This window comes from Arvicanthis niloticus, chromosome 13 (assembly GCF_011762505.2).
Source record: "Arvicanthis niloticus isolate mArvNil1 chromosome 13, mArvNil1.pat.X, whole genome shotgun sequence".
Taxonomy (NCBI): domain Eukaryota; kingdom Metazoa; phylum Chordata; class Mammalia; order Rodentia; family Muridae; genus Arvicanthis; species Arvicanthis niloticus.
The window spans coordinates 75,720,021-75,860,951 of NC_047670.1; the positions used below are offsets into that span (position 1 = coordinate 75,720,021).

Genomic DNA, 140,931 nt, shown 5'->3' on the forward strand with positions numbered 1-140,931 from the left:
GCACTGAGTGGTGAATCTGGGCCAGAGAGCCTGAGGTCACCTGACGGGCAGAGGAAGTCTTGGAAAAAGGGACTATGTTCTGTGGAGGCTTCTGACTGCTGTGTGATATGAGCAAGCTTCACCCTGCTCTGAGTTGTGTAAAACAGTGGCTTTCAGACTGAGCCTTGTGCTGGGTGATTCCATTTTACAAAGTGGAAGTTGGCTCCATCTGAATGCAAAGAAGAAAGCAGGTCCATCAACACTCTGCATCTCCTGTGTGTGTGAAGACACCATTAACTGTCTCACCCTGTCCATGAGGTACACACTTGTACTGGCAGGTTTTGTGTGTCAACCTGATACAAGCAGAAGTTATCACAGAGAAAGAAGCCTCCCTTGAGGAAATGCCTCCATGACATCCAGCTGTAAGGCATTTTCTCAATAAGTGATCAAGAGTGGGAGGGCCCATTGTGGGTGGTGGCATCCCTGGGCTGGTAGTCCTGGGTTCTATAAGAAAGCAAGCTGAGCAAGCCAGGGGAAGCAAGCCAGTAAGGAACATCCCTCCATGGCCTCTGCATCAGCTCCTACTACCTGACCTGCTTGAGTTCCTGTCCTGACTTTCTTTGGTGAGGAACAGCAATGTGAAAGTATAAGCTGAATAAACCCTTTTCTCCCCAACTTGCTTCTTGGTCATGATGTTTGTGCAGGAATAAAAACCCTGCCTAAGACAACACTTAACTCATTCATGTATGCTAAAACATGTCACTCATGAACTTATCAGGGTAGATGGGGAACACATGGACACAGGAGCAGATTAAAACTATATCAGAAAACCAGGACTGTGAAGCCATCCAACACACCAAGAACAGTGAAGGTTGTTCCGTCCGTGCAGACCTGGCCTTGGGTCTCATCTGACTGAACGGCTGGCAGATGAGGCTGGCCCTGCATCACCAATGGCATCCTTTCTGTCTTCCTAACAGCCCACAGCCGCCTGCGCTTGTGTCAGCTCTCTGCCTCTGGTAAGTCCTTCACAAACTCTGTGACCTACTTAACTCCTTTTGCAACCATCCCGCCACACACACATTACTGTGTGAATGTGTTATCTAAGTAGTAACATTAATGTCCATTATCAGAATATACAGAACCTGAAGCTGGGGTTGGTGGTATATACACATAATCCAAGCACTCAGAAGCAGGGGCACGAGAACCAAGAGTTCAAGGCCAACTTTGGCTACATAGTGAGTTGGAGACTCAGTCTGGATGACACTAGACCCTGTCTCAAAAAACCAGCCAGCTAAGCAACTGGCTGTGATTGCCAGCAGCCACACCATTTAGGGAAATCAGAATTATTAGATAAATTGCAGTCAAGAATACTGATATAGTTAATTTATTATTAGTCAATAAATCCTGAACTTGTTGAAAGACACAAATGTTTGTTGTATGGTTTTGTGGCAGGAGGGAGAGAAGAAAGTACATTAGAAGGCTGTTTGGGAGGAAGGAGGATAATCCTGGTGGCTGAGTCAGAGGGCATCCTGGGTCAGGAGGGATGCTGGTTTCTGTCCTGGGCAGGACTGTGGCCTCAAAGGGTGCTGCTTTTGGCAAAGTAGAGAGGAGGAAGATGGGAAGAGGGGCAGAAAGAAGCCAGGGGAGGCAAGGGTCAACGGTCAAGGCTGTGAGAGAGGGATCAGGGGTCAGTATGGGACCTGCTGCTGAGGTCAGTGAGCCTGGCCTCAGGCCTAACCAGGCAGGACCTCAAGTGGAAGTTAAGGTGGAAACTGGTGTCCAGGCTCAGGGTGCGAAGGTAGAGGGGCCTTGAATGCTCAAGGCGAGGCTCCAGGGTGAGGGCTATGAGCCAAGATCGATGCCTGCTGGAGGAATGAGAGCCTATAAGGCAGGAGACGTGAAACTTAAGGGCCAATGAGTGGAGGAGAGAGGGTGACAGGGGGCTTGGTCTGGATCCCAGAGGACCTAAGGCCTAAAGAGTGAGAGGGTGGGCTATTTTTCAAGAGTGTGTGAGTAGGTGGGGAAGAGGCCTTGGGTTGAGGAGAGGAGGAGTGGGGAGAGCAGCAGTGGTTGATGTTTGTGGATGGAGGACATCGAAGGTCTGGTTCCTTCAGCCTAGGCTCAGAGCTTTTCTGGGTCTTCTATCCTGGAGCATCCTGGGACCAGTGAGGTCAGTTCAAGAGGATCAGAGAGACCATCTTAGTGTGGGGGATGGGTGCTGGGAACAAGGCGGTGAAGTGGCAATGACGATGAGGAATGGGGTCCAGAGCAACACCAAGTGGCCCTGGTGACACTTCTGATGGTTGCTGCTGTGAAGTGTGTGTGTGTGTGTGTGTGTGTGTGTGTGTGTGCGTGTGCGTGTGTGCACATGTGTGTGTGTGTGTGGTGTTAGGGTACAAGGAGTAAATATGTGAGAGGAGGAAGTAGGGTGTGTATGGAAGGGGGTTAGAGACAGATAGGCACGCAGGCAGGCAGACACACACAGAGAGACAGACAGACAGATAAGCAGACAGACACGCACACAGAGACAGACAGGCAGGCCAGGCAGACACAGATAGACACACACACATATACACATAGTCAGATAGGCAGTTAGACAGACAGGCAGGCAGGCAGGCAGATACAGATACATACACACACACATACACACACACACACACACACACACACACACACACACACACACACCTCTGCCTTTTAGTGGAGCCTGTGGTCTCTGGTTGGAGGAAGGAAGCCTATCTGCCTCGCTGTATCAACCACAGGGGTTGACTGAGGGAGAAGTCTACTGGGAGTGAACACAGGATGTGTGTTTGGGGAAAACAGGTATCAGGGATCACATCTCTCTTTGATTGGTGGACATCACTGGGACACGCCCCCCAAAGTCACATGGTCTAGTAGGTATGACATAGGCAACCTGTGCTTTAAGCTCTGCCTGGTGGGGATGGGGAGGCAATTTTGTTTGGGAGTAGGGCCTGTAGATGCCTACCATAAGGACAAGGCCCTGTGGTCCCAGTCATTAGGCCATGTGACCAAGCCAGTGCTCCCTAGGTGACAGTGTGAGCCCACCACAAGAAAGCACAACATCTTACACAGCTCTGAAAGTAGGTACAGTTTATTTCACAACAGGGCCTAGAAGCCAGAAGCACAGGAAGCAGCACTGGGTATGTCCAGGGCTGCAGCTAAGGCAGGAGGCTGATCTATCAGCAGCAAGTACCTTGCCAGCAGGTAGCTGGATGGAGGGGCAGCTACTGGGGATGGGGACTGTATTCTCAGAACACAAGGGCAGCAGGCCTTGAGGCTACCGTGCTCAGCCTTCTAGGCCAGGCCACTTCCTGGCACCCTCTTGACTCCTAACACCTCCTCTGGTGACAAGGGACGCTTCCACAGGGTGCACACAGGCCAGTGCTTACTGCCACATTCCCACTGCAGGGGGCACTGCAGACACTGCCTGTCACAGGCCGTGAGCCAGACACACAGAGGTCCCCGCACACAACTCCACCACGGGAGCTGCTGACACCTGTGAGAACAAAGGCAGGGTCAGTCTTGAAGCCTGGCCAGCGGCCACCCCAGCCTGTCACCTTTCCTTGGTCCGTTTGTTTGCTCCAGCCCTCTGAGGAATGCCACAAAAAGCCTGTTTTAGTTTGTAAGTTGCATAGACGAGCCTCCTCTTGGGAGGCAGGAGGCCTGAGTTATGGATATGCATCTGCTCTTTAGCCCCTCTGTGGACTCGACTTCCTCACCTCTGTAAGGCAGACATTGTATTAAGTGACTCTAAAGTTCCTTGGGATGACATCTTTCTGTTTTCTGAATCCAGATATTCTGGGTGCTTGACTCAGTCTCTCTTCATGAGCAACCTAGTCCTCCAGACTGGAGTTTTATGAGTGATGTTTGCACAGTGTCTGTATAGTGCACCGGGAAATCTTTGCTGATACCCCAATCTGGTTCCCTTTCAGGGTTCACTATACTTACAGACATTCACGGCTCCCACGCCTTCACATAGCCTGCATGGAGGAAAGGCAGAAAGAAAAGAGAAGACGTCAGAATAGACAGGTTATCAGCTTTCCCTCAGACACCACATTCCTGTACATGTCAGGAGGGAAGAGGTGTCTTTGTATGGTGGTGGTGCTCACTGGACACACCACTGAGCAGAGTGGACTTCAAACTGGCTTCCCTTCTAATTTGCCTCCATCCAGCTGACTCTGCAATGTGTTGCCTGAACAAGTCCCTGACAGACTTGGGTGGACTCAGCCTTAGGATGGAAGGACCCCCAACAGGCTGATGCTTCAAAGGGTTCATCTGATTGCTGGTGCTGTTTTGGGAAACTATGGAACTTTCAAGGTGAAGTCGAACTGGAGAAAATGAGACTTCCTACGCTGTACCCAAACTCCGGCTCTTTCATGTCTGATGTGCTGCCATGTGACAAACCGCTTAACATACTTTCATGATGTAACCTGACCTGTCTTGCCATACTCTTCTTGCTACAATAGGCTCAGATGCTCTGAAACTATGAGCCAAAGAAAAGCCTTCTCCACTTGTGTTCTTCTGTAAGGCTCTGTGGTCACAGCAATGCAGAGCGATGGCTGCATCCTCCAGGACACCAAGGCCAGGGCAGACACTGGCCAACAGAAATAATGCAAGGCAAGACCTCATGAACCTAGGCAAGGTGCCTGCCCACCATACAAGAGCCAGAATAAGGACCCAAGGAAGTTCTGGCTCAGAGGTAGGGCACTGGTTCTAATCCTCACACGGTCCTATGATGTAGGAGCACAGGCCTGTGGCGACAATGGCTTGGTGGTAAGGTGACCTAAGAAAGTTCAGGAGAACTGGGCTCCAGTCAGAAACATCTCTAACTTCTATTGGTTCTTGGGGCTGACACTGACATGCAAAGGGTGGGAGCAGGCAGGCTAGGCAGAAAGGTTTTTGAGACACTGGAATGGAGGAGGGACCCACCTTTGCTCCTCGCCCTCCAGCAGGCGCTTGTAGGTGGCGATCTCAATGTCCAGCCCCAGCTTGGAGTTCATCACCTCCTGGTACTCCTTGAGCAGGCAGGCCATGTCCTGCTTGGCCTTCTGCAGGGCAGCCTCCAGTTCAGCCAGCTTGCAGCGGGCATCAGTGAGGGCGGCCTCTCCCTGCTGCTCAGACTGGGTCACAGCAGCCTCCAGCTTGGTGTTCTGGGGACACAGAAGAGAGTGGGATAGCCAAGGGTCCCTGGGTCTCACTGTCCATCAGTAGCATACTATCCAGTCTTTCCCACCAGTTGGAAACATTCTAGAAGCAGCCTCTTGGCCTTGTTCACTTGGGTCAACCCGAGTGAGCATGACCAGGAAACCCAGCTGTGCAAATAGGTGGGAGACTAAATGGTAAGCTCCAAGCAGGACACATGCTGGCTGTGTGGCACTGAGTAGGCACCCAGCCTCTCTGGTCTCAGAGCAGCTGAACCTTACTTACCTGGCACTTGGCATTCTCGATCTCAGCAGTCAGCCTCTGGATTATTCTGTTGAGCTCATTGATCTCCTCTCTGGTGCGGCGCAGGGTCTCTCCATGCCTGATCACTGTGGCCTTCATCTCCTCACACTGGGGGTGGGGGAAGCAGAGATGAGCATGAGGCCCAGGATGCAACAGCAACCCAGGGAGCACACTGCCACCGAGTGTGCAAGATGCACAGAGGTCAGGCTGGGCTGCCTCCTCAGCTTAGTGCTGTGTGCAATCTTCTTGTGATTCCTGGTGTGCAAGAAGCCTTTTCTGCCAGATCCTGGAGTCCTTCCCACTGTCTCATCTAAGGACAGATGTCCTGACCTCTCACCTTGGTGCGGTACCAGGACTCGGCCTCAGCGCGGCTGCGGGTGGCAATGTCATCATACTGAGCCTTGATCTCAGCCACGATGCAGTCCATGTTCAGGTCCCTGCTGTTGTCCATCTTGACGATGACGGAGGTGTCTGAGATGTGGGCGTTGAGGATGCGGATCTCCTGCAGGAGGAGAAAGAAGGAAGATAGTCAGGTTGTCTGGGTTTTCCCTTACCTACCATGCCTGCAATCCCCATGGCTCTCTTGTAGCTACCAGCCATATCTGTAGCTCAACTCCTGGCCCTTAGAGATGCAACAGCCTTTCAGTTTGTAAGTCTCCCTTTGAGGAAGTCACAGCGTTTCTCAAATTCTTGCTTCTGGAGTTGCTTAGACCCAGAGAACCCATGCTGGGTTGTGTCTGCATGGCTCCTTAGGGACAGACTGTTCCCTGGGACCTGATGTTCTCTTAGACCAGATACACCTGGCCCAGCAAGGCTGGGCTGTACCTGTTGGCTCAGGAAGGACTGGGTGGACTTTGGGTAGACAGCTTGTTCCCAGTCTACCTCTAGCTCCTGCTATGTCAGTTTGCCTGGTTCCTCAGTTCCCCACCCAAGCATTCCAGTCTCTGACCTGGCCTCATGTGTCAGATTATGTTCTTTATAAGGGGAGATTGCTGGGTTTCTGAACTCCTTCAGGGTCTCACGTGTGTCACTACCCTCACCTCTTCATATAGTCTCCTCAGGAAGTCGATCTCTTGGGTCAGCGCCTCTGAGTTGGTCTCCAGGTCTGACTTACGCAGATAGGCAGAGTCCACGTCCTGTAGGGATTTGCAGACAGCCATGAAGCTAGCTCTCCCTTGGGCTGGAGGCATCTGGCTGCTGAGTGGCAGGACAGAGGGGACAGGGTGGGGTGGAACTGGGCAGGGACTAGCTTCAATTACTTACCCTCTTCAGAGCCACAAACTCATTTTCTGCTGTAGCCCGGAGTGAAACTTCTTCTTCATACCTGAGGAAGGAGGGAAAGAAGGCCTTATCCAAACAGCCATGAAGCCAGTCCATAGAGCAGTCTGAACTAAAGGCCTCCTTAGAGAATGTGAGAGGGGTCATACTCCAGTCACAGGCCTGTGAGCACATTGGGTTTTTGCAGTAGAGACAGGATAGTGGTATTTGAAATCTGTGCATTTGTACATACAGACAGACACATGTACATGTGTGTTTGTGTGCATGTATGTGAACACGCATGTGTGAGTATGTATGCATGCATGTGGACATATATGTGTGTGCATGTGCATATATGTGCACATGCATGTATGAGTGTGTATGCGAATATGCATTTGTGTGTGAACACACGTGTGTGAGTGTGCGTGTGCATGCACATGCATATGAACATGCATGTGTGAGTGTATGTCTAAGGTTCAGGAGACTGAGCTGGCTGTATTTCCCCATCCTTTGCTCTGAGCCCTTGGTCAGCACCTTGTCTATTATCTCTTCTTGGACTGAGCCAAGGGACCCCTCTGAGCGAAGTTCTGCTCATCCATCCATCATGGCTGTGTCACATGGAACTGTATGGTCACATGACCATGTCATGCTTGCATCCCAGTAGACTCTGCCACGCAAGGACCATAAACACTGCTAGATGAATTTGTAGCATCCTGCTGTGTCTATGGGGTGTGTGGGAGTGTTGGCAGAGAGTAGAGGAGGGAACCCTACAGACAGCATCCAGGGACTTAAGGGTTAGTTCTGGAGACCAGGAACGTTAGGTGGAGAAAGGAAGGGAACCTTGCACCACTTAAAAGGGGATGATGAGAACCTGTGACAGACAGGGACTCTGTGCCTGAAGGAAGACATGGAGAGGGCTCCTTGATTCATAAGGCAGGGGTGGGCTTCCTGACCTAGACAGGCAGAGACCCCAAACACAAGCCAGCTCTTCTGTTCCCAGGGTGCTTCTATCAAGACTCCCCAGTGGCCCTCACCTCTTCTTGTAGCCCTCCATGGCCTCCTGAGCATGGTTGAGCTCGGCAGCCAGCCTCCCGCTGTCGGCCTCCACACACTCAGCCTCGCGCCTCAGTGCCTGGATGTAACCCTCGAACAGAGGCTCCAGGTTGCTCTCACAGCACTTGCGGTTCTGGTAGAACTGCCACTTGGTCTCCAGCAGCTTGTTCTGCTGCTCCAGGAAGCGCACCTGCCATCCAGAGTTAAAGTCTCAGAACAGACTCTTGCAGAATCAGAGGGTATGTGCGTGTGTGTATGCATGTGTGTGCATGTGTGTGTGTGTGTGTGTGTGTGTGTGTGTATGATGTCCTCCCTTGCTGGCATGTCTTCTCCACAGCCACACTGGGGCTGAAGGCAGGTGGTAACCTGGAACTCCTTTCAGAGACTTAACTTCAGTCAATTCACCTGGTGTCGCTGAACATGCTTAACCCAGTGCAAACTCTGCCTCTTCTTAGTCCATGATAAGAAGAGCTTAGCTTTGGATAAAGCTCCCAGCCTTCCACAGAATGGGGTAGCTAAAGCACCTTTTAGTAAGGTACAAAGAGACATTCTGCCTCAAGAAGATAGCACAGCCAAGGCTGATGTGACAGCCAGCCTGGGAACGGAAGGGTGAGCCTGTTTAGGAAGGCAGACTGTAAATTCTGGAAAGGGAACCAGTGTGTGCAAATTACAGGATCCCTGCAACAACAGCACAATTAGAATAATAAGCGTCTGGATCCAAGTGCAGGAATGTCTTGTGTTTCTGAGTTCAAGAGTGAGATTGAAGGACCAGGAACATGGTTGACTTCAGGCAGAGACCATTGATTGACAGGGGCAGTATCTTCACCACTATTACAGACTATCAGGCCCCCATCCCCCCAGCACCAGGTTGGTGTACTTCCAGATTCAGATGCCTGTGTTTAATGACCTTGCCATATCCTTGGTAGGTTCTTCCTTGTGCTTCCTTTAGTGTCTCATGTGTGCCAGCTCTGGACAACTCTCCCCAACCCCTCAGCTTCTTTGTCCTTGGAGCTTGTATTCAAGCCTCAGCCTGCATGTGGAGGCCTGGATTCTGGGAAGACAGCTGCAGGCTTGCACTCATCCTGGCTCTGCATAAGGCCCTGAGGACCCAGGCTGTGGCTCTAGCACAGGCCTGCATGCTTAGCTCCAAAAGCAGTAGCTCCCACAGAGCACAGTGGCCCCAGGGCCTACATGAGATTCAAAAGGCTCTGTGAGAGAGAAGCCCTCAGGCAGTCTTCACAGTTGACCTTGACGTGGTCAGGACACCCTGCTTCCTACACGAGCATCTCCATGGTCTCGCACACTGGAAAGGCTGGGCCTGGGCTCCATAGGTCTTGCTCTGAGTTCTAAGGATGCCTTCAGTTTCCCCCCCACACCCCTACACCAGACTGAAAGGTACTGCTTCCAGTTCCTGTCTGTCTGTTTTCCTTTGGCCTTGTGGGTTCTATGGGTATGTTTTCCCTCTGATTTCCCCTCGGTGCCCATCATTGACTGTGCACATGCTCCAGGACACCCACCTTGTCGATGAAGGCCGCGAACCTGCTGTTGAGGCACTTGATCTGCTCCTTCTCCTCATGCTTCACGCACTGAGCATTGGGGTCGATCTCCAGGTTGAGGGGAGTGAGCAGGCTCTCATTGACAGAGACTGTGGTGATGCAGGGGGGGCTGGGCCCACAGACGCCTCCAGAGCGGTATCCGAAGCTGCGTCCACAGGACCCGGAGCGGAAGGCCCCACAGACGCTGCGGCTGCCGAAGCCCCCTGAGAGTCCGCGGTAGCAGGAGATGCCCCTGTAGGGAGCTGCAGAGATGCAGCAGCGGCCGGGCCTGGGCCCACAGGCTGAGGCGCAGCTGAAGTTTCCAGTTGGAAAGCCACAGGTCATGGTGGAAGAGATGGTGTGCCAAGAGGACGAAGTTGCCAGTGTTATGAGCTGAGGCCTTGTGTTCCCTGGGTCACTGAATGCCTTTTATATGCCAGCAACTGCTGGCATTTGAAAGGGACCAAGAAGAGGCAATAGACGTGTTTTATTGGCTTGGCAGCGTTTGGCCTCTTACGCTCCAACTCCTAGTATGGTTGTGTCAACAATCTTTGGCTAGAGGCCCGTTTCATCTTCAAAGTTCTTTACAAGCTTCCCCTGCTCTCTGCCCCTCCCTTGCTCTCTGGTAGAGAAGGGCAAGGGAATTTCTTGGAGCATGCTCCCTGAACCCTTTTCTGAAAGGCTATGAGCCCGGATATCTGGCCTGGCTTTGGGCAGTGTCTGGTCTGTTCCTAAAACCTTCTTGTCTCTCCCTATCTTAAAGGGAGGTAGATGAGGTCCTGTCTTCATTGTTAAGGTCAACCTTTACCACCCCAGAGCCTCGCCAGGATGGGATGAGTGTGAACAGTGGTCAGAGTGACTCTGGAGCGGAAGCAGGACTTGGCCTCTGCATTCTGGGTATTGCCAGTGCGGGGAGAAAGGCTGGCATGTGAGAGGAAGCAAGTTGGATCACTCAGCATAGACTCTAGAGCAGTGGTTCTCCACCTTCCTAATGCTGCGACCCTTTAATACAGCTTGTCTTGCTGTAGTGACCCCAACCATAAAATCATTTCACTGCTACTTCATAACTGTAATTTTGCTATGGTTATAAATTGTATAGTAAATATCTGATATGCAACAGCCTGAAGGGGTCTCAGCCCACACGTTAAGAACTGCTACTCTAGAAGCAGGTTTGTTCTGAGTTTTCAGAAGTCATTGCTGATAGGATCTGGACCAGGGATTGAGAACAAGCTCTCCAGACTCCAGGAGTGGGGCTGAAGGTGGGTTTGAGAAGGACTGGGAAGGAGCAGAATTAGAAGAGCTCAGACACTGTAGTCTAACTCTGGTCCTGAGACTGCCTGCACATTCCTTCATCATCCAGGAAATGCACACTGGGAGTCACCTTGGTTTTCACCACAATGCTGCTCCCTGGGGGATTCAGCCAAGACTTGAGTTTTGGAGGAGGATGGTGTGGAAAGAGCTCGGGGAAAGCAGTGGATGATGGAGAAGCTGCAGTTGGAAGGAATCTTCTTCAATGTCCAGGTTCTGAAACTAGGTTCTGACAAGGTTTGAGTGGTGAGCTCAGTGACTGACTTGGTGTGCCTGCAGCCACAGGGAAACAGGAAAAATACTGTGTGGGGTCACAGGGTCCTGAGTTGGGTTTAGTCCCCTAGGAGGACTTGCTGAAGGGGATAAGGCTGGGACTCAGGGTACTGTCCTTAAAGCCACACTTTCTAAATTTGGCCTTAGCCTTTGGTTTAGGTCATGTGATGAGTTAGGTCACATGATGGCTGATCCGGGAGGACTCCACAACCTGGGTGTCTGAGCTCGTAAACCCTCCCAGGCACACATCTCTGGATGGTCTTTGAGGATGATGGCTTTAATAGAACAATTTCCTGAGTAAGCTTTAGCATGAGCTAAAAATAGCCCTCCACACATCCCACCAGCACCTCACCTTTTGCCCTTCCCTCCTTGGGGTGTATGGGGTGTGGGCCAGGCCCATCCCACAGGGAGCTTTGGAGTAAAGAGGAGTCACTCTTCTGTGGGGACTTGGCAGGAAGCTGGACCACGCCTGCCAGAGGTAGAGAGGAAAGGTCTCTTCTGGGCACCACACTTGAGTCTCCACAGTTTCGTGGTTAAGGCATGGATGGTGGGATAGGGTCTTCTGGTGTGAGAGACCCACCATGGGAGAGACCTTGAGGCTTGGCACTGATGGGATTTCTACAGTTGCTGGAGGGAGGGAGAGGCTAGCTGTTTCTTCATGCTAAGCCTTTACATATTCACAACTGTCAGACACTCAAGAGAGACCCAGCTCTTTTCCCTACTGCTCAGTAGGGGAGTCTTGGGTATGGCTGGTTTAGTGGTCATGTGGGGCGGGACCGGGATCGCTCTCCCTGCTTGCAGTGCTGAGAAGTGTAAGGTGGTGAGTCTTTCCCGAAGCTCTTCCTCAATGCTGTGTAGCAACACCACTGTTCTCTGGCTAGCTCATCTGTCCCAGTCCTGGGGCTAGAATCAGGTGGGTTCTTTCTCTGAGCAACTCTGTGTAGACACATACACCTCCTCAGCTTGAGGAGCCATGGTGATACCCATTCCTGTCTGGCTTTGTGGCATACACTCAGTATTCAAGGGATCACTGGCAACTGAGGGCCTCTCACTAGCTCTGTACAGGGCCCAGGCTGCTCTGGTCCTCTATGTGTAAAGTAGGAATGACAGTCAGCACATACTTTGCTGTCACAGGAGTAAATGGTCCCAGCCTAAGCCATGGGAAGGGCCACTCCATCCCAACTCCATGCCTACAGCATGACTGGGTCTTGGTTGCAGGAGGCTAGCAAGGCCATGCAAACAGAAGGTGTGATGGGCCAGTAAGACGCCAAGTACCACACCTTGGGTCAGCAGAAACAGCCACAGCTTTATGAGGTGACCATCGCTACCTCAAAAAAAGCCCAAATTAGAGTTCACATGTGTAAGTGCCAAAGAACAAAGACACTGGAATCAGGAAGTCCTGAAAACAGACACAGACAAAAAACTAACAAGGGTTGTAGATAGCTCTCCCTCACCAAGGCTGGCTCTGCCCGTCAGGTTCCAGCTGTGATTGGTTCTGGCCTTGACCAAGGCCTTATAAATGCTCTGACTGAGACTACCGTTCAGTCATAAGGCCTGTGCTCCGTGCATGCCCCGGGCTGCTGCTGGATGCCTGGGTTGCCCAGGGTCTGACCTGTCCCAGCTACCTGGGCCACCTGCTGCTCTGCTCAAGGCCTCTTTGTCCTGTCTGTTGTTCTGGGCCAGTGGCTCCCACCTGGCTATCTTCCTGTGTTTTTCTAGCTATAATCTGCTTGAATGCTTGACTTCTTACTAAGTGCGCTCTGACTTTGCCATTTCTTATCTCCGTGTCTCAGTGTCCATGGGCCTTTGTTTTTATTTTCTGTCCTTGCTTAACTGAAATATGAGAAGCACATTCATGGCAAGCATTAGTTAAGTCTCTGTACACACCCTTCAGTTTTCTTAACACAGATTGTTCAGTGTGAGCCTGTGGGATCAGGGGCTTGTCCGGTCCAGGGGGTCTACCTGTCTGTGCTTGGCTGGTTGTAGAAGTGATATTTCTTTGAGGGAAGCTGTTACTAGGAAGTCAGAGAGCCTGGAAGTCAGGAAATGCAGATACAAGTTCTGAATTGGACATGGTGTAAAAGGTCAGCTAATCTCTGTAGGGTTTCCTTCTTCAGCTATAAAATGTTGGGGTGACTCCCTGGGCTGTATGAGAAACTAGCCAGCTGGTGTATGTGAAGTACAGAGATGCACCCCCCCTCACTGCCCCCCAGAGGGCTGGTCCAGACCTTTATGACCTCTCTTCTTTTAACCTTGGCCTCTTCAGTTTTGCCTTCTCCCCGTGAACCCACAGTGCAGGAAGGTCAGTGGGCCCCGCCACTTGCATATCATCAAAATACTATGCCCCTTACAGGTCAAATAGAAATTTACTGCAAGCTGTTTGTCTTCCAGGGGCAGGCTGGTCAGCTTGGTCAATATAAAGATATACCTCAGTTAAATGGTTATTGACAAAGCAGACCTTCAAGGCTGGTGTGGTAGCTGCACCTGCCTCAGCAGCTCAGAAGAGGCGCAGCAGTCTGAGGCTTAGGAGGATGGAAGAGTGTTTCAGAAAAGCACAAGAATGCTGTAGGTGAGTGGCTACATGGTGGAGCTCAGATGACATCACATCAAGAGGATTAACTGGGGTCCATGCCGATGAAGAGACACTCATCAGTAATCCCTTGCTTTTCTCATCAATGTGATAATACATCACAGAGATTTGTTTTGGTCACTGTCCAGAAGACATGGTCTACCATGGGGGAAGGTGCGGTACTGGAGCTGCTTGTATCCATGGCAACAGGAGCTTGGAGCTCTGCTTGCTCCATCTCAGCAGTCCAGGTAGAAGAGTGATCAGGATGGAGGCAGACCAGGTTATATCTGTAAGCTCCACCCCTATACTCCAACACTGGCCAGCTAGAACTCATGCCCACAATGGCATCACTGGCTAGGGGTTGAATCTTCTAAATACCAGCCTGTGGGGGTCATTTCACACCAAACCATAGCACCCATTTTCAAGGGTGTGCTGGAACATGCTGGAATCAGTAGACAAGAAAAGAAATCAGGGCCCGGGGAGATGCTCAGTGGGTTAAGAGTGTTTGCTTTGCAAACATGAGGACCTGAGTTTGGAATTCCCAGCATCCACATAAAAAGCAGAGCATGGCTGTGCCTCTTGTTACCAAAGCATTGGGAGGTGGTAGCCACTCTGGGAGCTCTGAATGGAGCCAGCCTGGATGGATCAGTGATTTCCACTGCAGGCTCCTCCCATGATGCTAATTCCTCATGGTGAGGCAGCCTTAGGGGCCCAGTCAGAGTTTACCATGCTGTTTGGACTTTCTGTCTCCAAAATAACCAGAGCTGAAAACTTTGTTTTCTTTTATTGCTAACTAGCCTCAGACACTTTGTTATAGTAACATAGTAACGTAATATGGATCGACACCTCCAGAAATCCCACTCTTGAGAGGACCTCAACCTCAAATCTGAGAGTAGTGCTCTTACAAGAAGGTCATTTACAGTGGCATTGTTTTTACAGAAGGAAGTTGGAAGTGACCTCAGTTACCATGGATTGGCCATAGGTGATAAATTCAGACATGGTGATAAATTCACGACATGGCAGAAGATGTGAAGGTAGAAGGTAACCAGAATGTAATATGACAAAGTTGATGTAGGTGCGAAGGCAGAGTGTGAGCTGGGGACTGGGGTGCAAGATGGGGACCATGGCAGGAGCTAGAGATTAAGGCAGGAGTTGGGGACCAGAGCACAAACTGGGGACCCGATGGGAGCTGGGGGCCACTGCAGGAGCTGGAGACCAGGGCAGGATCTGAGAACCAGGGTGGGACCAGGGGACCAGGGCATAAACTGTGGACCAGGGCAGGACCTGGGACCAGGGTGAGAGCTCTCAGGGCTCTAGCTGGGGACCAGGGTGCTAGCTATGGACATGGGCGGGAGCTGGAGACCAGGGTGCTAACTGGGATCCTGGTGGGAGCTGGGGACCAGATCATTTCCACAGATGTCATAAACATACTGCAGTGCCACCACCACTTACATCATTGTGATGAAGGGCATCCTATATGCTGCAGAGGATTCCCTCAGGGCTGAGGAGATGAAGGAAGATGAAAGGCAACATAAACAGCCCTAGGCAGAGGATGAACAGAGCAGCCCACTTAGCTTTCTACCATGTCCAAAGAAAACCTGGAAAACAGATGTGGAGGAGACCAGTCATAGAGGCGGGAGGCAAGCCTGGGCTCTCCCATGGGCCTGTAGAAGTGCAGCCTATAAAAGGGTTTGGAGCAGCTAAGACTGTTATAGGCTGGAGGAGGGAAGCCTGAACTGTTTGGATTTAAGTGTGTTCAGCATGACTGGGGATTTCTTGTTGCCCAGGCTGGTTCTCTGGATGTCAGCACATTCAGGGATGCCACTGGGGGAAGAGATATTGTTGGGAGAAGACATTTCCCATGTTACTCAATCTGGGAGGGCTTCTTGTAGGAAAAGGGCTTTCCCTGATGGTGTCCTTGGGAACTAGCTCAGGGGATCTGGCTCCGGGTGAGGGAGCCCTCTAGTGGGGACATTGAGGAAATCCCATTCAGCCTTTTCCAAGGTCACTGGTGACTTACACAGCTTCCCTGTACTCCTCTCTCCAAGGATACAAGGGTAGGGATGAGGGTGGTTAAGGAAGGGTATGCAGTGTGGGTGTGAGTGTGGATGTGGGTGGGTGTTCTGTCTGTTGAGTGGAGGTACCCTGTAGCTTGGGAGCTCCTGGATGCAAGGAAAGGGCCATGAAAAGTTTTTTGCCACTTGAAACAACTCTCTCCTGTCCCTAATGTCCCTCTGTTCTTGTAAAATCTGAGACAGGAAGGTCCTGGTCTTGGGGACAACCTGGAGGCAAGCCTCAGGAAGTGCCTAAAGCTTGGTCCCTATTTACACTCCATTAATTGTTTTCCACATTTTTGGGGACACACTGTGACCTTATCCCCATTCCTTAAGGGCCTCCATTCAGTATCTCCTATAATGACCACCCCTACCTGCTTTTCTTAGGGCTTCTCATGGTGGCTCCTAAAAGTTCAGGTGCACCTAAAACCCCTCTGGGTGCTGCTGGGCCAGCCAGTGCTTTCAGTAAACTGTGGGAACTGAGATCGTTTGCTCTTCCTCTCTTTCAGTCAGAGCTGTTGTGATTTATAGAAAGATAGAGAGAAGGAATATGTTTGGTGGATGTGCAGTCAGGTGTGGGGGGAGGGGTACCTCCTCAGGCCCATGCTGGGTCACCCCATTCCCCCGAGGGACAGCCAACTGTGTAGTATAGAATAGAGTTTATTCAGGGGATAGAGAGGGGAGTTGAGGGGGTAGTAGAGACAGAGAGAGAGAGAGAGAGAGAGAGAGAGAGAGAGAGAGAGAAAGAGAGAGAGAGAGACAGAGAGAGAGAGACAGAGAGAGAGACAGAGAGAGACAGAGAGAGACAGAGAGACAGAGAGAGAGAAGAAGAAGAAGAAGAAGAAGAAGAAGAAGAAGAAGAAGAAGAAGAAGAAGAAGAGAAGAAGAAGAGGAAGAGGAAGAGGAAGAGGAAGAAGAAGAAGAGAAGAAGAAGAAAAAGAAGAAGAAGAAGAAGAAGAAGAAGAAGAAGAAGAAGAAGAAGAAGAAGAAGAAGAAGAAGAAGAAGAAGAAGAAGAAGAGGAGGAGAAGAAGATGCTGGCCATGAGCATGTGGAGAGAGTGGGGGAGGAGAATGGGGTGAGATGGGAGCAGGAAGAAGAGGACAGAGCTAGAGCAAAAAGGCAAGAAAGAGAGGAGGGAGCATACCTGGAGTCAGCCATGCCTGGCTGTTGCCAGGTAACTGTGGGGTGGAGCCTAGACAAAATGCTAACAGGAGCAGTGGGGGTCTAGTTAGTTACTACTCTGGACACTCGTCTCTGGGAATGCCTCCTGTTGTAGGCTGAAGGTGAAAAGTCCCTAACTGGCTTGTTTTTGAACACTTGGCCCAAAGCTAGTGGTTCTGGGATCTTTGAGATAAAATAAATAAACTAGAGGGGGGTCTTGATGGTTATAGCCCCACCATGGATCCAGCCCATTCTTTCTGCTCTCCATCACCTGTGACCTCCTGCTGGCTTCAGCAGCCAATGACCCAGCCATTCAGCCACCAGGCCTCTCCCCACCATGATACACTGTATTCTCTGAGCCCCAAGTGGAACCTCTCTTTCCATAATTCCATGAGGTGTTCTGTTTCAGCCACCAGGAGGTTGGCTAACACCAGGCCTGAGAGTTTGGAAGTTAGTGCAGAATCACAAGCTGGCTGGATTCACTACAGAATCATTTGGAAGACCGACCCTGGGTGTTAAAACCGCTGACTGGAGCTTTTTGGAGTCTAATCTTGTAGTCACTCTCACTTAGAAGCATAACCCTGTTCCAGAAATCAGAGGCAACACTTCAGCTGGAGGTGTCACTCAAACCCCTTCCTCTCTACACAATCTAAGTTCATGCTGCCTTGATGCCTGATCATAGCTCCCAGGGCTTTGTGGGGTGGGACCCGGAAGTAGAACCCCGTTTCTTTGGCAAGTCAGTTACCTCAAATGATGGTTTGCTGGGGCACACAGGTGAAAGGATGTCTTGCTAAAGCAGACACGTGAAACAATGTTTCACTGAAGCAGACACAAGTGAAAAGATGTTTCACTATAGCAAACAAGTAAAAGGATGCATGATGTTTAGAAGGAAAATAAATATGACCCCACAGACAGTGGGGGTTCCAGCACTGGTTCACCTTGCTCCACCTCACTACTCATCCCTACAACACACAGATATTGGTTCACCTTACATTGCGTTGCTGAACTTAGCTTATGGTGACTTCACAGAGAGAAACTTGCCAAAGAATTGCTCCTGATATTCCTGTAGCTTCTGTGGACTCGGGACTGCTTGGCAAGCCTCGAAGTTTCTTCTGGATTGACGGCCCTTGCTGATTTGTGTGTGGTGTTTGCTAGTGGACTGAACTGAGGACAAAGAAGGTTGGAATTACCCCAGAGAACTATTTATAAACAGGTCCACATCCTCCATATCCTAATATCTTTCTTTTCCACTACCTCTGGTGGTGGTGGGCTAGAGGGGAATTGAACTCTCGTTAAAGTCGGTTGAGAAAAATTTATGCTACTGCTGGCTTCCTCTGCAAGACTTTCCGCCTGTACTGAATCGGGGTGGGCATGTGTCAGCATCCATACTGCTGAGTGCTGGGGAGATCAACTTTCAGTGTCAGTTGTCTGAGATCTTCTGGCCTGAGCGTATGGTGGTGGGGGCCCATTACACAGCCTCCTCTCCATCTCTCTTTTTTAAAGATTTATTTATTTACTTTATGTATATGAGTACACTGTAGCCGTCTTCAGACACACCAGAAGAGGGCATCAAATCTCATTACAGATGGTTGTGAGCCACCATGTGGTTGTTGGGAATTGAACTCAGGACCTCTAGGAAGAACGGTCAGTGTTCTTAAACACTGAGCCATCTCTTCAGCCTCAGTACACAGCTCTTAAAACAGCTGTGTGTTCTGTGTGTGGTCTTGACTGCAAACCCAGGGTTACATGAAGCACCCACTCCCTCTTCCAGCCTCAGCCAATCCCATAGTCAAGATTCTGGCTTACTCTGTAGATGTTCCCGTGTCTTGATAAAGGCTACATCAGTCTATAAATCTGTGGTCTAGCCCATCAGATGCAGGGATTTTTAGGTGCCCTCAAGTCCCCTTCTTCAATTCAGAGGTGGGTGCTCATGATTCCAACTCCAGAGACTAGCTAACTGGGAGATGGCTCAGAGACACAGCTCAACCAGCTTCCAGCTGAAATGAAGCCAGCTCTCCTCTCAAGACCTCACACAGGGCAGGTTCTCGGGCTCCAGGTGCATATGAACCCCCTCCTGGGTGCTGTCTAGTTAGCACAGAGCAACCTGAGCTACAAAGTGGCAATCCTGTTTTAGGATCTCAAGGGTTAGGACACTTTGTGTCTGATCTGCCCATGTGTGCATAAACCCATAGGGATAATGAGGCAGGTGGAATCAGACACTAGAGGACCTAAGCTCACTGTACTTTTCAGTGTACTGTCTTAGCTACTGTTCTACTGCTGTGATCAAACACAATGGCAAGACAACCTACAAGAAAGTTTAAGTGGGGGCTTGCTTACATTTCAGTGAGTCCATGACCATCATGGTGAGGAGCATGGCAGCAGGCAGGCAGGCAGGCAGGCAGGCAGGCAGGCAGGCAGGCAGACAGGCAGACAGGCAGACAGGCAGACAGGCAGACAGGCAGACAGGCAGGCAGGCAGGTAGGCAGGCAGACAGACAGACAGACAGGCAGACAGGCAGGCAGGCAGACAGACAGGTAGACAGGTAGGCAGGCAGACAGGCAGACAGGCAGACAGGCAGACAGGCAGACAGGCAGGCAGACAGACAGACAGACAGACAGACAGACAGACAGGCAGACAGACAGGTAGACAGACAGGCAGGCAGGCAGGCAGGCAGGCAGGCAGGCAGACAGGTAGACAGGCAGGCAGACAGGCAGGTGTTGCGGTAAATCTCTTGCCCATAGGAAGTCCATAGAAGAAAAGACACAAGTCAATAAATATCAAATGAATGCTGCATGCCTAGATTGGGCAGATTTACCATTAAACTACACTATTCCCCGGCTAAGAGAGCTCTTAACAACTTGCGGTTTCCTAGGTCAGGGTCTTCTTCGTCTTCTCCCCTTCCACCAACTGCCGACTCCTCTGCTTCCACCAACTGCCAACTCCCCTGCTTCCACCAACTGCCAACTCCCCCAACTCCAACGGCTCTCCTGGTCTTATCCTCTTTCCCTGCCTCTGGCTCCTCCCACTCCTCTTCCACTGCCCAATCACTGGCTGTAGCCTTTATTTAACAAATTTGGTTGGACAGAAGGTTTACAAGATTCACTCCTCCTTCGCAGCCCCTCCCAGGAGTGGAATTACCATGACAACAAGAGGCTAGGGCTATCTAACACAGGCAGGCAGACAGACAGGCAGGCAGGCAGGCAGGCAGGCAGGCAGGCAGACAGGCAGGCAGGTAGGCAGGCAGGCAGGCAGGCAGGCAGGCAGGCAGGCAGGTAGGCAGACAGGCAGGCAGACAGACAGGCAGGCAGGCAGGCAGGCAGGCAGGTAGGCAGGCAGGCAGGCAGGCAGGCATGGTGCTGGAGTAGCTGTTGAAAGCTTACATCCTGACCCACAGTCAGTAGACAGAAAGAGAGCAAGACTGCACTTGGCATGGTCTTTTGAAATCTCAAAGCCCAACCCCAATAACACACTTCCTCCAAAGCTACACCTCCTATCCCTTTCCAAACAGCTCCACCAACTGGGGACCAAGCATTCAAATATATGAGCCTATGGGGAACATCCCCACTCTGCACCTTGTGAAAAGAGGTTTCCCAGACCTTTCTCTGGCACCTCTGGTATCTCAGCAGCTCTGTTTCCCATTGTCTGGAGGCTTTCTGCTTATGGGGGTGTTCCAGTAGAGTGTTGTCTCTGGATTCTTGTGTTTCTTTGTTGCACTTTGCTAATCTTCTGGAATGTGTATGTCGTTTGTAGTTGACCCCTTACTCCACTGGGTATAAGTTCCTGGAGAGAAGCTGTCTGCACAGGCTGATGATAGGCTGATAAAAACTTCAATGACTATTTAGGAGTTTGAAATGTTGCTTGACTGACAGCCTAATTATAAATTCTTTTGGGCTATCTTTAGCCTTTAAAGACTCAATTTCTGTCTACCACTGTATCAGACCTAACATCCTGATGAACAGATTAAAAAAACCAAACCTTTGGATACAGTAAAAAGAAAATACTGTTCCCACCAATAGATGGGCTAAGGGTGCTACCAGATATCATCTGAGGTCTATAGCTGAGATTCCTCCTCTTCCTGTAACTGCCAATCAATAATCAATATCTGGAAATAATCAAATTTCCAAAAATGTATTTTTAAAATGCCTTGATGTATAACTTCCTGTTTTCTGTTACTATAAAAACTCCATAAAACCAAATCCATACTGGAAACCAGAACCCTGGGGAGACAAGCTTTGTGTTTTTAGGGTCATGGTCACTCAAATTTGGTTCTGGGATAAACTGTCTCTCACTCTCTTTGATGCGAGAGCTGTGTGCTTTGCACGGACATTTGTTTTCTATTGTGTGGCACTTCGGCTGTGTTGTCTCCAAAGGAACACAGGTTCAGAAGGAACATCAACTGTAGGAACAGAAGACCCAGTGTTAGCTGCAGAAGACACCGTGCTTGTGACTTGTGTTCCCTGGTAGGAGTTCTAGGGCTACAGGTGAGGGAAACATTTATGTAAGAAGTGACATGAAAGGAAGGGGATTGAGAGTAGGAAGAATAGAAATAAAAAGGGCAGTGTCTGGGTTGGAGGCATGAAAATCAGTGGGGAAAATACAAATAGTGTGTTTGGGGAATATGTGGACAGCTGTAAGAGCTTCATCCAACAGGATACAAGTCACAGCTTACCAGCCGAATACTTCAAGCACCAAAGAGTTCATATTCTAGGAACAAAGTTAAAAAAAGAAAAGAGTTAAACACACACACACACACACACATATATACATATATATATATATAGAGAGAGAGAGAGCAAACAAAAGATTAAGAATTAAAAGTCTGTGTGTGAGCATTCATGAGCAATGACATGACATAGGAAGTGTCAAGTTCTCCTTGCTACTTCTTCCTGGTTCAGGGAGAGCCCACCTCTTTTGTTTACCTGCCATTTGTCATTAAAAAGCAAGTGCTCCTAACCTCTGAGCTACCTCTCCAGCCCCATTTACCTGCCATTTGTAGGCTTGAACTTCCTGAGAGCTGAAGCTCTCCCTGGTGGAAGCTAAGACCCCTCCAGCCCTGCAATCTCTTGCTACACTCCTGCTGTCTCTAGGGGCTGTGTGGTGGGGTCTGCTGCTCCAGTCTACATGCCTCACCCAGTTCCATGCTATGCATACATTCTTCCGGGGTTTTGGTGTCTCTCTTGCTCTCATGTTGACAGGTGGTGGGGACAACATTAGAGACAGCTCCCCAGACAGGAATGGACGCCCGGTGTGGAACAGCTAGCTCCTTGGATTCTGCAGGGTTCCTGTTTCTTTGTGTCTGCTAAGCCTATTTAGCTTCTAGACTCTGCACTGCCTGGTGTCTCCTCCTTCTCCCTCACTTGTCCACCCACACGGTATATGCTGGGCTCTGTCTCTGGCGTGACATCTCCTCCTCCATATCTGCTAGGTTCTTTGTCTGAGCTCTGCCATGGGTAGGGTATCTGCCCAGTTCTGTTTCCTGCATGAACATCTCTCCTTCTGTGTCTTCTGGACTCTGCTCTCTGCTTGTAGCTGCCTGATGGGCCATGTTTGTTTGTCTTTACATTTGTTTATCTTTTGTTTTGCTGTTTCAGGGTATAGATTGAAGGTATTTTCCTACCTCCGTGGGGGTGTGGCTTCTGAGTCCTCATACCCAACTGGGTGTAGTAGATGTGGGATGAGGGTGGGCAGGCAATTGAGGCTGTGCTCTCCCTTCCAGGAAGTCCATGGTTTTCTTTTAAACTTCCAAAGCATTCCCTGTTTTTCTCCTGATAATAAAGCCTGTCTATCTTTCTTACTTTGGTCCTCTCCGTTGCTGAATCTCACTGAAACAACACCGAATGATTTTGTTTGTTTGTTTCATATTTAGGCGATCATGTTTAAAATGCGAATATAACATTTAAGACTCTTGTCACCTTAAAATATGGTTTACTTTTTTGAAAGAGGAGAGAGAAGCGACTTCCTATTCAAGGAGGGGGGCTCTTCATCTGGAGATGGTCAATGGATCTCTTAGCAGAAGCTCTGTATAAAAAAGACAGTGGGGGTGATATCTCCTTAGGGTGGAAATGAGGAGAGAGGGGAGCAGGAGCAAGCGGACAGAGCAAGAACAAGAAAGCAAGTGGGAGAGGAGGGGGGCAAGCAGCCCCTTTTATAGTGAGTCAGGTGCACCTGGTTGTTGCCAGGTAACTGTGGGGCAGAGCCTAGACTAAATTTCAACACCTGTCAATCATGATTACTAATGCCTAAATTGCCCTTTAAAGATGGAGGACATAGGCTGGAGAGATGGCTCAGAGGTTAAGGGCACTTGCCCTTAAAAGACAGAGGAAGTAGGTTGGAGAGACAGCTCTGAGTTTAAGATCACTTGCCCTTTAAAGATGGAGGAAATGGGGCTGGAGAGGTAGCTCAGAGGTTAGAAGCACTTGCTCTTTAAAGACGCAAGAGGTCGAACTGGAAGGGTGGCTCAGAGGTGAAGAACAATTTAAAGATGGAGGACGTGAGGCTGGAGGGCTGCATCTGAATTGAAGAGCACTTGCAGTTTAAATATGGAGGAAACAGGGCTGCAGAGATGGCTCAGATGTCAGGAGCACTTGCTCTTTACAATGTAGGAAATAGGGTTGGAGGGATGGATGGCTCAGAGGTTAGGAGCACTTCCTATTCTTTCAGAAGACCTGGATTTGTCTGGGAATCACTGTGACTCTATCCCCAGTGCATCTGATGAGCTGATACCATGTTTTGGCCTCAGCAGATACCTGCACACATGTGAGGTATACACACACACACACACACACACACACACACACACATGCATATGCACATGCATACACAGGTGCGCACACATATGCACACAGACACATTTGTACACAAATGCACACACACAGGTGGGGCGGGGGGAGAGAGAGAGGAGGAGAAGGAAATCTAAAGACTCTCAGATAACAGCTTAGGGAACCTGTCACCACCATCTGCCTTCTAAGAAATACTAACTAGTTACAGCAGTACATACCTGCAATTTTAGCACTGGGGAGCATGAGACAGCAACCTGTGGTTTGTTGGCTCTGATGCATCTAGTTCTGTGGCAAAGCAGAAACAGCATATGGCAGGGCTGGACAGGGGAAGGCCACTTGCCTCATGGTGCCGGAAGCAGAGGGGAAGGTCCAAGAACAAGGTCTGTTCCTCAAACACCCCAGCCTGGAGATTATTTCCATTCCTGTATGTCAGAGCACCACACTCAGCCGGCACTGCACTCTGACTGCACGTTCCACACCCACACATTCTCATGCTTCTCTGGGTCTTAGAGCACCTCCTGTGGAGAGAGTACCCCCAGCTGAGGTTTCTCTCCTGATGCATCTCACACTCTGGGATGACCTTCTCCAGGAACCTCTGCCTGGTGCATTAGAATCCCTGCCTCCCTTCTCCTGCCAAAGCTGACCCTATATTGAGATTCAGCTGGTTTTGCCCACCTTGTGCTTTGGAGCCAGCTGCAAAGGACCTTCTGTTGAAAGCTAATATGCAGCACTGTGCCCTTACTGGGTTTGTTGACCCCTCATCTGGCTCGTGTTCCCACTGGAGCTGGGTTTCTTAGAGACATGTTCCTTGCTCCTCTTCCCCTTGAGGCATCTGTAAGTTTGGCACATCATGGGTCCAGCCTGTTCAGTCATTCAAAACAACAAGGGCTTCCTGAGGACATGGTTATGCCAGTAGCCAAGGAACAAGACAGTGGATAGAGGTACTTCAAGAACAACCCACATTGTAATGGTCACACTCCAGGGCTGGGTGTGGAGTGTGTCAGTCATAGGGAAAGATTCTGAGAGTTCTCCCCCACATGGTTGCCATGAATGGTACCTGTGTAGAGCCATAGGGAAACATAGGGAATTTTAGTTTCAGGAATATCGCAGCCAAGCCTGGGCATGCCCCTGTGGGGTAATGATCCCCGATAGGAGAGAAACTAGAAGGTTTAGTAGAGTCTTGGCCTGAGAGGTGGAAATGTCAGGGTTGAGTGTGCTGCAGGGTCTCCCTGCTTGCCTTAGAAGAGGTGAGTTTCAGCTCCACCCACTCACTTCAGGCTACCTAGGGGCATTCTCACACCTCAGCAACTCTCTCCTGCCTTTTATGGGGTCAGGAGGTCTCTCCACAGACTGATAAAAGGCAAGGACACTATCAGGTCTCAATGTGAAATCTTGTTGTCCTCTAGTCCTTTGTCCCCAGGATAATCCCACATAACAGAGACTTGACAGTCCATTCTGAGGCTGACTGAGACAGACACAGATACTTACACCCAATGGACTGAAGTCAGGGACCCATGTGGTTGAATTAGGGGAAAGCTGGAAGAAGATGAGAAAGAGGGCGACCCCATAGGAAGTCTCAGCAGTCTCAACTAACTCAGACCCCTGAGATTACTCAGTCACTGAGCCACCAACCAGGCAGCATACACTAGCTGGTACAAGCATACACACACACACACACACACACACACACACACACACACACACACAGAGAGAGAGAGAGAGAGAGAGAGAGAGAGAGAGAGAGAGACAGAGACAGAGACAGAGACAGAGACAGAGAGAGACAGAGAGTGCTTTTTTTTTTTCCCAACCAGGAAAGTTCTGGGAACCCAGGCTGCTGGCACTGTTGTGTTTTATAAAAAAGAAAAAGGGTGCAGCCAGGACATGTTTGATAGAGCCAGGTGTCCTGAGGTGGGAGGGGGCGCCTCTGTGAGCCAATGCTGAGGCATCCCTTCCTCCTGAGGTACCAGCTACACAACAAGTATAGTATAGAATAGAGTTTATTTAGAGCATGGGAAAGGGAGTTGAGGGGATAGGAGAGACAGGAGGGAGAAAGGGAGGGAGGGAGGGAGACAGAGAGAGAGAGAGAGAGAGAGAGAGAGAGAGAGAGAGAGAGGTAGAGTCTGGCCATGAACACGTGGAGAGAGAGAGGAGGGGAGGGGAATGGGGAGAGAAGAGACAGGGGGAAGAGAAGAGAGCAAGAGAGTGAGGAGGGGGCAAGCAGCCCCTTTAATAGTGAGTCAGGTATAGCTGGCTTTTGCCAGGTAACTGTGGGGTGGAGCCTAGAAGGAATGCTAGCAGGCACCTCAGGTGCTTTAGCAGCAGGAGCCTGTGTACTGTAGAGCCCCCCAGGATTGCAGGAAGTTACAGGTGACCTCTGTACAATGGGAAAAGCTTTGGCTACCAAATCAAAGAATTTGGGGCTTTTGGGGGCCCCACACCCCATGCATCAATGAAAGCCTGCTCACTCCCCTCAACCTGGAGATCGACCCCAATGCTCAGTGCGTGAAGCATGAGGAGAAGGAGCAGATCAAGTGCCTCAACAGCAGGTTCGCGGCCTTCATCGACAAGGTGGGTGTCCTGGATCACTCTGTGCCCACTCAGGGTGGTTCTGTATGATCCTCCCTAGGATGGGCTGTAGTTTACAAACAGGCAAGAGCCTGCTCTTAACCTGGAACCTGGTAGATGGTTATGGTTCTAGGTGTCTTGCTACCAACTACCTTGAAGCTTGCAGAACATAGCTGAACCCCAGTCTTGGCTTTCAAGTGTTGCCATGGGACTCAAGGATAACAACAGATGTGAGGCTACCACACGGCACAGGAGGGCTTTTAGCTGCTTCTTATCCACCCAATGAATTCATATGTGTCTGTAACCCCAACTTCCAGATCCCAGCTACCACACATGGGAGGGATAAGGGCTGCACAGTTGTCACAGAGAATATGTGTCACCCTGGCATGTAGCACAGAGCCAGGACCAAGAGGGATGGAGACTCCTTCCCTCCTGCCCAACCCGGATCGATCTCCAGGTTGAGGGGTATGAGCAGGCTCTATTTGGTGCAGACGGAGCTGGGACCCCCAAAGCCCCCAGTTGATAACCAAAGCATCCTAAGAGAGCCGGTGAATCTTCAGGAATTCGGCCCAAGGCATTCTCTGCCCCTACACTTTTCCAGGAGCTGGGAGACAGAGTCCCTTGGAATCTTCTTGCCCACAAGCTTAATTCTTTCTTTTTTGCTTCTTCCCTCTCACCCTCTGTAAGACTCTAGTGAGCAGGGCCTTAGTTTACTGGAGACCCCTTGAGTGAACCACGCAGAGACGAGAGATGGCTGTAGAATGCAAGAGGAATTTTTAATGTTCCAGCATGCTGGGGCCATCTTGCATCCCAAAAAGAGAGGTGACCCCGTGCAGCTTGTTCAGCAGACATTTATACAGTCTCTAGGGGTAGCGACCATTAGGCACAATGTCATTGGCAGAAGAGTGTCCTTTTTATAAACTGATTGTTCTTTAGGGAATGAGGTGGCAAGGACCTTCCTTGTCTGTGTGTGGCCAACGGTCCATTGTCCATGTGCTCTGGGCCCCCTCCCCAGCTGCAGGTCAGTCTCCACCCCCTGTAGTCTGAGGAATGTTAATTAGCCTCTGCCTTCTGGAAGGGAGGGGTGCATAAGCATTCTATGACCTTTCTTTTCCAGGAGGGGAGGGGTCTGATGTAATTTTCCCCTCCCTCCCTCCCTCCCTCCCTCCCTCCCTCCCTCCCTCCCTCCATTCCTTCCTAATGACTGGTCTTTGTTGTGTACCCCAGGCTGGCTTGCAGCTCATATGACTATGGGGCTCAGGCTAGCCTCTCAAGTGCTAGGATTACAGGCAAGTACCATCACACCTGGCTGCATATCTATTATGGTCATGGAGCTCTGCAGGTATCCACTGCATGGAACACAAACCAGCGGGGAGGAACTGGAGTCCAGCCTGCAGTTTGTGTGGTGTCTGTGTGCCCTGGTGGGAGGTTTCACTTGCCTGGAGGTTGCATCTTTTTCTAATTGGCTTCTAGGGAGGCAGACCCAAAGAGCACATGGCTCCTGGGTATCACCCATGGGTGCTGCCCTTGGTGTTAAAAAGTTTCAGTTCTTAGCCTGAGGAGAGACTCCTTCTAGGCTGGGTGACAGCCACAGATGTACTTCTAATGTCCTTCAGGCTCCAAATAAGACTGAGTTGCAGGCTGCCAGGTGGTGGGTTTCATCCTGTAGATCAGTAGACCAGAGGGTGGCCCCATGTGCAGACTGCCGACCAAGGTTTTAGACCTTCTGGATAATCAGGGTTTGATTCCTTTTTCATAAACACAGGCAGTTTGTGATTTCATTATGCCTGGACAGTGCTCCTAGGCACCAGGCTTAAGGGGAAATTTCCTGGTTTAGAACTGGACAAACTTAGGTGTGTGGTGAGGGGCATGGCAAGCCAAACTGAGAACAGATCACCTGTACTGTTGGCGATCAGGAATAGTGTAGTTCCAAGTGTGAACGTGCCAATTTTTATCTCCCCAGTGCACACAGAATGATACAACCGTGTCACATCATTGGTCTCATTTTCTGAGGGTTTTATCCAGATTGATTTCCACAGTGAATGGGCTCGTTTGCATTTCTACAAACAGGTATAAGGGTTCCTTCCTCTGCCATATCTTTATTATTTGTTTTCTCGATGACAGCTATTTTGACCCTGTATGTGAACTGGCATCTTCCCCAGAGTCTCCTGAGTCTTTTCTCTTCCCCCTGAATGGCAGGTGCGTTTCCTGGGGCAACAGGATAAGCTGTGGAGACCAAGTGGCAGTTCTACCAGAACCACAAGTGCTGTGAGAGCAACGTGGAGCTGCTGTTCTGCGGTTGCATTAGAATGCTGAGGCAGGAGACTTAGTGCACGGAGGTGGACAGGAGAGGCTGGACTCAGAAGGAGCTCAACTGTGCACGGGAGGCTCCATGGAGGGCTACAAGAAGCTGTTACAGTTATAGGGAGTGGAGAAGGCTATGTCTCTTCTCTCTACTGGGGATGGGGAGTGGAGCTCCTTCTGGGGGTCAGAGTCAGCACTGATTCCTAGTTCCCCCAGACCCACTCTGGGGCTCAGGGAAAGTAGGGAAGAGCTCCCAGTATGGGTGAAGCACAATAGGGCACAAAGCAACAGAGACAGAAGGAGAGGAACAGAAGCAGGAGGCACCAGACACCAGGGCTGAAGCGCAGGCAGGGGGCGAGTGTCATCAGTGGGAGTGGGCAGGAAAAGACCCTGGGGTGGCATCTTGAACCCCTGATGCTCTTCAAAGCACCAGAGAAACATGGCTTACTTATTAATCATTCTGCAATAAACTGTCAAGCTCTGCAGCCTTTGTGTGTGTGTGTGTGTGTGCATATGTGTGTGTGTGTATGTGTGTGTGTGTGTCCTCTGGAGCTTAATGCCAGTGTAAATCCTTTGTTTTAGTCTGACATGTTTGCCAATCAATCTCATGGGATCACTGTGAATTTACCCCTTCCCCTCGAAGACAGGGATAGAGTGAACGATGATTTAACGGTGACACTGATGATGACAACAACCACTACCTCCTCCTCCTCCACCACCACCACCACTACCACCACCACCATCACCACCTATGGTTCTAGTGATGGAATCCACGCATGGCAAATGTTGTACCACTGACCCTCATTTGTCCTAAGGAGATTTGACATCAGTTCATCCTGGTTATTCTAACCTCGACTCTCCTGGAGTCAGACCACTTTTATCACCTCAAGAGATACAGCAGAGGGCTTTTCCTTCCTCTGGAGTACAGCAGTCAGTTACACACCTTTCGGTGGGCAGGTGTCCAGGTCTAGCTCCCAGCTGGGCCTGCGAGGGCTGGTAATTATAGAGCTGAGAGTTAGCTGCAGCCCAGGATTACTCTATAAGGGAGAAGCCATGAGAACCATACTCTGGAGGCTGAACTCTCCTGTGTTAGCTGGGGCCACGTTGGTTCAGGAAGGAGGGATCATCACGACGTTTGCTTGTTTCCCTGCAACCACAGCATGAAAAGATGAGGTCCCAGTGACCCAGTGAAAGTCGCTGTGACCCAGCAAGGTGAGAGTCTTCGCAAAGGCAAGGAGGAACTCAGTGAGTCCTCCAGAGGCTGACCTGAGAGCTGGAGAAGGCCATGCAGCAGGTCAGGAGGCCAAGACCGCCTGGGCCCCCTCTGCTTCACATCTGGTGTCTGATTTCTTCCTGTCTTCATGGATGGCTGCCACCTTTGGAATGGCTTAGGTTGCAACTGTGCTGATTCCCCTGTGTTGTTCCAGCACATTTCGTGGTCACTCTGCCATTCTATGGGTCTGACGAATGCCCACTGGCATGGGACTGTTTGTGTTAATTTCTCATTTCTCTGGTTGACTGGCAATGTGTGTCTTGTATTCTTGCAGGACTCATTTGCATTTCCTCTTCTGGTTTTCTTCAGCTGCCTTATCTTTTTTTTTTTTTTTTTTTTTTTTTTTTTGACTGAGATCTCTTTCTTTTTTCTTGAGGAGCTGCAGCTTTACCTCGTTCTTCCTTTCACCATAACTCTTAGGTGTCTCACAGGTCTTCCCCAGTCTACTTCTGTCTGCTTTCTTTGCTTGCTGTCTGTTATTGAACAGAAACCTTCAGTCTGAATGTGGACAAGTCTGTTGTTTCTTCCTTTAAGGGCCTCTATGTGGGAGCGCCATGGTATTAGTGACATCATCCTCTGTGTAGGAGCCCTGCTATATGTATTAGTGACATCCTCTGTGTAGGCTCTGTGGTATTAGAGATGTGCTTTGTGTGGTAGGAGCGCCACGATGTTCATGCTGTCCTCTGTATTTTCCCACCACAAATAGATTTACACCTCTTCCTCTCACACTTGGGTCATTGAGATCACTGGTTAATTTGAACTTTGTTATTTGTACATACAGTAAGGAAGGTTCTAATTTATTTTTTTTATGTGTGTGTGCATAAAGTAAGAAAAAGGCAGTGTGGCTCTGGACTTCTGATGATATTGACTTTGCATACATTCCTGTGATGGTTTGTATATGCTTGGCCCAGGGAGTGGTACTATCAGGAGTAGGTGTGGCCTTGTTGAAGTAGGTGTGTCACTGTTGGCATGGGCTTTAGGACCCTCATCCTAGCTTCCTGGAAGTCAGTCTTTCCACTAGCAGCCTTCAGATGAAGATGTTGAACCCTCAGCTCTGCCTGCACCATGCCTGTCTGGATGATGCCATGTTTCCACCTTGATGATAATGGACTAAACCTTTGAACTTGTAAGCCAGGCCCAATTAAATGTTGCTTTGGTCATGGTGTCTGCTCACAGCAGTAAACCCTAACTAAGACAATTCCCAACTCATTTTCCAACCTCTTCTTAACCAGGATGCAAGCTATATCATTTACAGCTTATGACAGAGGCGCTAAAGACTTGTGGCAAAGGGGGGCCCACTGCAGTGTGGCTCATCATCAGTCTTCATGGAGGAAGTGGGGAGATGCTGCCAGCTGATTGGTGTCTGTCGCAAGCAGGCTCTTCCTCCAGCATGTTGGACTCCTTGGGCCACAGGCTGAGACCCAGAACAGAAGCTTCTGTAATTTGTACTTGGCCCTTCCCAGCAGATAACCAGACAAGTCACAGCTGCTCTGAGTCTCTCTCTCCTCTGTGGAGTGGAAACAACTGTGCACGTTCTGACAAGCCTGCGCAGTCAGTCTGAAGGTGAATAACATAACATCTGTGGAGGTACCTCATAAATGAACTTTGGCAAACAGGCACACAGCAATGTCACTAATTATTGTTAGAGCTACTCCAGTGTTAACATTTCTTCCCTCAAATGGTTTACATGAGAAATCGAATGAATTTTATAATAAAACGGCACAAAAATGAAGGAAAAGAGGCTTAGACGTGGCGATGCACACTGGTAATCCCAGCACGCTACCTCCCAAGTGCTGGGATTCAAGGTGTGTATACCACCACACAGCTAAAGCTGACCATTTTACGTGGCAGGGAATAATGTGACCAAGGTCACTGACAACCCACAGGGATTCCCCAATGGCTGTACCTTTCTAAACCCTTTCCCTCCTCTCTTCCCAGGGCCATAAGCTGGAGGCTGCCATAACTGAAACAGAGCAGCAGGGTGATGGTTCTGGGTTACACAACTTCTGCTATGAAGAGTTTCTGATCCCCTGTCTCTGTCCACAGGTGTGGGACATTCCAAGGACAGTGGAATAGTTTGTGGGGACCTTGTGGCCTAGAGGACGTGGTCATCAACAGTGGTGTCCAGTGCTCTTCTTCTGTACCTTCGTACTTCTACTGGTACAAACCTAAGCCGTCCTCTGGCGGGGGGAGGGAGTCTGATTATCAAAAAGATAGAAAAGAAGATGCAAGAGGCAGGTATGGGAGGGCTGAAGGTCATTACTGTGTCAGCCCTGAGTGTATTTCTCACAGCATTTTTATACTATAGTACCGAGGGAAGCAAAGCCACAAGCTGACAGAAACAATTTTGCTGAAATATACACAAGACATTTGTCTTCATCCAAGAGCCTCTGTGCTGTCCACCAAGGTCAATAGAATCTCCAGCCCCTTGCCTTGAGCCCCAAGTGCACCCTGTCTTACCATTCCATGCCCCAGCAGGCTGGGAAATCTGCCAACAGACCCTGACCTGCCTTGACTCTGCCTAGCAGCCAGACCTTTTCTCTCTCTCTCCCCCCCCCCACCTCCCTCTGCTTCAGAGAAGTGGCAAACAGCTCTTGATGCTCCTCTGTAGTGGGGGCTTGCTCTAGTACAGGACTGGTGTAGTGTGCATAGTCAGGCTGGGATTCTAGACTTGTGGGGGGGGGAGGGGGGCTGGGGTGGATGGGAAGGCTCACTCCATCTCAGGGCCCCAATGTCTGTTTAATGTTTAGTAACTTTTCCTTTCAGGGGACCCAGAGTCAGCTCTCCAGTTTCCTTCTCATTGAGATTATTAGCTTGGGTTGCAGGGGGAGCTGGGTAGAGGGGCATAGAGCATGTGAGAGCGCCTTTTGGTTTGCCATTGAATAAGAGGGGCTACAGATGTTGCACTGAGGGGGTACAGGTGCACTGGGGCTGCAGGGAAGTTGTTTTCTTTTTCTGAGAGATGGGATTCCATGCCTGGAGACCTCAGCTATCCAGACATCAGGATGGGAAAGTCTGGCTGTGGAGAACCAGCAAGGTTGATCTACTGTTGGGGTGGTGCCACATTTGGATGAAGCCCATGTGACTCCTCTCCTTTGCTACACTGGATTGGTGGGACAGGCTTTCTCCTGCTAACCAGATGCTTGCCTCCTCCATCACTTTCCTCCCCAATCCAGAGTTCTGTTTGCTTTTACGTTTGTTCCTCAGGTATGGTCCATGTGGGGTGCTCCTCTCATATGCAGATCAATGGGTGAACCATTTCAGGAACCTTCATTTAAATAAGATCCCAAGAGAGCCCTTCGTCAGCAGTGGGAGGACTGCTGGTCAGTGCCGTCAGAGGCAAGAGTGGAGTTGGACAATTCTGGCTGTGGAGGAGACTTGCTATTTTTTTTTATTCTCAGAGCATCAGGTCATTAGACCTTTTGCTTCTGTTTTTGTTTTGGAGCCCAGCCTTGGCTAAGCAGCAGGTGAAAAGGAGAGGAAAACAAAGTTATATACCATGTTAAATTACGCACTGATCCAGCTACTGACATGTGTATATAATTTCACTCATTTCTCTCAAAACACTGTTAGTGTCCCATTTTACACATATGGAAACTAAGGCCCTAAGAAGTGACTGCACTAAAGTCACACAGCTGGCTCAGGATGCAAGTTAGGTCTAGAGAATGCCAGTATTCATATAACTTTCCAAGACTTTCCCTTACTGTTTAGTTGGGATCGACATTCTGGCTTGTCTGATGCATCCAGACAGGGCTCTGTCTGGTCCTGTTCAACTAATTGCTGACATGTCAGATAAGACACAGAAGGTGGTGTGGAGTCTCCTTGAGCATTTGCATTATATCCTCTTCTCCTCAAGAATCCTGGGCACATCTTAGGATGGGCAGTTAAGACAGGGCCCTGTGTGGGGACCCAGGCTTAAGTCTCAGAACTCTGCTAGAGTCATTTTACAGGTGGCTTAGACAGAAGTCGCTGACTCCTGAGCTGACACTCTATCTGAGTTTGGGTTCTATTGCTGTAATAAGACTGACCAAAAGCAACTTGGAAAAGAAAAAAGCTTATTTCATTTATAATCATTTTATCATGAAGGGAAATCAGGGCAGGAACTCAGGAATTAAAGTGGAAGCCACAGAGGAATGCTGGCTACTGGCTTGCTCTCCATGAGCCCTTAAGCTTGCTTTTAATACAACCCAGGACCGCCTACTGAGGGGCAGCGGCACCCCTAGTGATCTGGGCCCTCTCATGGCAATCCTCAACCAAGAAAATTTGTAACAGACGTGATTCTAGCTTGTGTCAAGCTGACCAAAAAACCACTCAAAACAAAAGAACCAAAACAAACAAACAAACAAAAAACAAAAAACAAAAAAACCCCAACAAACTGACCAGAACACAGTCCCAGGAAGTGCCACCTGTGGAGGCCTGCTCAGAGTCCCTTCTGGCAGCCTGGGGTGAAATAAAGACAACAGCTTGTAATGGATAGTTCTCTTCCTGTCCAGGGAGAGCTCAACTTCCTGCATGTTCTTTGATACTTACAAAAAAAAGACCCCCCCAAAAGATATCACAAACAAAACCATATTTTGGCATAAGATTATGCATTTGTTCTTCAGTCATAGCAAAGCCTTTGGACAATTTTCCCTGGCAAAGAAGTTCTTGTGGTGTTTGGAGATGTGTCTCTCACAGTCTCAGAGGAGAGGCCATCATATGTATGGCACGCAGTCATGGTGTTGGAGCTGTAGCTGAGAGCTTCCACCTGATAAGGAGAGGGAGAGAGAGAGGGAAAAAGGGAGAGGGAGGGAGAGAGGAAGAAGAAGAAGAAGAAGAAGAAGAAGAAGAAGAAGAAGAGGAGGAGGAGGAGGAAGGAGGAGGAGGAGGAGGAGGAGGAGGAGGAAGAGGAGGAGGAGGAGGAGGAGGAGGAGGAGGAGGAAGAGGAGGAGGAGGAGGAGGAGGAAGAAGAGGAGGAGGAAGAGGAGGAAGAGGAGGAGGAGGAGGAGGAGGAGGAAGAAGAAGAAGAAGAAGAAGAAGAAGAAGAAGAAGAAGAAGAAGAAGAAGAACAACAACAACAACAACAACAACAACAACAACAACAACGAGAGTGGGCCTAATGTAGGCTTTTAAAAACTCAAAGCCCAACCCCACTTGGCTTCTCCTAGCAAGGCCACACCTCCTAATCCTTCCCAAACATTCCACCAATTGAAAACCAAACATTCAAATATATGAGAATGTGGTGTTTTTAAAAATATGCTTGGTTCAGGGAGTGGCACTATTAGGAGGAAATGTGTCACTGTGGGGGTGGGTTTTAAGACCCTCCTCCTATCTTCCTGGAAGTCAGTCTTCTCTTAGCTGCTTTTGGAACAAGAGGTGGAACTCTCAGCTCCTCCTGCGCCATGTCTGCCTGGATGCTGCCACGCTCATACCTTGATGATAATGGACTGAACCTCTGAACCTGTAAGCCAGCCCCAATTAAATGTTGTCCTTTATAAGAGTTGTCTTGGACATGGTGTCTGTTCCCAGCAATAAAACCCAAATTAAGACAGATTATAGGAACCATTCTCATTTGAACCACCATAGTAGTCATGGTGACAGCTGTGTCTGTGGTGATACTGTCAGTGGCTATGGAAATGGTGGTAGTGTCTATGATGATAATGGTGGTGCTTGTTGATGCTGTCGGTGACAGTGGTGGTGGGTTGGTGACAATGGCTGTGGTGGTAGCACTTACATTGGTGGAGCAGGGTTTGTACTCAGTTTGTGCTTTGAGATTACATTTGTGTTTAATGTCTGCACTCCTCCACTGTGCTGCCTCTTCCCCTCTCTGTTCCCTGGTTTCTCTCCTTTCTCCACCACTGTCATTCACTCTAATGAAACCATGGGGCACACTGGGGCTGCCTTGGAATGGGAGGACTGAGAAGGAATTTCCAGGTGCACCCAGGTATACAGGCATAAATTTTTTCCAACATACTTTTAGTAAGGGTTCAACCTCTCCTCTAGCCCACCACGAAGCAGTAGTGGAAGAAAAAAGTAATTAGGATATGGGGGGACGTGGACCTGTTAGAAATAGTTCTTTGGGGGTGAGCTCAATCCTTTTTTGTCAGCAGTTCAGTTTCATAGCGAACACCTAACAGGACTCAGAAGCTGCAGACCAGTCCTCTAGGCAGGCAGACACCAGGCACGAACCAGCAGCTGTAGTCCAATCCTGAAGAAACTGCATGACTCACCAACTGGCCTGAGGTGAGGCCTCAGAAGTGGCAAGAAGCTGCAGGAACTTCACAGAAAGTTCTTTGGTGAGCTTCTCTTGGGTATAACCATTAGCGGAGCTCAACAACACTATGTAAGGCGAACCAATACAAGCAAGCTTGTTAGTGAAGAATAGTGAGGCAGAGCAAACCAAACCAATGCTCTATCTCCCATTGTCCGAGGGGTCATATTTATACTTCATCAGAGTCCTTTTACATGTTTTTTATCTCCAAACATCCTTTCACCTGTGTCTGCTTCAGGAAAACATTCTTTCCCATGTCTGCTTTAACAACACACTCTTTCACCTGTGTGCCCCAGCAAACCATCATTTGACATAACTGACTTTCCAACAAACCAGAAGTTTCCTCTTCACAGGTGTCAGCTGGATGAATGGCCTTTCTCACAGTGGGTCCTTCCAGGCAGGTCCCCACATGGAAGAAAGCAGAACTGAGTGCTGTTGACTTACTTGCAATACTGTTCAATGAGCAAACACTTTACAGGGTCACTTTGCAATGGCCACATGCAGAGAGCAGCAGGGACGTGAATGGCCCCGATAGGGTGCTGTCCTCAGTGGGTCATCTCACTGCGGGCTCACCCTACAGTCCCTGGGCAGTGTGGGGGAATTTGTGTTATTCACTGTTTGTCTCAGGAGCAATAAGATGAGGTTGTATTTCCTGAAGTAGGAGATGGTGAAGGACAGTGGAGTTGGAGAAGGAACCATGCTGGGGGTGTTTATTCGAATGAGGAAGCAGACGGGCTGAGGGCTAGGTGGGAAAGACTGGCTGCTTTAGACAGGGAAGGAATAGATAGCCAAACCAAGCTTATGGTGATTTCAGAAGAGCTGCAATCCATGCTTTCAAAACCCCTTGGGAACTTTATGTCTGGGGAGAACACAGAACACTTAAACAAGAATTAACTGCAGAGGTCTGACTTCTCTGATGAAGATATTAGCTTAGTTTGTGATTGTGATGGTTTGTATATGCTTGGCCCAGGGAGTGGCACTATTAGGAGGTGTGGTCCTGTTGGAGTAGGTGTGGCCTTGTTGGAGTAGGCTTGTCACTGTGGGTGTGGGTTATAAGACCCTCACCCTAGCTGCCTGGAAGTCAGTCTTCCACTAGCAGCCTTCAGCTCCTCCTGCACCATGCCTGCCTGGACGCTGCCGTGTTCCTTCCTTGATGATAATGGACTAAACCTCTGTACCTGTAAGCCAGCCCCAATTAAATACTGTCTTTATAAAGAGCTGCCTTGGTCATGGTGTCTGTTCACAGCAGTAAAACCTGAACTAAGACAGTGATGTTTCAAAGAAGAAGCAAGCAGACCATCCTTGTTGCGTAGGCTGCTTGTTTTTCTAGCTTTTCCTTAATCTGTCAATTTTAGAGACCTGGACTCCTTTAAAGTATTTTTTTCCTAGAGGGCAATTGAGACAGTAAACTGCTTGCTGTGCAAGCACAGGAACCCCATAAAACAGTTAGGTTTGGTTATGGATGACTGTAACCCTAATGCAGGCTGAGGAGACACCCAGCCCAAGAGCTCATGTGAACCAGTCTAGTCAATCAGCTAGTGCCAAGTTCAGAGAGACCCTGTCTTAAAAGATAAGGTGAAGAGTAAGCAAGGACACTTTCCATCCTCCCCTGTGCATATACACATGTATGCAGGCTTAAAAATTTCAGGATAGACAAGAAAGGAAAGGCTGTGGGTTTAATGGTGTTATCTTGGCATGTCAAGTTGACAAGGGATCAGTTGTGCTGGCTACTTTTATGTCAACTTGACACAAAATAGAGTCATCAGAGAGGAGGGAGCCTTAAGTGAGAAAATGCCTCCATAGCAAGCCTTAAGGTAATTTTTAAAATTAGTGATTGATGAGGAGGGACCAGCCCACTGTGGGTGGTGCCATCCCTGGGCTAGTGGTCCTGGGCTCTATCAGAAAGCAGGCTGAGCAAGCCATGGGGACCAAGCCAGTAAGCAGCATGCCTCCATGGCCTCTGCATCAGCTCCTGCTTCTAGGTTCCTGCCCTGCTTGAGTTCCTGTCCTGATTTCCTTTGCTGATGAACAGAGATATGGAAGTGCAAGCCAAATAACCTCTTTTACCGATAGGTTGGTTTGGTAATGTTTCACCACAGCAATAGGAAGCTTAACCAGGACAACAGGACAGTTTTTTCCCGCAGAGGAAGATACAAGAGGGGAAGCTGGATCTGTGTCCAAGTCAGCATGGACCGAGGAGGACAAGTGGCTCTGGGAATGGGCAGGAAAAGGAAGAGTCACAGGAGTGAGTGGAGGTGTGACCTATGGTACTGGCTTTTCAAATGCTAGTTACCAGTTTGTGGCTGACCTAAGACTGGTAGGCTGGTGCAGGCAAACAAGTGCAGGGAGGAATGTCGCTGACACAAAACAACACACATCTTTGCATCATAGCAGTATTTATTGAAACACAGATGGGGTCAACCCAGAAGGCAAGGGACCCACAGACAGAAGTGGTCATAGTCCCCATCCCACCAGCTCTCCCTTGGACAGATCCCTGCACAGAGGCAGGGGAGGCCTGAGCAAGTATGGGGTCTTTGAAATGTGCAAAGACTTCTTGAACAGCAAGACCTGTTCAAAGCCCCCTAACTAGGGGCTGTATGTAGTAGGCCTCCCCAGAGAGCAGACTATTTTCTGGGAGGTAACCCAAGAAGTGTGGTTAGAGCAGGTTGCCCCAAGGAAGGCAGTAAGCTAGGGAGGTTAGCAAACCCAACCAATGATAGGCAGGTGCTTGCTGCCCCTGTACATAGGGCCAGAAGTAGAAGCTGCTTGGAAGGGTTCTCTCTGGTTCTTGTTTTTTGGAGGGCATGGCTAGGTGGTTAGGATCATGCCTTAACCCAAGGCCATGCTTTATTGTCCAGTCACCATGGTGACTGGTAGTATCCCGGAGAGCTTGGTGAATAATACAAATCATTTACAAGTATTTGAAGACAGGTTGGGGTTAATGGAAGGGTTGAGAATGACCTTCTAAAGTGAAGCCAGAGAAGAACTGGGAGACAACTCCCTAAAAGGAGACAGTAGAGAGCATGGCCCTGAACTCTTTCCTCTCACAGGAACATCTGGAAGATTCTGGAAGCAAGCACACATTTTCCATTCACACACCACTCCACTCTGGGGCAGACAGGTGGCTCATTTGGAGGTCCTGGCACTAAGCAAAGCGCACTGAGCGGCTGCTCCCACAGGTGAAGCTGGAGGCACGGGGCTGGCAAGGAGAGCAGGAGTCAGGGGCCATCACTGTGATGCTGCCCCCAGTGGCAGAGGGTCCAGAGGCAATCTGGCGCCCTGGAGTTGTGCCATATGTGAGGCCCCCACATGTGACTCCTCCACGGGAGCTGCTGACACCTGTGGGAAGAGGAACAGAGAGGGATGAGGGGCTTGCTGGGGTGTCACCCACCCATCAGAAGTCCCTGAGGGCTTCACATACAGGGCCTGCCTTCTCCCCAAGAGGTCAGTGGTGAACATGACAGGTTCTGTTCTTTCAGTCTCACAGCACATCTGGAGAGCTGTGAGGATCCCTAGACCCATCTCCCTGAACTGCAGTTCCTGGTGACCACCAGTAAGAGGCACTCAACTTTTTGGATACCTTTTCCCACTCCCAGTAGTCCTTAAAGAAGAGCCTGGAGAAGAGGAGAGACTGAGGAAGTTGGGGAACATTGGAGGTTCAGTGGGGTAGCCCTGTGATTAACTTTGACCATCCCCAAAGCCATTTTTCTAGGTTTGCATTTCTACCAGATACTTACAGACATTCACAGAGCCCACACCCTCGCATAGCCTAAGGGGAAAGAAAGTGCCATTAGTTTCAAGCAGTGAGCTGGATTCCTTGAGATAGTTGCCTGAGGACAGATAGGGTCAGTTTTTGTTCTAGGTAGACTCTATCTCCTGAAAGGCAAGAAGGGCTTTCCCAAATCCTCATCAAATATTGACTTTCTTTCTTTGATCCCATGGAGACTGTCACTCTTGGTTTTAGAGCAGCAGTGAGTGGAATTGTGACTTTCACACACTGCCTACAATCAGAGTGCCTGCATCTGCTGAATGCCAGTAGTGCTTGCAGCAAGAATTAGATAGAGCTGGATGTATACAGGGTACATCATCCTTATTATACATAAGTTTAATCTCAAAGGAAGCTATAAAGGGACTTTAGAAGCCCAGGACCCAGTGTTGAATCCCAGCTCTGTAGCTTAGTAACTTTGTGTCCATGGGAAAGGTGCTGGCCGTTGAGCCAATCTGCCTGTTTTTGGATAGGAAAAATGGTACTTACCTGACAGGATGGAGGATTAAAAATGGGCACTTGACATAGAGCATATGATATGTAATAGGTAGCCATTAGTATTGAAGCCTAGCCTGGAGTGAGGTGGTCAGAGCTGTGTGTCACACTTGGGACAAGACAGTTCACTGGGAGGACCAGGGTCATCTCCTTCCATCCAAGGACTGACAGGTCCTAGCCAGCTTGCATGTTCAAGACAGTTTGGCCCCTCAAATGAATTCCCACAAGGTTCTTCTCACCTGTGCTCCTCGCCCTCCAGCAGGCGCCTGTAGGTGGCGATCTCGATGTCCAGCCCCAGCTTGGAGTTCATCACCTCCTGATACTCCTTGAGCAGGCAGGCCATGTCCTGCTTGGCCTTCTGCAGGGCAGCCTCCAGTTCAGCCAGCTTGCAGCGGGCATCAGTGAGGGCGGCCTCTCCCTGCTGCTCTGCCTCAGCCACAGCAGCTTCCAGCTTGGCACGCTGTGGGGTTAAGTGGGAGCTTCTTGTTAGAACAAGATATGGATAGAGTGGGGGCCCAGCTGGCCTCCTCCCAGTGTATAGAGCAGGAGAAGAGAGAGGCCCAGAGAGGGTCTATGGAAGGTAGTTAGCTGTGCCGGCAATTCAAGGAAGAGATGGGGGTGGGGCATTTTAGCATCTCACTTTGCTGGTGGGCAATAGCTGTTGGACATCAATGAATGTGTCACACCAGCATAAGGGTTGTAAGAGATAGGGAAAACCTTGCCTTTACTCTAGGGCCCCGCTACCTCTCATGCTTAGTTTGAGCCATGCCATTTTATTCTAGTGAGTCAAGAGCCTGGTGATGTTGCCTGCCTCTGCTTATCGCTTGTCTGAATCTGCCTTCGACCTACCTGGCACTTAGCATTCTCAATCTCGGCCGTCAGCCTCTGGATGATGCGGTTCAGCTCGTTCATCTCCTCCTTCGTGCGGCGCAGCGTCTCCCCGTGCCGGATCACTGTGGCCTTCATCTCCTCACACTGGTGATTGGAGACGGGGGACAGATGTTTATGAAGCACACTGGGTGAATTGTCCCCTCGGCATAACACCAATGAGATGAACGAGTGTGCAGCTCACACAACATTTCCACATAGCAGTGCTAGCTAGCCACCCCAACCTGGAATCAGTTAGCTGGTTCCCTACCAGTCCTGAGGGAACCTTGCATGGCTCCCACAGCCATTTCTAGGAGGCAATCACCTTTGTGCGGTACCAGGATTCAGCCTCTGCCCGGCTGCGGCTTGCAACATCATCGTACTGAGCTTTGATCTCAGCCACGACACAGTCCATGTTCAGGTCCCGGCTGTTGTCCATCTTGACGATGACAGAGGTGTCTGAGATGTGAGCTTGCAGAACACGGACCTCCTGTGGAGTGAACAGTAAGAACATGATACTTGGTGTCTTTTCTAGGCTTGGTGCCTCCTTCCTGTGGACAGTGTTGATTCTCTGGTGGAGCTCTGGAGGAAGGTCTGTGATTCCTGCCCCTTCCTCCTTCATTCACGCACAGACACAATATAGAACAGCCAAGCCAGAAGTCCTAAACATCACCTGGGGCCAGCCTCTGACTTGAAAACAGGAGAAATATGGGAAAGGCCTAACCTGAAGACCCAGGCAAAGGATCTGGATTTGAATGCCAAACAGTATGTAGTCCACTGTGGATCTCCGTACATGGACTACCTTTCATATGCATCTATAGACTAGCATGCAAACACACTCCGACATGCAGAGATGCCCACGGGCACAGAAGCCAAATACATATACATGATTATTCTTATACATGTGAACACAGATGCCTGTAGCTCTGTATCCCAACATTCTACACCCTGGGTAGTGGGGCCTTTTCACATGGGTATGGGCGATAGTTTTATCTGTGTGGTATGTTGCTGTGCACTCTCGAACACAGGCTCCTGAACCTGGACTCCATCTCTGTGTGTCTCTGGCATGCAAGTGAGTGAGTCTACCTCTTCATAGAGACGCTTCAGGAAGCTTGACTCCTCCACCAAGGCCTCCACGTTGGCCTCCAGGTCTGATTTACGTAAGTAGGCACAGTCCACATCCTGATGGGGGACAGAGAGGAGGGAAGCACATGTGGAAGGGTCCAAGGGTAGGTGGTCTGACCAGCGTGGCGACTGTGCCTGGAAGTCACAAAGGTGGCTCCTCACTCCCTGCCCTGCAAGCGGACCCTTACCTTCTTTAGAACCACAAACTCGTTCTCTGCCGTAGCCCTCAGAGCCACCTCTTCTTCATACCTGCATGTGGAGAAAGGGATAGAACTCAGAGCTGGGACCTCAAATCCTGCTTCAGAGACTAGCCAAGTTCTTCCAGGGGTCATAAAAGGGACTAAACCTTTCCTGGTGTGACATTGTCTTTGTGTGATTTCTTTGTGCATTGCTTCTGGCTAGGTCTTGTCTTGACTTGTATTCTCAAGCCCTTTGACTCTGGGGTAGGTTCACCTCAAGTTTAAATCATTCTGGCATCCTAGTTCTAAAGAGTACTGTGCTGCGGTGAAGAGCCCTCAGCCCAGTGCCCAGAGCAGGAAGTCCAGCAAAAATGGAAAGACAGCAGTGAGATTCCCATGTGGACTCCTATCCTTATTTCCTGGAAGCCAACGCCTATACACTTGGTCCACTAGACACACTCTCCAAGGCCCAGGAAGTCCTGTAGGGATCCTACAGATGCTGTGGAAGAGGCTTCCCACCCACCGTCTCTCCTAGGGTCTTGTAGGCATGCACACTCACTTTTTCTTGTAGCCCTCCATGGCCTCCTGCACATGGTTGAGCTCGGCAGCCAGCCTCCCGCTGTCAGCCTCCACACACTCAGCCTCGCGCCTCAGTGCCTCGATGTAGCCTGCAAACAGGGGCTCCAGGTTGCTCTCACAGCAGCGCTGGTTCTGGTAGAACTGCCACTTGGTCTCCAGCAGCTTGTTCTGCTGCTCCAGGAAGCGCACCTGCCATTCAGGGCAAAGAGAGAGACATAGTGGGAGTTTAGAAAGTGTGTGTGTGTGTGTGTGTGTGTGTGTGTGTGTATGAAGGGTGTTTGTGTACATAGTATGTATGTGTGCAGTGTGTGTGCATGAAGGGTGTGCATGTATGTAGTGTGTGTAGTGTGGTGTGTGCATATATGGTGTGTGTATACATGAGATGTATATGTGTGGTGTTCACGTGTGTGTGTATGTGCATGAGGGGTGTGTGTGCATGTGGTGTGTATATGAGTGTAGTGTGGTGTGTGTGCATGAGGTGTGTGTGTGCATGAGGGGTGTGTGTGTGCACATTATGTGTAGGTGAGGGGGTGTGTGCATGTGGTATGTGTGTGTGTGCATGTGCAGTGTGTGTGTGGTGTGTGTGCATGTGATGTGTGTATGGTGCATGTGTGGTGTGCATGCATAGTTGTATGTGTGTATTTTTGGGTTTTGTTGTGTGTGTGGTGTGTATGTGTGTATTTTGATATATATGTTATGTGTGTTTTATTGGTGTGTGTGTGTGTGGTGTGTTATATGTGTGTGGCGTGCTTTGCTAGAGCTCTCTTCCATTTCATGTTTCACTTTGGCTCAAAGTCAAAGCCAAAGATCAGGCTGCAGCTCCAGCTCTGCGGTTGGAGATGGACAAGCTGTTGAACCTCTTGCTGGCATGCTCCTTGCTTCTGTGGTAATAGTGTTAAGCTATGAAGACTGAGCAGGTTCATACATGTAAAATGCTTAGAACAGTCCCTGACATGTAGCAAGGATAGCAAGTCAATAAAGCTACTCTAATTACCAGTGGTCCCCCAGTCATTCATTCTCAACAAACACATCTCCAGTACCATTGTGTGGTACCCAGGCCTGTGCTAAAACACCCCCTACACATGTGTGTACCCCATACCACACATGTGTACACATACAGCACACACATACACACAGACACACACATGCCACATACCATATATATATATATATACACACACACACTTCATGCATGCTCTGTCACACACACACCACATAACACCGAATACATATTTACCACATACACCACACATACATACCATACCACATACACACACCACATACCACAGCACAATACACACATTACACCATACCACATACATATGCTACATACATACACACCATGCCAAGCATAGCACACAGCACCACACACACAAACTCCACACACATAGACCACACACTCTCCATACATCTCTCTCTCTCTCTCTCTCTCTCTCTCTCTCTCTCTCTCTCTCTCACACACACACACACACACACACACACACACACACACATCCATGGCTGTCCATGTCCATGCCTAAAACCTTTATTTTTCTATGTTCATGTCTTCATCTGTTTCTGTGTTTTCTATATGTCTATTTCTGGTTTTATGTCTTTGTCTCTCTATTTCTAAGGTTTTTTGTGTCTTCACCTTTTTCTATGCTTTCGTCTGTGTCTATAGATTTGTGTCTGTGTATGTCTATGTCATTTTTCCGTGAAGCTCATTCATTTATCATGATTCTCTGTGTGGGGTGCAGGTGCTATTTCCTCCAGGTTATGGACAGGGAAGCAGACTCCTGAGGATGGGAGGACTGCCTCACACTCACTGGCAGAGTGATGGCCCCATCCACTGCCTTCACTGGTGCACAGCGTCTCTGCTGAGTGTCCCCAAGCTCCCTCAGCTCCATTTCTCAGTATAACATGGATATTAGGATCTACCCATGGGGTGATTTTGAGGACTTAGTAAGACAACTAAAGAAAAAGTATCAGGAATGTCACTCCTCTGGTCTCCAGTACCTGAAGTTGGACCCACTCTGCTAAAAGGTGGCTTTAAACTTCCTTCTCACAGTCGCCTGGGAGTCAGCTGCCAGCATTGATGGCTGCCCTGCCAGGCAGGCCGCCTCCCTAGACCTCTTCCACTGCCCTTGCCCTTGTTCAGCTGCCGTGTGCCCACTACTTACTGTCTTTGGAAAAGATAGTAACCATTGTCGTGTCTCGAATGCTTGCTACTGTCCTGTACTTTCCATAACTGCACCCCAGAATTCTTGAATAAACTCATGAGGCTAGACTTGCTATTCAGGGATATATCCTGTCTGGGTGACACACTACTGAGTGTCACAGCCAGCACACCGGGAGGCAGTGTGACCTGCACAGCTCCTTTCCACTTCCCATGCTGCCTAGACAGCACTGTGCCTTCTGTTTGTGTGGCCTTCCATTCTCCTAACCCTCAGCCCCCAATCAGCAGGGACACCCTTGCTTTTTATATTGTCTACACACACACACACACAACCATAGATTCAGTTTCTAGACTACATAGCGAATTTTCCAAGTATCAAAAGAAGGCAATGGATCCATCCATCTATATGGTCTGCATTTCTCCTCCTTGCCTGTCCCTAACCCGGTAGCCAGTTTGTCTCCTCAACAGACTGGGACCTTCCCAAGGAAGGTCAAGGCTGAGGTCTGCGCTGGACCATCACAGGCCACACCCACCTTGTCGATGAAGGCCGCGAACTTGCTGTTGAGACACTTGATCTGCTCTTTCTCCTCATGCTTCACGCACTGAGCATTGGGGTCGATCTCCAGGTTGAGGGGAGTGAGCAGGCTCTCATTGACAGAGACTGTGGTGATGCAGGGGGGGCTGGGCCCACAGACGCCTCCAGAGCGGTATCCAAAGCTGCGTCCACAGGAACCTGCTCGGAAGCCCCCAACAGCCATGCGGGGCCCACAGGGGCTTGGGTTACAGAGGCTTCGGCTGCTGAAGCCGGTCAATCCCCGGTAGCAAGACACTCCTCGGAAGGGAGCTGCGCTGATGCAGCAGCGGTTGCCAGTTTTGGGGGCCACAGCTGAGCAGGAGCTGAAGTTTCTGGTAACTCCACATCCTGGGCTGATCCTGTAGGAGCGACAGGACATGGTGTGAGCTGGACGGTGCCTACACGGCTGTGGGTTTGGTGCAGGTTGCAGAGTGTGAGACTTGGAATCCTTTGGGTCTCTCTGATCCTCTGCGGTCCTTTTATTGGTGGGGAGAGCTGGGGTTGGCTGTGTAAAAGCAGTGAAAAGCCATTTTATGTTGTTTATGGGCTTGGGGAGGTTGCCAGGAACTCCTTAGGGACTCATCTTAAAGGTGAGCTCAGAGGTGATTTGGGCCCCGTGAAGGATTGAAGATGTTATTACGGACACTGGGAAGCACTTTTCATCTTCAAAGCTCTTTACACACATTAAGTAATTAATTTTCACACAGTCTCTCTGAGATGGCCTCAACCCACACCTGGAGACAGATTTGAACTCCATAATAATCTGGAGGCGGCTAGGTTTGGGATACCAGTGGGGGCTGTAGAATCAAGAAAAGTCTGGAGTTACAGTTTAGGTGAGACCCAGATGTCTCTGCTCTGTCACCTGCCCCACACAGTCATATCCTCATGTCTGTCACTGTTCCTGGAGTAGCCTCACAGACTTGGCAGCTTGCCCTAAGGTAGTTCAGGACTAAGAGGGGTTGCTCTGACCATGTGTTCTTAAGGACAGAGGGCTGGAGAAGATGGTCCCTTGCAACCTTCTGGTTCCAGCCCAGAGAACTGTGGTCCAGAACCTGTCTTTCTCACTCAGCAAAAGTGCAAACCACTGAAGTTTCAGTGGCCACATAATGACCACTTGTGGGTAACAGAGAAACTTCTCTACAGCCACTTTCTTCCACTCGGCCAAAATAGAAGGGCGTACTCAACCTCGAGGTGGCCTGTGTTTGCACATCAGCTTGCCCTGGGTCCCATCCATTTGCTCCTTAAGAAGAAACGTGTCTTGTCAGTACCTATCCCTTCCAAGACTGCGAGCCATAGCAGTGAACCTGTTCGTAGGTTGTCCCAGAATTGTACCTCTGGAGATCTGGTTTGAGCCTGCTTTGTATGTACAGAGATGGGAGTGGATTTCTGTCTCCTGGGGATCAACGGGACCCATGGCCTTCTAATGTCTCTGTTACCTCTGTGTCCCTGGGCCACCTATTAGGATAATGATGCCATTCCTCTATTGTTAATGAAGCACAAACACCAACGATGTGGTCTCTGCCCCCGGGGAAGCTCTGCAGACACCTGAGGAATTAGGTCCTCAAGGAAGGACAGCTGGGGAGTTTGCTTAAGGAAGAACAGCTGGTGAACTTGCCTAGAAACAGATTCTTTTTTTCAGAACCAAATATTCCCACTTAAACATGCTTTGCTCTCTGTGTGTCCTGGCTCTGCCCTCACACTTATGGCCGGAAGCCTCAGGTCTTCATCTGGCATTACGTGGATAAACACCAATCCTATATCCCATTCTGATTCATCATGGGAAGTGGAGAGACTTTGATCACCCTAAGTGCTGGCCAGTTGGCCCTAAGGGAGATTCCAACAGTGGTCCCTCAGAAAGCAACAGGGGTTAGCAACCAGGGTAGTGGGGTCAAAGCTGAAGACTTAGTTCTGTTGGACCTTTTCTAGTCAGGTCATTGGAAGCTCTCACGTCTCTAAAGCCCTCCTCACTGCGTCCCATTTCCTTCCAGAGTCTGATTCTATTCTACCCCTCCTTGTTGGTGAAGGCAAGCAGCAAATACGTGAGACTGTGTTTGGGGAATCATAAAGGTCTGAGCAAGGGAAGGGCCTCCCATCGGAAACATCCCCACCCCAGCCATGTGGGCCTGTCCTGGCTCCACCCTTTGCACATTTGCAACTTCTTTACCCTTTCAAGGCTGTGTTTCATGTTTTCCCAGCCTGATTTCGCTCTTATAAAAACTTGGGGTGGAGCCTGGGGGTGGAGGGAGAGGCTGTTCTGGGGAAGCACAGGTGGTGACTCCTAGCTTGTGTGGAACCCTGCTGCCTGGGTTCTGGGTGTACTCCGGGGCTTTGACAGTAAACTCACTGGCTCTCTCTTGTGTAGGCCTGGAGCTTGTGTTGAAGTTGTGTGCATGGTAGCTGAGGATTGGCTGGAGGGTGTTTGAAAGCCCAGGTTAACTCTGGGAAGGCTCCACTCTCCTCTGTACTGGTTGCTTGAATAAGATTCATCTCCTGCTGTCCTTGGGGCTGCAGTCAGGCTTTGTCTCAAGGGACACATACACACACACACAAAGAGAGAGAGAGAGAAAGAGAGAGAGAAAGAGAGAGAGAGAGAGAGAGAGAGAGAGAGAGAGAGAGAGAGAGAGGAGAGAAAGAGAAGCGCCTCCCTGGCTTTCTCCTTACTAACACATATGCATGCTCCCCACCATCACCCAGAATCATCCTGGGTACTAAGTCAAGGGAAGCCATGGCTGTCCACTGTTTCAGTGCAGGACTCCTGGGCCTGGGCAAGCAGGGATGGAACAAGAGTATAGGGAACAAGCCATGCACGTGTGTCAGATTTCAAGTCTTGCAGTACATGGAAATGATGCCTGTCTCTGCCTTCAGGAAGTGTGCCTCCCCCGCCCCCCAATGCAACACTGAGCCCCAGTAACAAGCTGCTGGGGAGGCTGTCCCACAAAGCTCTAGTTGGCTTGGCTGGGTTAGAAATGGAGAGGGAGGCCAAGTCCTCAACGCTGATCCCTGTGGCACAGAACAAGTGTAAAACCAACAGGCCAGGTCAGTCTGGGACAGCTGTCCTGAAGGGCCCGGGATAGCTGTCCTGGTCAGGAGCTGTGAGGACATATGGGAACAGGTCTTCCCACTGCCCCTCCCACCTGTCACTGCCCACCTCTGTGCTGTAGTCTCTTTACTAGGCCCTTCTCTTTACTTCTGAGCCTTCTATGCAGTTACACCTGTGCCCGGAATGTTCCGGAACAGCTATCTCTTCCAGGAAGCTGTTGTGAACTACTCACAGGGAAGGAAGCTGTGATTTCCCTTCCTCTCTGTCTCATAAAATGCCTCTGTGGGGGTGTCCCAGGTCACTCAGATCATGTCCTTCTATAGCCTGTTACACTTGGTGCTGTCAGTCATTGTGCCTCCTGGTCCTGTTTCCTCCCACATCTTTTAAGACCCCACCCAGTGTTAGAACTTCCACTCAAGAGACCATGACTGTCTCTAATTTGAAATGTTTCCAAGCAACCATTCCTAGGAAGGCTTCAAAAGCTGACCAAATGAAAAAGGCCCTGCCTACTCTGGAGTCCCTGGCTTCCAAGGCCCTCTCTGAGTCACCTATAGCTCTCACACCTGTGTTATTTGGAGGTCCAGGCATTCATCCCTTGCCCTGTTTGGCCCTCTCCTCCTTCTCTCTCTCTCTGTACTGAGGCTGGGTGCTCTGGGCCAGTCTGATCTTCCTCACGCTGAATCTCACTGCTCTCACTGACCGTCTCCTCTGAGCTTGAAGTCCTCTGCTTGCAGAAAGCCTTCCTGCATTTATCAGAAGGTAGGAGAGCACTGACACTTTACTGGTCCTGCTCTGCCTGGCCATGGAGGGACCTGTTGATCCCACCAGCTCTATATGTCTATCTACCTGGCTGCCTTCTCCTGGGTCAGCCCCAGAAGTTTCTCCACAGACAAGCTCCATCCCAAGTGTGGCCAAAAGGGCCCTGGAGACATTTGGCTCACCTCAGGAATGGCTTTAAATTTTTTTCTGGTTACACTTAGATTATGCCCCCAATTCTGTGTCAAATGCTCATGGCTGGGACAGCTCTTTAGGGGAATTCTGGCTCCTCTGACTCATTTTTTTTTTTTTTAAATTTATGGATCTGGGCAGGCCTTAGAGACTCAGCATGGAATAAATAGGGGTCAGAGAGATAGGGAGTAGCTGGAGGAACAATCTTCTCCCTGGGACATCATAGCTAGTCTCACATCTGCTGGCTAAACTGCTTCCTGCCCTGTTCCCACTTCTTTCTCATGTTTTTCCTTCCAAAAACTCCAAGAGACTCCATTCTATCCTAAGAAGTCCTCACATGATGTCCCCAATATCCTCACCCCTACCCCCACCCCCACCCTCAAATCCTTCCAACATGCCTTCCTGGTCCTGCAGCTACTCAGCAGAGCCTCTAGTCTCAGAGCTGGCCATATTAGCAGTTCTGAAAGACTTACCTTCTTCTTCTTTTTTTTTTTTTAGTAGAAACATCTTCTAAAATTCAGGAGGAAGAAATACAACGCCATGAAATCATTCCCAGGTATCCTCAGGAGATTGGCTCAGAAACCTGAGGAGGACAAAGGACACCTAAGGACAGTCAAGACCTTCACAGTGTGTAGAATTTGTGTGGAGACAGTACAATCATCTCGAGTGGGACAAGTGCTCACCTCGGGTGCAGTTTGCTCTGATTGGCTGAAACATGGACCCGGAAAACAGCGGTGCATTTCATTCTGTTTACTGAGAGAACACCCGTCTCCCTGCCGCTGTCCCCAGTCCCCAAGTCTCAACACAGGAGACCTACACATCTCAGGTTAGGATTGTGGCACTTACCTCTAATGTCTCTGTGACTCCTTATGTCACCTGGACTCTGAAGAGCAGGTGACAAGGCTCTCTGCCTGTCCATTTGCCCCCTCACATGTCTCCTTCCTATGATTTCAGCACCCATGCTGGCCCTTGAAAGTGACAAGCACATGCCTATCTCAGAGCTTCCACATGGCTGCCTTTCCTGCTCAGTGTTTTCTTCTTATCCACAAGGCTTGCTCCACTGCTTCCTGTGGGTCTTTTGTGCAAATGTCATCTTTCAGATTCTTCTTTCAAAAAATGGTAACCTGTCCCCCATCTGGCTTACCTTGCTCTAACTGTTGTGTGTGTGTGTGTGTGTTCATGAGTGTGTGCATGTATTCATGTATATGTGTGTGGATGCATGCACATATGTGTGTGTGCATGTGTGTGGGTATATGAGTACATGCATACATACATGTGTTTGTGTGTGTGCATGCATGCATGCATGTGTGTGTGTGTGTGCGTATGCGTGTGCGTGTGCCTGTGCGTGTGTGTGTGTGTGTGTGTAGTAGTAGTAGTAGTGGTAGCATATACCCATGTGTGAGCTTGTGGAGGCCAGGGGTCAACTTCAGTTATCTTCCTCAGCTGTTCTACATCTTATTTTCTGACACAGGATCCCTTCACTGAACCAAAGCTCTCTTTTTTGGTTAGGCTGGTGAGTTCTGCAGATTTACCTATCCTTGCCCCATTGCCTCAGTGTTAGAGATGTTCATGACCACACCCTGTTTTTTATGTGTGTGCAGAAGATCCAAACTTAGGTCCTTCTGTCCACATGAGAAGCATTTCACTCATGAAGTCATCTGATAGACCCTGATCTACTTAAAAAAAAATCCTTTTAGCATTTAAACCCTCTAATGCATTGTATAGTCCACACTTCCTACATATCCATCATTGTGTGTTTCTCCTCTCATCCCAAAATAATCCAAAAGGGTAGAGACATTTTGTCTGTCATTGGTGGGTCCCTAGCACTTACAACTGCTCTGAGAACTCAGTGGGTGCTTATGTGTTCATCAACTGTATAAATGAACAGATTTCTCAAATATTTGAAGGTGGGCAGAAAATACTACATTTATGCAGTTATAGACTTCCAGCCCAGAGGATCACTCCAAGTATGAAAACTACAGGACTTAGAACCTTACAATGGCTCTTTCTTGTCTCAGAGTGGTGTAGCATCCTCTGGGAACAAAGACCGCAGGGCACGGGAGTTTGTAAAGATAGTCATATTATGTTGGCGAGAGGGACAGATAGAATTCTTCTGCAAAGTTTTTTTTGATCATTGTAATGTTTGGGTACTAAATACAATTTTGGTGGGGGAAAATGGTTTTGAGGGATGTTCAAGTTTCCTGCCACCTGCCTTAGACTAGTACAAGCCTCTGGAGCTAGTGGCCAGCAGAGGGCAGCAAATACCTTCAGTTAGTTTTCCTGAAGCCCAGTTAAGAGCAGGGAAAGCTAAGGAGGTGTCTGGAGTTGCCTAAGATGCCAGCTCTTTGGGAACTGAGGCTGCCTACTGATGCCAGTGTCCACCTGACATTCACCTTGGATGAGAGTGCAGTACTGTGGTTTCTGTCCCTAGCTGTCCCTCACTAATAATAATAATAATGCAGGTGCATCTATCGAAACAAAATGAAGGGTTTCTTGTGCAGCACCTACTGAGGGCCAAGTTAGGCTAGCTAAGTGCTTCAGGTACACTGTGGCATGAGCTTGATCTTCACAAACTCTTTGAGGTTGGAAATAGGTCTCCAGTCTACCCACAAGACAAGTGGCTTGTTAATGTTTAGGGACAGGCAAGCACGTGTCCCTGTGTACCTCTTGGACCTTGGGTTTGCTTCTGTTCATGGGAGCAGAAGGAAGCTCATGTCACTGACAAATGGTGGACCATGTGCTTCACAACCAATAACTAGTGTGGGTCTGTTTAAGTCCATAACTTTATTTTTTTTCCATTTTGGTCTTCCTGATGTTAACTTCTATCACCTCTTTCTTTAGATTCCTTGAATATTTAAAAAATATTATTTTAGGGGTTGGTGAGATGGCTCAGTGGCTTGCTGTAAAGACTGGGTGACCTGAGTTTGATCCCTAGAACCCAAATCCATGTATAGGTTAGGGAAAAACAGACTCAACAAGACTGCCTTTTGACTTCAACAGTCACACCTCACCATACACATACTATTATAATAAAGTAAAACTCAAAATTTTTACTTAAACTTATCTGGAGCTGCAATGCATATAATAAAATATTTTCCATCTTACTTAGAGCTAGAATATATAGGTATACACACACACACACACAGAGAGAGAGAGAGAGAGAGAGAGAGAGAGAGAGAGAGAGAGAGAGAGAGTCAGTCTTGTATATAGTCTAGATTGACCTGGGAGTGTTAGCTTGAGCTAGCCTCAGACTTACTTCCTCAATCTCCTAAACACTAGGACTACAGGCATGCACCAGTATTCCTGGATAGAGCTAGGGCTTTATTTCTTCCATTCCCATCTTCTTTATCTTACAGTTGTTATGGATCACACTTCTGGGTCCATAACCACCTCATCTGAGGAGGCTGCTGTTTTGTTTTCAACAGTTGTGCACTCACTGAAGTCTATAAAGGAAGCAAGACACTGTCTTACATTTAGTTGGATACTTTGTGTCCTTCATTCCTGCATTGCTACAAGAAGCAAGACAGTGTCTTACCTCTAGTTGGATACTTTGTATCTTTCACTTCTGCATTGTTACAGGAAGCAAGACAGTCTCTTATATTTAGTTGGATATTCTGTGTCCTTCACCCCTATACTGCAGGGTCCCCTCCCATTGCTTCCTGTAGCAAAGTGGGAGTGAAAGATACAAAGTATCCAACTAGAGGTAAGACACTGTCTTGCTTTCTGTAGCAGTGCAGGAATGAACGATACAAAGTATCCAACTAGATAAACGTCTCTCTTTGAGAAGCACAAACCTGTGTCCACAAAGATTTGTAGGGAATTGATCTCAGTTCTCAAAAAGCATGTCTGTTTTTTTTGTTTTTGTTTGTTTTTTAATTTTTTTTTTGAAGGATGTGCTTGCTGGCTATGGTGTCTTGTATTTGCAGGGTCAGGATAAAACTTAATGGAAGAGGCTTTGCCAGGCTCTGGGTTCCAGCTCTGGTACCACACACATAGAAACATAACCAAACAAATAGGCACCTGAAGTCCTTTTCCTACTCAGCCCTTGGGACTTTCAGTGCTCCACAGTCTTCTGTGCTTCTGATGAGAACTCTATGGTGATTTGAATTATTGCCCCCATGTGCAATGTGCTACTTTTTCCAGCTTAATTTTTTTTATCTCTTTTTTCTTTGTTCTAGTGGATAATAACTATTATTCTGTCTCCAGTGCACTGACTCTTTCCTTTGTCCATTCTTCTCTGTTTCACTTTCCAAATATTCTACTTTCCAGTTCTAAAATATCTACTTGGTTTTGTCTCTTGTCATTTGTTCTCTATTGCTGAGGCTGAGACTCTCTCTCTCTCTCTCTCTCTCTCTCTCTCTCTCTCTCTCTCTCATTTCTCTCTTCTCCCCTCCCCTTTCTTTACTGAGGATTGAGTCTAGGCCCTTGAATATACTGGGTAAATACTCTACCATTGATCTATGTCCCATTACTCTTTAAGCTTTCTGTTTTGAGGCAGGGTCTTGGAATGTTTAACTTCAAATTTCCAAACTCACTTAGGTTGGCCTTGAACTCAATCTGTAACCCAGGGAGACCTTGGATTAAGTTTGTAATTTTCCGCCTCAGCCAGAGTGCTGAGATTATAGGTCTGAACCACAAGATCCAATTTGCTCTCTTACTCATTTCAGATGTGTGTCTCTTTACCTTAGAGAGCATGGTTACAGTAGTTCATAGTCTCTGGGTACATCATTGGCGATGAGTATGTGTTGCCTATTCCTCCCTGTGAGAAGTGCTCATGTTTTCTTGACTCCTTGAACATCAAAATGACTTTAGTTTACATACACACACACGGGGGGGGGGGGGGAGGGAGAGAGAGAGAGAGAGAGAGAGAGAGAGAGAGAGAGAGAGAGAGAGAGGGTGGTGTTGTGTTGATTCAGGGTCCTGATACAATCCTTTGGGAATGTTTAAATTTGGTTTGATTTGGTTTTAGTGGGGAATCAGCCCAGTCAGCAATTTCAGGGCGCATGCTCCAGCCCTCCTGGAGGTATGGTGGAGGCCAAAGCCCACTCACTTTCCCAAGTGCGTGCTGGCTGTTTTGTGGCTGTTCTGTGGTATCACTCAGGGCTTTGCTAGAAATGTGGGCAGGGCATAGGCCTAACTTCAAATCTCCACGTCCTTAGAATGTTGCTCTGGGTTTGCATGCCAGTGAAGTTCAAGGAGAGCCCAGGATGTGGGTGGACTCTCTCACACAGGTATTGCCTTCTCTAGTTTTCCAGCTTGACCCCACCTACCCTTCTCAGAAACCTTTTTTCCTGGTTCCTCATGCCAGAGCCACCAAGCATCTCAGGGTTTTACCACAACCCTGCTACAAAGTCCTGCCCAGCCCTGCAGGGCTAGGCCCTAATGCAAAACCACAAGCGAGAACAGACCACAGACTTTGTTTCTGTATTTTCCAACCCGTAAGAGTCTCTTTCCTTTTGTATTTGGGTGGAAAGGCTTTTCATGTGGATCTTAGCTATCCAAGCTGATACTTTCCTACTCCACAGCTGTGGCCCACCCTAAGCTCAAGGCCTCTAGAATGAAGAGAGAATAAAAACTTGGTTGCTTCTTGAATCCTTGCCTCTGCCGTGATCTGCCTGGTTCTGTTTACTTTTCAGAAAACTCCAATAGTTGATTTTATCTAGACTGTTAAACTTTATTGTATTAGTATTTTTAAAAAATCTTCTTCATTTCCGGGAATTGGATGTAGGGCTTTACTTGTGCAAAGATCTAACCCAGTTATGCACTCATCCCCTGGGCTTGCTTTCCACAGAATCCTTCTGGCTGCTGTTTGCTGGAAGCCTGCCTGAGCACCATTTCTCTCTGGAAGGCAGCGATAGGGGCAGCACTGGCAATTTTTGGAGGCAAAACTAAAATTTTTAAGTGCTAAAATTTGGCTTATTTTGTAATATTTGTCTTTCTTAACTTTTCACCATTCTGAGACCGGAAACTGCTGGCTTCAGGAGACTAACACCTGCTATTTAACAACAATTAAGTAAAGGATTTATTACTAGGGCTCCTTTCTCTGACCAGGTGAGAGACTAAGGCTTGTTAACTCTTTGTGAACCAGAGAGAAAAGAAAAAAAGGGAGAATTCAAGCACACACATAGACACACACATACATAAGACACACACACACACACACACACACACACACACACACACACCCTGGCCAGGCCCAATCACTTGTCTTATCAACTCCACAGTGTTCATGCATACTTACATACATACACATATACACACACCCATGTATATATATACATACATGTAGACAAAGAGACATACGCATCTATACATTTGGTGGATGGAGCTGAACGCCCAGTGCCACACTTTATTCCTTCTCTCTCATAATACATTATCTTCTTAAACATAAGTTCTTTATAAAATTACCTCATAGATAAAATGTTACACAAAAAGGGAGTTACAGGAGGATGCTGATAGTAAGTTCAAGGCAGTGTTTCATTCTACAAGCTCATGTCTATTCAAAGCAACAGTTTCACATGACCTTGCTTTAACATAGTGCACACCTGTGGCCTCATCCTTGGACCTGACCTAGAATGAATTTTTTTTTCCCAGATCACAAGTTTGTCCCAAGCTCTTTTCTCTTCTTAGTGTAATTTATGAAAGCCCATTGTATTCTTTATTATACAGCCTTTACTTACTGTTCTATGAGCAGAGCACAGTTTATTCTTGATTCTAACTTTATGCTGTCTTTCTGACAAAACAACTAGAACCATTTCTTAAAATGTTCTTCCTAAAATTGTTCGAATTAAACCAGAAGTTCTATTAAAAAAATATCAATTCATGTAAACAGCATTAATTCATGAAAGTCTATCTTTATGTTGATCTGCAGGAAATGTGCCCAGTAGGATGGGCTGATGCCCAGGAGTCATTAGGCTATGTGGTAGTGATAGAAAAAGTCACTTTAGCTGCAAGAAGCAATTCTGAGATGAAATCTCATGGGACCTTGCCTCTCAGAGCTCAGCCTTTGTAAGCTGTTCGAAAACAGAGGGACACCTCCAGGGAAGTCACCTGCTAGCCTTAGCCTTTCCTAGGTGACAGCTGTTTGAACACAGATGCAAGGAAGGCAGAGGAAATATGGACCAGTTAGGAGTTGGCTACAGTCATCCAGGCAAGAGATAACAGTTTGGGTATCACTGTCAGCCATGGAAGCAGTGGGAAACAGCTGGTTTGTGAATTTTACTTGTTGGCTAAGATGGCAAGATTTTCTGTTGGAGTGGATATAGGTGTGGGAGAGAAAGAGAGGTTAATGATGACTGTAAAGACTTGTTCGTAGCCACTAAATACCACACTGCCTGGTACTGCAGACACCTGCTGCTGTAGACACCATCTATGCTGTGGGAACCCAGCACTGGAGAAGCTGAACAAGAAAGAGCCTTTGAGAAAGCAAAGGAAAGGAAATCTCTACATTCCTGTGGTCCATTAATGTTTATTGAGATGCCTGTTGGCAAAGCTTGATGTTGTGCCAGCTAGCACAAATGAAAAGGTTCCAGATTTGTTTTGGAAGAGCGGGTAGTTAGAGGTCAGTTTGGAGCTGGAGCAATAAATTGGTCACTGATGTGGGGGTGTCATTCTGGCTGAGAGAGACACCAAGGCCTCCTGGGGCAGCTTTCTATGTGGCTGCCTCTGAGGGATGCATGTGACTTTGCATGTGACTTTGCATGTAGAGGTGAGTTGGATGTTCAGGGGCCCCTGGAACAGAAGGCAGGGGCTGGTAAGTCTTGAGTCTGAGCAGGGTAACATGCTTCAGGTTGTTGGCTGGGGTCTGGGAGGACTGGATGTGTGAAGAAGCAAGGCATGCTCCTGCCTCAGAAGAACTGTGCTGGGTATAGCTGTGATTTTGGCCCTGGCAGCTGTACCAGGCTGCTGGCTGGGTCCCATGCTGATGGACTCTTCTATCTCCACTTGCTGCTGTATCTTGACTTCTAATGGCTTTCTACATAACTCCAGGCAGGTCCCCCTACCTACCATGTTCTCTGCAACCTTTAGGTTTTGCACTTTTGCACACACTGGCCTCTCTTGGGACTCTTTGTCTCAGTTAGAAGGCTCAGTCACCGGCCTTTGCATCTATCTCTGCTGGGTACCACAGTCTTCAGGAAGCTAGCACTGCCCAAATCTGTGCTGGCTTTCTCTGAACACTGTGGCATCTGTGCTGGCCTTAGCACAGCACTGAGCCGCTCAAGTCCCCGTTATATACCTATCCTCCTTTGAAGACTAGACTGGAAGCTCCTTGAGGATAAGAACTGAATTTTATTACCAATTATTTGCCTGGCATCATGCCAGGCATGTAATAAGCACTGGACGGGGATTTATTAAGTGATTAACTAAAAATGACGGGTTGGAAGTAGGGTGCACTGAGGGAATGGCTGGGAGTGGAGGTGTGTAGATGGATTCCACAGAACCAGAATGCCATGTTAGGGGGCTTGGACTACTTTCTGAAAGGCAATGGGAAGCCGTGGAAGGCTTTAAGCAGGAGAGCCATGGTTAGATTTCTGTGTGAGGAAGAGTTGTCTAGTAGCATTATGCTGAGTAAGTTAGATGGAGACAAGAGTGGGGACAGACAGACAGACAGACAGACAGATAAGGATACTATTACAATGATCTCAGAGAGCTTGGTGGTGGGGTGGGAGAACATGGGGCAGGTTCAGCATGCTCAGGAAGAGGACACTCTGACCTGGAGAAGAGTGTGGGGATGGGCGCTTGTTTTTTAGAACCTTGACTTTGTGTTGCCTCTGCCTTACAGAACTGTGAGCTTCTCCCTGGAAAGGCTTGTACCCTTTCTTTCCATGGGCCCAGGATACCAGCCCCTTTCTTCATCACACTCTCATTAGGGTGAACAAGTGGGGTTCAATCAGTCACCTCCTCAGCATGATGCGGATGGACAGGCAGAGTCCTGGTGAAGTTAGCTTGGCAAGTTTATTGAAAACCCAGGAATACAAAGAGTAGTACAAACAGGCCCCACCCACCCCCAGACTCCCAGAGTTTGCAGATACAACCCTGCTACAACCACAGGGCACAGAGTTGGGCCTCATATCACCACAAGAACAAGGCACATGGAGCTAAAGAGACCACTTCTCCGTCTGGACTCCATCTACTTGGCAGACCCATATACCACAAACCAACAACCATAAGAGAAACGGCCCAGATGAGCCACTGAGAGGAGAACCATCATGGCAACTTAGGTATCCCTGGGGCCTCCAAGGACTGTGTGTCCTTTGGGGTCAGGGGAAGGATAGTGAAGCATCTTCTGCCAGGGAAGGGAAAAGGGAGGAACAAGATGGGCTAAGGATGCCTGCAGGCCCCAGGGGTCTGTGCTCATGCTGGCTCTGAATGACCCTTCTCTCCCCAGGAGGCACTACTTTCTGTAGTGCTGAAAATGCATACATTTACTGAGACTGGAGCCTGAGGAAGAGCCAGGAATTGGGGAGAAGCTGGTGCCCCTGGGGCTGGGGCTGGGGCTGGGGCTGGGGCTGGGGCTGGGGCTGGGGCTGGGGCTGGGGCTGGGGCTGGGGCTGGGGCTGGGGCTGGGGCTGGGGCTGGGGCTGGGGCTGGGGCTGGGGCTGGGGCTGGGGCTGGGGCTGGGGCTGGGGCAGGGCTAGTGTATCTACACAAGGAAGAATCCTTCAGGAGAACATGATCTAGGTTTGGGTACTGGCAGGAAGAGTGGCTGGAATCCCTCAGGACCAGAGTCTATGCACTTCAGGGGATAGGAGCAGGGGATGTTAGCTGGTTCTTTTCCAGGAAGTGGCCCCCTAGGGCTGGGTGCTCAGTACCTGGTCCTGCGAGAGGTGGTGGTAGATGAGAAGCGGACACTGGAGCTTCTGTTACCACGACCACCACTGCAGTTGCTGAAGCCTCCCTCAGTTGGCAGTGGGCAGGGGATGCTGGGAACGCAGGCATCGCCCACCAGCACTGAGCCTCCTCTGGACCCAGAGCTCAGCAGGTCCCCACCAGCCCTCAGGCTTGAGGAAGCCAGAACCCCTCCAGTGGCACGGATGCCACTGCTGCTGGAGAAGGTGACTCCACCATTGTGGGAAAGGCTGGATCCAGAGACCAACTCAGGCCCACACAGCACCCCTCCTCGAGAGCTGCTCACAGCTGTGGAGAAAAAAAGGAAAGGAATGTTGACTCTAGGACTCACCAGCCACTGGCTGAGTGGCCCCAAAACCAAGACTACACGAAAGGCACCCAGATGCAAGTGGACAGGTGCTGTTGTATCCTCAGGTGTTTGTCCATGTCCTACAGATTGGCTGCCATTAATGTGTGCACATGTATACAAACTACTATTTATCTGTGTCCTACATCAGATGAGAAGCCAAGCATCCAGACACTGGAGCAGTGACCTTCATAGAACCATATGGTGGTTCCTCTGTCATTATACTGTCTCTCTTGCTTGTTTTTATGTATCCATCAGACAAGAAATCTAGCCAGCGCCAGTTCCTGGACAGCCATCTCTGCCCTACTGATGTCTCTACTCTATAGCCCAACTAACTGCTCTACTAGACAGAGCCCTTATATCGGGGCTGGCATCCAGCTTAGCCTTGATTGAAGCAGCCCCAGCCTGCATGCTTTACACTATCTTCTCTGTTGTTGCACCGGAGTCCTTGTAGCTCCTGAGACCTCTGGGCTTGACTTTGTGCAGAAGGTCATTGCTGACCCTATGTCTTCCATCAAATCATGGTTCTTCTCTGAGAGCACAGCTGGTATCCTCCCAGTGTGACACTGGCTAGCACTCGCCTTCTCAAGAAGACTGGAGTTCTACAGAGTGGAGGCTCACCCTGCTCTACAGTGCTGGCGCAGTGTCTCGCCTGCTTTGGGGACAGTCTATACTTTTAAGAGTCTATACTCATAAGCAGCAGGAGGTTGAAGGAGGGAGGTGACTTCCATTTAGCATTGTCCTATCCCTGTGACCCAGATATGAGTCACCTCTGTGACACAGTCTATTACTTCTGTGATGGTGGCCTACAGTACCACTGAAAGCCAAAAGTCTCTTTCCAGAAACCTTCTCTGGTGAGAGTCACACAAACCATTGTCTACTTTTTGTTCTGGGAGCCTCTGATGAGGACACACTCCCAGTCCAGGGACACTGATATTCCTGCTTCCCTGACTATCTTGGCCAGATTAGCTATCTTGGGAGCTTCTCGACTCCCACAAGTGCCAAAAGGAAATTTGAAGGAGAGAGAAGACATGGGCTGAGAAAAGGCAAGATACTTACATATGTTGACTGGCCCAACACCTTCACAGATCCTGGAGAGAGGACAAGACAAATGAATCCCTATGAGCTATGAACCTGCTTGCTGTGAGGGGCTTCTTGTCTGGGTAGACCAGAAACTCGTGGGTCTTACCCCCAACTGTTAGTGTGTTTTGAAACACACCATGTATCTAGACACTGCCTCTAAATTGTTGAACTAAACTATTTGACAACCTATTACTATTTTAACAAATGAATCAACCAAGCAAAATGCCTATGACCTGGTGCAGCTTGTCTGTAATTGCTTTTGCCAGCACAGCACCTTCTAAAACCATGCCAAGGGCAACCGACTCATGTTTTTGGAAGATATATTGTTCTCTCTAAAGACTGATCACTGCAGGCTTCTTCACCTGGTTCCCTCCCCTTATTTGGTTTAATCTTTCTAGAAGTCTGACCTCACTCCTTCCTCGTCTCAGGTCTCACCGAATTTCCTCGCCCTCCAGCAGCCTCCTGTAGGTGACAATCTCGATGTCCAGGCCCAGCTTAGCATTCATGAGCTCCTGGTACTCCCGCATCTGCCTGGCCATGTCCTGCTTGGCCTGCTGCAAGGCACCCTCCAGATCAGCCAGCTTACACTTGGCATCATTGAGGGCTGCTTCACCCTGCTGCTCTGCTTCAGCCACGGCGGCCTCTAGCTTGGCACACTGCAGAGAACAGAGTTTGTATGTGAGCTTTCTTAGGGACTCAGGGTTAGAAACCCTGCCCTAACTGATGGTATGAAACCTGGTGCCAGGCCTGGGTTGCAGCTCTCCATGGCTGCTTTTCCAAGGATAGTGATTGTGGTCAGCAAGGGGTGGGGTGTTGCTGCTCCCCATTCTCCATATCCATTGGGGTTCCACTGCCTTGGGACCTAAGGAATCCAGGCTCTTCCATTCTTTCTGCCTTCCCTACTTAAAGAATCAGCCCCAGGCCTTCCCTCTAGTCCATATTCCTGTCTCCCAGAAAGTTTTTATGGCCAGCCCTTGGATTTGTGTCCAGGTCTTGCTAGGTCCTTTCCCTTCACCAAATTTGGTCCTCCTCAAAGCCAGGCCCTGGCCTCCCTCCCTCCAGAGCTTTCTCCTCTTTTTCCCACCTGAGCCTTGGTATGCTCGATCTCTGTTTTCAGCCTCTGGATCAGCCGGGTCAGCTCATTGATCTCGTCCCGTGTGTTACGTAGATTATCACAGTGCTGGCCAGCGGTCACCCGCATCTCTTCATACTGGGGGAGCAGAGTACAGTGTTTTGGTCACACACAGTCTGGGTTGAAGACCTCAGACCAAAGTCTTCACCCCAGGGCACCTGTACCCCTCCCCAAGTCCCCCATCACCCACCTTGGTCTGGTACCAGGATTCCACATCCGCACGACTCCGCCTCGCCACCTCCTCATACTGTGCCTTGACTTCAGCTATGATTCCATCCAGGTTCAGGTCCCTGCTGTTGTCCATCTTCACGATGACAGATGTCTCAGAGATGTGTGACTGTAGCAACTGGAGTTCCTGCATTGGAGAAGCAGAGGGGCTCAGTGGTCCATCAGCAGCTGGGACTATGCCACAGGGTCCCCTGTGAATCAGGGACAGGGAGCATTGCTTCCTGCTTTATGACTGTGTGAGACCTCCTTCCTACCCAGCCTAGGGCTCAGAAAAAAGGTATGCTCGAGAAGCAATTGAGTCTGACTTTAAGACCCTTGCCATAAGCTCAGACCATACCTTCAGTATCTGCTTTGGCTTAGGCTACTGTCAAAACCAGGGGTACCTCAGGTGATCAGACTGACAGCTGCTTAAATTCACATTGGTCTTCCCACAAAATGTCTGGGGCTGGTCATGGTCCACTAAGAAGTAATGCTATTTTAAAACACAGTAGAGCCTGGAGATTCCTAGATCTAGAATCTTCAGTGAAGCAAGGTCTCTACCCTGGTGAGACTGCCCCCTACATCTCTGTCTGGCTCAACTTCAGACTAAATAGGTTACTTGGACGCAAATGATATTGGTTTGTCTAGTAAAATCAGATGCATTTCTTTTCTTCTTTCAAATTGCCTTTTCAGGCATTCCCAAACTCAGTCTTTAGCTTGGACAATGAAGGTCTGGACCACAGATGACCAGAGTTCATTGTCAGGCCTAACATGGCTGTAGAGACGCCTACCTCCCTGGCCTTCCTCACTTCCAGACACAGTGACAGAGAGCACAAAGATCTGAGTGGGAGTGGAACTAGACACATGAAACCAGTATCTGGAAACACGAAGGCCTGACTCAGCCCTTAGGGCATGCAGGCTGAGCAGTCATAGCCTTGAATTCTTAGAGAAGAGCCTCACCTCATCATACAGAGCCTTCAGGAATTCAATTTCCTGGGTCAGAGCTTCCACATTGGTTTCCAGATCAGATCTGTTCAGGAAAGCTGCATCTACATCCTGCATAAAAAAAAGAGAGAGGGGTGAGCCTGTGCTGCTTAGCCTTCTTAATTAGGAAGGGTCCGAAAGTATGCAGGAGGAGCCATCAGTTCCTGCTGGGTCTCTTTCCCTATTGCAATGTGGAAGCTCACACAGGGGTTGCTGGACCTTATCAAGGGCTTATTTAAAAACAGGAAAGGGGCCACAGAGATGACTCAGGAGGTAAAGTGCTTGCCACCAAGCCTGAAGACCCGAGTTCAATCCTTGGGTCCCACACGGTGGTAGGAGAGAGCTAATTCTCTCAAGTTGTCCACACACGGACCAGGGTATACATGTGCCCCTCCTGAGCAAATCAAACAAATGGAATGATTTTTACAGATAGAAGGGAAAAAAAGCCTTGATCATTCAAGAAATTGTTTTCAAACTCACAGTACCAAAACTCAAATAATATGTGGACCTGTCAGAACTTTGAAGGGAGCCTGTGATCTTTGGGGTTCTGCTATTTGGGTGAGCGGTTTTAGCCACTGCAGGGCTGCCAGGGAAGTTTCTGGGCCTGTAGCTGGGGTTCCAGAGAACACGTGCTCCCATGTAGAATTTCCCCTCATTGCATCCCCTTACCTTCTTCAGCGCTACAAACTCATTCTCAGCATTGGCCCGGGATACCACCTCCTCTTCATACCTGGGAACATGGAGATGAAGTGGGTAAGCCCTCTCTCCTGCTACCCACAAGCCCTCACTAATCCTACAACATGATCCTGGTTTGTTGAGGGACGTGGTTCTCTATTGCCACCTTAGCATACCTTAGTCCTACCTTTAAAACTTTCTCTAAGCCGGTGGCCCAGCAAATCCCTTACTTTCTCACCTGGAATTTAGGGTCTGAAATCTAGACCATTGCTACACTTCTCTGTGAGAGACAACTCAGGGTCTCTGCACAGAGGAAGTAGGATATAGCCCAGTGATGAATGTAGGAACTCCTTCCAGAACTAAAGCTGTCTCTTTCAGAGTCAACTCATTGATCCCCACTGGTAGTATCAAGGACAAGTCCCCCACTTCCTCAGTACCCACAGAGGGTCTCCTCCTCTCACCTCCCACTTCCCACACCACTGTTCCTCATGCATACCAGAGTTACATTTTGTAGCCAACACCTATCTAATTCTTATTCACACTGCTGCTCTTATCTGCATTGGGCTGCATATGGGGCACAGGGCATATGGGGCACAGGTGCATATGGGGCACAGGTGCATATGGGGCACAGGTGAATATGGGGCACAGGTGCATATGGGACACAGGGCATATGGGACACAGGGCATATGGGGCACAGGTGCATATGGGACACAGGTGCATATGGGGGACAGATGCATATGGGGCACAGGGCATATGGGGCACAGGTGCATATGGGGGACAGGTGCATATGGGGCACAGGTGCATATGGGACACAGGGCATATGGGGCACAGGTGCATATGGGCACAGGTGCATATGGGACACAAGTGCATATGGGGGACAGGTGCATATGGGGCACAGGGCATATGGGGCACAGGGCATATGGGCACAGGTGCATATGGGCACAGGTGCATATGGAGCACAGGTGCATATGGGGCACAGGGCATATGGGACACAGGGCATATGGGGCACAGGTGCATATGGGGCACAGGTATGGGCAGCTCAGGAACACTCACTTCTTCTTGAAGCCCTCAAGGGTGTCCTGCAGGTGGTTCCTCTCTGCCTGCAGCCGAGCCTGGTCACTGACTTGTACATCCAGCCGCCTCCGAAGGCTGTTGATATAGTTATCAAAGAGAGGCTCCAGGTTGCTCTGGGCATATTTCTGGTCTTGGAGGAAGCTCCACTTGGTCTCTAGGAGTTTATTCTGTTGCTCCAGAAACCTCACCTATGTATGAGAAGCAAAGAAAACACATTAAGGTGCTTGGTAGTGCACCAGTGCAGAGTAGGTCTTCAGATGGCCAGCAAAGACTCCGTGTCATATTATTGGTGTTCTTCCTTCTGCTGGCTTATATTATCCTTCTAACTCACCAGAATCCAGGAGGGCAGGTCTCTGACCCTCTACCCACACCCAATTAGTTAATAAAGACATTTAGTAATAATAACATTTCAGTATTATTTCCCCCTCCACATCTAAGCGAGGTGTCAGCCAGTCCTGAGGGAGTACAAAACATGAGGCTTTTGCTGGGCTTGCCTGTACCTGGGAATAGAAACCAACCATCCCCAGCAGAGTACACAGAGTGACAGCACTATGTTAGGAATCACCGTGGTTCTTGGAGGTGGCTGCCTCAGACTGCACACCGTGGCCAGCATCCTTGATATTCTGTCAACTGAGCTCCTTGGCTCAAAAGTAAAATGAGATCACAGAGGTTCTCTCCCACTTCCTCACAGAAACCAAGTCTCCTTTCCATGAAGACATGGTCTACCCGGTATTTGCTTTTGGAAGATTGACACCATTATTTCTCTCTATAGCTGTTGGTGATCATCTGCACTTCCCTCAATCCTGACTAGGTCTACATAGCCTATGTTGTGTGTGTGGATTCTTTGAGTTTTATGTAAATATTACTCATCCCATTCTCCATCAGTCTCAGAAACTATGAAAATCTCCTCCAAACCGCCATGATCTTAAAGAATGAAATATTTAAAGCATGATCCAATCGGTTACCTGGCTGAAATCCCCCTCCTGTGTGAGAGACATGCCTAAATAACTGGGAAACAGGGCCAGATTTGACCAGATGCCCTTAGGTTTAGCTGGATATTTTTTGTTTTTTGTTTTTTTTCCCCCAGAAATTGTGGCCAGCATCTTAGTCTCTCATGATGCAGCAGTTCCTCTGGCTTGTCTATTCTCAGCACAGAACAATCTAGAAGCCATTCAACCCTCCATGCCCTTGGCAAATGCCTTAAGTGCTTCGGGTTGAAAGCAATGGCTCAGACTGGACCAACTCTTTTGAAGGGAAAAGCACCCTAGCACCCCTTCACTCTCAGTGCCTGTCCCAGAGGTTAAGCTGCAAGGTACCTTATCGATGAAGGAGGCAAATTTGTTGTTGAGTGTCTTGATCTGTTCCTTTTCATCTCTCTTCACCCTCTGGGCATTGGGGTCAATCTCCAGGTTGAGGGGTGTCAGCAGGCTCTGGTTAACAGTCACAGCTGTGATAGCAGGGGCTGATGGGCCTCCAATTCCTCCAACTCTGTAGCCAAAGCCAGGGCCACCAAAGCCAGGGCCACCAAAGCCAGGGCTGCCAAAACCAGGGCCTCCGAAACCATAGCCAAGGCCAACACCACTACTGGCCCTAAAGCCCAGACCAATGCCACTCCCATCACCAGAGCCGTAGGCCATCCCATTGCCAGCTCCAAAGCCAACTCCATAGCGGACAGGACGAGAGGATCCAACTGCTATCCGGGGTGAGGATGATCCAAAGTTGATGACGCTCCGACTACCAAACCCACCGAAGCCCCGGAAGCCAGGCCCACTCCTGCAGGAGACAGAACTGGCCCGGAACCGATTCAGATGCTGAGGGGCCATTGCTGAGCAAGAACTGAAGCTTCCCACCCGACGGCCAGAGCTGACTCTGTAGGAGCGGCAAGACATGGTGGCTTAGTAGATGGCAGCTGAGGAGCAATGAGGAGTGGGGTGAGCTGGCGCTGAGAGTCTCTGTGAGGCTAGTGGATCCCTCTCACCTCTTTTATGTGTGTGTGGACATGAGGATTGGCCTCATAAAAATGAAAAAAGCCATTTGAAGGCATTTATGAGCTTGGGTAGTTAGCAGAAACTCCTCACATCTATAACATCCTTCACAATGAACCAATTCAGACACACCTATTCTCATCAGGATGCGGGCTGGAGCAGGCAACCTATAAACATTAAAAACACATAAACACGTAAATATTAAAGTCTTATTTTCCCTATAAGTCTACCGCAATTGCCATTGTGGGGACATTAATTTGCTTTGCTCGTAAATCCAAAGGCTCCCCCTCCCCCCAACTCTAAGTGTGGCTAACCACCAGAGAGTTAGAATGCTAACAGTTCTAGTCAGAGGCTCTGAAGGAATGTGGGTACCCAGAGTTACCTCTCTTAGGCAGGAGAGGCAGTGCATAGGAGATGGTGTATTCACAGCTCCAAGAAACCATGCATATGAAAACTGCCTGATACATCGATTTGGATAAAGTCAATGTTCAGAAGACCCTTAGCAGTGTTATAGCTATCCTTTGGGGTTTAGCTGTTTACACAAGGGCTGGATCTGCAGCCGAGCTCATTGGGGCTACTGTGGACATGTTTCTGACTGGAGACTCTCCAAGGACATTTATTCTTTAGTGTCTACTCTGTCCCATGTACTATGTGTACAGCCACCCACATGACTTGGAGCCCCCTCCCTCAATCCCAGGTGTATCCCAGAGCTGAGTGACAGCCCTACCCTCACAGGTTCCTGGAACCACTCATTTGATTAGGTTTCTTTGATTCTTTGATTTGGTTACAGAAACAAAGAAATAAGAACTAACAAAAAGTCGGCAGAGATCATCACTCTTGGCAATATTGCAGATATGCAGGACTTCACGCTTCTGCTCATGCTTTACATTCTAGTACACAACACAATTTGTCCTTGTTTTGTGGTTGGGGAAACCTGCTTGCTTGGATGTTTAGGATAGATTTCTTATAGGCAGACATTGATCCATGTCTGTATGTATCACATACACACATGGACTGGCTGGGTTTGTGTGTCAACTTGACACAAGCTGGAGTTATCACCGAGAAAGGAGCTTCAGTTGAGGAAATGCCTCCATGAGATCCAGCTGTAAGGCATTTTCTCAATTAGTGATCAAGGGGGGAGAGTCTATTGTGGATGGGGCCATCCCTGGGTTCTATAAGAAAGCAAGCTGAGCAAGCCAGGGGAAGCAAGCCAATAAGTAAACATCCCTCCATGGCCTCTGCATCAGCTCCTGCTTCCTGACCTGCTTGAGTTCCTGTCCTGACTTCCTTTGGTGATGAACAGCAATGTGGAAGTGTAAGCTGAATAAACCCTTTCCTCCCCAGCTTGCTTCTTGGTCATGATGCTTGTACAGGAATAGAAACCCTAAGACACATACACATACATTTACATATGAAGTTATATCAGCGTATCAGTGCTTTTTCTGAGAAGCCTACTCAGGTGAGCACTGTTTGTTCTCTTGTTTGTCTAAAGAGGAAAATGAAATATAAATAACAGGAGAATATTTCTAGTAAAGATCGCCAGTGGACGCTGCTGATGACCTCCCTGGTCTCCTCAGCCCTCACTTCCCTTGACCCAGCAGCAATGCCTAACTCAGTCCACCTTTACCTTCCGAGCATGGACTTCTTCCTGCCTCCAGGCACTGCATCATCCCAACTCCTTCAGTCTTCTTAGCAGCTCCCGTCTCTAGGCTCTACATGCCCAGTGCCCCTGGGTTGGCCTCTGTTTCTCATCTTTGCCCCTTCTCACCGTAATCATACCCTGGTGACATCACACAGATTCAGACTTAAGTATTCTGTCCGTCTGTGAGCACCACTGCATAGTTGCACCTTGGACCGCCCCTGCACTCTGTGTCCTGTGTAAGATCTATTTTATTTTTAATTATGTGTGTGTGTGTGCGTGTGTGTGTGTGTGTGTGTGTGTGTGTGTGTGTGAAGGTATTCAGGTGCCCATGAAGGCCAGAAGACAATGTTGGATTCCTTGGAATTTAAGCTATAATGAGTTTTGAGCTCAATGTAGGCGCTAGGAACGGAACTTGACTCCTCTGGAGGAGCAGTGGGTAATCTTAAACCACTGAGCCATCTCTCCAGATCCCAAAGCATATGTTTTAATCAATAGCTCCTATTTAGATATCAAACAGACACCCCAAACAATACACATCCCAAACTCCCCCTGATTCCTTCTACTGTGTATTTTCCCTTTCCAGCCTCACAGTCTCTGCAACAGCTCCTGTGCTAAGTCTTAGGATCATTCTTGCCTTTGTTTGTTAGGATCACTCTTTGCTCGGTGTTTCCCTCCATCCACCACACACCCATCTTCACAAGACCTGGTCCTCGGGTGCTTCTTGCTACATGCTGCCATGCCAGCTGGAGCCTATCACTTGCTCCTCATTGGGTCTGCTGACTCAGGCTCCTGAGATGTCCCTGGCTTTTGTCTCTGTTCCTTCAGAGCATTCCCAACACCATCAAGGGATCCTTCAAAGGCCTGTTAGAGCACGTCATACCTTTGCTGAGCATCCTCAGAACCAGTGTCTCTCTGTAATGACTCTCAGTACCTTCTCTGACTGCATCTGTTCCCACTGCCCCATTGCCCACTCTGCCCCAGCCACTCCTGCCTGTCCATCACTCAGTCAGGATGGACTCTCCTGCTTCAGACATTTATCACTTCTTACTGCTGGGGCTGCTTAGATTCTAACAGCTTTCAGGTCTTTGCTTTTATTCCACTTTCTCACCTGCTTTTGGGGATCCCTGCCATCCTCCCCTGCTTCCTTCTCTCCTGAGGACTCCTTATCACTCGAGCACTCTCTTGCATGGGGTTGTCTGCAATCATCTGTCTACCCTGGCTGGAGAGCTAGCTCTAGGAAGCAACACTATTGTGTGTCTCCCGAACTGGATGGTGGGAGGGTGTGTAGACATGCTGTTGAATGAATGCACGCATTTCGGGGGTTAAAAGCAGAAAGACAGAGCAGAGAAAGAAGAGTAAGATATTTGGGCATTTGGCTTCACGTGTATTTTAGGAAGAGGATCCCTCAGGCATCAGAGTAGATGGAGGGGTCCCTGGAGATGCCAGGGGCACAGAAATTTGAGAGGTCATAGAATGGATCCAGATCTTTCTCCAGGTTTGGTGGTTGGGATTTGGTTCTGCCTGGTTGGGTAAGAGGGGTCTCCATGTCTCTGAGGCCAGGCAAAGAATCATGGGAGAATGGGAAGGGAACAAGAGAACCCCACTGGAGGTAGAAAGGGGAGGAGCCAGAGGGGTGCAGGAAGGAGAACAGAGAGGGAGGAAGGCTTGACTCAAGGATGAAGTTGGGTAGACTGGATATAATTCCACTTTCACCACCCCGTAGCAGTGTGGTCTGGGTCAGTGTGTTCTGGTGTGAGTAGGTACAGTAATAGAAGTACCTGTCTGCAGAGAAATTAAAAAACCGTAACACTTTCCATTAAAAACCCCACTTTATAACACTACCGCACCCTCTCCAGTGTTAATGGGCAAACATCACCCTGGTACATGGTTTGCCAGTGACCTTCAGGGGCCTGGTTAGCCTGCCTGAGGCTCGTTTTCCTCACGTTTGTTCTCACTGCTGCCCCTCCAGCCCAATCTTCCATCTTCTTCTGAGCAGACCCCTTGGTTCTGTACTGTACCCCACATTCCCACTGCAAGATGCTCATTTTTCCACTAGGCACTCTTGGGCTGTCTTCATCCGGGCTTTCCTTGCATCCTAAGCAGGAAGGGTGGGAGGGAGTGACTGGGGCCAGTCAAGCATATCCCTGTTACCATCAGCACTTTACAGTTCTGAGCCATTATTTTGCTTGATGATGCATAGCACAGTCCTGAGCTGTGTTCTAAGGGGTGGTGGGTGGAGGCGGGGGCTGGGGGAGGAGTCGCCCTGGCAACTCCAGGCTGGAGGTTTTGCTGCTGTGACAGTTTCTCTTGTCAGGAAGCCTGGGTGTAATCCCAGAGATCTGCCTCTCCTCAGTGGTGTGACTGAGTCTCCATTGCTGGGTCATCATGATACTATCTGGGGCACGGGGAGGAGGGAGACCTTCTGAGTGGGAGGGGAGGGGAACCCCCTCCTAGCTAGCCAGGGAAGGTCCAGGAAGCCTGGGTAAGCCTGGCTGGGCATGTGGGGTGTGTGTGGGAAGGACAGGAGGGGAAGCCCAGGAGCTGAGGAGGCTTTGCTGAGCTCCTCCTTCCGCCTGGTTTGTGCTGAGCTTCTCGTGTTGAGACCTGCTTCTGCCTGGAAAGCAAGTTCTGAAGTGTCCCCTCCGAAGTGGCTGGGTGGGTGGGTCAGAGGCGGAAGCCACCATTGTCCAGAACCTTCCTGTCTGTGCCTTTTCAGACTAAGGGTCCAAAGGTTTCCTTAGAGGAGGTAAACTGGTCTACTTTTATTGGGGGCAACACCTACTACCTAACAAACGATGAGTTTTTCTGGCGGGATTCAAATTCCTTGCCTACCCCCCTTAACCAGCCAGAGTGAAAATGTTGCTCTTGGCAGTATGTGGCTCAGATTGATTCCACGGAGCTGCACCATGCTCTCCTGGTGTGTGTGTTGACTGCAATCATGCCAGCAGGGCAGCATCTTCCTGCCCTTTGGTTCTGATGACCCAGCTTCCCTTCCTCTGCTCAGTGTCCTCCCCTTCCTAACCCTCCCTTTTGCTTCTCACCCCTCTTCCCCCTCCTCTTCCCCTCCTTTTCCTTCTCTTCTTCTCCCTCACCCCTGCCCCACTCTATACTGGGATTGAACACAGGGCCTTATGCATGTTAGGCAACTCACTGGTCTACCACTGAGCTATATTCCCACCCCTCATCTCCTACTAAGTCGCCCAGGCTGGCTTAGAACTATCTGTGCTCCATGCGGGCCTTGAATGTACAATTGTTAGCCCCCAGAATTACAGTGCCATTTTTGAAACCATTGTCCTAACCTAAGCTGCAGGGGTTTTTTGTTTGTTTTGTTTTGTTTTTTGAGTGCTTGGTAACCCTAGCTGGAAAGAGGCCGAAGAAAGTGAGCCTGGGACCACTGAGGTGACTGGATGAGGAAAGGCCACTGGGAAGCACAGGAGTAGAGGATTCTAGGGACAAACTCTGGGACAGAAAGCACTTGACAGTCAGGACAGGGAGAGGCACGTGGGCTTGTGAGACACCTGGGAAGGCAGACACAGGGATACAGTGCTCACTTCCAGCTCCTCCCACCCTCCTTACAGCTCTGCTAATTGTTCCCCAGCTGTCTTTACTGGGGCCCTCAGTGAGGATCAATGATTAGATTCAGGCCACCCACCAGCTAGGCAATTCCTCCTGTCCCCTGGCACCCAGTGGGGCTCCACAGAGGGAGGTGTTTTTGAGAAGAGTGGGATGAGAATCAGCAGGTCACCACCAGGAGGCACTTTCTGCCTGCTGTGAATCACCTCCCACACTGTGGAAGGGAAGATGCAGCACTGCAAGGCGACACAACCTGAAGATGTGTGGAGCCCCTGATATGTAATCAGGCCTGAGCTGGGGTGTAGCACTTGCTTGGGGACCTCCACCTCTTAGCAAACACTCTTAGGAGCCCCACTGACATGGAAAAAAGTCTCACAGGGGCTGGTTGCTGACTCCAAGCCAGAGTATTCCTGTTTCCAGAGCCCTGGAGGGAGCTTGGCAGGCACAGGGGCAGGTAGAGATGGAGGCTCTCCCTCACTATACCCCTGCCAGCTGCTATGACTCCCAGTAAGGGCCTCTCTCTCCCCACAGTCCTGCAGACCTTTGAGGTTCAGGCTTGTCTGCTGCTTGCTGCTCTTCCTGGGGGAAACTTCCTGCTGACTCTGAGTTCTGTCGGTGCCCTGCCCCCCCCCCAGCCCTGCCCCCACAACCCTGCCACATTTCTGTCAGAGACAACTGGCTATAATCAATGCTTCAGTTCTGTACTCCCATTAAGCTGCTCTTAAAGGCCCCAGAATACAATGCGCTGCTCCACACGACATGCTTATTTAAGGGAACTTGGTAAAGTTTCCATCTGTTCACTGATGTTTGCAGCTGCCATTATTTCCCTGGCGGCTCCCAGCTTCCTCTCTGTCTGGCCCTAAGGAGTTACCCTTCACCTTTTATGCTTCAAGGATTGCCCATGTTGTAGCACTCATTAGCATCCTATTTCTTCTCAGGAATAAAGTAACATTTCACTGTCTGGCTGAGCCATATCATTTTGCTCATCTGCCGATGGATATCTGAGTTGTTTCCAAGTCTTAGTTATTATAAACAATGTAGCAGCTTTTTGTGTGTGGAAACAGATGTTCATTTCTCTTGGGTATGTATCTAGGAGTGGACTGGCTAGGTAACTCTATGTGTAACATTTTTGGAAACTAACAGTTGCTTCTCCACTGTGATTGTGCCAGTTAGCATCCTGTCACAGGTGTTAGCAATCAGGTATTTCCATCAGCCTAACTTTAGGGACCTGGCATCAGATTACATCATCACCTGACACCTCTAAGTACTTCAGGTGTTAACAGGTGTGGTTCATAAAAGATCCTGGTCACCCCAGATCTTCCCCCCAACCTTGCTCCCTTCCTCTGTCTGTCTGTCTCTTTAATGTCCTCACTCCGAGGCAGCTGTTTGCTCTCCTCCCTCCCCCAATAAACCTTTTACACTAGATCTGTTGAGTGGCATAATTTCTTAGTGGAACACCTTGGCACAGGTCTGCCAAAGGTACCCCATAGTCTTGCCTCTCTATGCTCTCTAAGGGCCCTTAGTATTGTTACTTACAGGGAGGGACGTCTCCTTCACCTCTGTACTATTAGCACCTGGTAGCCTCACTCAGGCAGATACTTAATATCTGTTGTTGGCTGGGTGTGGTGGCACATGCCTTTAATTCCAGCTCTCAGGAAGCAGAGGCAGGAGGATCTCTCTGAGTTTGAGGCTATCCTGGTTTACACAGCAAGTTCCAGGATAGCCAAGACTTCATAGAAAGACCCGATCTCAAAAGTAAAACAAAGCAAAAATAGATTGGCTTAACAAAAAATGGATGAGAGAACTCCTTTAAACAAGCTGCCCAGAATCTGCAGCTCCGGGCTTCTCATCACACTCTGCTCTTGGGTCTCTGCGAGCCTCTCTAACTGGCTTTCAGCACAGTCACTAGCTTGTTTTGAATATTATCTATGGTTACACAGTTTGGACTAGAATTCTTGGAGATTAACAGGGCCTGTTTCTCATCTCAGGGCCTCTAGCTCAGGGCTCTGCACAGGATGGAGGCTCTGAATGTGGTGGTAGGAAGGAGGAGGCTGGTTCTGACTCCAGCAGGGGCCACCACAAGGGACAGAAAGCTCTCAAGGAAGGGTGAACTCTGAGGTAAATGCTGCCAGTAGAGAGGGATGTAGGGCCTCATGAAGGGTGGGAGTGCTGGCCTCCAGGTTTGTCTCCGAGTCCTTAGGCTTCTTAAATGAGGAGAGGTTAGGGGAATGTCATGATCTTCCTCCCAGGCCAGATGCTACTCATTTCCAAAGCTTTCCCCAAGTGGGAGCTCTCAGGCCATGGGGATGAGTGGTGGAGATGGGAGATGCTACGTCTTGACATAGCATGATGGAGTCATATGGGTCACCTCTAGATGTGTGTGTGTCCATGGAATGGAGAGGCTGTGCATAACACGTGCTGTTCATAACATGGAGAGGTTCTTGCACATGTGTGATGTGCAGGTTTTCAGTATGAATTGTACAGCGTCATGTCTACTCCATTGGCCACTCACACATCACGTATGTGAGGTTTTCTCATGAGTGTAACTCCTTCATTTCTGTCCCTAGACTGAAGTCCTTAACGGCTCCTTGTGAGTTCCCTTACCTTTATCACAACCCTACACCAATCAGGGTGAGACATTTTGGTTTCTAGAGTGTGAACAGAGTCAGTTTATTGGAAACAGGCAGCTCAGAGACTCTTCAGAGAGAACCTGAACTCCAGGCAGACAGGATTTGTATGTCAGCCTAGCATCTCTTCCCTCTCTCAGATCCTAATCGAGCCTCCAAGTGACTGGGGCAGCCCCACACCACTGTATGGGTGAACTGCTCCTATCTGACCCAAGCCTCAAAGCTAGAGGGGACTAAATGAGAGGGGGGCAGGAAGCAGTGGCTATGTACAGAGGTAGGTGGGGTTGGGGCTAAGGCAGTAGGCGGAGCTGGAGCTAAGGCAGTAGGCGGAGCTGGAGCTAAGGCAGTAGGCGGGGCTGGAGCTAAGGCAGTAGGCGGGGCTGGGGCTAAGGCAGTAGGCGGGGCTGGGGCTAAGGCAGTAGGCGGGGCTGGGGCTAAGGCATAGTAACCAAGACTGGCTCTTCACCGTCTGAGCAGCAACCATGCCATGAACCATTACCTTCATTTTAGGCACGTCTCGCCATCAGTTGCCAATGAGCGCTGTATTTTACTTTGAGCTCAACACACTACCCAACACCTTAGAGTCTGGATGCTCAGGAGGCACAGTGCCCAGTGACCCTGAAGCTCTGATTGTAGACTTTGGTTTTGAGATTCAGAATGTGAATGGGGAGTCCTTTTGTTTTTGTTTGTTTGTTTGTTTTATAATACCGCATGCCTCAGGTGGGTGCTATGAGTTCAATTTTCTTAGGTATTTGAGAACCAGAGGGAGAGGAGATGGGAAGACTTGGGTATGGAGTAGAAAGGACAGGGCTGGCATGAGGAAAGTGGTATGGAACCTTTTACAAAGTAAAATTATAGTGTGTCCATCTGGTCATCTCTCCTGGAGAGAAGTGGATTAGATTATAGCCACTCTCTTGACCATATTAGAGTTGACTTGATACCCCAGGTGACAAAGACAATAAAGCCCCCTTCTCTGTGTCCCCACATACTCTGTGTCCAGCTTGGGATCTGCATCTAGGTATGTGAAGCGTGGCTTTGAAGATGTGAGCAGGGCTGGGAGTATCTCAGTTCCCAGGAGTATCCTAGGGTAGAGCGGGAGTTGAGAGTAGCTCAGTTCCCAGGAGTATCCTAGGGCAATGTGTAGTTGGTGTGAGAAGAGAGAGTTTTGGAATAGTCTGGTCTTCGGCCCTGTAGAGGTATGATATCTAGGATTTTCAGAATCTGAGTAGCGCTAACACTAGCGGCTGCATGAATTGCTACCCGCCCCCATCTTCATGCTGGAGCTCCGCCCACTTCCACAGCCCAGGAGCCCTTGGGGCTCACAGGGAATGTAGAGTTCACCAGTGCCCACCACGCTGCAACTCCCACTGTTCCTCAGGACACCTGTGGTCCCAGTGCAGTATTCGGACCTCAGCATGGGCGTGCCCACCACACAGGGCTCGTAGAGAACGGCACCTTTGGAGCTGCTGACAGCTGTGAAGACAGACAGGAAAGCATGCTCAGTGTCCCACATGGAACATCGCCTACCCTGGGCCATCCCAGTCTCTGAACCTCCCAGTACTTCTACCTGCCCCCAAGGACCCATCTACCCCCTCTAATTTTACCCAATGCTTGGAAGCACCCCATATATTTACTTCCTCTTTCCCTGGAGCCTGGGTGAAGCTGGGACTAATGTATGACCCCTCTCAGACTCTTCTTGCCTTGTACCTCTCTCCTGACCCTGCTGCTAACAGCAAAGCATCCTTTGTTCAGGTGGTGGCTTGGGTAGGCAGCCCTCCTGGATTTTCTCCACCCTCACAGGAAGTATGGCAGACAAGCTCATCCCACGGGGATATGAGAGACTCCAGAGGGCTGGGTGGAATGTGGTGGGTTTCCACATGGGAATTCTACCAAAACCCCAGACCCAGAGTCCAGGATTCATGACTCAGCTACTTACAGATATTCACAGGCCCGATGCCTTCACACAACCTAGAGAAAGAAGGGAAAAGAGGTCAGGCTCCTGCCTCGAAGGGAGCCCTGCTTTCTGCCCTCACTGTGTTAAGGAGGAGGGACGGCAGACTGTGCTTTGCTTCCCTAGACTGTGGGATGCTGACAGCAGCAGCTGACCTAGGAAGGCAGGAAAACAACCGCCCTGGTGCCTGTCTGTGCTCACCTGTGCTCCTCGCCCTCCAGCAGGCGCCTGTAGGTGGCGATCTCGATGTCCAGCCCCAGCTTGGAGTTCATCACCTCCTGATACTCCTTGAGCAGGCAGGCCATGTCCTGCTTGGCCTTCTGCAGGGCCTCCTCCAGCCCTGCCAGCTTGCACTTGGCGTCAGTGAGAGCAGCCTCCCCCTGCTGCTCTGCCTGGGCAATGGCTCCCTCGAGTTTGCATCGCTGGGGAGAGGGCACAGGAAGGTGTTACTGGGACTAGAAACACAGAGGAACAGAGATGGAGTTGTGGCTGATAAATAGATGGCAATGCCTGGCTGGTTCTCACAAGCCTAGGATAATTTAGTGGAACTAATTTTATAAGCAACTTAGTCATGTTGAACGTCAGGACCGCAGGGTGAGAGACTGACTCTGATCCTCTGCCTCGCTATGTCTTTGACAGCGGGGAACCTGACATTGTGGGGCTGCTCATGCAGCTGGTGGGCAGCTTGCTTCCTGTGAGACGAGGTGGCCCGGGCTTGTCTCTTCCTCACTGACAAGGTTTGTTGTGCCCTGCATGGCTCAGCAGGAAAGTGGAGCTCTGGTGGACCCTCCTAACCACTTCGGGACCTCACCTGGCCTTTGACTGTCTCGATGTCCTGCTGCAGCCGCTGGATTAGCTTGTTCATTTCCAGGATCTCATTCTTGCGGTTGCGTAGGTTGTCACAGTGGTTCCCAGCTGTCAACCTCAGCTCCTCATACTGCCGGGACAGAAAGACGAGACCTTGGCCCTTCACCATGGCATCTCTTGTCTCTTTCCTCATTGTCCCCAGCCTCTTGCCCATCAGCTTCCTAGCTTAGATGCTCCATGTCAGTGCTCCATGACCATACTTGTTCCACAACCCATTCCTTTTTCGGTTCTCATCAATGCCAGGGGCCTTGTGTGGCTGCTCCTTATTCCTATGTCATGCAGTCCCAATCTCTGATTCCTATGCTCCTAGATTCCTCCGTTTGTATCTGCTCCCTTCTCTGCCCCACAGCCTTAGCTCTCCTGAGGGCTATTTCCATTTTCCACGTCCTGTGGTCTTTAGAAGAATTGTATGTTTAACCTGGGATTGGACAGTCAAAACCAAAACAGTATGCTGTCTTGCTTTGGCTGACTTCAAAAACAATAAGCAAGCAAACAAACAATCAGAAATCAGATTCAAAGTGGAAAAAAATTAAGTTAGCTGCCCTTCCCCTGCTCTATGCTTATCATGTGTTCTTTAAGAGTAGGTCAAATGTCAATGTCCCTATTTGTCCAGTGTCCATGTGCTGCCCTTCCTGTTACTGTGGAAACCCTCTGCTTGTCCTTGGAAACTGCTGAGTGGTCTCATGGACGTGGGTATAGCTGGACCAGTGGCTTTCCTGATGGGACCATAGACTCCTTCCAACAGGGACATTCTACCCTCACCATCTTCTGCTGTCCTATTTAAAGCCCCACTCCACAGCACCTCTGTGGGTCCTCCTCCCTCATCCTCTTCATGGCGATGCTGTGTGTCATCACATGACACCCCTCCCTGGAGCTGGTACCCTGTCATGTTTATTGCCTGCCCTTGGCTCTGTTTCCAAGAAAGAAAATGGTAGGAAGGCAAGCTTTCTGCCTACCCCTGTCCCTGCTGCATCTACAGCTCCATGCTCTGTGCTCTGCATGTGAGAGATGCTCAACGAACAGTTGCTGAGCCTGGGAGCCAAGGGATGAGCGCATGTACACTACATTACACAGACAAGCCATTGAGGCTGAGATGACATGACTTGTTAGATACAGCTGCCCCAGGCTCCCCTTGCTCTCCCAGCAAGCCCCTAATTACTAAGTCTGGAGCACCCTTAATCACTGTTTCTGCTCCAGCACCAGTAACACCCAAGCCAGCAGCCTCCACCTACACTGTGAAGCTCAGAACCCTCTTTGCCACCAATACCAATTATACTGATTGCATGCTGCTTAGAGGGCCACTCTAGTGAGTCTATGGATAAACAGAGCTGGGGACCTGGTGACAGGGCTGGCCTGTGTGTGGGGTCCTTCTGCTGTGCAGAGACCTGACCTGGCAGAAACAGCAGAGCTGACGTTTCTGTGAGTTCCTTGGTGCCGTGGGGTGGCCCAGACATGTTAAGTCTTTAGTTATTTTGGGGGCAGAGAGCACAGAGACCCTGTCTTCTGATTCTCCCTGCTCTCCACCCTTGCTCCCTCCTCTGCTTTGATGTTTCTCCCAGACCCTCTGCACCCCAGTTTTACCCGGCACTGATACCAGGCCTCTGCTTCTGCTTTGCTGCGGCTGGCGATGTCGTCATATTGGGCCTTGATCTCGGCTATGATGCCATCCACATCCAGGTCCCGGCTGTTGTCCATCTTCACGATGACTGAAGTCTCTGAGATCTGAGATTGCAGCAGGCTGATCTCCTGAGGAGGTCACGCAGGAGTGAGCACCGAGCAGCCATGAGAGGAACCCACTCAAATGTCCTACTACTTACAGTTCCTGCTCTTCCCAGCCTATAGTCCCCAGCCTGTTCCTTGTTCCTTATCCCCCTTGTCTTGTCTTTGCCCTTTATCCCTATGGGGACCCAGAACTTCTCTAGGGGAGACCTGACAACCATCTATCTGGATGACTTTGGGGAGTCTCACTCCCTGAGTTCACATGAGATGTCCTTCTAGTCTTTCCTGGGCCCTCCTGTCCACCCATGTCCCTCTGGAATTTGCCTGACAGATCACCCAGAAGACCTCATGGCCGTGAATACCTCCTCAAACAGGGCTTTCAGGAACTCAATCTCGTGTTCTAGAGCCTCCAGGTTGGTTTCCAGGTCAGCCTTCACCAGGAAGGCCGTGTCCACGTCCTGTAACACAGTGACAGACTGTGACCTGGATCAGGGGATGCAGAGCCACGCCCAACACTAGCGAAGCACTTCCTGGGCAAGTTCATGGCAGGGATGGTTGTGGGCTCAGGGCTCTTCTCTGAGCTCAGGTGGAGGCAAAGGGAGATGGGGTCAAAAAGGGGGAAAGGCCGGGCCTGAGCCCCATGGGGAGGATGCAGAAGGGGAGGTGCTAGAGGATCCCCACAGCTCCTGTGCAGGGGAGCTTGGAACCACACAGTTCCCAGCTGAGGAACTGGATGATTATTTCTGTGCCTGGGGTTAAATTGGCGATTGTTTTGTTTCTCACTTGGCATTAGCCACAGGGGCAGGCAGTTGCTTGGGCGGTTAGATTCATAGCCATTCCCCAGCTCAGATCCCATGTAAGGTGGTGGAAGGACGTGTGGAGATCAGGCCAACCCCTATTGCTAGGCAGGGTGGAGCTGAAGGGGGTGTCAGGCATTCTTTTCCAGGGTCAACACAAGAGACCAAGGGAGAGGAACCTATTTGTGGAAGTGGTCTTAGGACACGGGCGGCTACACCCATAGGGCTGGTATCTGGATTCTTCCCTTCATTATGTGTCACCTCACCTTCTTCAGGGTGACAAACTCATTCTCAGCACAGGGACGCAGGGACAGTTCCTCTTCATACCTATGGGGAGAAGACCATCGTTTTGGTTAAGACGTGGAGTTTGGAAGAGTCCTCTCAGTGCATGGGTGCACTGTGCCCGTGGGCTCATGCTCCAGCCTTCTCTCCAGACCCTTATGGCTCTTCCCCTCTGGAGACAGACTCTTGTCAACACCTCAGTTACCTTTCAACCTGCCCCTTCTCACCACCAGTAGCCTGCTTCCATGATGACTCACGCCCTAGGATCCACAATACTACCTCATTCTCCTGCTGCGGGGGAAGCCTCCTCATCTCATCATTTCCTTTGGAAATGAGAGTAAGGTCATGCTCCTAGCAGGTCATCTTTCCCAAGCTGATCTGAGGTGGCTGTAGTCCCAGGTAGATTCCCAGCTGACCCTGTGCCTCTTCCTTGCCTGCAGGGTATGTCTGGCCCCCACCTGAAGCCCTGCGGTAGAGGTAGCAATTACCTACTTACCAAAGCACAGAAACAGCCCAGATGCACCCCTCCCACTTCCTGGGGGCTCCTCGGCCCACACACTGTACCCGAATGGAAATGGGAATCAGGGTTCAGTCTAGCTACAGATACTGTTTGACGAGAAGAGGCAGCGCACGGAACCAGCCCTGTGCTCCTAGTGCCCACCTTTCTTTGGTCCAGCAAAGCTCTGCCTAACTTTGACAAGGATGTCTGAAGCCACTGTCTAAATTCAAATCCCCACTTTGTCACACACTAGACACAACCAAACTGGGTGGGCAATAGCTTTTCACAGGGATATTCCCAGTAGAATGAGGGCAACCCAGGACTGCCTCAAAGGGCTCTGATGAGTTCATTGACACCCATGCTGCCCTCTGACAATGTGCTGGCTGGGACAAGTGTTGTGCAAGAGTTGGTTGCACTGTGCCAGAAGGACCTCATATTTAAAACCCAAAGATCTCATTTTGAGCTGTGAACCAGTCTAAACTTGACTTGCTATGTACTTCTCAAGGAAGTCATGGCCCCTGAGCCTGGCCTCTGCTCACTCCCACAACCTGCCCATCAGTTACCTGCTCCCCCTCACTCCCTCCATTTTTTCAAGTCTACTGTGGCCCTCAATTAATAGATAAAAAAAGTTAAAAGAATTTTTGAGACAGAGTCTTACTCTGTATCCTTTGAACTTACTACATATCTCAGGATAGCCCAGAACTCACAATCCTCCTGTCTCAACCTTCTGGGTTCGGGTATTACAAGATATGTACCACTACACCAGGCTTTGGGTATCTTTTAGAAGAAGAAGAAGTCTACTGGAATAAAAATTATCTATTAAGGTCATGGTCCAAACAGTCCAAACATGTCCCATGTCCCTGCCCCTTGTCTCTTCTCCTGTGGGTCTTCTTGGTACCTCGTTACATATAAGTATAAAGGGTTTTGGTGCTGTGGGTTAGAGGTGGGACACTACATTCTAGCACAGTACCTGTCACCAAGAAGGCCAGCGGTTGGCACTTAACAGTCATGTCTCCAACACGGCTCCACACTACTGACACGCTCCTCGTCCCATCTTCTTGTACCATTTCTCCTCAATGGAAATGTGTATCTCCCATCTCACGCCCTATACATTTCCATGAGGCTCTGAGGAGACAGCTCCCACCCCCAGAATCCTCCAGGTGACAAGTTCTCTGCCCCCTCCCCCACAAGCTGGAAATCTTCGTTTCATTAACATTGAGTGGCAGGCTCAGGGCCCGTCCTCTGGAGAGTGGGTGAGATGGGATGGACAACAGATACCCATGGTCCCTCTAGGGGACGACTGGGAAGACAGGATGGGAGCTGTGACATCCGGATGGGGATGAGGGGGATCCTGAGAGGAGGCTCATCAAGTGGAGGAAAAAGGAGCCACAGAATCATGGCGGAAATAACACTGGGGATGGTCAGGAGACTAGGGTATAGTTCTTGGTGTGTAAAGGGTTTGGCAAAATGGAATCCCAACTAGGGGTGTAGCTGGAACAGAGACTTGGGGCTCCATGAGTGGCAAGAGAGAGAACTTTTTCAGCAAAGCCCCCATTCAAGCAGGGTGGAAGGAAGGGAGATGGGGCAAGGACACACTTCAGGACTTCCATCGTGGGTGATAATAATGGATGCTCTGAACTACATAATTGTTTTGCTGTCGAGTTCCCTACTTTGATGAGGACACTGGGGTCTGAGTTGTCTCTGCAGCTTGCTTGCTCTAGTCCCTTTGCAGGGTGAAGGAAGAGGCCACTTACTTTTTCTTATAACCCTCCAGTGCATCCTGGAGGCTGCAGAGCTCAGCCTCCAGTCTGCTGTGGTCTCCGGACACACAGTCCAGCTGTCGTCGCAGGGCGCAGATGTAGCCCTCAAAGAGCGGCTCCATGTTGCTCTGGCAGCTTCTCTGCTGCTGCATAAAGTTCCACTTGGTCTCCAGAAGCTTGTTTTTCTGTTCCAGGAACCGAACCTGCCCCAAGAATGGGTGTCACTGTATAGAAAGGACCCGGAGGCCATCAACAGGTCTCTGCAGAGACTGATACCCAAAGAGATGTATCTTTGTGTCTCCTTGGCCTTAGGGACCTTAAAGGACTCTCATCTTACCCCTCAGTGGTCCATATTGGGGTGGAAAGACTGCTGTATCAAACGCATGGGCAGTCCACATGCAGCTTTCTGGCTGGCCACTTGGAAGCCCCATGACCCGGACCATGCCTGCTCCCCTGTGAGCCTCTCTTTGCCATAAGCACACCCACACACGAGTGCCTGGGTCCAAGGGCACAGGTCAGGTCAGGTCAAGGGTTGTGCCCTAGCTCTGCTGACTCTGTCTCTGCTGCTCCACTTTCCGTGGCAGCATCTGAAGGAAGCGGACTCCCAGTGGTGAGCTGTGCTCCACCTCTTGCATTTCTGTGGGTTGGATTCATGATTGGAAGCAGCTGCATGAGTTGATCTGGTCACCTGTGTGCCAGTCACTGGCACACAGAGCATAGTATGGGCTTTGCTATGGGGTTCTCATAGAGGGTCTCTTAAGATAGGTGCCGAAAGGATGTTCCTCTAACTGTGGTCAACAGTTATACCAGCAGCCTTAACAGAAGCTCATGGCTGAGGTTCCCCTCATGAGGTGTTTATAGCCAGAACATAGCAGACTTTAAAAGTAAAGCAGTGTTGATGGAACAGTTCCTTTCATTTGTGTGTGTGTGTGTGTGTGTGTGTGTGTAGACTAGAGGTCAGTTTTAAATGTTGTTCCCAAGGACACATGTGGAAGTCAGAGGACAACTTGGGGCAGTCAGTTCTCTCCTTCCACGACGTGGCCTCTGGGGATCTAGCTCAGGTTGTCAGGCTTGGCAGCAACTGACTTTAGCCTTTTATCCAGCTACTAGCCTGTGTTGTTTTTTTTTTTTTTGGGGGGGGGAGTGGGGGTTGTACAGGGTCTTATGTATTTCAGACTGGCTGTATACTCACTATGTAGCTGGGGATGGCCTTGAACTCTGTTCCTTTTACCTCTCCCTCCCATGTGTTGCAGGCATGTACCACCATGGCCTGGCACCACAGACACGTTTGTATAGATTACCTCCTTTGAGTATCCCACTGTATCATCTGTCCATCCCCAAGCCAGGCAGCAAAATCCCTGGGGCTGAGCTGTGAGCAGCTTCCATAGAGACTCAGGGTAAGAGGAGTGGGCTCTACCAGGACTCAGGGCTTCTGACTTTGGCTCAGGGATGTTTGCCCTAATCTTTGGAGTTTCCAGCAACAACAGGCTAATGCTTGGCATGGATTCTGAGTCTCCAGGGTGTAGAGACAAACCCAGGGAATTAGGGATGACAGGCAGCTCAGTGCTACTTAAAGGTAGCATGTCACTCAGCCTTGTAGCTTCCCAAAGCTTTGGTTTGGGGGCTGCCAAGTGCAAAACTTGCATGACAGCCACCTTGTGCTCTGAACTCTGCTCCACTTTTGCCTCACCCCAGGCCTAAACAGATGGAAAATTTGGGGTTCATGGTGTTTATGATCTCTGCCTTCAGACCTAAGAGTCTTGGAACAGCCCAGGTACACAGTTTTATTCCTCAAGGGGAAGGCTGTTAGCTGCAGCCTTTGCCATCCCTTTCATATTACTTTGGAAGTCTTTCTGACAGTCTGCTCTCCGACAACCTTGATAATTTAGTCAGATGACATCCCGAGAAAGGCCATATTCTTTAAAAAAAAATGAAGAGTGTAGAAGGGCTTGGATTGGGTGTGGTTATGTGCACCCGTAATCCAAGCACTGGGACAGAGGCTGGAGGAGCGCTGCAAGTTTCAAGCTAGTCTGAACTGGGAAGCAGGTATTTTCAGTGACAACCGGTCATGGAATGCTCCAGAGGCCCATGGACAAATGCCTCTTCCTGTGCTGCCCAAGACAGAACAGATCCGGGATGCTCTCCGCGGCAGCTCTCTCCCCACCCCTACCCTGGCTGCCCTTACCTTGTTGATGAAGGATGCGAATCGGTTATTCAGGCACTTGATCTGCTCCTTCTCATCTCTCTTCACCTTTTGCACCGTTGGGTCAATCTCCAGCTCCAGGGGGACCAGCAGACTTTCATTGATGGTGACAGGGGTGATGCAGGCGGGAGATCCGCAGACGGCTCCCGCCCGATACCCGAAGCCCGGCATGCCGCATCTGGAGGCCACACGGGGCCTCCCGAAGCCCACGTTGCATAGGCTCCGAGAGCCAAGGCAGCCCAGGGATCGGAGACCCCCGCCAACCCCGGGCCGACAGGACCCCTTGCTCACTTCATAGTGGGTGACCATCCGGGGCATGATGGCCGAGCATGAGCTGAAACTCCGGTTGCTACATCTGGAGCTCAACTGGAAATTTCGGCATGACATGGCTGGGGAGGCAGAGGTGGATCCCTGGAGAGGAAGGAGAACGGGCCAGAACTGATCGAACCGTGGCTCAGCTTTTCCCTTTTTATTTGGTGGAGGCTGGGGGACTGGACTGGTCCAAACCCCTAATCACCACTAAATCAGGTTTATGAGCTTGGGGTATTGGCAGCTGCTAGGTACAGGGTGCAAATTAGGGCAGCAAAGAGCAGGGCAGAGCCAGCGGTCAATGCCGGGAGGGGGGTCCCATAAAAGTCCGTTTGTCCTCCTTCCTTGTTTATGGAAATGATGAAAGGGGCCAACCAGGCATTTATGGATGCTGTGTCCAGTGCTTCAGCCTCCAGGAGAGGAGAGTGGGACTTTGCATTGCTCATCGAAGGGGATTTCCCCGAGATGGAGGCAGGACAGAGATTTTAAAGACTCTGTTTACGACAGGGCTGTATCAGTGTCCTTCTATAGATACCTCACTACTCCACGGGCTTCCAGACACTCTTAGACATACCCATGGAGGAAGAAGCTCCCCATGGTTTACCACACCTTGTCCCTGCACCGGAAGCCCTCATGCTCCTGCACAGCTGGGTCACAGGGTCTTCCAGGCACAGATACTGGATTCATAGCACTCATCAAGACAGTCCCCTACTTGGGGAAGGGAGATAGAGCATGAGGAGAGGAGACAGGAGGAGAGGGAGGAGAGGGAGGAGAGGGAGAGGGAGAGGGAGAGGGAGAGGGAGAGGGAGAGGGAGAGGGAGAGGGAGAGGGAGAGGGAGAGGGAGAGGGAGAGGGAGAGGGAGAGGGAGAGGGAGAGGGAGAGGGAGAGGGAGAGGGAGAGGGAGAGGGAGAGGGGAGGGGAGCAGAGAGTTGGGGAGGGGACAGGAGAGGAGAGGGGAGGGAAAGGGAGGGGAAAGAAGAGAGAGGAATGGAGATGAAAGGGGAGGGAAGGGGAGGGGAGAGGGGAGGAATGGAGAAGAGAGGAGGGGAAATGACACCATCTCCTACACTTTGTGCCCCTGCAAGCATGACAGTGTGAAGTCTGCTCTGTCATCAGCACCACCCAGCCTCCCCTCTCCCCCTCAGATGGTGATGAAGCCTGCTCCAGCCTGGGGGTGTCTATGGGGACAGCATTGTCCTTGCAAATATTCCAGATGGACCCAAGCTTTTTTCTTAGCACAAGATGCTCAAAGCCCCCTCAACCTTTTACTCCCCTTTCTACCCAACTGATGGGCCAAAAGGTTTTCCCCTTTCAAACCCATAGTATGGATGTGTTGATTAGGGCTTTACTACAACCCAAGAGCACCCTGGGCCTTTTGTATCTGTAATCTCATGAAGTAAGGAGTCTAATGTGGGGCTGGTGGCAACAAGGCTGGGATTGGACCCCGTTCTGTCTGCTCTTATGTACTCTGTATTTTCAGAGGACGAAGCCTGGGTCCAGAGCCTGTGTCTCTTGTCTTGCCACCTGCACATCAGCAGACTGGAATGTAAAACTGTCTTGGGCTTTGGGAATTCTTGTCTAATTGGGCCATTTCATGCTGTCCTCTTAGCTTTGGGTCTGAGAGCAAAGGGTGTAATTAGAGGTCAGGTTGGGGGCAGATGGCAGAGTGGGCTGGGGTATTAGGAGGTGGAGCTGGGAGTAATAGGGCCCAGGAAGTGGTGTGAAGAATAGTGGTAATGCTACAGGGATGGGTAATGGGCTGAGCCACGAGGAATTGTTAAGCCACGTGGATGTCACAAAGCTACCACCCTCCTCCCTCTGTCTCCAGGACGGCTCAGGGCAGAGGGCAGAGTCCTTCACTGCACTTGTGGGACTGTCTGTTCCCAGGGGTCACAGTTCTGAGGTTGCCGCTGGGTGTGAGACACAACACACTCAGTGAAGACCATGGGTGCTTGGTGACGGTTTATTGCAGCAGTTCTAGGAAATAGGCACGAGTAAGAGGAGCGGACAGCTTGGGAGGTGTGGCTGCTACTCCGAAGCTATGAACTTTCTTTTCCACACGGCACAGTGGCAGACGGACCAATTGTCTTTGGTATTTTGGTCTTGAACTCATAGCGGAACTCACAACCCTTTAGACGAAACCACTGTGAAGACCAAAACCCTCTGTGCAATTCCTTCCTATAACCTCACACTCCCTCTGTGCAACCAGGAGCATCCCAGTGTCCCTAGAGCAAGAACAAGCAGCAGAGATCTGCCTTTCTCTTCCAGCTTCCTGACTGGCTCTTCCTGAGGGATTGGAGAGTCTTCTTTTCGCCAGGACAAGGGATGGATAGTTATCATAGCTCAGAGTCACTCAGAAACTGGGAATCAAAGAAAGGTGACTTTGGGCCACCAAGGTCAAGTTTAAAGTTCCCATGAAGGACTAAGAGCCTCGTGTGGTTGCAGGGTCCAAGCAGATTGAGAAGGACTTTCTGCACCCCGCCTCCCCCACACTGCTTAAGGGGAAAGGTATAGCCTACAGCAGTTGAGTCTGTGTGGGTAAAGGAGGACTTTGAGATCAAGCATGGGTGGGGTATCTCTGTGGAGACCTGCCTGGAGGCAGAAGGATGATAACTTTAAAACTCACAGGCCACTTGGTATCCGTGCCTCTTGCTGGGGACTGTGGGCGTGGGTTAAGCATCAGGCCTTAGTGCTGGGGATCTGGGGGCCTGGGGACAGTGCCAAAGTGGGTGGTACTTTAGCTCCTGTAACTCTTCTTGGTGGATGATGTCTTAGAGACAATTCGCATGCTTGAGCTGCTGCCGCTCACACTGCGACCACTGGTGGAGCTAAAACCTCCGCTGCCTCCGCCTCCGTAGCAGAGGCCACTCCCACTGTAGCCGCTTCCGCTATAGCCGCTGCCACTCATGCACAGGCCACCGCCTCCACTGTAGCCTGTGCCCCCGGAGGAAGAGACCACGGCTGAAAGAAGAAGGCACGGCTGTCATTGGCAGCTGTCAGACATCCCTCCCATGCTCCTTTCCAGGCTGCCTCTCCTGCAACAGTGCTTTGCTCTCTCCCCAGGGAAGCTGGGAGGGCAGACAGCTGCCTCCTGAAGCAGCAGGAGGTAGGGTGAGCCTGACTTCAGGTTTCACTGCCTGCCTGAGTATGAACATCCATGCGGGGCTCTGTGACTTTTAAAAATTCCACAGCTGTGATGTACTATCCCCCCAAGGTAATATCATTGTGGTAGGGAACCCCCCCCCCCCCCAGTTTAAAGATGAAGAGATAGAGGTGCAAAGAGGTCAAGCAACATGCACAAGGTCACCTCTGCCTGAGACCAGGTCTTAGGCTCCTGGGCCATGTGGTCCCTTTCTCTATCAGGGCTCTCACATGGGAAGGAACATAAGAGCTCAAATTTGCATGGGGATTTTGGATTCCCATATCAGGACAGATCCAATGGCCACCTACATGTCTCTGCTAACTATTAGAATCTCCTCAGCTTCGTTACTAGACATGTTAGTGTCTGCCCTAATACTTCAGCAATCGTGAGCTCAGTTCTGTGTCCCAGACTGTCAAATACTTGAAGCAGTGGCCAGGCCTCCCTCTGGGAGTCTATTCCTCTTGTGAGGCTTCTCCTGATTCTTTCTCTAGTGGGCCACAGGCTCTGGCTTCCCTGGTGTTCTCTGACTCAGCAGAGGCCCAGGGGCTCTCATCTCCAGGACCAGGACTCAGTGCTACCGTACCACCTAAGTCACCAAGAGATCACTCCTTCTGGTCTCCTCCTGGATTCCCAGGCCACGTAGAGATGACTGTTTTACTTGCCCGGCTAATTTGCTTCAGTTCTATGTCCTCGGTACAGGTCTGTAAGTGGCTCCATATTTCTGCCAGAATAGCTGATGGCTGGGGACCCTGGCTGCATGAGGAGTCCTGTCCTATGCAGGATCCTCTGAGGCTAGGCTAGACATGTGACCACATCACAGTCTCTCGGGGATAAGAGGTCCTCTGCAGTATCTGAGGACATTTTCCCAGAATAAGAAAATGACCCTGGACTCCTTCCCCTGAGATGGAGTATGCTACAGACTCAATATGCTCTTGACACTAGTGGGGAAGAAAACCCAAGGAAAGAGGAGAGGGGCTTAATGACATGTTCACCCTAGTTGTTCATTTTCAAATTTCAGGGGTGCTAGGGACTCCCATTAGCCTCTCCTCCCCCTCCACTCTCCTGTCCTCCCAAGACATTTACTCACAGATGTTCACGGCACCAACACCTTCTCCAGTGAGCCTGTAGCAGATAGAAAGAGAAAGCATTCATTGCTGAGAGCTAAGAGAGCTCTGGGTCCCTTGCATATGATGTCACTGGTGCTGGGCACACGCTGTGTGCCAAGCCCTGTGTTTAACAAACTTGGCATTTATCTCATGAGCTCTAGAAGCTGACAAAAATACAGAAGAGAAAACCTAGAGGAGGAGGAATCAAGTCAAGATACAGAAAGAAACAGAAACTGAGACCCCATGCCAATGAGGCAGACTGGAGCAAAGTGCAAGACATGTCTGGGTGATTTACTGTCCCTGAGGTCGATGGCACTTCTGAGTGTTATAAGGCCCAAGTCACAATGTCCCTGCTTAGAGCCTTCTAGGAGACCATGGCTACCTTTGCCTCACAGCTTTAATCCCTAGCCCAGACCCAGAAGCATCTGGAGAAAGACATCTCTGAAGGAATAAGCAAGCATCTGACCTTGGCCAAGGGCACTGTAGTGAGTAGCTCAAATGGCCTCTGTAGCATACTATCTTGTTCTGGTAGCGTCTGATTGGTCTATGATGGGCACCCACCTGCACTCCTCGCCCTCCAACAGCTTTCGGTAAGTGGCGATCTCTATGTCCAGCGCCAGCTTGACATTCATGAGCTCCTGGTACTCGCGAAGCTGACGGGCCATGTCCTGCTTGGCCTTCTGCAGGGCGTCCTCCAGCTCAGCCAGCTTGTTCTTGGCATCTTTGAGAGCCAGCTCTCCACGCTGCTCGGCATCGGCAATGGAAGCCTGGAGTGTGGCACACTGCTCACAGGAGAAAGGAGGAGTCTGTGATACTGTTCACAGATCACATGTGGGTTAGATTAACTTCCCTGGAGTACATTAATGCAGTAGAAGTCAGTACTGTGTTTGAAAATAAGATCGTTCTCAGTCCCCAAGGGTAATGCAGGGCTATCTGGACGAGAAAATGACTTTCTGTGGTCTTTCTCTGGGCAGTGGGTAAGTACATACACCAAGACACGATTGACCATGTGGCCATGGTCAGAGGAAAGGCCTGTTCCAGTGTGCATCTCTAGTCCTGAGAGGCCCTCATTTGAGAGATTTCCATCTGCATCGACTGAGTTCAGCCCATGTACTGGACAGCTTTATGTCAACTTGACACAAGGTAGAGTTATCTAAGAGGAAGGAACCTCAATGCCTCTGTAAGATCAGGCTGTAGAGGATTTTCTTCATTAGTGATTGATAGGGGAGGGCCCAACCCATTATGGGTGGTGCCATTCCTGGGCTGGTGGTCCTGGGTTCTATAAGAAACCCAGGCAGAGCAAGCAGTAAGCAGGACTCTTCCATGGCCTCTGGCATCAGCTCTTGCTCCAGGTTCCTGTCCTGTTTGGGTTCCTATCCTGACTTCCTTTGATAATGAACTTTAATATGGAAGCCGATTTCCCCCAAGTTGCTTTGGTCATGATGCTTCATCAAAGCAATAGTATCCTTAACTAAGACAGCCCAGATCCAAGTCTTCCCTGATGCAGGGGCATGGATGGAATGGCCTTTGAGGTATCAGTCCTACCTGCTTCTTCAGGTTATCAATCTCAGAACGCAACCTCTGCATGGCCCGGTTCAGCTCAGAGATCTCCATCTTAGTAGTACGGAGGTCATCCCCACGCTGGCCAGCAGACCGCTGCAGCTCCTCATACTATGAAGAAGAAGGGACGTTGGGTAAGGGATGCGTGCAGCCACCAGGGATACCCAGGCTCAAGGGGTGAGGGCTGTGGCTCCCCTGTACCCTCTAGACATTTGGAGCACTGCTTGGAGAGTCCTGGATTGTCTCACTCCACCCAGTGAATCTGCTGACACCATGTCTTGCTCTGGACTTGTTCTCCATATCCACACATGTCAGCCATCGGCAGACACCTGTGGCTCTTCCCCCTTCTCCTGTCCCTGGCCTCTCTTTCCTCTCTTCTGTTCCATGGATCTGACCCTCCCAGATCAACACATGAGGAATGTTCTCTGATAGGGAATCTTCCTTCACATATATCTGTCACAACACCAGAGCAAACTGTCTCCATGCTTGGAGTATCCGTTCCAACTTGGGAAATCTCATTGTGTGTTCTATACCAAGTCTTTGTGCCCAGAGCCTTGATTCCAGCTGGCTTCAGCTCTCTTTTTGCATCTTCTGCCCTTTTCTTGAAGGCATTAGGCCTTGGTCTTGACCTCACCTTTTCCTGTTGGCATGGTGGCTGCAGCTGACCCTGTATACCTGTTTCTCTGATATAAAGCTTTGGAGACCTGGCATTTCTGCCTATATCTGACTATTTCCCTTGCTCCTGGTGGATTTGGCCCTTGGTAACGCTCAGAACATATGTAACCTCTAAGTTAAACTCAAGTACTTTGGTCCCCACTAGGCTGAGGCACTGGAGAGGGTAGGCACTTATCTTATTTGCCTATGAAACCTCTAGTCCCTATGGCTGGGTAATTGGATAGATCTTGGAACCTCACCTTGGTCTGGTACCAGGACTCAGCCTCTGCCCGGCTGCGGTTGGCGATGTCCTCGTACTGGGCCTTGACCTCAGCGATGATGCTGTCCAGGTCCAGGCTGCGGTTGTTGTCCATGGACAGCACCACAGAGGTCTCAGAGATTTGAGCCTGAAGCTGAGCCAGCTCCTGTGATTGAGCCCAAAGAGGAGAGATGAGATAGGACATTCATGCATGTGCATATGTGTGTGCACATGTGTGCAATTTTTGTGCATGTGTGCAGATATGTGTGTGAGTGCACACAGGTGTTTTGGAGATAGTGATCCCTTGGGACAGGATCTGTCATGGAGATTCTTGCTCTGAAGGCCTGGGAAGGACACTTGGGAGACCACTGAGTTTATAATTGCTTTTCAGCACCCACACATCTGTACCTGAGAGCACAGCACAGGTAATTCTAACTAGAATTCTCCAGAAGCCGCTCCTGTTGTCCAGGAAGCCCACTGACTGTCAGTACTGTGATGTCTCACTCTCTGAAGAAGCACAGTCCTTCATACCCAACTGAGACTGCACCTTGGGCAAGAAGCCTGAGTCAGAAGGGACCAAGCACCGCTCAGTCCCATCCTTTCCATGATTGCCCTGTGCTAGGAATGGGGCATGAAGATTAGCTGGAAAAAGCAGAAGGAGCACCAGAGAAAAGTCCAAAAAGCAGAGTCTTGATTATGTCTGTGGTGTTGTTCCTGCATCCCACAGAAGAGAACCCTGGTGCTCCATAAAAACATGTCTTCAGGAGAGGCAGGCCATTGTCATAACTGGATAGAAAGCACCAGCGGGCTGGGTGACTTCTGCTGATTGGTATAATTGCATCGATTTATTGTGCTCTAAGAAGAGTGGGGCGGGGCTGAGCCGGGCTGGGATGGGCGGGGCTGAGCTGGGCGGGGCTAAGTGGCCCGCAGTACTCAGACAGTCCTGTAGGAATCCTTTGAATTTGATGACATACGGATATTCTGTTTGTTCAAAAGAACACACTTATTCTAATGATTCTAGTTGGCTAAGATTGAGGTTTTGACCCTTGGAAACTTCTTCTTACCCCCAGGAACCTCACTCCCCCCCCCCCCCCCCCCCAAAGATCAGGATCTGCTCCAAGAATCGCAATCCACAGATAGTTTGGGGGAGGGGCAGAGAGGAGGCCAGGAAAGAGATGACAGTTTGTGTGCCCCTTCCACAGTACTCTCAGTCTCCAGCCTTCCAGCCAGGGTACCAGGGCCTCACCGCCTCATAGAAAGCTCTCAGGAAGTTGATCTCGTCCATCAGGGCATCCACCTTGGCCTCTAGCTCCACCTTGTTCATGTAAGCAGCGTCCACATCCTAGGCACAGAGCATGCGATCATTGTGGGTCCTACCCTTCCCGGGTTGCCTAGCAGCCTCTGGAAATTACCTCTGAAGCTAGTGGGACAGCTTCAGCTCCCGGAGAGTACATGCCTTTCCCCGAATGTTATCGAGTGGCACTGGAGAGATGGGAGGTTCACCTAGTACTTCAGGAGTGCCTGTGTGCTGCTCGTCAGCTAGGGCCATTTGCAAGGGTCTCCTATATCTCCTTCCATGGTGAAGATGCTCCATCCTGGGTCATAGGTTCCTATTGCCTACAAGCTCTTCAAGACTCTCCCCAAAGACTGCATGGCTTCTCTCCTTACACCTCTACCGTTCCATTTCCTTTCCCTTCTCTCCAAGCTGCTGCTCTGTTCCTTCTTTAGTATAATCCTCAGAGATTTTTCTCTTCCATCTGCCATTCTCAAAGCAGGACAGTTAGACCTCATCCTCTTACTGCCTCATCCTCTTACTGCCCTGTCTCATCCTCTTACTGCCCTGCCTCATCAAGATTGGTTTTGTGCTCTGGATTCCGAGCTGAGGGCCAGACCCAGTTGGCTCCCCTCATCCTACATTGTCCTGGGCAAGGAAAGGGGCTGGTGCCATCACTCACATAGGTTGGACATGGGAGTCCTGGATCCTGAACTACGTCTAACTAACTCTGTACAACAAAACGAACCTCCCCAGACCTCAGTGTCCTCATGTTTAAAGTCAGATATACCTCGAGGAAAACCACGAGCTTCAGTGAAAGTTCTGCCTCCCCCAGGAAACCGCCACGGTGAGGGTGCCCTTGCACTTACTTTTTTGAGTACCACAAACTCATTCTCTGCCGCTGTGCGTCTGTGGATTTCCTCTTCATACCTGTGGAAAGGGCAGAGGAGGGTGGATGTTGGGAGTAGGGCTTGAGAGTGAGGTTGAACTCACTCTGTCTGTCCTGGTTCTTGAAGTCCCCCACCATTCTGCATATTCTTCAACTCAGGGCACACATGGAGAACATTGCCTTGTGGTGTGGCCCCCCTCATACATATGTGGCCCGGAATCCCAAACCAAACACCCCTACTTCTACCAAAAGAAAACTCAAACCGAAAGTGGCAAAATGGTATCCCTCTTCCTGTTCACACAGCCTGGATCTCTAAAGAAGCATGCCCCTTCCTTGACTCCTCCTCCTCCTCCTGTTCCTCCTCCTTTTTGACTGGCAGCCCCTGGCCTCTAGCCTGGCTCCTGACACTCTGCCATTGCCCCCTCCCTCCACATGTCAACCATACTGAACTCTATAATGAAGGTGGAGTCTTCAGGCTAATAGGATCCCCCACCCCAGATTTCTCATCTTCAATTTGCTGTACTGCCTCTGGTACCCACGGCATGCTACAGTTCTCTCTGTACACCATCCTTTGAGAAGGGAGCTTCCCTTCTATTGCAGTGGCCCTCTGCCCACCCAGGCTGCGTCAGCATTAGGACATCCCATGCTCCCTGCTGGGCATTCATGGAGTTATTAATTGTGACTGGGAAACTGCATGTGGTTCTGGGAGAATCTTTTTCTTCTCTATTTCTTCTGCCTCCTAGGTAGGGCTGGGGTGAAGACATAAACCCAATAAATGAACACTTAGTTGAATAAATGGAGGGGTGGAGTCTCTGGCTTTAATTCTTAACTCATGAGTTGCTCTTCGTATAATCTTGGGTAAGTGAGTGGACAACTCAGAGCCTGTATTTTCTGTCTGCCGAGGTTAAAGGTTATTACATATAGACAGGCCTTTGGACTCATATGGCCATTTCCTTGTTAACTCCAGCCCTTCCTTCTTCAAACCCCAACATTTTGGACCAAAGAACTCTGTTTATCTTATGCCCCAAGTGTGTGTCTCATTCCCACCAGATGGGGCAGTGTGGAGAACTGCAGAATGCTGTGGAATAGCACCGCTTCCTCTCCGTTAGCCTGACCTTCCCTGGCCCCATGGCTCTGAGGATCCACTCACTTGTTCTTGAAGTCCTCGACCACGTCCTGCATGTTCTTCAGCTCTGTCTCCAGCCTGCCCCGCTCCCCTCCCAGGCACTCCAGCTGGCGCTTCAGATTGGTGATGTAGGCTTCGAACATGGGCTCTAGATTGGTCCTGGTTGTTTTGTGCTCTTGGAGGAGACTCCATTTGGTCTCTAAGACTTTGTTTTGTTGCTCCAGGAACCGTACCTGTCCCGGCCAAAGGTAAGAGAGTGTGAGGGCTTCCTCCCTCAGCTTGTCACATGCTCTGTGATGTAGAACCCCCAATAGTGAGGGACCCTGCATGACCTCAAAACCCAGGTGGTGGCTTCTGCCCTCTCCCCTGAACTGCAAGGAGCCTGGGATGTGGAGAGTCAAGTCAGTGTTGGTACATTGGGCTTGGGAGGCGAATGATATGTCCAGAGGGGCTGGAAGCCATATGAATATACCAACCACGTTGGCATATGGTAATTTAGGAAAAGAACATTGTAGCTAACTGAGACCAAACTGATTCCTATCATATGGGTGGGAGGGTTATAGAAGAAAATTCTATCTGTCCATTTCCTTTCTGGGAGGATTTTTCAGGATCTGGAACTTAGACTCAGTTGCCCGTCATTCTAGAAATGTTAGTATCGGTCATTCTGGAATTGCATTGAGGGGGCCTGGGCACAATCCCAGCCATGTCTCTTACTAGTCACATGGCTCTCTGGAGTTGCTCCTGAGTCCCTTGTGGTCTTGAGCTATTATTTGGTTTCTGGGCTTAGCTCCATCTGATCCTGATTCTGGGAATTATGCATAGCTTTTTCCCTCAACCTGAAGTCCTTCCACTGGGAGGAATTAGAATGTCACTTAGCTTCTAAGAATGAGGGAACACCTTCATGCCTCAGAGATAGTGGTGTCCCCACAGGGTCTTTAACAAATGTCTCTTTCCCTTGCCACTCCCACAGTGGGAGGGAGAGTGCCCTGGCTCCAAGTCCTACCCAAGCTACCCACCACTCCCCATCCCCTCTCCTCTGAATAAACCAGGAAAAGGCAAAGCCTAGAATCTCTCCTTCTCAGCCAGGTCCCTGGAAGTCATGCTCCTGTTGGAATAACCCAGGCCAATGACCTGCTCCCCATGAGGAGGCATTTGTAGTTCAACAGAGCCACAATGGGACCTGACAGTTCGTCTGTTCCGCCCTTCTGGGGCTTGAAAAGAGGAATGACTTTCCTCTCAGTAGTCTAAACTGTAGCCTGAGCTGGACACCTCTCAACTCCACACTCTTCTTCATCCCAGGGATGTGTGTAGCCTGAGGGGTCCAGGGCTGTGGCGGAGCTCTTTCCCAGCGGCAGCATGAGATAGTGCACAATGGCATCAGGTCCCACAGGCCTCTCTCCCAGAACATTTAGGACCCTTAGGAGCCCAAGTCACACAGCCATTGTGACTGAGCTGCAGTCCCATACTTCATCTCAACACCCACACGGCTTCCTAAACCCAGGCTATCACCAAGGTGCACCAACAGGGAAATATGTGGGAAAAAGAAAGGGACCCCAACGCACTTCGGTGCAATACAACCTTTGTTTCTTTACCACATTCCCTCCAAACTGTCTAGCTGAGCCCATGATCACTGACCACCAGAGTAGCAGCTTCGTCATTGTGGGTCTGAGAACTCTCGAGCTGGATGGAGGTAGGCACATATCAGCTACCCCATCAGTAGATTGCCTAGCCTCCAGGTGCATGTGTCCTGGGAAGCCAAAGGTGACCTCAGAAAAGCCCAGAAAGTAGATTTCAAAAGGCAGCTGTCTTAGCAGTGGGGACCCCTCTTGCCCCTCACCTTGTCTATGAAGGAGGCGAACTTGTTGTTGAGGGTCTTGATCTGCTCCCTCTCCTCCTTTCGAACTCGCTGGAGAGATGGATCAATCTCCAGGTGCAGGGGTGTAAGGAGACTCTGGTTGACAGTGACTTCATGGATGCCTCCAGCTCCAGGGGCCATCCCGCCTCCAAATCCATACCCGCCATAGGCTCCTCCAACTCTGTATCCTATGCCGCTGACACCCAGACCACAGGCAGCACCTCCAAAGCTGGCTCGGCTGGAGCGGTAGGCCCCACCAATGGAGATTCTCTTGTTACCCCCAAAGCTGTGCAGGCTTCTCGTTCCAAAACCACCCCCTATGCTGCCTCCAAAACTCTTCCCACTCTGGGACACGGAGACAGAACTGAAACCAGGCCGACAGCCAGGAAGGAGGCTAGCTGAGGAGGCACTGAAATTCCGGGTGCCCCCAGACTTGATGGTCACCGAGGATCGCTGGGTCATGGTGGAAGTTGATGTCAAAGGGCAATGAAGCAAAAGAATGGCAAGAGTGGAGAGCCTTCGAAGTCTGGCTCACCGGGGCTCATCTTGAGTTTTATCCCTTTCAAGAACTGGGCTTGGCCAGAGCAGATCAAAGACCACTGTGTTGTGTTCACCCTAATGGCATGTCTGGCCACAACCCATCTTCCTGCCTGCTAATCATGGTGGGAAACACCCTACCCTGGGCAGGACCAGGCCTGGGGAGTCCAGCCCGAGGCATACCTGGGTCCAGAGCTCTCCACTTGCCCAGGTTCTGTCACACACTCTGGACCGCCCCTGCACCCGAGGCTTCCATCCATGGCTCTCCCCTCCACGCCTAGCTCCCAGATCCAAACATCTGACTGTGCCCATCTCACCTTGGTCACTTACATACGTATTTTAAAACTCCATTTACCAAGGGTCGAGTCTGTGCCACACCATGTGGCGGGTCTACCACAAACACTGCTACATTTTATTTTTTGTAACTTTATGAAAATGTATGATGGATCATTGCCAGCATTTTTTTGAGCAGCATCATAGGAGACAAACCTCCAACTGTTAGCCTGCCAATGATGGCTGGTTTTGCCCTTGGTTTCTACCTGCAACCATTGGCACACAGGTCACATGGTCAGGGAATGCAGGAGAAGCACTAGAACCCAGTGGCTGATTGGGCTATGTGCCCAGAATCCATGTACTTCACATAGCAGGGGAAAGTGAGGTCTCTGGTCCTTCCTAAGAAGTGGTCTGAGATCACCCCCAATCTCTGCCCTCTTCTCTTTCTACCCGGTCTTAGCTAGTGAATCTGACAATTATTCTCAGGGCTTTTCCCATCTACTCTGAAATCATTACCCTCTTAACCATCCTAGACTTCGGTCTTTTATTTTACATCCCTCCCTTCTGACTCCTATGATAAAACTTCTTTCCAAGAATGAATGGTTTTCACAGATCTGGTTGGCAGCTCCTATCATTAATCCTAAGTGATGAGCCCACCCTATGCAAACACCTGGCCCCTGCTCACAATTAGTCCCCTTAGTCATCCCCTTAGGTCCTGGGAGGAGGGGTCCAGGAGACTATAAACTCAGGAATGAGGAGCAGCTTCCTGGGTGTCTCCCTGTCTTGCAATTATGGGCTCATTTGCTCCTTGGCCTCAGGGCTGACTTTTAACTCCTCTCCTGCCCTGTTATTTCTCTGCTCAGGTCTACAAGTTTGTAGCTGTTGGGGAACAATCAGCTCCTTTGCAGGCTAGTGCCTTGACCACCCATCCTACGTCAGTGCTGTCCCAGGAACACAAGCTGATTTGGGGAGGGTATGGCCTCACCCTGCATGACATATTGAGCAAGAGGCTGGGCAGGGCCAGGAGTTGGGACTTCCCAAACAAGCATTCCAAAGAAAGGCAAGGGACTTAGGAGCTGCTGAAGGAGGAAGACTATTGGCCCGCTGCCCTCCCCATGCTCCCCCTTCCCCAACTCCCCCCTCCAGCTCCTCTGGAAGGGGCAACAGCTGCTGTGCCCTTGAGTACTGCTTGTATGGAACAACACTGGCTGGGGCTGCCTGAGAGTCAGAGTGCTCCAGGCTCATCAGTACTGCACACAGAGGACTGAGCCAAACACATGACACATGCATTTAATAGGCAGATTCCAGGGGAAAAACAGAGGAGCGTTGACTCTTGCTGGTAGTTTATAAGCAGCCAGAGATGGTCAAGACAGACTGGTGTTGAGTTGGCCTGGGAGACACAGACTGCACCTGGAGGAAAGGGGCAGGTGGCACAGAAGGGGCATTTTCAGATGCCTGGGGGTATTTTCAGATGCTTGGAGGAGTATTTTCAGATGCTTGGGGGGCATTTGCAGATGCTTGGGGGACATTTGCAGATGCTTGGGGGGCATCTGCAGATGTCCGGCCCTGCCAGATCCGTTGATTGTGAACTTTGGAGGGGCGTGAGCTCTGGGTCTGTGTGTCTAACACAAAGAAGTACAAGGAGCAGCCCAGGGCTGTCAGGAGGCTGCTATAGGCCAGAGAAAGGGTTTAGCCAGGATGCCAGGATCCCTGGCAACCGGGGAGGGGGCTGTTGTGAAGAAGATATGAGAGAAGGGTCCAGACATCCAGTTGTAAGTGTGAAGAGGCTTCGGGGCAGTGGCAAGGGGGACTGCCAGCTGGCTACCTCAGTGCTTGTAACTTTTCCTGCTGGATGATGTGCTGGAGACAAACTTGATGCTGGAGCCACTTCCCACTGGTCCCCGGCTGCTACTGGTGGTAAAACCAGAACCTCCCAGACCTGTGCCCAGGCTATGTCCACCACTGGTCGTGAAGGAGTAGCCACTGTTCCCACCAAGACCCAAGCTTCCTCCTCCAATGTTGGCACCACTACCATAGCCACTGGAAACCGTAGAAGTGACCACAGCTGTGGAGAAGAGGAGACAGGATCAGAATTGCAGGCAGGAGAGAAGGTGCCTGTCATGAGTACCTGTCATGAGTGCCCTGGAGCTTCTACAGTCACAGATGCTGGCCCTCCTGTTTCCTGCTTGCATTGTGAGATCCTGCCTTAGGCCTCCACCTTTGCTGGACTGTGGTGCCTCCCATTTCTGCCCAGTGCTTCTCTTCCAGAACCTGTTGGAGACATTTCCCTCTCTGCTATGTAGGACCACTGCTGCTCTGTCTGAGCCTGTCTACCTCTTCAGGTTTGACTCTGGAGTCTCTTTCCTTCTGGACACTCACAGGAATACACATATCCTTCTCCTAAAGTCCCCTTGGTGTGGCATTCTAAACCCAGATGGTAGCTACTGAAAAGCCTAGAACCTCCTGGTAGCAACACTCTGTAGTGGCAAACTCTCACCAGACTGTTCAAAGCTGGCAGGGCCATCTCACTAGCTATGGTTTGTGTCTAGTGTAAGTATTTTGTCTAAAGGGCCTAGGCAAAGCTAAGAGCCCTTGTGTGCCCCGTCCCTGTCAAATGCTCATCTCCAAGCTCTTGAAACTAGGCTTGCAACCCCAAGGAATCCTGTAAGACAATCTCAGAACCTCCCCAACCTGTCCAGAGGTTGGCCCCTAAAGATTCTTATCTAATCTGGGAACTACATGTAGGAAGGTGTTGGAATTAGAAGCCAGCCTGGGTCCCATTAAATCTGTCTTTAAAAAAAAAATTTCTTTAGCTCTGAACCCACGATCACTTAGATGGTATGGATTTTAACTCAGTGGGGAACACAAACAAAACACCAAGACATGACTGGGAGCAGAGCTTGTTGGTATGAGGCAGAGGTAAGATAGAGTGGGCATATGGGAGAGTAGTCAGAATACTCGTGAGGCCCTAGGTTCAACCTCCAACACCTAAATAAATAAATAAATAAATAAATAAATAAATAAAGCCCTTTTAATCCACTATGACTTTTTCCTCAGCAAACTCGGGCCCCCACACTTTCTCAAAATGAACTCTGCCTTTAGAGTTCTCACAGTTGGCTTGGCTCCACCCTTCTTCTGACCACATGAGCCCCAGGCCACAGGGGTCATACTCACAGATGTTCACTGGGGAAACTCCCTCTCCGCTCAGCCTGGTTAGGAGGAGAGGAGGGAAGGTTACTGTCCAGGTCGTCACTTGGCAGGTATTTGCAATGACAAAATTTTGTGGTTGTTTTAAAGTGCATTGAAAACCCCCTTTATTATTATTATTATTATTATTATTATTATTATTATTATTATTATTTATTGCAAAAGTCATGCAGGTTTTAAACTCTAAAAATACTTGAGATACTAAAAATAGTAAGGGTCTCATAAACAGAGTCTGTGGTTTGGAGCCATACAGTTTGGGTTTAAATCTGAGGAAATGAAAACCAATCACAGACTAGAGTTCATTAGAACGGCAGGCCATTCTCCATAACAGATTTCTCTCTTGACAAGGGTTGCTTGTCAGACATCGAGACTTTTATAGGTGTGGAGAGGCATCCAAATCATGAAAATAACAGTAGTTACAATCAGTCTATTGTTGTCTTAGTAACTGGCCTTCATCCCCAAGTGCTCACTCAGAGCTAACACTAACAATATTGAGAACCTGTTACAGTCATTACCGTTCACTTTTCTCAACAGACCTATTAGGTAGGAATTACTATCTCAGTTTTACAGTGGGAAATTGAAGATCAGAGATCACAGGATTTGAAACAAGATTCATCTGCCCTCAAAGCCCATTCCATTGGCTGCTAAACTGAATGACAGCAAGGTTTTTATTTTTTTTTTTTAACTTAAGTAAAACATTTTTAGGGGTGTAGAGATACCATATGGTTAAGAGCACTTGTTTCTACAGAGGATCCAGGCTCTCACAACCGACAACCATTGGTATCTCCAGCTCCAGGGGATCCGATGCCCTCTCTGACTCCACAGGTTCCAGGCAAAACACTCATACATATAAAAATAAATAAATAAATAGACCTTTACATTTTGTGTGTATGCCTATGTGTGGGTATATATATTCAAGTGTAGTTGACAGAAGAAGTCAGAAAAGGGTGTTGGATACCCTGCAGTTGGAATTACAGGCTATTATTATTAGTCACTCAATGTGACTAAACCAAAAACCAACTTTGGTCCTCTGTTAGAGCAGCACATGTTCTTAACCATTGAGCCACCGCTCCAGCTCCAAGAACAAAACAACATAATACAACAACACCTAAATAAAAACAAAAAATACTTGTTACATGCCAGGAGTGGTCATGATATTGCCTTATTTTAACCTTTTAAACAATATACAGCATAAGAATTATCAATATCCTCATTTGACAGATAGGAACACTGAGATGTGGGATGGTTAAGTAACTTGCCCTTAGTGACATAGCCATCAAATAAGAATAGCAAAATCCTATGAGCTTTGGGGTGTCACAGAATATAGTTCCTTTATTCTTTTTTTAAAAATTTTATTTATATGAGTACACTGCAGCTGGCTTCAGACACACCAGAAGAGGGCATCAGATCCCATTACAGATGGTCGTGAACCACCATGTGGTTGCTGGGAATTGAACTCAGGACCTCTGGAAGAACAGTCAGTGCTCTTGACCACTGAGCCATCTCTCCAGCCTTCATCCCTTTATTCTGCCCATGAAGAAATTAAGGGCTAGAGAGAGACCAACTTTTCATAATGAGTGGGGATCTATAAGCTCAAATCTAGGACCGTTTCTTTCAGTCCAGAGCCTTTTACCCCAATTTTTCAGGCACTATGTAACCAGTCCTCTCTTTTAATAGGATGTGATTGTTTAGACCTGCTCAGGCCTTAGATTTCTATGGGGTGCACCCAGAACGACATAGCAGTCTGGAAAGAGATTTGCACCTGCTCAATGCCACAGCTCAGACTGCTGAAGTAAGTTCTGTTCCCTTTGAGAACAAACAGCTGGTCACCTCTCCCCTCACCTGCACTCCTCGCCCTCCAACAGCTTCCTGTAGGTGGCGATCTCCACATCCAGGGCCAGCTTGACATTCATGAGCTCCTGGTACTCGCGCAGCAGCCGGGCCATGTCCTGCTTGGCTTTCTGCAGGGCATCTTCAAGCTCCACCAGCTTGGCCCGAGCATCCTTGAGGGCTAGCTCTCCACGCTGCTCAGCATCAGAGATAGCGGTTTGCAGGCTGGAGCACTGAAGAGAAAGAAGGTGTCATGAGTCTGTGGACAGACCCTGGAGGCACTGTGATCCTTGGATAGGAGTCTCTGGAGATGGTGGGATTGGCCAGAAGAAACGAGCATGCTTGTGCTCACTGAACTGTACCTGCTTCTTGACGGCATCGATCTCAGATCTCAGCCTCTGGATCATCCGGTTCATCTCTGAAATCTCTTGTTTGGTGTTGCGGAGGTCATCACCATGGCGGCCTGCTGTCACCTGCAGCTCCTCATACTGTTAGAAACAGAGCAGACCACCTAGTCAAATGCCTATGAGCCAAGCAGACGCTCACTCACTGGCCATGTTCCCTTTCCCCCATTCTTTCCAGGAAGTTCTTCCTGAGCCCATCTGCTTGTTGAGAGGTAGCAGGCTCGCTCTAGAAACAGCACAGAAGCATGAGCTGATCCTGGTTCTCAGATGCTTATACTGTTTCCCGTGTGTATCCAAACATGTAAGCATCCAGTGGTAAACAAACAGGGTCTTTCAGAGTGCCACAAAGGAGTCCAACTTGGGTTTGAAGGTGTGTGGTGTGGTGGTAGGGGGCAGTGTGCGTGGAAGGAAAAGGGACTGAAGGGGAAACACTGAGCTGTCATCTGCAGTGTGGGTAAGAAGGGCCTATATAGTCAGCTCAGAGAGAGAACATTCCAGACTGGACAAAGGAGAAACTCTGAGGCAGGGGAAGTGGTGGTAAGTTGTAAAGGCGAGGAGGTAGCTTGCTCACTGCCACTGTGTGGTGGGGCTTCTTGTATCAGGATTCGCTACACCCATGAGTTTTGGTAGACTTGTAGTGCTGGGAATCAGAGAGGAAGGGCAAGAAACCATGTGGACATTGCCAAAACTACAGGAGGCTTAGTGTTGACCCGGTGGAGGCTCTGGTCTCAGAGGTGCTCATGCTAAACCCAGGGCAAGTTTGTATACAAGGGATTGCTACACCCTGCCTCCTCCAGCGTATTTTGTAGAAGGGCTCCTATCTGAGTCAAGAACCATTCTGTTTGGAAAGTGCTGGACAGCTCAGCTTCCTCTGCTGCCAGATTCTCAGGATTAGAAGGAATGACAACCCCAAACCGCAGGGAAATGTCTGTTACTAATCTCACATCCTGCTGGGGCTAAATGTATCCTAATTTTCATTCATTGTCAAGGAGCTACAGTGGACCCTTGACATTGGAAACCTGCTTCTTTTCTCTCACTTCTCACCAGAAGGGACTAACAAAGTACACGGGGCAGGACAAGGGATGGGGTCAGAGAGCCGTAAGCAGATGCCCCGGTGGCAGGCCTGGGTTTGGCAAGGGTTGGCTCTGGGTCTGCCACACTGTTCTAGGACAAACCTTCTGGCTGCCCAGGCTTTCAGAGGTATTTCTCTAAGGTCATCGCTCCCTCGCCCTTGTACAAGTGTGCATCCTTGTCTTGTAACTGCCAGCACTAACTCCCTCTTGGGCCCTCACTGTCCTTTACCCTCCTCTGCTCACCTGCTGGACCGAAGACCTAGATCTTGCTGGAAGCCCTGTGGTGTCTTTTTTCCCTTCTGTGAATGCCAATCCTCTTTCTGAACTTCTAGACCCCAAATTCTCTGATTGTAGTTTCTGTATTTATAATCCTAAACCTCTGTTTGGCAGAGCGGAGAAGCCCAGATTATATGAAGAGTTCATAAGCCCTTTATGTGTGTGATGCAGACTTCTTCATCATTTTGGAATCTCACCCAGTTCAATCTATCGTGAGAAATGTTGACCAGGCGTGTCCTTCTGAGCACCCTACACTTCCTGGGCAACACACTGGTGTGTGCTTTGACTCGTGTAAGTGTTTAAGCTAATTTCCCTGTGTCAGGGCTCACTTGTGAAGATTCAGTGAGGGAAGTGAAGGAGTGCCGCCTCAGAGCACTCAGCCCAAGCACAATGCCTCACCTTGGTCTGGTACCAGGACTCAGCCTCTGCCCGGCTACGGTTGGCAATGTCCTCGTACTGGGCCTTGACCTCAGCGATGATGCTGTCCAGGTCCAGGCTGCGGTTGTTGTCCATGGAGAGGACCACAGAGGTGTCACTCACCTGGTTCTGCATCTGAGACAGCTCCTGCAGGGTTGTCAACTCAGAGTCACCCAGGAACAAATGAAAGGGGCCTTGTACTTCTGAGGTGACTACTGGCTAGGAATCACTTCTCCGGCATCCCTGGCAGAAGTCCTTCCCGGTGCCCTTCCCCTCCCCCAGTTCTGATAATCATGTCCTCGGAAGTTTCTAGACGACTCATCAGTGTGATGGTGGGACTGTTCTCTCTGGTTTCAGTGATGCTTTCCACTGGTGGATACAATTTCAACATGTGGGGCGATGTCTCACAGGGGTGTTCTTTGGAATCTAGCCATCCCACCCCACAGTGTGACTTCAACATTTCCTTCCTCTGTCTCTCCACAGACCCAGGTATCTGCTTTCCAAATGACAGAGCCCCCCAATGAGGCCTCTTCTGAGGCCAAGCAGTCATCTGGCCACTGAGTTGAGCTATAGCTGAGGAAAAAGAGTGGGTGCAGTCTTTATCTCCTCCTTGCTAGGGCTGTCTTGCCATTTGTGGGGGGTAGGGAAAGGTCTCATACTTTCATACGGCAAAGTTCCCAGCATTCCTCTCTGGCACCACCTTTCCCCCAGGCTTCCTCACAGGATGCCCTGGGGAGAGATACCAGCTCAACTCACTAAGTGAATGATACCCTGAAGCATCCTTTTCTTTCTAGGAGGCTCTGGTGCCAGGACCAACAGAAACACTTGCAGACTCTTACTGCCTCATAGATCATCCGGTAGAAGTTGATCTGGTCAGTCAGAGAGTCGACCTTGGCTTCCAGCTCCACCTTGTTCATATAGGCACCATCTACGTCCTGAAATGACCCCAGATCCAAACAGTGAGTCAAAAGAAGCTGAGAGTATCTAACCTGGATTTCCAGGGGATCGGGCGAGGTGGCTGACAGAAACCTGATCAGAAGTAGGGATATGTACTGATATACGTGTTATATTCTGAAACGTTTGAGCTCATCAGATGATCTCATCATTGATGTGATTTGATATATCTTGGGGGAGCCTGGGACCAGACTGCCTCATATTCTGAGATTGGATGTTAAAACTCAATCTCTTTTTCTCTCCTCTCTCCCCCTTTCTCCCCCCTCCTCCAGCCTCCTCTCTGAAGCCCCTTCTCTCTGCCTCTCAAGGCCAGCTCTTGAATGCAGGGCTTGGCAAATCCTGGATACATTCTGCCCCTGATCTACATACCCAGCCCTTCTTTCTTTGAAGCATGGTATCACCGTGTAGCCTAGGCTGGCTTCAAGCTTGGCTCTTCTGAGTGAGAGGATCACAGGCTCATAAATCAATCTCACTGAAGAGACATGCCTCACTCACCTTTTTCAGGCCCACAAACTCGTTCTCGGCAGCCGCACGCTTGTTAATTTCGTCTTCATACCTGCAAGGGTGAGGGCAAGGGGCTGTGAGGTTGAGCAAGGCTTCTGCTTAATTCTCCGGCAGCTGTGGCAAGAGTTAAAAGGCCTTCCGTTCTTTTCAGCTCTTTGGTGACCTGCACATGACTCTGGGTGATTCACTTAACCCTTGTTTTCTTCCTCCATAAAAGGTAGATAATTCCTTCTGCTTTTTATAAGATTAGAAGGTGAGCATAGACTCACGGGAACAGAATCATGTGCTCAGGCAATTTTATCACTGTATAGACACATAGTCCCAATCACCAGAAATACATGCTGCTCCAGTAACGCCTGCTGAACAGGCAAAGAAAGCTGTATTTGTTCCAGACAAATTAGTTACATTTGTTCCAGACAAATTTAGTTACATTTTGTTTGAAATATTTTCACTGGGCCTCAGAGAGACCACTGAGATCTGTACTCAGTGGTCATTTGTGATTAAGCAGAGCTTAAGCTAGCTGTAGCCTATGCACTGTAACCCAAACGATGAACAGACAGTGTTCACCTCCACAAGGAAGGACAGAACCCTTCCTTGCTTGCTATCTTCCTTCACTCCGAGCTTATGTCATCTGGGAAATTCAAACCATCTCAGCCCCTGGGCTCACATCCAGTGGAGATGAACAGCATGCCAAAGGTGAAGCAGCACTGTTTACCAGAATGAGCAGCAGTGTTCATTTTGACAGATGATGCTGGTGCCCATTTCAGTGGTGTAGACAGATAAGAACAGGTTCCTTGTTAGCCCTGATTCTGAGCCAAAGGCACCTTGGTCCCCTCCATCTTCTGTACTCTGGGCTCCCTGCTCACCCAACAGTCCTGGCTGGTGTGGCACTCACTTCTTTGCATTTTCTGGACCTCAGAGGAAGTAGCCCCAGGGATGGTTGTGTGCAGTCTGGAGCCTGTCTCCCACTCACCTGACTTTGAAGTCTTCTACAACCTCCTGCATGTTCCTCAGTTCAGCATCCAGTCTGCCTCTTTCAGCCATGACGCCATCCAGCTGCCGGCGGAGGTCATTGACATACGCATCGAAGAAAGGCTCCAGGTTCTGTCTGACTGTCCTGGAGCCCTGCTCCTGCAGGAGATTCCACTTGGTCTCCAGGACCTTGTTCTGCTGTTCCAGGAAGCGTACCTACAGGTGAGCAGAGAGAACGAGCCCCACTTGAGAAGCCAGGGAGGCAGAATCAGGTACACCTGCTAACAAAGGAGACAAACACAAAGGGCTTTTCCGCCATGATCGATCAGCAGCTGTGTAATGAAAGCACCGCCTCCAAATGAGAAAGCCCATGAAGGTGCCCCAGAGACTCTAGAGTTTTTATAGACTGGACATGGGGATGAACATAGCCTCTAATGATGGGAGTCATGGGGTCTGGGTAGGGGCACAGTTAGAACCTCTCTTTCTGGAGGGGGACTCCCATAGAGGAGGAGGAGGCATCTCTACAAGGTCCTGTGGGCCAGATGGCCTGACTTGAAAATGTCTCTGTCCATGGCTGGTATTGGTTGGTTCTCTTTGTGACCCCACATTGTTGCTATCTCCAAAGATGAGCCACCCCAACCTAGTTACTCCATGCACTGGGAACTTGGATGGTGAGCACAGGCCCCACCTTGTCAATGAAGGAGGCAAACTTGTTGTTCAGTGTCTTGATCTGTTCCCGCTCTTCTTTCCGAACCCGCTGGATTGTGGGGTCGATTTGCAGGTTGAGGGGAGTCAGGAGGCTCTGGTTGACAGTAACTTCTTGAATGCCTCCAGAGGGACAGACAGAGAAACCAGGGCCACCAAAGCCCCCTCCAATGCCACCTCCATAACCAAAGCCACTGCTGCCCCCAAAGCCACTGCTAGCCCTGCCACCAAAGCCACCCCTGAAGCCACTGCCAGCATATCCACCAACGGAGACACGCCTGGTCCCTCCCAGGTTGTAGAGGCTGCGGCTCCCAAAGCCAGAACCAATACCACTGATCCTGCCCAGTCCCCCACTGTTTCCTGAGGAGCGGGCCACAGACACGGAGCTGAAGCGGGAGCGTCCAGCGGTAGGCGTGGTGGCCGAGGCTGTGCTGAAGCCCCTGCGGCTGCCGGAGTGGAAGGTGATGGTGGACTGCCGAGACATGGTGGGCAAAGAAGGCAGCACAGGAGCTCCGAGGTAGATGCGTGAGGGGGATAGAGAAGCCAGGCGGTTAGGTAGGTACAGGTCCTTTAGCTTTTATGGGCCTCCCCCAAAGGGCGGGGCTTGATTAATGAAGAGGCTCCTGCTGATGGCATCCCCTAGGCATCTGCCAGCCCTGAGGTCACCCTGAGTACCCCGCAGAAAATGGCATTAAAAAAAAAAAAAGCCACCGGTTGGTTGGTTTGCTGCCTCCCTCTCCCCCTCCCCCACGTGGAAACTTCTTTCTAGTTGTAACTTGATCAGCAGACCAGTGAGAATAAACTTAATTGCTTTTAGTCATGTCCTAACCATGCATCTTCTAATGGAGTCAAAAACACTGCCTCATTTTTGAACCGCTTTCTTAGGCCCAGGACCAACTCCCTCTAGTCCAAACATCTTGTGTCAACACAAGCGGCTGCTACACTGTCTCCTGTTCCTTCCTGTGTTTCTGACACAGGAGCATTTTCTCAGCAGTTACCCCAGCCTCCCCCAACCACATCAGGCTGGTCCTCCAAGTCTGTGTTCATCTTCCTTAGGCTTCCACAAGCATAAGTGGCCCTTTAATTTGCTCTAAATCATCCATGCCTGCTGAGTATCACATGCGACTTCCTGGAGCACGTGTGTCCCTATGCACACGCATGGATATCATGTCTGTGCCGATCTTTGCCTTTGAAGGCCATTTGTCATTCTGTCTTCTGTGGACAGGAGTGGGAACAGAAAGACTTGGGTTTGGATTCCAACTCCTCTAGTGGCTAGCCATGGGTCCCTGTACTTGTGATAGACTTTCCTGAGGCTCAGTGTGTCTCTGTGAAACGAGTTTATGGAGAGTATTCATGTATGAAAAATGCTTTCACAGTGGCTCAGCCTTATAAATGCAAAGAATATGCCCACTGTGTCAGTCTCCTGCAGATAATACAGGTATCACTGAACGGCTGGCCACATGTCCATCCTAGAGCGAGTCCTGTGAGGACTGGAAAGAAATGTAACATGCATTCTTGATCTATTATCAATAAGCTCATGGTCCTGTTGGGAAGACAAAACTGAAGCATGCTGGGTAACTTTGAACAAAATGAATACACAGTAACACTATCTTTGAGGCTATCTTCTTCTGGATATCTCCCAGACTATCCCATTCTGAAGGTCTGTATCCCCAACTCTTATTTCTCTCATCAAAATAGTGTTAACCGATACTGCAGAAGCCCTTATTCTATTATTATTATTATTACTTTATTATTATTAGTGTGTGTGCGCTGTACACACATATTAGCACATATGTGGAGATCAAATAACAATTTTCAAGAGTTCTCTCCTTTGACTACTGGATCCAGGGATGGAACTCAGGTCGTCGGGTCATCAGGCTTGCAGAGCAAGTACTTTTTCTCAGAGCCATGTTGTTGACCTCTCATTCACCTTGACTGCCTCATGTTCTGCACCAGGGCATGGATGTATAGGTTGTTTCCAGTGTCTCTCATCCTCTCTTTCTTCCCGTATCCCTCTCCCTGTCTCTGCTATGAGGGGTGTGGCAGATGGTTCGTCCTCCTGGGTCTTGCTTGTTTGCTTGCTTCCTGCCATGATTTGCGGGCGAGTGTAAGAGGAAATGATAGCCAGGTGCTCGCACTCCATATTTGGATAAGGAAACAAGACTCATAACAGCTCATTTAGAGATAGACTGATACAGCCCGGTTGTGGGAAACAGCGACAGGTGCCATGGTCTTCTGGGGGCCCCACAGTGCTTGGCTGATGTTCTCACCTGCCTGGAATGGCAGCTTGGCACTCAGAGGGCTGATCTCTGTCCTGGGAGCCATCTGCTACCTGGGACTCTGACCAAGATATGGGCCTCTCCTCTTGTTGGGTTTGGAAACTCCTTGTTTCTACAGGGAGCCTGTGAATCACAGCTTTTGTTGACACCGGGCAAAGCAGAGCATGGGTTGTTACTCTGTTGCCAGTGTACCTAAGTCTGGCTCAGCTGGTGCATGCTGGTCTTGGCCCGTAGAAAAAAATAAACAGCTTTGTGTTCTTTGCTTCTCTGTGTGTGATAATCTGGCTCCCAGAGGAAGGGCTGCTTTGACTTCTGAGCACTTAGACCCTTCTGCAGAACAAAGGCAGGCACCCAGCATGGGACCTACCCTCAGGAAGGAATGCAAAGCAGATGGCTTGCACCTTCCCTCTGAGCTGCCTATGGCAACTCAAGGTTGTCATCTTGGCTGCTCTTTTGGTCACTCCTTTCTCACGTGCTCTCCTGGTGCCCCCTTTTCAGTTACTGTAGCCTTATTGTTTCCCACCCACAACCACCTCTTCTTTGGGGTAATTCAGTCACTCTTCCTTCTTCCTTCTCTCACTTTCCCACCAATGTGGTGACTGCTCAAGCTAGGTAGCCTCACTCACTTACATTAGAAACTGAACTGAGGCAGGTGAATCTCTTCCTTCACACCTCAGGCCTCTTCTGTGACTTTTCACTGAGACCTTTTCTTGAGTTGATGGTGAGCACCTAGGATAGCCACCATCCCAGACATACACCTTTATCCCGTTATCTGTTTTTATTTTTGTTGTGTTGGAAGCCTTGCTCATGCTAAGCCTGTCCCCTATAAAACCTCAACATTGTGGCTCTTTTAGTAAAGTAGTGTCTTTATTTATTCTTTGTATTCATACTTATTTTATTCATATATATACATATTCATATTGTGTATATACATATTCATATTGTGTATATATATTCATATTATATTCATACATATTTCATTCATGTATAAAATGTATCTTGACCATGACCACGCCTCACACTCCTCCGCTCCTACCTACTCTTTTTTTTTTTTTAATAGGGAACAGATTTTATTTTAAAAATAGAGCTTAGTAAAAACCAAATACCAAAAGTTGGTCATTGTGATAGAAGAAAAGGGAAGAGGAGTTTGCTCTAATTTCTTCCCTGAAGCTCCTACCCTCTCTTAATACTTTTCTTCTTTGATTTCTACTAAGGGAGTTTGTTGGAGGTATTTATTTATTTGCGTGTAAAACACATGTGCAAGTGTATGTGTGTGTATGAGCATGTGGAGGTCAGAGGTCAACCTTGGATGTTGTCCTTTGGGAGCCAGTCACCTTATTTTTTCAAACAAGGTCTCTCACTGGGAGCTGGTACTCACTGGTTAGGCTAGGCTTGCTGGCCAGCAAGCTCCAGGGGTCCACTTGTCCCTACTTCCCTGTGCTAGAATTATAAGCAGGAGCCTCCATATTGGTCTTTCTCATGTGGGGATTCTGGGGATTAAACTCAAGCCTTCATGATTCTGTGATAACACACGAACTGTGTCCCAGGCCCCTGACACGACTTTCTAACTTCCTTTGCTATTAACTGAACACTAACCTCCAAGAAGCCTTGGATAAGCCGGAGCTATGTGCTAACTTCCTTTTGACCTGTCCTATGGAACACTTGAGTTTTCATGTATTGGGCTTCTAGCCGTTGGGGTGTTGTATATCTCTGGGGCTTGGGGTGTTTCTTCCCCAAGATGTGTCTCCTCAGATCCTTTGACAGAACAGCAGCAAGAGTTCATCTGATGGAAGAGGGGGGACAGAGAGGAGGTGCACGGATTCCTTCTGCTCTCTGGCCATGTTACTAGGCTTATCTGGACTTTTCTTGTGGACTGGGGTGTGCTTCTCCTAAGGACACTGTGTGTTCTGGAATCCAAACCTGAGATGCTGGACCCTGTTGTTTGCTTCATACTTGTCCCTCTGGCTCAGGCTGACTGCCATATCCTCGGTGGAACTTAAGGCCCTTGGCAGAGTGTTGATCCCATCAGTAGTATCCCGGCAACCACTGAGACAGGCCTTCAAAGGGTAAAGAGTTGTACCTGAGAGCTTTGGCTTTCAGTCAGGCCATGGCAGAGGAGAAGCCTGGTCAGAATGCAATTGGACCAGGAGGAATGGCTTCCTCCCTAGAGCAGGCCATTCTGGAAGCATCATAAGACCCAAACCATAGGCACAGCCTACCCCATTGCCCTGAATCTCTTCTCCCAACCATACCTATCATGTGCTAAACAGCACCTATCATGTGCTGACTGCTCACTGTTATAGTCATGGGAGGCAGAGCTTGGGGTAAGCCAGTAAGGCAGCAACTGTCATGGCTGGCCACATGTGTTTCATGCTCTGTCAGTCAACCTCAGTGTTCTGATAAAACTCAAGACCTGAGACACGAGCCTATGTGTCTACTCATTGTTGACTCCTTCCCATGGGCTTTTCCTGTGGCCTGGGTGATGGTGAATGCAGAGTCCTTGAGATTCTCCCAGGCAGTTTTACTAGCAAAATGGCACAGGCTTTCCATCTGAATTCATACTTCTAAGAAACAAGACATGCCTTCCTCCATGACCAAGAGCATCAGATACACCCAGAGAAGGTACTAATTCAAAGGTCTGCAGACACACACATCTTAGCATTAACTCACCTGACAACACTACATGGAGACATGCTGGTGACTGGGCACAGCAGCAAACAAATAAAACAAAGGAACAGAATTGGTTTTTTAGAGCCTGGAGAAGCTATACAGATGAGGAATCTTGGGGTCACAGAGGTGACAAACCTGTTATCAATCATCCAACCACTTGGCAGCAAGCTACTTAGTTCTCTTTGTTTGTTTCTTTCTTTCTTTCTTTTGTTTGCTTCCTTATTTCTTTGTTTCTTTTTGTTTCTTTGTTTCTTTCTTTCTGTTGTCCCTCATATGCTTAAGCCTCCCTTAGTCCTGTAGACTACAGAGAAACAAACTCTGTGTTGTCTGTGACACACCATTAATTAGTTCCCTTTCTGGAGGAGGAGGGAGATGAGATGCCATCATCTCATAGGCGGGGGGGGGGGGGGGGGGGGGGGGGGGGGGGGGGGGGGGGAGATCCAGACAAGTTGGATTTGAAATATATCTTGGCCATTGACCTCCAACCACTTCAGGGGTCTTTTTTTGTCCCCAGGATGGGCTGTCTCATCCACTAAGTCTCTCTGGCTCCTGTCAGGAGGCTACGGGAAGAAACAGTGAGGGAGGAAAGAGAGACATGAGTGAGGTGCTGCTCTGGCTGGAGGCGGAGACCCAGAAGTCCTCCAAAGGACAAGGAGTACGTTGTATAGAATCCTGGAGTGCTGAGCACTGGTGTGGAGACATAGCCTGTAGGCAAACAGTTTGGGTGGGCTGGGCGATACTGCTGCACTGAGGGACGCTGTTGACACAACTGGTGTGGAGGTGGCTACTGAGCCTGGTGTGTGTGTGTGTGTGTGTGAGTGTGTGTGTGTGTCACAGCTGGGGAGGAAATCTCAAAGCAGTCACCTCATCCTGATTGCCTGGCAGGTTCTGCCTTAGCATTCTATTCATGAACTTTGAGAACCTGGAAACTGGGTCCTCCTTGCTTTCTCCACTCCTCTGACCCTACTTACCTCAGAGAGACACTTCAGATCTGATCCTTCCAACATGCTGTGTTTCTGTTCATTTACACTTTTAAGAGATAATGGACACCTGTGAGGGTACTGTTCTCTGCCACACTGTACACTCATTTTGCACTTCTTTCATTTGGTTAGGATCTGCTAATGCCATTTTTAGATTTATTCTTTACACACTCCTCTATTCTTCTTTTCTTTTGTTATATTTACAATTTCTTTCATAGCTATTATATCTTTGTTAGATATAGGGTGAATTATAGCTAAGTGTTTATTTTTTAATAAACCTGTGATTGTTCTTTTGTGGGGTGTGATTATAACAGGAAAGAAAGTCTCAGACTTCTTTAGACAACTTGTCTGCTTTCTTTTGAAGGCACTTGGGCAGTTGATTGTATTGGTTTGGTAGTGGTAGGATGTCCCTCTAAGGGTAGGTCCAGGATGCATGGAAGCTCTGAGATCCCTGGAGGGAGCACCCCCTCCTTGGAAGCCCCATGCTTTATGAGTGAAAAGAATGAGTCCCAGTGTCCTGGAGGAAGTTGAAAGTAAAAATGGGATCCAGGGCTACTATCTTCTGTCCCTAGCACAGTGGTTTCCATCCTGTGCCATGATGGAAGGTGACATTTTTCTGTGGTTCCCACTCTATTGTGGCTTCCTGGGCTATGCGGTAGACTAGAGGGTCATACAGAAAACAGTAGTCACATGCAAGGGTATATGAGATAATTAGAAAACATAATATTTAGATAGTGAATGTTTTGGCTAGTTTCTGAATGGGCCTTGAGGACTTCAGATGAGCCTTGTTCTACCCAGCGGCCCCATATGTTACCTTTTGGGCACACACAAGAGAAAGACATGACTTGGTGTCTGGACACAGGAGAAAAGCTTGGTGATGGCTAGGCTAGCTTGGTTTAAATAAAGCCAGAACTGCAGAATTAACTTGCCCAAGACCCTGAGGATGGGTCTGTGTTTACTTGCTGAATGTTTACCCAGCCTTCCTTTCTGTGTCACAGCTCCATGGAGTACCACTCACCTGAGTGGACCTGGACTCGTAACTGTGCTTTTCATGTTTTCTAAGAAGGCTGATCTCATAAAACACTCAGAACTGTGCTAAGAATCATTGCCCCTTTGGACTGCATGACACCCAGGTGAGGTGTTGGAATCATCAGGAATTCTGATCATGAAGACAATCATGACACTGATGTCAGAAACTGGGAATGATTGACTAAAAGTGCCTGGAGAGGGGGAACCATGTCTGTTCTCCTTTCAGAGGCTATGAACCCCAAAGCCAAGATGCAGAGGGATAGCTTAGGCTCGTGACTCATCAGCACAACAGAGTTAATGTCCTTGAAGAGGAACTTGGTTGAGGACCTTTTAAGTTAGTCAGCTCTCTTGATGTGCAATTGGTGTGTAGTTGATTGACATGCAACTCCAGAGTGTGAAACAGATATGCCACTGGACTCAGAGGGGAGGAAACATGTTGAACAGACAAGTTCACATCTGGGCCATTTGGACACTGGTCTTCTTCTTCATGGAAAGTGGTAAAATGACAGGTGGCCCGTGGGCAGGGCTCCAGTGCTCTCCGCATGATCCCTGCCTGTGCATGCTCTGCATGTGCCCCCAACAAGCCAACAAGAGACAAATTCCTCTTAAAGGAAACAGTTGAGTGTGCCTCACATTCACCCTGAGCACCACCTTATTAAGCAAGAGTTGGGCAACCTCGAATGAGCTCAGAGACTAATGAAAAATGACGAATGGATTGGGAAATCATAGGCATGAGGAACGGGGGAGGCAGTTGTGACAGAATCCACTGTGGTTTTTTTGTTGTTGCTGTGGCAACCAACCAGGGACTACCTTAAGGAAAAATTCATTGAAGTATCAAAGGGTTTCTATGTTCTGGCACGACACAGGGGAAGACTGTCTATTTAGAGATGTTGTAGAGATTTTTGGAATGGCCAAGGGACTGTGATTCTGGCCAGTTTGTTGTTTGGTTTGTTTTGAGAACACCTACGTTCTCTGTCCTGATGATGTTAGGGAAACATAATGGCATTTTCCCAAATGTCTTCTTAAAGATGCCAGTGCCCACTTGGTCTTTTTGAAGTTGAACCTACCATGTTCACACACCACATACTTTTTACCCTCTTGCCCCTTGGTCTGTGTGGTATAGTAATAATGGCATGTGTGTGTTTATGCCCATAATTCTAGAATTTACAGGGAAGTTTTTTTTTTTAAAGGAAATTGCAGAAGTCAATTAAGTTCAACATGCATTCAGGAATGTGCCGACCTTATTGTAAGTTGTTCTTCAATGTCCAAGGCCTTGCTGAGCCACAGGCAGCCTTAAATTGTGTTTATGAGTGACTGCTGAACTGCTAAGTTCCTAAAGATACAGAAAATCGAGTAATGAGGTTTCAAAGATAGTTTCAGAGACAAAGTAACAGGGAAACAGGAGCCGATGACAGACATGTTTTACTTCTTATCACCAAAGAACAAAGAAGGGTCAGAAAAGGGGATTGTGGTTTCAGAGGTACAAAAGAACTCTTGGAAGATGACAGAAAAATAAAGCTTGGCTAGAGTCCAGTGCCGAGGGAAGAGAGAGTAGTAATTTATCACCCTCCCACTGCTGGCTGGAGTCACCAAGCTGTAGAGTAAGCATTGCTTGGCCTTCACCCATGATGTGTAGGTGTGTCTGTCACCAGCTGATGTTATCACTGATGGCCTTGTCAGGTGATAAGCCTGTTCCCTAAGTCCTCTCTTACTCTCCTAGGCCAGCTCTATCTCCAGCAGGGGGCAAGCAAGGTATGGAAGGCTGGAGGGGAAAGACACTGGCCAAAGAGGGAGGTGACTGAGAGCCCAGTGCATAGTTAGGACTAAGCCTCCCCATAGAGGGAAATTCCAGCATAGATTCCTCAGTCCTCAGCCCTGGGAGCCAGCCCTGCCTGCTGACTTGTCAAGGTACTTTTCTGAAGCTAGGTCTCCCCTCCCCCCCCCCCCCCCCCCCCCCCCCCCCCCCCCCCCCCGGTCTCATCTTTAAGATGTAACTGAGTACAAGATCAAGGCACAGAAATCAGTATTTTTTTTTCCCATGGGCTTCCTTGGAGGCAAAAAGAAGTGGAGAGAATTGTGTTTCACAACACAGAATGATGATGTTATACTCAGGGGTGCTCAACAGCAACGGCAACAAAACAACCAGAAAGCACCGTACGTCAACAAGGACTTGAGGTCCTACTGCGTACACAAAGCTCTGGTGATGGCAGTGGCAAGGTCAAAGGGAATTGATGGAACCAACAAACAGCAGACCTCCATGGGCAGAAGAGCTAGGAGTGTCAAGGAGGACTCTGCACGGCAGACGGTTTTCACTCCTTGAAAGCATATGACGGACCGTTCTCAGATAGACAGCAGACTCATAGACGGGAGCCATGCGGCCTGACAAGAGCTGGCGATGGAGAGGATAACAGAGAAATAGTGAAGGCACATAATCTCCTCATCCCCAAGGAAAGAGCAGAGCTGAGAGGCAAGTGAGGAGAAGCCCCTGAGCCAAGGGCTCTGAGCACAGGGTTCTGCAGCCATGGTGTCTGGGACCAGGGACAAGCTCTTGGTGACAGGGAATTCACTGTCTGTAGCTCTTCCTGCTGGAGAAGGTAGTGGTGTATCTGATGGTGGAAGAGCTGCCACCAGAAGAGCTGAGGCCACTTCCAATGACTCTGCCACTGCCAGCACTGAAGCCACCTCCAAGGCCATGGCTACTGCCATAGGAATAGCTGCTGCCTCCTCCCAGGCCTAAGCTGCTGCTGGCACCACCTGCGCTGCCATAGCCACTGGACACGGTGGACTGCACCACAGCTGTGAAGGAGGGAAAGGACACCACAGACATGGTGAGCACACTGTGATCAGCTGATCCAGTCACAAGGGCAGGAGAAGGGGAGGCTGGCAAGCAGAGTACTTACAGATGAACGCCTTCACCATTCAACCTAGGAGAGGAAAGCAGCAGGTGAGAACTAGGCAGGCATCACCTCAGCCCCAATGGGACCCCTCAATATGGTGAAGGTTCATAGAGAATCCCCTGCTAAGGAGTTTCTTGAAGGGACCATTGTGGTCACAGCTAGTGCTGCCTCACCTTCTGCTCAATACCTGGCACTATTGGGGATGTGGAGGTCAACCTTGAGAAGGAAAAAGTGAGATGGAGAGTGAGGTGCCACAGGCTCTGATGACCCCTGCAAGAGTCCTGAGCATGGCATTAGATCTAAGATGGCTTCTGGAACACCGGTGAGACAGCAAAAGAGAATGGAGACCAGGAAGGTGGCTGCTTCCGCAGTCTTCACCAAAGTCCTCACAAGTGGTCATGCTTCCACCCACCCACCCCCGCCCCCAACCTTCTGAGTTACCTCATCAGGCGGGGCTTTCATTGGAGCATGGTGACAGGATGGCAAGATACGATTGGCCCAGGATTTAGGGGCTTGGGATTGACTTGAACACTGTATATAATCTTATGCACTGCTCAATAAACTCAGATCTGCACCTGGATGCTGGTCTCCGGAGTCTGATTTCCCTGGATCTGTCACGTGACTATATGGTCTCTCACCCCCCGCCCCCCCCCCCCCCCCCCCACACACACATCTACCTGCAGTTATCTACCTGTGTGTCTCACTTTCCAGCAGCTTCCTGTAGGTGGCGATCTCCACATCCAGGGCCAGCTTGACATTCATGAGCTCCTGGTACTCCTTCAGCAGCCTGTCCGTGTCTGCTTGGCCTTCTTCAGGGAGTCCTCCAACCCTTCCAGCTTGTTCTTCCCTAGAAGTCATGTGAAGCTGGGCATAGTAGCAACAAGATGTCTACTATTATGTTCAGCTTCACATGAATTCTGGGGATTCAAATTCCTTACACTTACGTGACAAATTCATTGCCCACTGTACTGTCACTCCAGCCCTTGAGTACCGTTTTCTAGGATTACCAATGAATTCTGCACTTCCTTATACTGTAGCATGCCCATAGTGAGAGTGATGGACATTCAGAGAAGATTGCTTTCCTCCCCTCTCAGAGACAGGACTTTGTGTTCCGTTGTTCTCTCTTCTTGCTTTGGTATAATTTTCCCAGAATCTCTATCAGTTAGTGACACATTTCTCATGCATTCTGGCCCAATCTCTTCCTTTCTAGTCAGTTGCCATGGGTAACCATAGTCCTTGGATCTCCTGCTGTGCTGCCCAGCCTGTGAGCCATAGCTGTCATCTACTAGGATGGGTTTTGCTTGAATGCTGGGACCATTAATTAGACTGGCTGTATCTTGTTAATCAGCTTGTTTCCTAGGTGTGGGAACTACATGGCCTCTCCCTGGAGCTCTCCCACCCTTAGCAGTTATTCCTGAGTCAGTTGTTGGCTCATGCTCAGGCCAGGATAGGATACTCCCCCCCAGCACAGTTGCTTCTTGATCTCAGCTGCCGGGTCACATAAGCTTGGGAATATCTTTTCTGATGGTGTACAAGTTATCCCTTGGCAGAGTTTAGCAGTCAACTTCCTGTGTCCGTTTGTCCTTTTGGGACAGCATTTTGTCTGCAGATGAAATTGGGGCATTTCTTGCCTGGTGGCTAGCTTGCCACAATGAAGTAACTCTGCCTGGAGGTATTGATGCTCCAAATTGTCTTTGAAGTGGAATGGGCACACGGTCAGGAGCAGACATGTCTCATAAATAAGAGAATATAACTTCAAATATGCATCAAAATATAAGGATTTCTACAAATGTAAATGCTTTGCTTAAGAGTAAATTTAACAATCTATCCCCATATAGCTAATTTCTTTTTTGTTGTTGTTGTTTGGTTTTTTGTTTGTTTGTTTGTTTGTTTGTTTGAGACAGGGTTTCTCTGTGTAGCCCTGGCTGTCCTGGAACTCACTCTGTAGACTAGGCTGGCCTCGAACTCAGAAATCCACCTGCCTCTGCCTCCCAAGTGCTGGGATTAAGGGAGTGTGCCACCACCGCCCGGCTCTAATTTCTTATAAGATTACTGTATCCTCCCTTTTTTCCTTTCAAGACCCTTCCCTTTACCTAAGAAAGAAGGATAGAGACAAGGAAAGGAAAGATAGAAATCTTTGAGTCTAAGCTGTACTTAGTTTTTTTCCTGTCCAAAATTACAACTTGTAGTGGGAGGTATTGGAAAAGATGGCAGCCAATTGGCTGATGGCTCTAAGTTCCCGCACTAATGGCGGCACTGGCTGGCCACCTCAGTGGCGCCAGCCCTGGGCCCACGAGTTGTTGGCATGGCTGCTGCCTCCACTGGCCAACTCTGCAGCCTCCATGGCTCTAGGCATGGACCCTGGGCTGACTCTGCTACTTCCACAGTGCTCAGCTTAACCCCAGACAATAACCGCCATCCTTGCAGTAGATATCACAATTCCCAGTACCCGGTAGAAATAAGACTCTTAATGCTTAAAGTTAACCAATGGATTTATATATCAGCAAATACTCAAATCACAAGAAGCACAAACAGTTTAGAATTGTTATCCCAATTATCTAACCTTTTGATAAGAATAACTACCTGAGCCTGCTAGAGACACGCAGGCACACGTCTGCAGCCATTTTGCCTTTCTCCCCCATTCCTTGGGTTCTCTTTCCTCCTTCTTCTCCTCCAAACCCCTAGCTCTGCTTCCCTCTTTCCTGTCCAATCACTGGCTCTAGCCTTTTTTTTTTTTTTTAAACAAATTAAGGTGGACAGAAGGTTCACAAGAAGTCACCTATAGGTGATTCACTCCTTGCCTACAGCCCCTCCTGGGAAAGCAGAATTAGCATCAAAAGACCAGGGTTATCCACAACACTTCTCCCTTTCTGTCCAATTAAAATACTCTTTTATCTCAGATATAAATTGAGCACAACTATTACCATTTTGTAATTTATAAAGTATAAGATAGACCTAACACCTAGTCTATTATTTTTGTCAATTAAATAGAACCTCTGTCATCTATCCTAAGTAAAAGACTTATAATATTACACCTGACTCATGTTCTGGTTTTAGATTGTATATCATCTGAAAACCATCCTCTCAAATCTGTTTTCTCAGTGTACATAGCCTGGGTTGGCTATGAGACTATAAATCTTCAACCCCGTCAGAAATCCAAGAATGACTGAATTAACTGAAATATTGAAAGCACAAAGCATAGCTTCCAAAACTTAGTCAATTTATATAGACCACTGATCACCTGAACAGTTCCTTACACTTCAAAATGTTGGAGCATCCAGTCTTCAGCCTCTGGTCCAGGATCATCTGACAGACCTAGTAATGCAGAATTTATAAAGAATGATTACCCTGTCTAGGCAGAGAAAATCAGTCAACTACTCCGCATAGTATGTTCTTTTCCTAGACAGTATTTTGTCTGTAGATGAATTGAGGCAATTCTTGCCTAGTGGCTGTCTCACTACAACTGGAACAACTTCATTGATGCTCAATTTCTTCTTTGAATCCAAGAAAGGGGTGCTGTCAGGAACAGATAGGTCTCTAGTCAAATGATCTTTAATTAAAAATTGTCCATAAACATCATATTCTGTGGACTTCTGATGCCTTTGAAGGCTCTATCTACCCAAAACATCTCTGAACTGTTAAGGCTTGACTACTCTCAGCCATTTTCTAATTGAAATATCTCAAAACCACCTTTTTAGTTAACTCAGGACCATGAGTTTGCTATCTGCTCCTTAACTCACAGGCTAAACAGATCGGTTCAGAAAAAGTTAAGAAGGATTGAGTCTAAGCCTTGTACTTACAAAATTTTGTAACAGTAGAAGAAATTTATACCAATGAAACCCTTGATTTTTCATCAAAAATAAATTCTGTACCAAAATAAGAAATTATGACTTCAGCTTAGTAACAATTATAAAGATTTCTACCAATAGATTATGACTATGTAATCAATTCTAACCATTTCTCCCTGTTCCAATAAAGACCATTTCTAAATTCCCTAGAAAGACAAGCTAATAATAACCTCCTCTAACATCCAAACCCCAAACAATTGGGATGCCAACTTCTCATAACTTCTTCAAGCTGGATCTGAGTGTTGAGATATTTTGAAGAAGGGCAGGAGGAAGGGTAACTAAGGGAGTTAGTTGACCTGAAGCAGATCATTTCAGCCTGACAAGGAGATTCACCAAGGCTGTATATCTGTAATATACAAATCTCAAAACAAATTTTAGTATCATCAAGATAATTTTTTGTTTGATTCTCTGGAATCTAGACTCTGGAGCACTTCCTTCATCATTTATGATCCATGTAACTCTGGAAAGTGTAAATTCCTTAATCAACTTTTCTAAAAACACAAAGATTAAAACTTATTCCCAAATCAGCATATCCTTGAGCCAGTAATCAGAAAACCCATTATTTAGACCTCTCTCCCAGAGAAATAATATAACCACAAAACTCAAAAATCACACTCATTTTGAAAATTAAAACAATCCAAAGCAAATGAAGTAACTAAAGTACTGTATGTGTATTCTTAGGCCTTCCCTATTTTGCCAAGCAGGACAAAAAAGCCAAGATTACTGTGGAGCCTACATTAGACAGAATTTGAGTATCCTGTGAGGCGTATTAAAGCAATATATCTTTATACCATCTTTAAAACAATTGATTCACACTTCTATCTATAGTGCTTATAAACAGGCAGCTAGTCAAAGCAGGATTTAAACACAGAATTTCCGAGGAGCCCACATTAGACGGAATTAGAGTATCCTGTGAGGCATATAAAGCAATCTCCATACCATCTTACTGTTTGGCTCTCTATCTAGAGCAGCCATCTTGTTTTACCATCTATCTATATCTGTTTGGCTTTCCGCCTGGAGCCACAGACATTTATTTTAATATCTGTACATAGCAGGCAAAGATTATCACTGCATTCTCTACCCTGGAGTCAATGACTAATTTTCCTTATTTTAGTTCTGAACATGATTTGGAAAAATCTGTTTATAAATCTTTCCTAAAAGCAAATAATCTCTATATTATTAATTCACAGTTAAATCATTAGCTTTTTCATACTCCAGCTCTCTGACTCAGAGAAACCAACTTGTTATACCACCTGTCTGTAGGCCTTTCTACCTGGTGGCACAGACAAAATTTCCCCATCTTCCTTCCAAAACTGGGGCAAAATTCCTCATGTGATTTGGACAAATCTGTTTTTAAATCTATCCTAAAAACAAATAATCCCAATTTAAATTCACAGTTCAAATCTCTCTGCCCTAAAAAGCAGGCAACTTCATTCATTTCTTAACAAAAAGCAGCCTGTGATTCCCCACAGCAGGGGACCTCAGCCTGCTAGCAGTTTCTTTGTTTCAAGGTTGGTGCGCTTGAATCATGTGACTCATTTAGCAATACTCAGAGACTCACTTTTTAAAATTTAAAAAAAATACAACTCTAACTCTCAGGTTAATAATCTTAAATTTCTAGTGAATTCTTGCTCAACATGTTAGTTTGTCACTCAGTGGTAGAGCATAAGACTCTTAATCTCAGGGTTGTGGGTTCGTGCCCTACGTTGGGTGCCACTGTAGTGGGGGGGGGAGGGCTAGAGGGGGGAGAAACTAGTCAGGATATATTAGGTGAGGAGAAAAATCTATTTTCAATAAAAAATATGCTGGGGACACATCGAGAGTGGGGAGAGAGAGAGAGAGAGAGAGAGAGAGAGAGAGAGAGAGAGAGAGAGAAAGAGAGAGAGAGAGACTTGTCAACAGCAAGAGGGTTCTGTATGTGCAGTGACTGAATATTAACTCAAAACTCAAATGCATAATGAATCCTAGGTATTCCTGGCAGTGCCCAATGTTGCATCAGGCAGCTTCACTGTAGCCTTGGCATGCGCACACACAGACACAGGCACACACAGAAATACACACACACATACCTACATATGCCCATATGCATATATACACATACGTATATGCACATTCATATACATACATATACACACATACACACATGCATATATATATGCACAAACACATACACACATACACGCATATGCACATACATACACATATACACACATATACAGACATACACAAACACACACACATGCACAGTTTGTGCTCTCTCATTGGTGATGCTACCTGCCACACAACACCAACATGCCTGAGGTAACTGCAGACTGAGACTGCTGTATGTCAGCGATTATGGTGTCTTGCTGGCCTACAGAGTTTTCTGCTCTTACACAAATGGTTTAATTATAGAAAACAGAGACTTTCAGTATTTCCCTACCACCATTTCTCAGCATGGAAATATCAAATTAATGTACCTTTGGATTATATTGTTAGAATATCTGATTTAAAAAATTGGTGTTTGGCTGACATTCTATTAAAAAAATTCAATTATATTTGGCTTGATTTAGGACAGAATTTATAACAATTTCTCAAAATCCCTAAACATGCTTCTGTGAATATATATATATATATATATATATATATATATATATATATATATCCAGCCATGATTTCATTCATGCCAAAATTAACAAGTGTGTTCAACTCAGTATGCAAATTTAGCTTATCTTTAATAAATGGTAATACAATGTGTATTCTGCAGTATCATTTAATCAATGGTGAAACAACGTGTGCCACAGAATCATTTTTAAAATATATTTTCTTTATGATTTAGTATCACTAAAAGTTTGACTTGTGTATCTGTTTTATATGTGTATATGCTACAGTTCATGTAAAAGTTTCTTGAGCAAAATGTGGTCACCATTGGGGAAAGTTTAAGTCCTAATAAAGGAGAGGCTTTCCGGTCTTAGCCTTGCTTTCTGATGCAAAGGGAGCTCCATCCATCTTTGGGGTCATGGCCTCTCAACAGCTTTCATTGACAACAGCTGCAACCTCCATCAGCTTCAGGGTGAGTTTGACTTGAAGCACCTGCAGCATGCACAGAGGCTGATAGAGACCCTGCTTCTTGGCCAAGAACAAGCTGGGTGCTCCCCCATGGAGACTAAGGCACAGATGGCTCAAGAAGCACAAGCAGGCTTCAGTGTGAGGTGAGCTAAGACTCAGCTGAAAAATGTTGCCAAAGAGGGCTGCAGATGTGAAGATGAAAGCTGAGGGTAATGAGGAACAGCAAGGGGTGGCCCTGGGGACAAGTGACTAGCTGCTTCTGCAGACCTGGGTACGAGTGACTGTCCCTGCAGCTACCAGGTCTGTAGAGAGACACTGCAGTCTTTTCTCCCACTTCCTTTGGGAATTAATTAGTGATTATAATTATGATTTAGTATCACTAAAAGTTTGACTTGTGTATCTGTTTTATATGTGTATATGCTACAGTTCATGTAAAAGTTTCTTGAGCAAAATGTGGTATTATGATCATAACTAATATTATTAATTATGATCAATATTAATTATGACCATAATTAATTATGATCATAATCAGTATTATGATCATAATTAATCATAATAATAATTAATTAGGACTCTTCTTTTTAAAAAAGGATCTCTGTATTTGCTCCCGTGAGTATTTTGTTACTCCTTCTAAGAAGGACCGAAGCACCCATACTTTGGTCTTCCTTCTTCATGAGCTCCATGTAGTCTGTGAGTTGTATCTTGGGTTCTGCAAGCTTTTGGGCTAATATCCACTTATCAGTAAGTGTATACCATGTGTGTTCTTTTGTGATTGGGTTACCTCATTCAGGATGATGTTTTCTAGTTCCATCCATTTGCCTAAGAATCTCATGAACTCATTGTTTTTAATAGCAGAGTAAAACTCAATTGTGTAAATGTACCACATTTTCTGTATTCATTCCTCTGTTGAAGGATATCTGGGTTCTTTCCAGCTTCTGGCTATTATAAATAAGGCTGCTATGAATATAGTGGAGCATATGTCCTTGTTATATATTGGAGCATCTTTTGGGTATATGCCCAGGAATAGTATTGCTGGGTCCTCAGGTAATGCTATGTCCAATTTTCTGAGGAACCGCCAGACTGATTTCCAGAGTGGTTGTATCAGCTTGCAATCCCACCAGCAGTGGAGAAGTGTTCCTCTTTCTCCACATCCTCACCAGCATCTGCTATCACCTGAATTTTTTATTTTAGCCATTCTGACTGGTGTGAGGTGGAATCTCAGGGTTGTTTTGATTTGCATTTCCCTGATGACTAAGGATGTTGAACATTTCTTAGGTGCTTCTTGGCCATTTGAGTTTCCTCAGTTGAGAATTCTTTGTTTAGTACTGTAACCCATTTTAAAATAGGGTCTCTCTCTGTGTGTGTCTGTATCTCTGTGTTTGTGTGGCGGTGCCTTGGAAGTCAGGGGTGTCAGATTTCCTGAAGCTGGAGTTACAGACAGCTGTGAGCTTCCCTGTGTTAGGATTCAGACTTGGGTCCTCTGAAGGAGCAGTAAATGCTCTTACTTGTTGTGATACCATCTCTCCAACCCCTAGCCAGCTGTTCGTAAGGCCAGCTACCAGGTTGAGTTATATCTCTAGGAATCCTCAGGACTGCCTCTTGGGGCTATGTGCAGCCTGCTCTCAGCAACCATTCCCCTCTCTGACCCTGCTCTGCCTCTGGACTGGGCTCCTGCACACATGTGGCCCTTGAATTTAGGCACTGTGGCTAGAGTCCACAACCTCTGTGCTGTATCTCAGATGATTCAGGCAGAGTATGTTCTTGAACTAGTTCAAAAATGTCCTTAGATTTCAGTGGGCCTCTAAATCCCCCTTATTGTCTTCTGATCTGAATGCTAGCCACCTTTGGAGTCCAGTGAAATGACAACCAGCCTTGCCATTGCATATCCTTCTGTGTCTCACCTGTGTTTGTGCCATTGAGAAAGGAGTCTGTTGTTTTTTCTGCAATCCTCCTTGAGTTGGAAAACATGCTACAATGTTTCCTCTCAATAGGCCTTGAATTCAGAGTCTAGATCCCAGAGTCCTTTCACCTGTGTGGCAGAAAGAGTAACCAGGTTTCACCCCAGGTGTCCTATAATTAAAGCATGATTGGGAAACTATTTCTAATAATCTTCTCTCATTAAAATCATTTTTTTAAAAGGCAGGTTCCCACTATGTAGCCCAAACTGGCCTTGATTTCGTGGCAATCCCATGCCTTAGCCTCTTAAATGCTGGGATAACAAACATGAACCACCAAGCCTGGCCTCTTATACCTTTCTAATATATACATTAAAATTTCAAGAAAGCACCCAGGCATAGTGACACACACCTTTAATACCAGTCAGCACTCAGGAGGCAGAGGCTCTGTAATTTGGAGACCAGCCTGGTCCAAGTGAGTTCCAGGGCAATCAGGGCCACACAGAGAAACTCTCAAAAGCTAATTCAGAAAGAATACACATTTAGAAATGTAACAGTGAGGTGGGCTCACATCAGCTTGAGAGAACTGGTATTTTAGTGCAAATCCCTGAATTCTGACCTAATTCCTCTCCCTTTTTATTCCCTCCCTCCCCTTCTTCCTTATTTTCTTCCCCTTCCTTCCCTTACTTCCTCCCTCCCTCCTCCTATCCTTCCCTCCCTTGCCCTGTTCTCCCTCACTTCCTCCTTTCCTTCTTTTCCTTCCCTCCCTTCCCTCCCTCTCTCCCTCCCTTTCTTCCTCCCCTCACTTCCTCCTTTTCTTCTCCATCTCCTCCCTCCCTTTACTTCCTCTTTTCCCTTTCTCCCTCTCTCTCTTCCTCCCCTCCCTTCCTCCTTGCCCACTTCATTCCTTCTGCATATCTCACTTTCTTGCATGGTAGATTTGTAAGTCTGCTTATAAAAATCAATGTTAGTTAAAAATATAGATACCACTCTGACATGGCATCTTAGCTATTTTTTAAAATTTAAACCTTAGTATCATTTAGATACATTGATTACATTAGATACATTTAGATACATGTATCATTTTATGTGGGAAGCGGCTCCGCTCTCACCATTACAAGGTGGTGCTTGGCATAGGCATTGCTTGAGAGAAAAGACAACTCCATATATGGAGTTGTATGCGCTGAGAGGTGTGGTTACCTGATCACCCCACCTCGCATCATTGAGACTGGCCAATCACCAGTGACTTCGTGGCAGCTGCTGATAGGATTAAGGCAATGCTTATGAGGGGCTGCGGGAGCTGGGGAAAAAGGAGAGAGAGAGAGAAGAAACTCACTGTACAGGGATAGCTGAATAAACTGCTTGAAGAAGAACATGGTTGCCATTGCCTTATTCTGAAGGTCGGATGTGGGTAGCGACAAGTGGTGCCGAAACCCGGGTTCCACCGAAACCTCTCAGGACGTGTTCAGAACTTCTTGTGGCTTAAGGACAGTCAACTGGGTAAGTTCCCAGGTAAGTGGGACAAGTTAGGTTCTCGGGTAGGAGACAAGATAGGTTCCCAGTATTGGGACAAGTTGAAAGCGACAATTGAAAGCGACAGTTGAAAGTGAAAGTAGGTTCCCAGTTAGTGGGACAAGTCAGGCTCTCAGAAGAGACTATAAAGTTCCCAGGTAACTGGGACAAGGATAAGTTCTCGGTTTAGAGACTATAAAGTTCCCGGTTTTGGGACAAGTTAAGCAGAAAAATCAAAAGGAGTAGAGCTTAAGAAGGCTACTTTGGAAAAGTTCTTACAGGCCATGGATGAGGTTTCGGTTTCGGTTTCGGGGAAGGATCTTAAGATGGCCAAGGAACGAAGGGTCCAAAAATGATAATGTTAATTGATTTAACTTTTAAAATGGGTATGATTTTGAGTTGTATAGTTATATTTTTTCCTCTGGACAAAAGGTCAATGTATAGGTTTTTCTGGTTACTGGCTTAAGGAAAGGCTAATTTGGGAAAAAAGGGTTTTCTATGAGTTTTTTGATGAGGTCATTAAGGTAGTAGTTATATCTTCCAGAATTATATGGATCAGATATGACAGAGGTAGGCCTCCAGAAGACTAGATTCCAGAGAATCAAACAAAATAATTATCTTGATACTAAAATTTGTTTTGAGATTTGTATATTACAGAATACACAGCTTTGGTGAATGAATCTTATCACCTGCATGTTCACTGATGCCCTGTACTTCCATCTGGATGCAGTTAAAACAGACATCAGAGGCTTATCAATTTACCATTTCACTCATTCCTCTTCTAATATCTCAACGCCCATGTTCAGCTTGAAGAAGTTAATGAAGAGATGGTGCCCCAATTCCCTGAACTTGAGGACTGAGGTGGTTAATATTAGACTGCCTTTCTAGGGAAAAGTAATGGTTTTATTGGAACAGGAAAGAAGAGATAAAATTGATTACACAGCTATAATCTATTGGTAGAAATCTGTATAATTGTTACTAAGCTGATGCAAATTCAAGGATTTCATTGGTATAATTTCTTCTATTGAAAATTTGTGGGTACAAGGCTTGTGTGGGCCTGCTTAACACCTGGCCAATATTTAGATTGGAAAGCCTATTTCATAGAATATTCAGCTGAATATGTGGCTTAAAATCAGGTAGCCGGACAGCAACAATGGGATCAAGACATGCTTTTAGGACAAGGTAGATGGACCATCTTGAATATCAGAGAGAAAAAGGGTTTTGAAAAGCAGTTGTTCTCTCTCTGGGTTGTGTCAGCAAAAATGAATGAAAAGGCTGTTTCAGAGTTCTCCTAGGAACAAGAGAAAATTCAGGAGACATCTTGAGTTTCTCTCTTCCACAGGAGAAACCCTTAGTTCTGCTTTCTTTGTTTATTGTCTTATCCTTGGTGCACCAATGTCCACGTGTGTCAATTGTTGTTTGAATAATTGGTGGTCTATGTTTTATGGTGTTCTATGTTTCATGTTCAAAAGAAAAGATCGTTAAAACTGCTTGATCCAACCTTTGATCTAGTTTACCTTGGTTTTAAAGGCAGTCTTAATATGCACAGCAGAGGTTGATAAGTTACCCTACACCTGTAGCTAAGAGTCGAGCTGAGCTGGAAAAACCTTTCCAGGAACTGATTGTTAGCATAAGCTGCTTTTAAAAGGCCCAGCAGCTTTTTGGCTTCTATGATAAAGAAGAGTTGTCTTTCTTAGAAACATCTCAGTGACAAGGTGCTTTTCTCTTGAAATTATAGCTAGAAAGACAAGAAAATTTTGTTTGGTCTAGATATGAACATTTGTAGGGAAATAGGAGGACCTTTATCTAATGCAGGGCTAGCTGCTGCTGTGATGCAAATGACTCGCGGTACAGGTGCAGCAAATAATAATGTGCGCTTTAAGTGCAGGCAACCAGGACACCTGAAGTGTAAATGCCCACAGCTGCAGGGTAATCAGGATCAAAGAAGCCAAACTCCAGGTTTATACCCGAAGTGTAAAAAGGGAAATATCATTTGGAGGCACCATCAGCTATGACCCTGTTTAGGACACGTAGGGATTTTGGTATCACTGCCGCCATCCTGACACCTATTGCAGTGTCAGCTACTGCTGCTACTACAGCAGGCCAGTGTGGCTATGGCCCTGGATACACAGAGGCAGATTAATTCTCAGTTGAGAGCCGGGATTATGCTGGTGAATCAAAGAGTGGATCTAGTCCAGGAGCAAGTAGACGTGCTCATGGAATTAGTTCAATTGGGTTGTCAGTGGAAGTATACAGGTCTTTGTGTGACATCTGTAAGATAGGAAAGTGCAAGTCAAGCAGCTCATTTGTCTAGAAATTTGTCTCAGTATTTTACAGGAAATTGGATAGAAGATTTCAATGGCTTGATGCAGAAGCTGCAGCTAGCCATAGTGCACATGAATTCTACCCGTGTTGACCTGTCTGTTGCTGAGGGCCTGGCCTCCTGGATCCAATCTGCAATGAACCACCTAAAAGAATGGGCGGGAATTGCAGCCCTTAGCTTTTTGCCTTGTTCTTGTCAGTTGCCTAGCACTATGGTCCATTCTGAAGATGCGTATGCAACAGCGCAACGGTAATGCCATGATTGTTCAAGCATTTACTGCTTTTGAAGGAGGCCAGTCCCCGCAAATCTGGCTAAGCTATTTGAAGAGCTCTGAGTTGTAACATGCAGCAGGATGTAGGACGTAGCACCGCAGAGGGCACTGTACGCCCTCGGACATATATCTGACTGCATACAGGTTTTGCCCTAGTTCCTGTCCCCTGGAAAACAGCATCAGGTTGGGTTGCCCATGGTCACCATACTGTAGACGGCAGGTGGTGAAAATGGGGTTGACAATCTCCCTTCAATACAGGGGGTCAGACCTTTATGTCCTTCTGCTTGCATAAAACAAAAAAGGAGGAGCTGTGGGAAGCGGCTCGGCTCTCACCATTACAAGGTGGTGCTTGGCATAGGTATTGCTTAAGAGAAAAGACAACTCCATATATGGAGTTGTATGTGCTGAGAGGTGTGGTTACCTGATCACCCCACCTTGCATCATTGAGACTGGCCAATCACCAATGACTTCATGGCAGCTGCTGATAGGATTAAGGCAATGCTTATGAGGGGCTTCGGGAACTGGGGAAAAGGAGAGAGAGAGAGAGAGAGAGAGAGAGAGAGAGAGAGAGAGAGAGAGAGAGAGAGAGAGAAGAAACTCGCTGTACAGGGATAGCTGAATAAACTGCTTGAAGAAGAACATGGTTGCCATTGCCTTATTCTGAAGGTCGGATGTGGGTAGCTACAATTTTAGATACAACCAGATGTGAAGGCAGCACAGAGAGGCACTGTGTGGTCTAACTTGGCTCCAGTTATACTTCACAGTGATATGTTCACTCATAGTAGCTAAGGAACAAACATAAACATAGTATCAAGGAGTCCACACTCTATCCCCTTAGGTTTGGGCCTTTATGAGATGCAGGATACCCTAGTACAGTTTTATCACATTTCCTTAGTTTCCTCCTGAATGATCAAAACAGCTTGTCAGGTTTCTGTGCTTTCATGACCTTGAAAGTTTCAGGGAACAGTGGCCCTGTGTTTTGCAGAATCTGTTCATTGTTATTTGACATTTTTTTTTCCTGATGATTCCAGCAGGGGTTCTGGGATTCTTGGAGGAGAGCCAGAGGTAAGGCTCCTTCTGATCATGGGACAGTATCAATAGGTCCCATCACTGTGTCTGGAGCCCTGGATCACCTAGGTAAGGCAGCTTCACAACTTCTCTGATGTAAGGTGCCCCTTCACCTCCTTCCCACACCATACCTTTGGGGAGAAGTTGTTCCTCACAGCCCACACCTGGAGAGGAGGAGTTGCACTCTGCCTCACTGAGAGAGGAATTCTTATACAAATGGTTTGAAATCCCTCTACACAAAGGTTACTTCTCTCATGTCATTGATTTATTTCTCTAGGTGTTTGCTTGTAATTAGATAGGCCCATGAGCATTTCCTTTGTACCTTGGGCCACAATCCAACATAATTCCTTATTTGACCAGTGGTTTACATTATTCTAATTCAGCCATGGGGGCTCTGTTCACTGTGGATTTGCTTTAGGGGCTGGCTAATGCTGTTGTACTAGATGTTTATACTAAGTGACTAAAGAAATAAATTTCTAAACACTTCCTTAGTTTCTGCTGTGACCAGATGCACTAGGGCCCTCCCTAAAATAAATCCATTTCTCTGAGGGGCCTCCCTTTCTGGTTGTTATCAGTTAGCATTCTTCAGAATGACAGACCCAGCAGGACATTCATGCGTGAAGACTTTCACTTTATGGAACTGATTTGCCTAATTACTGAATGGCAAAAATCTCAGATCTACAGAACTGAAATGTCACTTTGAGTCACTCACTTCTGTTGTGGTAAATTGAAGTCCAGTCAAGGAAAACACAACTCAATTAATTACAAATGTATGCTGCACACCTAGATTGGGCAGATTTACCATTGAACTACTCTATTCCCCAGCTATGAGATCTCTTACAACTTGCAGTTTCCTAGGTCATGATCTTCTTCATCTTCTGTCCTTCCCCCAACTGCCAACTCTCCAACCGTTCTTCTGTCTCCTCCCCTACCTCTGGCTCCTCCCACTCCTCTTTTACTGCCCAATCACTGGCTCTAGCCTTTATTTAACCAATTCAATTGGACAGAAGGTTCACAAAATTCACTCCTCCTTCGCAGCCCCTCCCAGGAGTGGAATTACCATGACAAGAGGCTAGGGCTATCCACAACATTTCCCCCTTTTTGTCCAATTAAAAAACTCTTTTCTCTTACATTTCTCCCTTTTTGTCCAATTAAAAGACTCTTTTCTCTCAGATATTCAACCTTGTGACAATCATAAAGATTTCTAAAGTAACCAGAACCACCCACCCCAACATAAGGAATTGGAACGATGATCTCTTTTTGACTGCTTCCAGCGCTGAATTGGGGCGAAGAATTCCCATCTAGGGGCCCAAAGGGAAATAGGAAAATTGGCTTAGTCAAAGGAGAGCTCGCTGGCATCATTTGCCTTGAAGTCACTATGTGCTGAGAAAGTTCATAGCTTAGCTGACACCATGACTGTGATAGTCAGAAAGGCTGGACAGGCAAGCTAGCTGTTCTGGAAAAGTTCTGGAAGCAAGTCCTTAAAAGAAACAGCTTCGATGTTGTTGCAGTAGAATCAAGCACAGAGCTGGAATAGAAGGTCCTGGAGACTCAGCATCCCCGAGTATGAATCTTGCTAGGGCCGTGTTTCTCTTCTTTCATCCTGCAACATATAAAACTTAAAAGCAGCAGGTAGTTTTATAAAGACATTCACGTGGAGCATGTAGGGCACACAGCTTGGTCAATGAAGATTAGTTCAGGTTAGTTTGATCACTTAATCAAACTATAATATAAGTTTGTACACATGCCATCATTAAGGATGGCATATAATGATGGCATGTATTATGTTGCGGTAAATCTCTAGCCCATTGAAGTCCAGTCAAGGAAGACACAACTCAATTAATTACAAATGTATGCTGCAAGCCTAGATTGGGCAGATTTACCATTGAACTACTCTATTTCCCAGCTAAGAGAGCTCTTACAACTTGCAGTTTCCTAGGTCATGATCTTCTCTATCTTCTCTCCTTCCACCAACTGCCCACTCCCAACGGCTCTTCTCGCTCTTATCCCTCTTCCCCTGCCTCTGGCTCCTCCCACTCCTCTTCTACTGCCCAATCACTGGCTCTAGCCTTTATTAACAAATTTGATTGGACAGAAGGTTCACAAGATTCACTCCTCCTTCGCAGCCCCTCCCAGGAGTGGAATTACCATGACAACAAGAGGCTAGGGCTATCCACAACAGTATTAAGTCATGAGAAATTAGTACCCACTTAAATGTTCTTGGCTTTGTATAGACATTTTAATCCCAGCCAGTTAAGTCCATATAAGAGACATAAACAACACCATATATACATCACCCATTTGGTTGGTTGTGTTAGTCTTCTTTTTCTTCGACGAGGTCTTCAGGGGGGTCTCCCTTTGTCATTTCTGATCATTATCAACTTGGAAGAAACCCACAGTTTTTCTATTCCTGTGTAAACATAAACATAACCTCTCCTCCAGCATAACACATTTCCCACTTTCCATTCTGAAGTCAAAATATCCTTAATATAAACAGATTGATTTAGTTCAGTAGTTTTTTCCACCATCCAATGTCTCTCAGCAGCTGTGGTGCTTTGTTCATTAGCATTCAAAAAAATTTAAGGTTAATATAGCAATATGGGTTCTTATTGATTCCTTTTGCCTATTAAGCATCTCCTTTAGAGTTTGATTAGATCTCTCCATATTTAGGCACTCTTCCTTCTTCTGCTCAAGAGCAATTTCTAAGGTCTTGAGGCATGAGTCCTTTTTTAATCCTGAGGAAACCAGGGAAGAAGCATGCTCTTTGAGATCCAAGAGAGAAGTCTCCTTCTCTGAAAGGTCTCCTTGCAATAGATTGACCTTTTCTTTCAAATCTTTAAGATCTTTTTGTAGGTTTCAATCTCCTCTTGCTTCTCTCGCTCATCTCTGTCCCGCTGCTCCTCTAAATGTTCAATTGTCTGATCTTTGTCTGCAAGAGCCTCCTTCAGCACTGTCAGAGCTGTGTCCATGTTAGTTGTGTCCACTTGTAGAGACTTGACTTGTTCTTTTAAGCTGCTCATCTGCTTCTCTTTATCTCTTAGTTGTTCCTGAAGATTTTCTATCTTCTTCTGGAGAACATTGACCTTCCGCTCCTTCACATCCAGCATGTCCTTGAGGTTGTGTATCTCTCCAGTTTGTGTGCCCTTCTCCTCAGTCATATCTGGTCTCAGAACATCTGTTTTTGAAGCAGTGACATTTAATTGTCCTGAGGAAGAGAACTCTCCCTGTCTGGCATTGGGGCCTGCAAGAAGCCCCCCTTGAAGTTTTTTTTGGCAGGGTATTGCCCCATTTGTCTGTTGTTGCTCTACACTCCCTAGTCAGATGTCAGCCTTTGCCACATCTTTGACATAGTCCAGAAGGCCTAGGCCCCCATTTTCTATTACTTTGGTTTTTCCTGCAGTCATTTCTGAGATGACCCCATTTACTACAATTAAAACATTTGAAATCCTGGGTCATCTCTCGGTGTCTAATGGAAGCTTTTCCTATTACCATCATATCAGCTGATTGAGATCCAACATCAGCTGTGTATCTAATCCACTCATCTATTGATGCTGACCTTGCCCTCAGTGGTCTGATTACTTCCTTGCATTCAGCAGTTGCATTTTCAAAGGCTAAAGACTCAATTATTGCCTTTCTTGCTACTGAATCTGATACACTCTTTTTGACAGCTGAGGTTAGCCTTTGTAAAAAGTCAGGGAAGGTTTCTTTTGGCCCTTGTATATGACTTGAGTAAATGGTTCAAGTCTCTTCCCGGATTTTGCAACTTTGTCCCAGGCATTTAAGGCTGACAATCTACACAATGCCAGAGTTTCTTCATCATAGACAGCCTGCACCTCTATTTCAGCAAAGCAACCTTCACCAAGCAGTTGGTCTGTGGAAATCTCTCGTCCCCTGGCTCTATTTTGTCGTGCTATCTCCCTCACCTCATCTCTCCACCATGCAACCCATTGTAAATTTGCGGCAGGTTCTAATATTGCTCTTGTCATATCTTTCCAGTCTTGGGGGATTATTCTATTTTTAATAGCCCAAGAAGTCAGAATTTGTTTTACAAATGATGAGTGCATTCCAAAATTAGTGACACTTTCCTTAAATTTTCTCAGATCTAACACATCCACAGGTTGCCATTCAAATTTCTCATAACTCTGTGGGTAAACGTTTGGAGGTCTTTGTTGTACAGTAACCGGATAGACCAAAGTGTTTTTTCTAATAACCCTTGGATGATTTTCTCTATTTTCTTCTGTCTTTACCTCAGTATTTTCCTCAACTGAAAATTTAAATTCCTCCCTTAAGGCTTGTATACACGCTTCATATGTTTCTTTATGTTGTAATTGCTTCCATTCCTCATTATTTTCTCTCTGTTGCTCAATTTGATCTGTGAGCTGCCGTATCCTCTGTTTCCAAATCTCATCTCTATCCTGTACCAAAAGTTCTAGTGTTACTTGTAATCTCTTTTCCAAGGCAAGGAATTTTTTATCTAGGGCTCTGTTTTTTGAGAAGACATAGTACATCAAAAAATAAATATTGCAATACTGATAAATAATAAGGTGTTCTCTAAGTTGATTCCTGTCAAACCATTTAAAATATCATCATATAAAGCCCAAAAGATATCCATTGTTTTTGTCATCTTTAAGTATCAAAATATGTTTCTTTTTTATATTAAAGAATTACCTGGTCTGGAGCCCTCAATTCACTATTTCTACCTGAAAACTACATCGCAGGCAGGTGTGTTCTAGGATCACCAGTCCCTCCTTACAGTTCGTTACTATAACCTTTATTTATTTATCTGTTTGGCTCTCTTGACTCAGAGTAGCCTGCAATTTACTCCTCGCATCTTTAAAGCCTTTTTCATCTATTCATCTATTTCTATTCACTTATTTCTTGCCCATCTTCACTTTTTTTTCTTTACTATGACCCTTCTTTTCATTCTCGGCAGACCCTTGTTTCAGTTTTCACAGGGCAGGCACTTTTATCTTAAGTTAGTTGAATTCTAAATATTACGTTGGGCGCCAATTTGTTGTGGTAAATCTCCGACCCATTGAAATCCAGTCAAGGAAGACACAACTCAATTAATTACAAATGTATGATGCAAGCCTAGATTGGGCAGATTTACCATTGAACTACTCTATTCCCCAGCTATGAGAACTCTTCAACTTGCATTTTCCTAGGTCATGATCTTCTCCATCCTCAGTCCTTCCCCCAACTGCCCACAACCCCAACGGCTCTTTTCGCTCCTTCCCTACCTCTGGCTCCTCCCACTCCCCTTCTACTGCCCAATCACGGGCTCTAGCCTTTATTTAACAAATTTGATTGGACAGAAGGTTCACAAGATTCACTCCTCCTTCGCAGCCCCTCCCAGGAGTGGAATTACCATGACAAGAGGCTAGGGTTATCCACAACACACTTCTGCTTAGCCAGGAAGACCTGGAATTCCAGTTTAAAGGCCATGGATAGGAGCACTCTCTTTCTTGATCAGATGGAGGTCAGCTTCTATTCTACCCTAGGCTCCCACTGATGGAATCAAAGGCACTCATAGTGTGGGAGCAACTGGCTTTCCAAATGTAGACATCATCCTAAAACACCCTCAGGGACATGCCCAGAGTAATAGTTGATCAAGAATCTGAACACTCTATGGTCCATTTGTATTGGCACATGAAACTCAGTGTGATTGTGACACATTAGGTCATAGCATTAAGAACAAAGACCTAGATAGTAGAAGTGTTAGGTGATACTAGAATGTCATAGTCTCTAAACCATCAGGTAACAGAAAGGAAAAATATATGAATGAATAATATATATGTATATATATATACATATATATACATATACACACATATATACATATGTATACACATATATACACATATGCATATGTATACACACACATATATACATATGTATATATACAGTATTCATTTATATATGGTATTCATTTGTTTTTACAGTGCTGAAGATGGAAGCCAGAGGCTCCTGTGTGCTAAGCAAGCACTCTACCTCGGAGGCGCATCCATGGCTCCATACAGTTTCATAAGCAGCTGACTGTGTCCATCTCCAGATCCTTAGCATGGTGATCACTCCACCCTCTTCCCTTGCTTATCCAGAAAGTGTTGACAAATGCCGCTCAGACCATTTGCCACCCACTTGCTTAATTGTTCCATTGCACAATCTACATTATAATGATTAATTCTATGTGCCAACTTGAGTGGAACATAGGAGCCCAGACATTTGGGTGTGTGCTTGTGTTTCTTTGAGATTAACTCTGCAATGACAGATTGAAGCATACTGCCCTCGATGGTGAGAATAGGTCTTGTCAAGTTAGTTGAAGGAAGTCACAGAAGAAAGAGCCCAGGTCAGAGGGCATTCTCTTAGCCTGACTCTCATTGGCCCAGTGTTGTTTTATCCTGTCAAAGTAAATAGTGACTGTCCTGGTCTTCAGCTTGGCAGGTGTTGTAACTTGTCAGCCTCTGAAACTACACCAACCGAGTATGCAATAACAAATCCACCCTCTCTTCTCCCCTTCCTTCTGCCACATCAGTCTGTTTCTCTGTTGGATACTGACTGATACACATGGAAAGTATGATCAGAATCCCTAAGCCATGTGCCCATGGGATCAATAATATCAAGCAGAAGATAGCACTCAAACAAAGACCCTCCTCCGGTAAAGCCCCTTAGGTCACCATTTGCTCTCCTTCCCCCTCAGATTATTTTGTATATTTGTAAAACAGTTAGATTATTTTATGACACTGTGCCTTCTTCCCTTGTAGGTTATCTCAGCTTATAAATCATCGTGGGGAAGGGGTTCTGGGGAGACGTCTCAGTCACTAAAAAGCTTTTTGGACAGCTTTGAGGGCTTCAGTTTGACCCCCAGCATCTGTTGACAAGCCAGCTCCTGCAATACAAGCTTATAAACCTAGAGCTGAGGGGTGAAGACCGGAGGGTCCCTGGTCCCTGGAGCTTGTTAGACAGATAGCTCAGATGAAACAGTGAGCTATGGGCTAAGAAAGAGACTCTGGGAAATAAATAATGCTTTAAACTAATTCGCTGGGAATTTCATACATGCTTACAATGTATTTTTATCCTATTTGCCCCCAAATCCTCCTCCTACCAGATCCCGACCCTCAGTCACACATCATCTCTTCATCTTTCTCTCCTCACACCAACAAAATGTAATTTGTTTTTTCCATGTACACATAGGTGTTGGACACTCCATTGGAGCGTGATTGACCTATCAGGAGCCACATCCTTTAAAAACCTGACTCTCCCCTTCTCAAACTCTTAAATCACTGAGGGAAGGGGCTTCTGGGAAAATGGCATGGTCAGTATAGTAATCCTGGCGCAGGCACGAGTGCCTTCCTATTCCCTCTTTTACAGTGGTCCCCAAGTCTTGGAAGGAGAGAATGTGACACGGCCCATTTATGGATGAGCAGTCCACAGGCTCTTATTCTCCACATTTGGACCTGTCTCGAGTTTTGTTGGATATTCTTCATCAAGCTCAGAAGTTCACCTCTAACCAGGGGCTTTTCCACCCGTGCCCCTGTTCCTGAATAATGACTCAGAGGCTTATTATTGTTATTTTTTGGTTTTTTTAGACAGAGTTTCCCTGTGTAGCCCTGGCTGTCCTGGAACTCACTCTGTAGACCAGGCTGGCCTTGAACTCAGAAATCTACCTGCCTCTGCCTCCCAAGTGCTGGGATTAAAGGTTTGCGCCACCACTGCCCAGCCCAGAGGCTTATTATTTTAAAAAATACCTAGGTCATAGCTTTGGCGTGTTCCCCAACTACCTCACAACTCACATTATCCCATGTATAGTATTCTATGTCTGCCACATGGGTAGTGACCTCTCCTCAGTATGGCTTCCGATCTTGTGCCTAACTGTATCCCAGAGTTCCTCTCTCCCTGCCAGATGTTACCCCTTTGATTCTATCCTTTCCTATAGGCCATAGGTTTTTTAATTGACAGGTGATTCTTTCATACAGTACACAACAGATTATCCCACCAGTTCCTTCTAGTCCTTATGAATTAAAATTTTTATTTGTTTTACCTTGAAAGGTTTATACCCTTTCTTCCTTGCTGATATGATTGTATGGCTTCTCCTCCTCCTCCTCTTCTTCCCCCTCCTTCTCTTCCTCCTCCTCCTCTTCTTCTTCTTCCTCTTCCTATATGCTAGGAACTAGAATTACTTTATATAAATAATCAATCATATAATGTAGGTCTAAATACTATAGCCTAGAGGCCTAGATTAATTTGATTTCTCTGCCAAATAAAGAACTAAAAGGAGAACCAAGGTGCTTGAAAGGTGTGGTACAGATAACATGGTCATCATGTAGGAGCCAAGAGAATGCAGCCCAAGAGGGCTACATGACTGGGCCTAGGGCAGCAAAGATGAAATACAGACTTTAGTAAGTAATAACTTGGGAATATTGGAAGGGGTGGTTTAGCCACATGGGGTTACGAAGGGGCCCAGCCATTAAGTTATTTGAGGCATATAAAAATATAAAGGCTGCATCTATGTCCTTCATTGGGAACCTAGAACATTAGAGTCAGTATTGAAGAGTGCTGTCACTGCAGCAGGGATCAATTGAGTAACATTAATTAGATACAACTATACACATACACACACACATACACATGTGCACACACACGTATACACATACACACACGTGCACACAGACACACATACACACATATGTACATCACACACATACACACATGTACACACACATACACACATATACACACATATGCACATCACACACATACACACATGCACACACACATACACACATATACACACATTCACATAATCTCTCTCTCACAAACATACACTCACACAGTCACACAATCTCACACACTCATGCACACTCATATGCACATGACTTTTTCTCTAATTAGGCAGGGATATATTTCTTCAGTGGATATTCTAAGTGAACACAAGTATAGAGGGAGACATAGTCTCAGAAAACCAGGCAGAGGAACTA

General features: G+C 48.3%; 6 protein-coding genes across 7 annotated transcripts; all 6 read right to left on the minus strand.

The window, feature by feature from the left end:
• Positions 1-3,079: 3,079 nt before the first annotated feature.
• Positions 3,080-11,018, minus strand: LOC117718562 (keratin, type II cuticular Hb1-like). The gene is made up of 9 exons (XM_034516288.2): positions 9,273-11,018; positions 7,737-7,945; positions 6,709-6,769; positions 6,486-6,581; positions 5,783-5,947; positions 5,428-5,553; positions 4,930-5,150; positions 3,949-3,980; positions 3,080-3,496 (listed from the first exon to the last, which is right to left on the minus strand). The coding sequence occupies exons 1-9, from the start codon at positions 9,633-9,635 to the stop codon at positions 3,330-3,332; spliced, it is 1,440 nt and encodes a 479-aa protein (XP_034372179.1). The 5' UTR covers positions 9,636-11,018; the 3' UTR covers positions 3,080-3,329.
• Positions 11,019-38,294: 27,276 nt separating this feature from the next.
• LOC117718764 (keratin, type II cuticular Hb5) lies at positions 38,295-45,946 on the minus strand. 2 transcript variants are annotated; one of them, XM_034516635.2, is made up of 9 exons: positions 45,527-45,946; positions 42,819-43,027; positions 42,269-42,329; positions 42,042-42,137; positions 41,281-41,445; positions 40,938-41,063; positions 40,328-40,548; positions 39,565-39,596; positions 38,295-39,166 (listed from the first exon to the last, which is right to left on the minus strand). In XM_034516635.2, the coding sequence occupies exons 1-9, from the start codon at positions 45,944-45,946 to the stop codon at positions 38,973-38,975; spliced, it is 1,524 nt and encodes a 507-aa protein (XP_034372526.1). In that variant the 3' UTR covers positions 38,295-38,972. The 2 variants fall into 2 exon arrangements, with proteins under 2 accessions (XP_034372526.1, XP_076768245.1); XM_076912130.1 differs by having other exon boundaries at positions 38,295-39,159; positions 39,561-39,596.
• Positions 45,947-59,231: 13,285 nt separating this feature from the next.
• Positions 59,232-66,794, minus strand: Krt84 (keratin 84). The gene is made up of 9 exons (XM_034516547.2): positions 66,222-66,794; positions 64,885-65,093; positions 63,826-63,886; positions 63,133-63,228; positions 62,156-62,320; positions 61,918-62,043; positions 61,269-61,489; positions 60,810-60,841; positions 59,232-59,692 (listed from the first exon to the last, which is right to left on the minus strand). The coding sequence occupies exons 1-9, from the start codon at positions 66,792-66,794 to the stop codon at positions 59,361-59,363; spliced, it is 1,815 nt and encodes a 604-aa protein (XP_034372438.1). The 3' UTR covers positions 59,232-59,360.
• A 7,965-nt stretch (positions 66,795-74,759) lies between these two features.
• Krt82 (keratin 82) lies at positions 74,760-85,197 on the minus strand. The gene is made up of 9 exons (XM_034516473.2): positions 84,793-85,197; positions 82,602-82,810; positions 80,333-80,393; positions 79,632-79,727; positions 79,132-79,296; positions 77,495-77,620; positions 76,885-77,105; positions 76,669-76,700; positions 74,760-76,205 (listed from the first exon to the last, which is right to left on the minus strand). Exons 1-9 carry the CDS (start codon positions 85,195-85,197, stop codon positions 75,970-75,972), a joined length of 1,551 nt encoding a protein of 516 aa, XP_034372364.1. The 3' UTR covers positions 74,760-75,969.
• A 1,872-nt stretch (positions 85,198-87,069) lies between these two features.
• LOC117718629 (keratin, type II cytoskeletal 75-like) lies at positions 87,070-97,446 on the minus strand. The gene is made up of 9 exons (XM_034516472.2): positions 96,967-97,446; positions 95,154-95,362; positions 93,984-94,044; positions 93,088-93,183; positions 91,843-92,007; positions 90,914-91,039; positions 89,930-90,150; positions 89,350-89,384; positions 87,070-88,081 (listed from the first exon to the last, which is right to left on the minus strand). Exons 1-9 carry the CDS (start codon positions 97,444-97,446, stop codon positions 87,858-87,860), a joined length of 1,617 nt encoding a protein of 538 aa, XP_034372363.1. The 3' UTR covers positions 87,070-87,857.
• A 1,613-nt stretch (positions 97,447-99,059) lies between these two features.
• On the minus strand, positions 99,060-108,801 carry LOC117718628 (keratin, type II cytoskeletal 75). The gene is made up of 9 exons (XM_034516471.2): positions 108,120-108,801; positions 107,433-107,647; positions 106,451-106,511; positions 105,841-105,936; positions 104,984-105,148; positions 103,194-103,319; positions 102,844-103,064; positions 100,969-101,003; positions 99,060-99,859 (listed from the first exon to the last, which is right to left on the minus strand). Exons 1-9 carry the CDS (start codon positions 108,618-108,620, stop codon positions 99,621-99,623), a joined length of 1,659 nt encoding a protein of 552 aa, XP_034372362.1. The 5' UTR covers positions 108,621-108,801; the 3' UTR covers positions 99,060-99,620.
• Between the last annotated feature and the right edge of the window lie 32,130 nt (positions 108,802-140,931).

Bases quoted from the DNA above. Each gene is read 5' to 3' on its own strand.
- LOC117718628 (XM_034516471.2), bottom strand. From the start codon at position 108,620: ATGTCTCGGCAGTCCACCATCACCTTCCACTCCGGCAGCCGCAGGGGC. The intron at 107,648-108,119 runs GTGGGGCCTGTG...GCTCACCTGTAG, and splicing joins TTGCCTCCTTCATTGACAAG to GTACGCTTCCTGGAACAGCA. The intron at 106,512-107,432 runs GTGAGTGGGAGA...TCACCCTTGCAG, and splicing joins GTAGAAGACTTCAAAGTCAG to GTATGAAGACGAAATTAACA.
- Krt84 (XM_034516547.2), bottom strand. From the start codon at position 66,794: ATGTCTTGCCGCTCCTACAGAGTCAGCTCTGGCCGTCGGGTGGGAAGC. The intron at 65,094-66,221 runs GTACCTTGCAGC...TCTCATACATAG, and splicing joins TTGCCTCCTTCATCGATAAG to GTGAGGTTTCTGGAGCAACA. The intron at 59,693-60,809 runs GTAAGTATCTTG...TTTTCTCCACAG, and splicing joins TGTTGGGCCAGTCAACATAT to CTGTGAGCAGCTCTCGAGGA.
- LOC117718629 (XM_034516472.2), bottom strand. From the start codon at position 97,446: ATGACCCAGCGATCCTCGGTGACCATCAAGTCTGGGGGCACCCGGAAT. The intron at 92,008-93,087 runs GTGAGGCCCTGG...GCTCAATCACAG, and splicing joins TGAGAGCTTTCTATGAGGCG to GAGCTGGCTCAGCTTCAGGC. The intron at 91,040-91,842 runs GTGAGGTTCCAA...TCTTCTTCATAG, and splicing joins AGTCCTGGTACCAGACCAAG to TATGAGGAGCTGCAGCGGTC.
- Krt82 (XM_034516473.2), bottom strand. From the start codon at position 85,197: ATGTCATGCCGAAATTTCCAGTTGAGCTCCAGATGTAGCAACCGGAGT. The intron at 80,394-82,601 runs GTAAGTGGCCTC...TTCTCCCCATAG, and splicing joins CTGGAGGGTTATAAGAAAAA to GTATGAAGAGGAACTGTCCC. The intron at 76,701-76,884 runs GTGAGCACAGAC...TTCTTTCTCTAG, and splicing joins CTGGAGGGCGAGGAGCACAG to GTTGTGTGAAGGCATCGGGC.
- LOC117718764 (XM_034516635.2), bottom strand. From the start codon at position 45,946: ATGTCCTGTCGCTCCTACAGGATCAGCCCAGGATGTGGAGTTACCAGA. The intron at 41,446-42,041 runs GTAGACTCACTC...TTCACTCCACAG, and splicing joins TGAAGCGTCTCTATGAAGAG to GAGGTCCGTGTTCTGCAAGC. The intron at 39,167-39,564 runs GTAAGTATCTGG...CTCTTCCCACAG, and splicing joins TGTGGGCTCTGTGAATGTCT to GTGTCAGCAGCTCCCGTGGA.
- LOC117718562 (XM_034516288.2), bottom strand. From the start codon at position 9,635: ATGACCTGTGGCTTTCCAACTGGAAACTTCAGCTGCGCCTCAGCCTGT. The intron at 7,946-9,272 runs GTGGGTGTCCTG...TCTGGATGGCAG, and splicing joins TCGCGGCCTTCATCGACAAG to GTGCGCTTCCTGGAGCAGCA. The intron at 3,981-4,929 runs GTGGGTCCCTCC...TCCTCCATGCAG, and splicing joins CTGGAGGGCGAGGAGCAAAG to GCTATGTGAAGGCGTGGGAG.